Genomic DNA, 144179 nt, shown 5'->3' on the forward strand with positions numbered 1-144179 from the left:
CTAGTTAACTTTAGCTGGCTAGCTCGGTGACCGGTGTTGTGCTGAACCCCCCTCCCCTTCTAATTTCCTTGATTTTGTGGCTAGAGTCAAATACTTTGTGACACACAGAGTCAAATACTTTCTATAGACAAACTTCATGTCAGGCAAATTAATAATTAATGTATGTTTGTTATATTAAACATAAGAGTAAAATGTTGGCAAACAATAAACATTTAAGAACAACTATGGCTGAATTATCATCCTTACACGTTCAAAAGTACTAGTAGAATAAGACATGGGAGAGATGAAGAATTTTGGCAAAGTAAATTATTTATAGACTAATACCAATCAGTAGCTGATTTAGGTACGGGCGGCAACTTGCCGGGGTCGGCACGGGGCGCCCTGGGTGCGTGCACAGTGTTACCAACTCCTCAGTAAGGAAAGTAGCTATGGGCTGTCCTAAAAGTCGCTAGAAGTCGCTAAATGACGCCATCGCCTAATTTGCATAATTTGCCGTGTGCATGTAATTGTGATGGACGTCGTGGGAGTGACAAAAAGTGAGTAAAAAACACCATAAATATGTTTAGAACTACAAATGAACTTTCTTCTGTCGATTCTTGTTTTTTTATGTCACAATTCCAATTCTCCTCCTTTATCCGGGCTTGGGACTGGCAAAAGTGACCGAGAGAAACAGCTTCTAGGCCATCAGACTGTTTAACAGCCATCACTAGCACAGAGACTCTGCTGCCTACATACAGACTTGAAATCATTGGCCACTTTAATATATGGAACTTAGATGGGGTCATATTGAAAAGTCAGTAATAAGTAATTAGGTCAAATGTAATCAGATTGTCATTGATTAAACATGAATTACAATATTTTAGTTGAACAGCTTACCACTTCAAAAAACATGCGAAATTTCACAAGTGAGAGCTGACATTTTCACAAAAAAGAAAAAGGAGACATGTGAGGTCAATTGTTTACATGTTAACACCACCTTTTCACATGTGAGGAAAATAACTTGTTTTCACCTCACATGTGAATTTCACATGTGCTAAAACATTATCACGTTAAACTTTTGCATCCAAATGTTTTCACATGTGTAGTTTCATGTTATTACATTAACTTCACGTAGAATAAAATAGTATCATGTGAAATATCTGGTTTTCCTGTAAGGGTTTACATTGAAAATATTCTAACAGGGCCAAGTTCATTGGAGCAGAAACATTTATTTTGTCCATATCGGTTTGGAAATACTATTTGTTGCTTTATGGCTGACAGTGTTTTCTTTCTTTTTGAACAGTAGCTACGTAATGTTCATAGGCACAGAATATAAATTATCATTCTAATTTGTGGCATGTTGCTGAGGATTAAGCTGCGGTCCAATGACTTTTTCAGAGGGCCTGAGGATTACTATAGTAGCGGTATAAACTGTGTAGAAAATGGAACGAGAGGGATAATAATCTTTGTCAGCTCAACACTCTCCAGAGTAAATGGTGCACATTTCTAATCTGCTGCCAGACGCAAACTGAAGGAAATAAAGTAAGGTTTGGGAGAAAGGCAGTAGTGTACAGCAATAACGGCAGTAGTGTATGGAATAAAAGCAGTAGTGTACGGGGGAAAGGCAGTAGTGTACGGGGGAAAGGCAGTAGTGTACGGGAGAAAGGCAGTAGTGTACGGGAGAAAGGCAGTAGTGTATGGAATAAAAGCAGCAGTGTACAGGAGAATGGCAGTAGTATACGGGAGAAAGGCAGGAGTGTACGGGAGAAAGGCAGTAGTGTACGGGAGAAAGGCAGTAGTGAACGGGAGAAAGGCAGTAGTGAGCGGGAGAAAGGCAGTAGTGAACGGGAGAAAGGCAGTAGTGAACGGGAGAAAGGCAGTAGTGAACGGGAGAAAGGCAGTAGTGAACGGGAGAAAGGCAGAAGTGTACGGGAGAGGCAGTAGTGTACGGGAGAGGCAGTAGTGTACGGGAGAGGCAGTAGTATATGGAATAAAGGCAGTAGTGTACAGGAGAAAGGTAGTTGTGTATGAGAGAAAGGAAGTAGTATACAGAAGGTAGTAGTGTACTGGAGAAAGACAGTGTACAGGAGAAAGGTAGTAAATTACAGTTCACATAAAAATACTACAGTTTACTATAGAATACTACATTACTTACTACTGAATGCTGTAGTTAACTGTAGCATACAGTAGAATGCTATGCTACACACTGTAGTATCCCTCAATGTGTAGTTAGTATAGCATTTTGTAGTATACTGTGAATATTACAGTATTATCGACCAAAAACACTGTAATAAATACTACAGAAGTACTTATTTTCCACCATAATTTGCAAATAAATTCATAAAAAAATCCTCCAATGTGATTTTCTGGATTTTTTTTCTCATTTTGTCTGTCATAGTTAAAGTGTACCTATGATGAAAATTACAGGCCTCTCATCTTTTTAAGTGGGAGAACTTGCACAATTGGTGGCTGACTAAATACTTTTTTGACCCACTGTAATATCAAGTTAGGATGTCAGTTATCCAGTGAGAGCTTTTGTCCCAGATCCATTACGTCATGTGGCAGGAGTGTGCAGGAGGAAATTAGACAAAGGAATGTGTAATATCAGTGAAAAAAGTTATGTGTGTGTAAACTGTAGGGGTACTCATGGTGCTAGAGATAAGAGGTGTCCGGTGAGAGAAAGGTAGTTTGAGGTTGCCAGGATCAGAGTAGTGCAGAAGGTGTCACATGCAGAGGCACTGAAGAAAATAGTAGAGGAAGATAGGATCCCTCACCCTGGTTCTAAGACGATCCTTGTGAGTAGGCCGAGGTCAATACAGATTTATAGGAACAACGTAATTCAGTAAGGTTGGTTTTTTGGTGTTCTCGGCCATGGTCGGCAACTTTACCGCAGGAATGGGACATAGTTCACAGAGGATAGATGTTGTGGTGGCAGCTGTAGAGAAGTACTTGGGTGTACAATATTTTACTGCAGAATAGTTCATGTCCTGCTTGCCTGGTGCTTGCCTGGTGCTTGCCTGGTGTAGGATCAGATAGGGCCAAAGTAGTGGAATAGTTTAATGGGTGTAGGGTTAGTTGGTAGGACAATTTTTTTCACAAAGTGCAATGAATTTATACTACAGAAAAGTATGCTAATACACAGCCAATACAGTAGGTGGTGGCATGCACCTATAACATTTGTTTGCGGACCGCCATAATACCAAAGAAGAAGAAGTTATATAGAAAAGAGCAGAAGCGCCAAACTATCTGTTTAGACCCCAATCGTACCTGCCCACAAGTTATGGAAAATATTCTCCAGTAGGTTTCCTCAAGGACAACACCCCCCCTGTCAAAGATAAAACAAAAACACTTTAGTAAACACTACAGTAATGTCCTCAAAAGCACTACAGTAAATACTACAGCGTACTACAGTTCGCAAAAAAACACTAGGGTAAATACTACAGTATACTGTACACTATTAATTACTATAGTATATCCTACAGTTCTTTGATTAACATATTTATACTATAGTTAACTTTTATAATACGGTATAGTATAGTAAACAACACAGTAAAGTCCACAAAAACACTACAGTGAATAGTAAATGTAAATATAGTAATACTACAGTATAATAACGCACAAAGTGACATCACAGTGTGACCTATGTACAATGTGTTGATGCCTGAAAAGTGTTAATTTGTTGAGCCACGTCAGGTGATGCCTGATTAAAATATGTTGTTACAGTTTTAACAAATTCAATGATTGAAGAACATTAGCTGGTCATGACTGGAATAGGTCTCTTCTCAGATGTGTGAAACTGTCATGCCAATGTATGAACAATACAGTACAACAAGCAATGGATGTATCCCAGATGTCACCTTATTCTTTTTAGTGCACTATTTTTGATCAGGCCCATAGGGATCTGGTCAAAAGTAGGGCACTACATAGGGAATAGGGTGCTATTTGGGACGTAATCCTTGTAATTTATCCATTGCATTTGTTTGTTAATACACTTCACATGAGCTGGTTGGCCATTTCTCTGTTCGTTACTCAGAATTGTTCACCATTAGATGAAAGAAATAACATAACACCTTTCCTCATTTCGATTACCCTGACTTAAGAAATATGTTTGTGAATGGCTGTCATTTATCATGATAGTTTATTTTCTCTCCAACAATATTTACCATACCACCTAACAGCTAGGTTCATACCTGACAGATGTGTCCATAGATAGCAACTCCCATATCATTAACTGAGAATGTTTAACCTTTACATGATCGGTTGGTCCCCCGCAGGATGGTTGAGCTAACGTACACTAATGCGATTAGGATGAGGTTGTAAGTAACAAGAACATTTCCCAGGACATAGACCTATCTGATATTGGCAGAAAGCTTACATTCTTGTTAATCTAACTGCACTGTCCAATGTACAGTAGCTATTACAGTGAAATAATGCCATGATATGAGGAGAGTGCACAGTTATGAACTTGAAAAGTAATTAATAAACTAATTAGGCAAATTTGGACAGTCTTGATACAACATTTTCAACAGAAATACAATGGTTCATTGGTTCAGTTTAAAAATGTGCATATTACACTGCTGTCATCTAGTGGCCAGAATCTAAATTTCACCCGGGCTGGAATAATACATTATGGCCTTTCTCTTGCATTTCAAAGATATTCAAAGAAAGTTCAAATATGCATTGTTATCTTTTAAACAGATCTAATGTGTTATATTTTCCTACATTCATGTCACATTTCCACAAACTTCAATTTTTTTTCCATCAAATGGTATCAAGAATATGCATATCCTGGCTTCAGGTCCTGAGCTAGAGTTGGGTATGTCATTTTAAGCAAAAATTGTTTTTTAATATCTTGGCAGTTATAATGTAGAAGGTTATTGTCTGAGTTATTTTCAGAGACATTGTCCAATTGTGTGGTGTTGACCACTGTGATTCACTGGCCATCTGTTATTCTGGCCATCAGCTATGATAGAAAGGCATTTTATTCACAATTCACACCTAGTCCAGTTGGGTTCTTTGTATTTATTAGGGCTGTTGTGATATCAAAGATTGTCAACCTTGTTTGCTTCCTTCCTGCTATTTGTACATGTTTCTCTTATCGTGGTCTGGGTGGGACCCTACATGGAGACTTTGCAGTGTGTGTGTGTGTATTTATCAATTATCACATGTAAAATGTGTGATCCACATTTTAAGTTACATTATAAAACCATTCACATGGATTGACTACTTCATACAGGGTTGACTTCATGAAGGCATAAATAATACTATACTTAAAGTTGGGATTGTATCAAGCCTTTATTGACAACAGAAATATTGAACAAAAACTAAAATTTCTATATATTTTACAGTGCTTCATTAGTACCTCCATGCACTCCCCATAGCCTCATCTTTGGCAGTGAACATGTACCATATGCAATGCAGGGAAATGTGTTATTGGCAGGAGCTTTTGCTCTTTTCTCTGTTCCTTCTTCCTGTTGATTCAGGAGAGTGTGTCCCCCAAATGGCACCCTATTCCCTATTCAGTGCACTACTTTTGACCAGGGCCCTGGTCAAAAGTAGTGCACTCAATATAGGGAATACGGTGCTATTTGGGATGCATCCTTAGAGTGCTAAATATAACAGGCATCAGTCTGTCTGTCTCTGGGAGGGTAATTACTCAGAACTACAAGGTCCACTGCTCATGTAATAGGGTTGGTCCCCTCAGCTCTGTAGGCTCTGCCATCTTCATAATGCAACATGAGGTAAACACATGTAAGATCACCACTCATTTAAAATTGGTTGATTCTATTAGCTTGATTGTATGCTTGCTAAAGTTATACAATTGTTTTGCTACTCCATCACAAATGAGCTTGTCCCTGCATTGTTTTCAGAAGCAATGAGCTACAATAAATTATTTTGCCTAGTCTTATAATGTATTTTGTTGTGATAAAATACACTATACATGTATTCTTAATGCATTAAACACAGGTATAGTACATAGAACGTGTAACCACTATTTGGGTTTCTATTTCAGGGGAGGCTGTATATTGAATATGTCTGGATTAAACAGAAATTCATACATATCCTCATGAGTTACACACAGCTGTCTGGAAACTGAAAATACTATCGGCCATGCTGAATTCAGTTAAGCCTATGTTTGCATGGCAAGTAAAGCGCGGCGGTCCGATTATATCCTGGATGTAACATGCTGTGGAAAGCAACATGAAAATCTGTTGAAAAAGGAAAATAAAATACCTGGCAATTTCTGCAAAACATAAATGCATGCCCTTTTCCTCCTCTGATTGTTCATGCACATTCTAGAGGTGAAGCCAAAGCTGACTAAAGCAAGCAGTACTCTGTTGACAGAACAGTGTCACTCTGCTCTGCAAGGGCCAGGAGAAACCCATGTCACTACATGTGCATTCTCCAACCCCCCCCCTCCCCTCCCCTTCTCCCTCCCTTCATTTTTATGGAGACAAATATTGTATTTTAGTGCCACACCACTCTCTTGACTGCTTTGATTTTACAGCTGAAGCCCAGATCTAGTTTGCCATGGCACTTCCAGCTCTTTCCAATTGTGTATGGATGGCTTTGGTGTGAGAGCTTTGCCAGGCAGCTATGGCATGGAAGAAATCCCAACATTTGTCTGATAACTATTAATCTTGTCACGCCCTGACCTCGGAGCTTTTTATGTCTCTATTTTGGTTTGGTCAGGGTGTGATTTGGGTGGGCATTCTATGTTCCTTTTTCTATGTTTTTTTTTTGTTTGTTTGTTTTGGCCGGGTTTGGTTCTCAGTCAGCAACATCTGTCTATCGTTGTCTCTGATTGGGAACCATACTTAGGTAGCTTTTTCCCACAGGGTTTTTGTGGGTAGTTAATTTCTGTTTAGTGTTTGCACCTTACAGGACTGTTTCAGTTATGCTCCGTTATTTTTGTTATTAGTGTTCAGTTTTAATAAAGAAAGCATGAACACTTACCACGCTGCGCTTTGTTCCGATGATTCCTCATCTACCGATGATGAATACCGTTACAAATCTGCCAATTTTGTCCTCGGAAAAAAAGAAGGAGCCCAGAATGTTTATTGAATAGTTGAGTTCTGTCCATTATTTAGTGTATATTGCTGGGGAATATTGGATGAACATCATGTTACACAATTTTATTTAAAAAACAATTCTGCCACACTTTGATATTATCTTGAGACTTTGAATTATTTTACACAATATCCTAATTCAGGTTGTTCCAGTGTACATGTAGTCTACTACACTCTTAGAAGAAAACTTGCTAAGAAGAACCATTTAGGGTTCTTTGATTTATCCCCAGAGGGAAAGCTTTTTGGTGCTAGGTAAAACCCTTTGTAGCGGGTTCTACCTAGAACCCTATATGTAGGTTTCTTAAATATGAATAACCCTCTGTATATTTTTCTACCTAGAAACATCTATGAAGGGTTATGTCTGGAACCCTCTATGAAGTTTCTACCAATAACTTTTATCTTTGGAGGGTTTTTCCTAGAACCGTCTATGAACAGTTCCACCAGACTTATTAGCCTATAAAATAATTCATTTATGACAACATATTACATATATCATAAGGCCTTTATTTGAGGGCCAAGTTATACCCTAACACTGGTGTTAGGAATCTCCTGGTTTACAGGCCACATCATGCCTGCAAGTCACATTATGCAGGCTTGGAAAGTGATGTGTAATTCCTATTGGAATCCAGACAGAGTTAAGTTATTCAACAAGGGACATTTTTTTAATCACCCGCAAAAACATTCAGAATGACTGCTAGGGTCGGGAAGGTTGAATACTGAGATTGGATTAGTTTAGAAAACTGTGTGTTATTTATCTTTGTGTAGCATAAAATGTTTCAAGTGCATTCAGAAAGTATTCAGACCCATTGACTTTTTCCACATTTTGGTACATTACAGCCTTATTCTAAAGTTCATGAAATAAATAAAAACCTCAATCTACACACAATATATGTAAGGGATTTCCTCCTCTTCCGGAGAGGCGAGAAGGATCGGAGGACCAATATGCGGCTTGGTAAGTGTCCATGTTTTTTTTAATAAGAAATACTACACATGAACACGACTGAAATACAAAAACAATAAACGTTGAACGACCAAAACCCAAAACAGTATCGTGTGGTGAAAAACACAGACATGGAAACAAACACCCACAAACAAACAGTGAAACCCAGGCAACCTAAGTATGATTCTAAATCAGACAACTAATGACACCTGCCTCTGATTGAGAACCATACTAGGCCGAAACATAGAAATCCCCAAATCATAGAAAAAAAAAACATAGACTGCCCACCCCAACTCACGCCCTGACCATACTAAATAATGACACAACAAAGGAAATAAAGGTCAAAACGTGACAATACCCCATAATGACAAAGTGAAAACAGGTTTATAGACATTTTTGCAAATGTATTAAAAAAAGAAAACAGAAACAACATATCTACTTACCCTTTGCTTTGAGACTCGAAATTGAGCTCAGGTGCATCCTGTTTCCATGGATCATCCTTGAGATGTTTCTACAACTTGATTGGAGTCCACCGGTGGTAAATTTAATTGAATAGACATGATTAGGAAAGGCACACACCTGTCTATATAAGGTCCCACAGTTGATAGTGCATGTCAGAGGAAAAATTAAGCAATGAGGATGAAGGATTTGTCTGTAGAGCGCCGAGATGGGATTGTATCGAGGCACAGATCTGGAGAGGGGTACCAAAACATTTCTGCAGCATTGAATGTCCCCAAGAACACAGTGGTCACCATCATTCTTAAATGGAAGAAGTTTGGAACCACTAAGAATCTTCCTAGAGCTTGCCACCCGGCCAAACTGAGCAATTGGCGAAGCATGGTGATGGCAGTGTCATGGTGTGGAGGTGTTTTTCAGCGACAGGGACTGGGAGACTAGTTAAGATCGAGGGAAAGATGAACAGAGTAAATTACAGAGAGATCCTTGATGAAAACCTGCTCCAGAGTGCTCAGGACCTCAGACTGGGGTGAAGGTTCACCTTCCAACAGGACAACAACCCTAAGCACACAGCCAAGCAGGAGTGGCTTTGGGAAAAGTCTCTGATTGTCCTTGAGTGGCTCAGCCAGAGCCCGGACTTGAACCCGATCAAACATCTCTGGAGAGACCTGAAAATGGCTGCGCAGCATTGCTCACCATCCAACCTGACAGAGCTTAAGAGGATCTGCAAAGAAGAATGAGAGAAACTCCCCAAATACAGGTGTGTCAACCTTGTAGCGTCATACCCAAGAAGACTTAAGATTGTAATCGCTGCCAAAGGTGCTTCAACAAAATATTGAGTAAAGGGTCTGAATACTTATGTACATCTGATAATTCAGTTTCTATCTTTGCAAAAAAATCTAAAAAGAGGTTTTTGCTTTGTCATTATGGGGATTATGTGTCGATTGTTGAGGGGGGAAAAAAAATCATTTTAGAATAAGGCTGGAACATAACAAAATGCAAAAAAAACAGATATTAAAACAAACAATTCAGAAAATCACTCTACATTCGATCATGCTGGGAAATATGATATATGGTTCTATGAGGAACTGCTCTTGCCTTCCAAAGAATCCTTCTTGCCTTCCAAATAATCATCAAAGAACAATTTCTTCCAAAAATTCTTAGGATGTTAAAGCTAGAACCCTTTGCTTTGTCTTTCAAAAAGGGTTCTTCTGATCAAAATGGTTCTAGGTAGAACCCTATCCCTCCGCAAAGAACCCGTTTGGAATCGTTTTTCTAAGAGTGTACCAGTCCAACGCAGCCAGGCCTAGATTAAGCCATCAGGGAGATGTGCAAGGAAGACTATTAGCTGTCATTGGTGTCCTCTGCTGTCCTACAGAAAAAAATACTATACCAAACAGCAGCCAAAGAGTATTTATTTTTATTCGAAACCTCATGTAATAAAATGGCCTGAACAGTGTATATATTAGAGTTGACAGGTTGTCAGGCAGATATTTTCACATTTGTTTTCATGACATGCATATATTTCAAATGCATCATGTTTGTTGCCTGAAAATCATAATCCTAGAGAAAGCAGGTATTGACACAAACAAGGTGTAGCATAGGACATTAATCATTGTTTGGGTAATGAGGACCAGTTGGCACTTAGAGTAGAAGTGAGGGCCTACATCTAGGTGAGCGTTCCAAATGGCACCCTATTTACTTTATAGTCCACTTATTTTTACCAGGACCAAGTAGTGCACTATATATTGAATAGGGTGCCAATTTGAATGCTGCCAGGAAATAGGACAGTCAGATGTCACCAGTGCCTGTTTGTAACGGCAGATCTCCTCTTCGTCTGAAGAGGAGTAAGGACCAAGATATGCGTGGTAAGTGTTCATGACGATTTTAATAAGAAAAAACACTGAACACTATGAAACACAAAACAATAAATGTGAACATTAACAAAACCGAAACAGTACCGTGTGGCGATAAACACCGACACGGAAACAAACACCCACAAACCAAGAGTGAAACCCAGGCTACCTAAGTATGATTCTCAATCAGAGACAACTAACGACACCTGCCTCTGATTGAGAACCATACTCGGCCGAAACACAAACCAAACATAGAAAAACAAACAGACTGCCCACCCCAACTCACGCCCTGACCATACTAAATAAAGACAAAACAAAGGAAATAAAGGTCAGAACGTGACACTGTTGCCAATTATACCAATGCTTTATTAAGGTATTAGCTGGATATGTCTGGTTGGATATGGAATCATACCTAGAGATTAACAAAAAATGTGTGATTTGAAATGCATATTTTCTTAGATGTCACAGTTAAATACATAATTCCATTCAATGGTGAATACATACTGTATTTGCCATTCAACTTTATACAATAGCAGCAGTCTCATTTAGAATGATGAAAAGAACACACATCACAGCAAATTTATATTTCCTTTGTTCATTTGTATTGTTTGTGCAGCTTATAATTAGTATGAAGGTTTTCATCTTTGAACTATGTGGGTTCTGAGTAACTGATGCATTGCTCAAATCAGAGTTAGGATGAAATGATACCATCATATCTAAGATAAAAGGAACAATAAATCACTAGCATTTAATTGATACATACAATTACCCCTGCCATGTAACTGTGCTTTAAACAAAACAGTTCTCAGTGGTTTAGTGGTTTGGATTCAACAATTATGGAAGTCCTGAACTGCATGGTGAAAAACATATATATTGTCTGAGTTACTTATCGTCAGTGGACAACTTACTTTAACGTGTCATAGGAGTTTTGCGTTTTATCTACTGTAGAGCGCTTCTATCTCTATCTATTTCCAACAAAACATGTTGATAGTGAGTTATCTCATATTCCATAACAAACTTTACACCTGAGAGAATGTCATAACAAGTGGTCTGGCATGTTTATGTTAATTGCATACCAAAACTGATTTTAAGGATAAAGTGCTGTATGTCTTGATTGTGTTTTACACAAGGTTTTTATTCTTATTTTAACCATTTCAAAGGTAAATGCTTCTTCACATTTTACATGCCTTCAGATTAGGATTACATTACAAATTAGGGAATTATTGTTTCTCTAATATGGATTTATCAAGGAATATAAATGTTAGAAATGCAAAGGTTACATGATTAGGGGGGTCATACCATAGATCATTCAGCTATTTGATTGAGAATTTTAGGATCCCTTTAGGTAGCAAACATTTGTTTAATATTGAATTTGGCCATTACTCCTTTAACTCATAGAAATGCAATGAATAACATAAATTGTAAAAAATAAAGTGAAATCAAATCAAATCACATTTTATTTGTCACATACACATGGTTAGCAGATGTTAATGTGAGTGTAGCGAAATGTTTGTGCTTCTAGTTCCGACAATGCAGTAATAACCAACGAGTAATCTAGCTAACAATTCCAACACTACTACCTTATACACATAAGTGTAATGGGATAAAGAATATGTACATAAAGATATATGAATGAGTGATGGTACAGAGCGGCAAAGGCAATATGCAGTAGATGGTATTGAGTACAGTATATACATATGAGATGAGTATGTAAACAAAGTGGCATAGTTTAAAGTGGCTAGTGATACATGTATTACATAAAGATGCAGTAGATGATATAGAGTACAGTATATATATATATATATATATATATATATATATATATATATATATATATATATATATATATGAGATAAATAGTGTAGGGTATGTAAACATTATATTAAGTAGCATTGTTTAAAGTGGCTAGTGATATATTTTACATCTATTCCCATCAATTCCCATTATTAAAGTGGATGGAGTTGAGTCAGTGTATTGGCAGCAGCCACTCAATGTTAGTGTTGGCTGTTTAACAGTCTGATGGCCTTGAGATAGAAGCTGTTTTTCAGTCTCTCGGTCCCAGCTTTGATGCACCTGTACTGACCACGCCTTCTGGACGATAGCGGGGTGAACAGGCAGTGGCTCGGGTGGTTGTTGTCCTTGATGATCTTTATGGCCTTCTGTGACATCGGGTGTTGTAGGTGTCCTGGTGGGCAGGTAGTTTGCCCCCGGTGATGCGTTGTGCAGACCTCACTACCCTCTGGAGAGCCTTACGGTTGTGGTCGGAGCAGTTGCCGTACCAGGCGGTGATACAGCCCGACAGGATGCTCTCGATTGTGCATCTGTAGAAGTTTGTGAGTGCTTTTGGTGACAAGCCGAAATTCTTCAGCCTCCGGAGATTGAAGAGGCGCTGCTGCGCCTTCTTCACGATGCTGTCTGTGTGGGTGGACCAATTCAGTTTGTCTGTGATGTGTACGCCGAGGAACTTAAAACTTACTACCCTCTCCACTACTGTTCCATCGTCGTGGATAGGGGGGTGTTCCCTCTGCTGTTTACTGAAGTCCACAATCATCTCCTCCTCTCCCAGTGTTGAGGATCAGCGGGGTGGAGATGTTGTTGCCTACCCTCACCACCTGGGGGCGGCCCGTCAGGAAGTCCAGTACCCAGTTGCACAGGGCAGGGTCGAGTCCCAGGGTCTCGATCTTGATGACGAGTTTGGGTGGTACTATGGTGTTAAATGCTGAGCTGTAGTCGATGAACAGCATTCTCACATAGGTATTCCTCTTGTCCAGATGGGTTAGGGCAGTGTGCAGTGTGGTTGAGATTGCATCGTCTGTGGACCTATTTGGGCGGTAAGCAAATTGGAGTGGGTCTAGGGTGTCAGGTAGGGTGGAGGTGATATGGTCCTTGACTAGTCTCTCAAAGCACTTCATGATGACGGAAGTGAGTGCTACGGGGCGGTAGTCGTTTAGCTCAGTTCCCTTAGATTTCTTGGGAACAGGAACAATGGTGGCCCTCTTGAAGCATGTGGGAACAGCAGACTGGGATAGGGATTGATTGAATATGTCCGTAAACACACCAGCCAGCTGGTCTGCGCATGCTCTGAGGGCGCGGCTGGGGATGCCGTCTGGGCCTGCAGCCTTGCGAGGGTTAACACGTTTAAATGTTTTACTCACCTCGGCTGCGGTGAAGGAGAGTCCGCATGTTTTGGTTGCGGGCCGTGTCAGTGGCACTGTATTGTCCTCAAAGCGGGCAAAAACGTTATTTAGTCTGCCTGGGAGCAAGGCATCCTGGTCCGTGACTGGGCTGGTTTTCTTTTTGTAGTCCGTGATTGACTGTAGACCCTGCCACATACCTCTTGTGTCTGAGCCGTTGAATTGCGATTCTACTTTGTCTCTATACTGACGCTTAGCTTGTTTGATTGCCTTGCGGAGGGAATAACTACACTGTTTGTATTCGTTATGTTTCCGGTCACCTTGCCCTGATTAAAAGCAGTCAAATGAATCAAAAGGAGTACGTTTTTAAAGTATCTGTATTATATCCAGGAGATATAAGAAAGCTCAGGAAATATAAAAGTTTTTTTAGACACATATTTAACCCCTTATTTTTGTTGCCACATAACTCCCTCCATACTTCCATTAATTTGTATGGGTTACCTTCAGACGAGTCCGTGACACTTGTGGGGGGGTAGAAAAAAGCAAAACTGTTTGAACTCTAAAGACGTTTTTGTGAGAGGACCGATCTTCAGGATGTCTCATGGTCTTACAAACACCGTTGTAGCTCAGCCACCTTTCCCCGCAGATGCAGAAGGCCAACACAGGCGGATATGCAGATTGAGATGCAGCCCATCCCAAAAATCAGATACTGTATCTCTAGCTTAAACTGACATATTTTTGTGGGGACTTTTTTATTACGTTACTTAGATTGACACATGGGTGACTCTTAAGGATTTTAAACTATGAATAATTGGTTGACTCCACACATATTTGAGCAGTTACAAATTGAGCTTCCCAAGCAGCCATTACCATTGACATTGTGAGCACAACACATTTATCATCAAAGCACATCTCTACCTGGCATGCCATCTCTACACCTGTACAAGGGTGGCTCTTCAGACACTAATAAGAGTCTAAGGGGGAAGGTGAGGGTTACATCCAGCTGAAAAATAACCAGCACCAGAAACACAGACACCAGGCAGGCAGCTGAGGCTGTGTTGGCACTAGTCTCGCTCTCACAGAGAAGTTTACAGATTGCTCTCTTATACCATTCTCAGTATTCTGAGAAAACTGTAAGTTTGCTGCTGGTTGGAAACCCCAAGGGGTGACACTACACTTCATCAGGGGTCCCAGTCTGCATCCCAAATTGCACCCTATTCCCGATACAGTTCAAAACCTTTGACCACACACAATAGGGGATAGGGTGCCAGTTGGATGAGTTTTTGGACACTAAGGCATTTTAACTTGATGTATCCTCAGAATAAGGCTATCCAATATTGCTTAATCAAAAAATACAGTAAATTTTATAACCGTATAAGCTATCTCTTATTATTTTACCTGAGCCCAGGTATTGTAATATGACTCTTTCTGCCGACCCCATATAGATACAGATCCCATTAGAATTCACCTGGTGTTCTGAGCAAAATAGCCTTGGTTTGACAGACTGATTCTCCATATAATGCAAAATATCTACTATTCAGGACACTTCCGCCAACAGGCACAAAGGTTCCTCCATGCATTATTTATGAGACTTTCAATTTTCATATTGAACTGATATCCTGCAAGGAAATGGCATAGGTAATACTATGGTATTTCTGATTGATTGTGGAATAAGACAGAAACGGGATAGAGTAAGCACCAATGGAATCTACACGTGTCTACACAATCTACTCTGTTTGTGTTCAATGTGTTTCTTTAACACAGGCTAGCATGTCTATTCACTGGCAATGAGTAAAAATGCACTAGGATACTCTACATTGAAACCTATGTGTCCAAATTACTTTGAGATCTTGTCAAGAGAGGTTGGGGATGAGTATTACAAACCGTAAATAAAGGTAAATGTCTAGCAACTAGGAAGAAATCCAGTCCCAATAAAAAACGTTTTTTTTTTTCAGAACAGAAGCTGTAACTGACAAAGATGTCATTTTCATACTCAACTGTCATTCATGCTACCCTGCGCTAATTGTTTAGGTTTTGTGTTATTTTACAGTTCTATCACGACCTACTACTCAGGAACCTGGAATGCTTGAGCGGAGTATGTGCTTTCCCTTGGGGGAAACGGTGAATTGGAAGACTTGGGGATTTTAATGGCAGAAGGATAAGCTTAGCACAAAACTTCAAGGATCACATTCTTTGTTAGCTCAGCATGATTTTAGAAAAAAATGTAGCACTGCATATTTTCCATATTATTCTAAATACTTCATGATTTATTAATTGATCGAATCGAAAGGGACTTGTGAAAAGTACAAGTCATCAGAATTGCTGCAGCTATATTGCTACGGGTAAGGACAAGAGGAACTATGGGTTCTATTATATTTGCCAAATAGGCCTAATGCATAAACTGATGGAGACTGGCACCAGTTTCCCTGACACTGCCTTGCCACACATGGTGTTTATGTTATGTTGATGATGATGGAAAGGAATAGATGGATTTACCTTTTATTATGTACAAATATTTCCAATATTCTGGTGCATAATGCAACCATCTGTTTTGTTAACATCCAAAGTGAATTTACAGCAAATGTAGCCAACGTTGCATCAAATGTCAAATGTAAAAGGTCTGTTACAACAGTTAATGGTAAATACTTTATATTTTGTAATAAATGACATCGTTTTTTTCCACATTTCCTCATATGGGTCTCTAAATGACATCCTAATTAGTTCCACTTGTTTAGGATAATATTGACTTTTCCAATATTTACTTAACATCATTAGTGTTGCTATTGGATGAAATTAAATCCAAGAAACAGATGCAGAGATTGTTGGGATGAGGGAGATAATAGCATGTTTGGAAAACATGTATCAATACCAATTTGGCAATAGAATTTGTTTGTGTTTGTGTGGACGTGTTTAACTATACTTGTGGGAACCAGAAGTCCCCACAAGAATAGTAAACAATCACACATTTGACCAACTGGAGACATTTTGTTGGTCCCCGTCAAGGTCAAATGTCATTTCTAGGTGGTTTAGGGTTAAGGTTAGAATTAGGTTTAGTAGCTAGAGTTAGGTTTAAGGTACAGGTTAGGGAAAATAGGATTTTGAATGGGACTGAATTGTATGTCCCCACAAGGTTAGCTGCGCAAGACTGTGCGTGTTCATGTGCGTGCGTGCTACCTCTACACTGTAAAAGGTGAGATGGCAATGTTGTCCATCTGAAGTGTATGTTCTGATTGGTGTGATCCAAAATTACACTATGGTTTGTTCAACCTATTATATAAAATTTGTCTGAAATCAAATAATGATTTGTCAAAGGTAATTTTTGAATTGTTTGAAAGCTTCTAAATTGCTTTTAACACGTGCATTCGCATCACATAGCGGTGGGTGCAATGGAGTGGCGGCAGCCTATCAGAATAATTGGAGGTATGGCCTATTGGTGGTGTGGCTTTCAGTCTGTTCAATTTGGCCACCTGTGAGAGGGAATGTCAAACCAGGTAATCTGTTCTGTTATTTTGGTTGGCTTAAGATTTTACGTAATATGATATCTGTATAAGTACTGTGATAATAAATATTTATTTTGAGGAGCTGGTCCCCCTTTGGTTAAAGTATTGCTGCAAGTTAACATGAAAGTATTATGTAGAAATACATCTTTGTAGTTCTTATTTCTGAACCCCTTCCTAATATGGAGCTGCACCCACTTTTTCCCTCAGATCAGACTCAATTCTTTGGGGAATAGACTACAAGGTAATGAACGTGTTCAACAGGGATGCTGACCCATGCTGATTCCAATGGTTTCCGCAGTTGTGTCAAGTCGGCTGCTTGTCATTTGGGTGATGGACCATTCTTGATACATACAGGAAACTGTTGATCATGGAAACCCCAGAAACGTTGCAGTTCTTGAAACCCTCAAACCAGTGTGCCTGGCACCTACTGCCATAACTCGTTCAAAGACACTTCAATCTTTTGTCTTGCCCATTCACCCTCTGAATAGCACATATACACAGTCCATGTCTAAATTGTCTAAAGGCTAACAAATCCTTAGTGAACCTTTTTCCCTCCCATTCATCTACACCGGTAATTCCCAAACTTTTTATAGTCCGGGACCCCTTCAAACATTCAACCTCCAGCTGCGTACCACCTCTAGCACTAGGGTCAGCTCACTCTCAAATGTTGTTTTTTTGCCATCATTGTAAGCCTGCCACACATACACTATACAATACATTTATTAAACATAAGAGTGAGTGTGAGTTTTTGTCACAACCCGGCTCGTGGGAAGCGACAGAGCTCTTATAGGATCAGGGCACAAATAATAATTATAAATAATCAATAATTTTGCTCTTTATTTAACCACATAGAAAACCATAGAAAATCTTATTTGTTCTTCGAAAATTGTCAATAACTCTACACAGGTTAATGAGAAAGGGTGTGCTTGAAATGATGCTCAGTATTATATAATTTTCAACACACAGTCTGTGCCTGTATTTAATGTTCATGCTAGTGAGGACCGAGAATCCACTCGAGGTACGTGGTTGCAAAGGGCATCAGTCGTGACTCCCTATCCCGCATGAGGGAGCGTAATCATTGACGGACACTAATTAGCATAACGCAACGGATATAAATATTCCTCGAGAATATTCATATTCATGAAAATCACAAGTGAAATATATTGAGACACAGCTTAGCCTTTTGTTAATCACCCTGCCATCTCAGATTTTCAAAATATGCTTTACAGCCAAAGCTTGACAAGCATTTGTGTAAATTTATTGATAGCCTAGCCTAGCATAGCATTTTGTCCATCTAGCAGCAGGTAACTTGGTCACGGAAATCAGAAAAGCAATCAAGTTAAATTGTTTACCTTTGATGAGCTTTGGATGTTTTCACTCACGAGACTCCCAGTTAGATATCCAATGTTCCTTTTTTCCAAAAATATTACTTTTGTAGCTCCGTTTGCTCTTCACGTTTGGCTGAGAAATCACCCGGAAATTGCAGTCACGAAAACGCAGAAAAATATTCCAAATTAGCTCCATAATATCGACAGAAACATGGCAAACGCTGTTTATAATCAATCCTCAAGGTGTTTTTCAAATATCTATTTGATAATATATCCACCAGGACAATTGGTTTTTCAGTAGGACCGATTGGAATAATGGCTACGTCTGTATTTTACGCGAGAATCACTCTGGGAGCCATCAGGTGACCAGTTGCGCAATGTAGCCGCTTACGAGTATTCTTCAACATAAATGCGTAAAACTATGTCACAATGCTGTGATACTGTAAGGCACTTTACTGCCACACCTTGGGGAATACGGAGAAAAAGGAATCTGGTTGATAGCCCATTCACTGCTCAATAGGGACGCATTGGAATGCAGCGCTTTCAAAACATGAGGCACTTCCGGATTGGATTTTTCTCAGGTTTTCGCCTGCAATATCAGTTCTGTTATACTCACAGACAATCTTTTACAGTTTTGGAAACTTTAGAGTGTTTTCTATCCTAATTATATCTATCTATCCAATTATATGCATATTCTAGCATCTTGTCCTGACAAAATATCCCGTTTACTACGGGAACGTTATTTTTCCAAAAATGAAAATACTGCCCCCTAGTCACAAAAGGTTAACCGTGTGAATTGCCAAGGCGGGATACTCAAAGCGCAGCCCATTCCATAAATCTGGGAATGGCTTCTGATTAAATTCAATTTTCACGGAACCACTTGTTGCAATTTCGATGAGGCTCTATTGTTCAGATATTGGTAAGTGGACTGGAGGCAGGGCATGAAAGGGATAACAAATCCAGCTGTTTGTGTCGTCCGTTTCAGGAAAGTACCAGCGTAATTGCACACCCAGCTCTCTCAGGTGCTTCTCTATATTACATTTGACATCGTTCATAAGCATGAGTTCATTTGCTCAAAAAAATCATACAACGATGGAAAGACCTGTGTGTTGTCCTTGTTAATGCGGACAGAAAAGCACTTCAACTTCTTAATCATAACCTCAATTTTGTCCCGCACATTGAATATAGTTGGAGAGTCCCTGTAATCTTAGATTCAGATCATTCAGGCGAGAAGAAATATCACCCAGATAGGCCAGTCATGTGAGAAACTCGTCATCATGCAAGCAGTCAGACAAATGAAAATGGTCATCTCTCAAAAAAAAATGTGTCAATACTTTTCCCCTTGATAACCAGTGCACTTCTGTATATTGTAAAAGTGTCACATGGTCGCTGCCCATACCATTGCATATTGCAGAAAATACACGAAAGTTCAGGGGCCTTGCTTTAACGAAGTTAACCATTTCCACTGTACTGTCCAAAACATTTTTCAAGCTGTCAGGCATTCCCTTGGCAGCAAGAGCCTCTCGGTGGATGCTGCAATGTACCCAAGTTGCGTTGGGAGCAACTGCTTGCATGAGTGTTACCACTCCACCATGTCTTCCTGTCATGGCTTTTGCGCCATCAGTACAGATACCAACACATCTTGACCACCAAGGTCCATTTGAAGTCACAAAGCTGTCCAGTACTTATAAAATATCCTCTCCTGTTGTCCTGGTTTCCAGTGGTTTGCAGACGAGGATATCTTCCTTTATTGACCCTCCATAAACGTAACGGACATGTGCCAGGATTTGTGCCAGGCCCGCCACGTCTGTTGACTCATCCAACTGTAACGCATATAATTCACTGGCTAGTATGTGAAGCAGTAATTGTTTCAAAATATCTCCAGCCATGTCACTGAAACGTCGTAAAACAGTGTTGTTTGATGAAGGCATTGTCTATCATTTTTTTAATCCTTTTCCCCCAGCATTGTCCCAGCCATATCCACAGCAGCAGAAATAATTAAGTCCTCCACAATAGTATGGAGCTTGCCGGTTGCATACTCGGTAGCTCAACACACTTCTACACAACAACACTTCTGGTCCCTTCTTATTATTGGCATCTGTTGCTTTTGTACGTGTCTTACTACTAGAAAGTTGTCTTTATTCTCGCTCCAAAATCTCGCGCTTGTCACGTTCTGACCCTAGTTATTGTGTTAATTGTCTGTTTTAGTTGGTCAGGACGTGAGTTGGGTAGACATTCTATGTTTTCTAGGTTGTTTTTCTGTGCTCGGCCTAGTATGGTTCTCAATCAGAGGCAGGTGTCGTTAGTTGTCTCTGATTGAGAATCATACTTAGGTAGCCTGGATTTCACTGTTTGTTTGTGGGTGATTGTTTCAGTGTCTGTGTTTTACGGTACTGTTTTCGGTTTTGGTTATTCACGGTTAGGTTTATTGTTTTTGTATGGAGTGTTCAGTTTGTGTTTAAATAAACATCCATGGACACTTACCACTCCGCATATTGGTCTTCCGATCCTTCTCGCCTCTCCTCTTCAGACGAAGAGGAGGAAAACCATTACAGCGCTACTTTTTCAAATTGTCATGTTTTGTTTCTAAATGTCTGCACAAGAGTGAAAGTTTCCTGCGAGAGAGTGACGGTTAATGTGAATGGATGTTAGTTTTTTGACAAGGCTACCTTTATTTGACATTGTGTTGTTATTTCACTGAACACAAGATGGTTTAATTTTATTTTTGGCAGTAAAACGAGGCTTCTCAGGCAAGAAAAAAACCTCACCCAAATGTTTACCCCCTTTGGAAAATATAAATGCACTGTTTGAAAATGTGAAGATAAAAAATAGATAAATATATATAAGTTAGACACAAAACCTCAGAGAGAGACCAAATCTTGGCATGGGGAGCTGATCCCACTAAAGATGACGGAATAACACTGCTCATTTTTGGGGGGAGGAGTCAAAATGTAAGGCCGATATTTGTTTCCCCTTCTTCTGATGCATGCCTTAAGGTGTCTGTCCTTCATATTTAGAACACTATCACAGTCTTAATGAAGTGTTCAGTGATGGGTGATTGAACGCACATAGCCATTCAAATTGAGTGATTATTATTCCATTTTCTGGGCTAACTTTACACAATACCCTTCACAAACACCTGATGCGGCACTGTTATTTATTTGTTTAAATTAAACGTCTCCCAAAAGGAATTAACTGTGGAAGATGCAGCCTCCTCATTTCCATAATCTAATGCTGGTGTTTATGATCTACCATGCTGTAATTTGAAGAAAAAATTACACTGATAGAGATTCAGGGACTGTCAATGTGGAAGAGTGCCTCCCTAAGGCTCCTCTGCGCCACGCCAGACAGACCGTCTGAATCTCCGCAGAGTGCAAGTATACGTAACACACACTGGGCATAAATAATTCAGTTATAATTTATCATTTGGATACGCAGCTTAAACACTATTTCCTTCGTGTAGAGAGAAAGAGAGAGAGAGAGACAATGAGCTCCTCAGTGTAATTTTAACTGCAGTGTTATTCTGTCATCCTCAGTGGGATCAGCTCTCCATTCCAAGCTATGTACATACAATGAAAAATGCATCTCTTGTGTGGTAAACCCACTATTCCATTGTCTGTGGGCCGCCTTCATTTGGACTCTCTCTGAGGTTTTGTGTCCCACTTAGTTTAGAGGCGGTTTTGGGGGCAACATTGAAAGGAGAACAAGGGGCCCCTCAGGGACAGCGGGAACATGCAAAACATAAGAGATAACACAGAGGAACAATGAGGCAAGAACCCCGGCAGGACTCACTATTACAGGCCAACCTTCTAGCTGCAGCATGTGAGGAAGAAAGGAAAGGAACATGGTGACAGACTACAGTAGACTGCAATACATAGGGGGAAGATAATGTTTGTCCAGCCTGCATAATTCTTTCACAATATATTGTATTGATGTACAAGCAATGTACACATTTTAGAAAATTAATAATGGGAATATTTTTGTATCCATGTTATTTTTTATTTATTCATTTGCTGGGGGACAGAACACATAAATAATAATCAAAATCCTTGATACTGCAAACACTCACTTAATCACCCAAGTAATCTTGGCACCCAGAAACAAATACACTTCTTAATTTGTATGTTAAGGTGAGATGAGACTCAACAGTTCAAAATGTGAAGGTAGAACCAGACATTAGTTAATATTCACCAGGTGCTGCTAACTGTTACCGAGACCAGACATTGGACATTAGTTTATTTTCCTCCTCATTTGCCTCGCTCCAGCCAGCACTAGACAGCTGATTATGTTCAGAAATGCCATTACAGTAGGCTATGCTTCCCAGGGCCAGGGTTATGTCATGCCTCTTTGTCATAGCCATTAGACAGCAGATTCTGGTCCGGGCTCCTCAAACTCACATCTGACTGAGGTTATTTATTTTCACATTTCCTATCACTCATTTAATATTCCCTATAATTGAAGGGAGTGACATTGTGGAGTTGAGGGTTATGGAGATGTGACCTCCCTTCTAATCGGACTGACTTCCCAAATGACACCCTATTCTATATAGTGCGCTACTTTTGACCAGGGTCCATAGGGCTCTGGTTAAAAGTAGTGCACTATTTTGGGAAAAGGGTGCTATTTGGGATGCAACCTGAGTCGGTTGTCTTTATTGGGCTTACCTTTAACTGGAAAGATGCAGTAGATCAGTAGGGTCAATCCAAGCCCCAAAAAAGATGTACTACTTCCATAGGCAAATAATACTTTGTGAATACATTTACATTTACATTTACATTTAAGTCATTTAGCAGACGCTCTTATCCAGAGCGACTTAAAAACATGGCTAGTGTTAAATAATTTTGAGTATAACATTTGTAGTGTTGATTCAAGAGTTAACTTCTTGCGTTGAGCAATCCCGGATCCGGGATTCTATTTATAGCCTCAAGCTCATTAGCATAACGCAACGTTAACTATTCATGAAAATCGCAAATTAAATGAAATAAATATATTTGCTCTCAAGCTTAGACTTTTGGTAACAACATTGTCATCTCAGATTTTCAAAATATGCTTTTCAACCATAGCTAAACAAACATTTGTGATAGCTAGCGTAGCATTTAGCGTAGCATTTAGCGGGCAACATTTGCACAAAAACCAGAAAAGTATTCAAATAAAATCATTTACCTTTGAAGAACTTCGGATGTTTTCAATGAGGAGACTCTCAGTTACATAGCAAATGTTCAGTTTTTCAAAAAAATATTGTTTGTGTAGGACAAATCGCTCCGTTTTTGTTCACGTTTGGCTATGAAAAAAAAATATATCCAGTTATAGCCTCAAGCTCATTAGTATAACGTAACGTTAACTATTTATGAAAATCGCAAATGAAATGAATGTGCTAGCTCTCAAGCTTAGCCTTTTCTTAACAACACTGTCATCTCAGATTTTCAAAATATGCTTTTGAACCATAGCAAAACAAGCATTTGTGATAGCTAGCGTAGCATTTAGCGGGCAACATTTGCACAAAAACTAGAAAAGGATTCAAATAAAATAATTTACCTTTGAAGAACTTTGGATGTTTTCAATGAGGAGATTCTCAGTTACATAGCAAATGTTCCGTTTTTCCTGAAAGATTCTTTGTGTAGGAGAAATCGCTCCGTTTTGTACATCACGTTTGGGTACCAAAAAAAAAGAAAATTCAGTCATCAAAACGGCGAACTGTTTTCCAAATTAACTCCATAACATCGACTGAAACACGACAAACGCTGTTTATAATCAATCCTCAATGTGTTTTTCACATATCTCTCCATTGATATATTGTTCGTGGTAGTCTCCTTTCTCCGGTTAATCGCTTGGAAAAAGACGTGCAGTTGAAGATGACGCACCAATTTCGAAGGAGGACACCGGGCGGACACCCGGCAAATGTAGTCTCTTATGGTCAATCTTCCAATGATATGCCTACAAATACATCACAATGCTGCAGACACCTTGGGGAAACGATAGATAGGGCAGGCTCATACCTATCGCATTCACAGCCATATAAGGAGACAATGAAAAACAGACCCTCAAAAATCCTGCTCATTTCCTGGTTGCAGTTTCATCTTGGTTTTGCCTGTAGCTTCTGTTCTGGGGCACTCACAGAGAATATCTTTGCAGTCCTGGAAACGTCAGAGTGTTTTCTTTCCAAACCTATCAATTATATGCATAGTCGAGCATCTTTTTGTGACAAAATATTGCGCTTAAAACGGGTACGTCTTTTTATCCAAAAATGAAATAGCGCCCCCATAGATGTAACAGGTTAAATTAACACAGTCCAGAGTTAAATTAAAACTCAGGGGTGTAAAAGAATCCCAGTCTTGGTCTTAATAACCATTTGAACCAAACCTACGCCCATCATTATATTTCCCAGCATGCTCTATTGCTGGGAAATATTGCTCTATTGCTCTATTATTATTAGAATTGTTTGTTTCAATATCTAAGTTTTTGCATGTACATTGACTGATTCATTAATCGTATGTAACTCAAATATAAATAACATACTCAGACTAATTGCACTCATTACTGAAATGATTGTTCCAGTTGACATGTTTAAGGCAGTCTCAAGTTTAATGTATCCTGCCATAGCAGTCATTCTGAATCATCTCCAGCATCATGTGACCTGCAGGCTTTATGTGGCCTGTAAACTAGTTTCAGGCCACTGCATTAGGGTAAAACTAGGCAATTAATGACGGTTTGATGAAATATGAATTCCTAGTTTGAATCAGATCAAGCTTTAACTGTCGATAGCTGACACCCGCATAGCTGATGTTTGGGGGTGTCAGAGGTGTAACTGTTGGAGCGGTCAAATTGGGAGGTGTAGCTGCTTTGGAACTGTCAAATCAGGAGGTGTAACTGCATTGGAGCTGTTAAACCGGTGAGCAGCTGCTCTTGATCATTGTCACAAAGCCACACCTGTGCCACTAGCATTCGAAGTTCAGAACAAGAAAGAAACAATCCTTGAACGAAATAATGTGGATTTCTATCATCCAAATGGAGGTAAAGATTACATCTCTCATTTCAGTGTTAGAACTTGTTAACAAGGCTGCATGGGATTTTTGTTAATGCGACTCCGTGCAGCCAATGACAATGTCCTCTTTAGGTATAATGGCAGGAGCCGATTGTGGATTTGACAGTTCTAACAAAGTTCCACCTCCAACGCAGCCAAAACAACCTCTATGTTGATGACATCTGAAGCGAAAGTGATTGAATAGAACCTTTAATTGTGGAGAGCTATGAATACGGGAAAATAGAAATTTGAGGCTAAGATCAATAGCATGGCCAAAATAATATCCTCTGATCAGCTACATATTGTCTGTGGTGTAGCGTGAGAGAGAGAGAGACAGAGAGAGAGAGAGAGCGAGCAGGATAGAAAGGGAGGTACATGGATAAATGACCAATGTCATCATCATACTTGCGTGACAACTAGCTAACTCAATACAATGTTTTCAACAAATTTGTAACTGTAACAATAAAGTCTAAACAATGTCAAAACACCCTTTTATTTGAGTATAAAACAAATACAATGTAGACAAGTGTGATGTCCATCTATGTCACTCTAACTACAATCTGTTGGTAGTTTCAACACAAATTAAACATTAAAAAGGACTAAACATTTTCTGCAACAAGCACTGACACGAGCAGTTAAGAAATGTTGTGCATTGACAAAATACTTTGTGTTTCCACAAAGCACACAGGGGGACTGTTTCAAAGCAAAGAGATGTTATTATTGGCCATTTGTTTTCTTTGTGGCTCTACTTCCTGCCAGGTGTAGTTTAATTCAGCAGTAGAAATAAATCCACACACTGGAACGTTGCAGGCAAGATCATATAGATTCCTGACAACATGATATAATGTAATCATGATATAATGTAATCATGATTACTGATCTAGGCCCAGTTTCCCAAAAGCATTTTAAGGCTAAGTTCATCATTAGTACCTTCAGAGGAGCCTTGTTAAATCTCCCAGCTGTTTCCCAAAACCATCATTACTAAAGTTGCATTTGAAACACTCATTATGTATGGGCTACCTCAGACCAGAGCATCTAAGTGCGTTGTTAATAGCGTTTTTTCCTACGGTATATCTTTACACACAAGACCTCTGCTAAACATAGAATCAAGATGTTATTCTGTCTCTCTGTGATGGCAGATAACTTCACAAAGAAGTTGACAACAAATACAAAGTTCCCAAAATCTTTGGAATTGTTACAAACAAACAAAGGATAAAAATAGGCTTCAAATGAAAACCGAGATGACTGCATGAAAAGAAACATAGCCTACAGTAACGGCTACATGCAAATAATTCAATAATATTGAAATCAATCAATTTCATGTTCCTTCAATTGAGTTCAATTTTGCTAATTGTAGGCTGTCTGTAAATTTTGCCTCAATAAATTTCATGATGTGTAACAACGTGTGCAACGATGTGCCAAATCTTGATTTGGTGGTAATGCTTATACGGTAAGCATTATAATTAGCATAAGTCACCTCATAGGTGATAGGTGATAATATCTAGGAGCTGGTCCAACGTCAGTTTTGTATTGTATTGGAATAATTAGAATATTAAAGTAAGATTTGAATGGATTTGAATGGAGAACGCTCATCTGAGAGCAGCATTTCACTACACTCGCATTAACATCTGCTAACCATGTGTATGTGACAAATAAAATTTTCTTTTATTTGATTTTGAGCTGTATTTATTTAAAATTAAATCAAATTATATTTGTTACATGCGCGAATGCAACAAGCATAGACTTTACCATGAAATGCTTACTTACAAGCCCTTTCCCAACAATGCAGATAAAACTATTTTTTTAAATAGAGAAAAAAATAGAAAGAAGGAAAATAGTAACACAATAAAATAACAATAATGAGGCTATATACAGGTCAAATACAAGGAGTAAAGGTACCAAGTCAGTATACTGGGGTACTAGGTAGTTTGGGTGATTGATTGAGGTAATAATGTATGTACATATACAGTTGAAGTCAGAAGTTTACATACACTTAGGTTGGTTTCATTAAAACTTGTTTTTCAACCACTCCACACATTTTTTGTTAACAAACTATAGCTTTGGCAAGTCGGTTAAGACATCTAATTTGTGCATGACAGAAGTCATTTTTCCAACAATTGTTTACACACAGAATATTTAACTTATAATTCACTTTATCACAATTCCAGTGGGTCAGAAGTTTACATACGCTAATTTGACTGTACATTTAAACAACTTGGAAAATTCCAGAAAATTATGTCATGGCTTTAGAAGCTTCTGATAGGCTAATTGATAGGCTAATTGACATCATTTGAGTCAATTGGCGGTTTACCTGTGGATGTATTTCAAGGCCGAGCTTCAAACTCAGTGCCTCTTTGCTTGACACCTTGGGAAAATCAAAAGAAATCATCCAAGACCTAAGAAAAAAAATTGTAGACCACCACAAGTCTGGTTCATCTTTGGGAGCAATTTCTAAATGCCTGAAGGTACCACGTTCATCTGTATAAACAATAGTACACAAGTATAAACACCATGGGACCAAGCAGCCGTCATGGCGCTCAGGAAGGAGAAGCATTCTGTCTCCTAGAGATGAACATGCTTTGATGCAAAAAGTGCAAATCAATCCCAGAACAACAGCAAAGAAACGTGTGAAGATGCTGGAGGAAACAGGTACAAAACTATCTATATCTACAGTAAAACGAGTCCTATATCAATATAACCCCAAAGGCCACTCAGCAAGGAAGAAGCCACTGCTCCAAAACCAGTCAGGTAGTTAAAGCTTGGTCGCAAATGGATCTTCCAATTGGACAATGACCCAAAGTGTGCTTCCAAATTTGTGGCAAAATGGCTTAAGGACAACAAAGTCAAGGTATTGGAGTGGCCATCACTTTCTCTCTTTCTTTCTCTCTCTCAGAGGACCTGAGCCCTAGGACCATGCCTCAGGACTACTTGACATGATGACTCCTTGCTGTCCCCAGTTCACCTGGCCGTGCTGCTGCTCCAGTTTCAACTGTTCTGCCTTATTATTATTGGACCATGCTGGTCATTTATGAACATTTGAACATCTTGGCCATGTTCTGTTATAATCTCTACCCGGCACAGCCAGAAGAGGACTGGCCACCCCACATAGCCTGGTTCCTCTCTAGGTTTCTTCCTAGGTTTTGGCCTTTCTAGGGAGTTTTTCCTAGCCACCGTGCTTCTACACCTGCATTACTTGCTGTTTTTTTTTGGCTGGGTTTCTGTACAGCACTTTGAGATATCAGCTGATGTACGAAGGGCTAAATAAATACATTTGATTTGATTTGATCATAAATCCCTGACCTCAATCCTATTGAAAATTTGTGTGCAGAACTGAAAAAGTGTGTGCGAGCAAGGAGGCCTTTAACCTGACACAGTTACACCAGCTCTGTCAGGAGGAATGGGCCAAAATTCACCCAACTTATCGTAAGAAGCTTGTGGAAGGCAACCCGAAACGTTTGACCCGGTTAACCAATTTAAAGGCAATGGTACCAAATACTAATTGAGTGCTTGTAAACCTCTGACCCACTGAGAATGTGAAAGAAATTAAACTGAAATAAATAATTTACAACAGGCCTACAAGCCCACAGTCCAGCCTCTCTCAGCCTCTTACGGACAGTCTGAGCACTGATGGAGGGATTGTGCGTTCCTGGTCTCAGGCAGTTGTTGTTGCTATCCTGTACCTGTCCCGCAGGTGTGATGTTCGGCGGTACCGATCCTGTGCAGGTGTTGTTACACATGGTCTGCCACTTCTAAGATGATCAGCTGTCCATCCTGTTTCCTGTTGCACTGTCTTAGGCGTCTGACTGTACGGACATTGTCATTTATATTGCCCTGGCCACATCTGCAGTCCTCATGCCTCCTTGCAGCATGCCTAAGGCATGTTCACACAGATGAGCAGGGACCCTGGGCATCTTTCTTTTGATGTTTTTCAGAGTCAGTAGAAAGGCCTTTTAGTGTCCTAGGTTTCATAACTGTGACCTTAATTGCTGACCGTCTGTAAGCTGTTAGTGTCTTAACGACCATTCCTCAGGTGCATGTTCATCTTAGGGCTGTCCACAACTTCCGGTGAAATTGGAGGGTGCGCAATTCAAATAAATAATAATAAAATGATGGATATTAAACATTTGACTGCCCTGACTGCCCTTAACCAACACAAAAACAACATATACAAAATGTTCTGCATTAGCATCGAACAGCCCCCGTGATATGCAACTTTTCAGGGACGCTAGAAACCAATATACACAGGCAGTTAGAAAAGCCAAGGCTTTTTTTCTACTCTATTATTGACTGTATGTTTGTTTTACTCCATGTGTAACTCTGTGTTGTTGTATGTGTCGAACTGGTTTGCTTTATCTTGGCCAGGTTGCAATTGTAAATGAGAACTTGTTCTCAACTTGCCTACCTGGTTAAATAAAGGTGAAATAAATAAATAAAATGTGAGTACATACATGTGTCTTATGTCGGTTAAAAGCTTAAAGTCTTGTTAATCTAACTGCACTGCCTGATTTCACAATAGGCTTTACAGCGGAAGCATGCAGTGCGATTGTTCGTTGGCACCCCACATCAAAATATTTTTCAACCAGCACAGGCTTCATAAAATCACAAATAGCGATTAAATATTCACTTAGTTTTTGAAGATTTTCCTCTGATTTGCAATCCAAAGGGCCCCAGCTACAACATGTATGTTCGTTTTGTTAGATAAAATCTTTCTTTATCCCAAAAAGTCTGTTTAGATGGCGCCATCAATTTGAGTAATCCACTCGTTCAACATGCAGAGAAAGGAATCAAAAAAGCTACCGCTAAACTTTGTTATAAGAAGTCAAAATACGTTTCTATATAATCCTCAGTTACCCTAAAATGTAACTACACTATAATATTTCATATGGAAAGAAGTATGTTCAATAGAAAAGCAAAATAAGCAGGTGCGCGTCCTCTTCGTCGCACACTCACAAACTGATTTCCAACTCTGACTCCCAGTTCCAAAGCTCAAAATTCTTCCTCGTTTGGGAAGAAACAAGCCTGAAACCTTGAACAAAGACTGTTGCCATCTAGTGGAAGCCATGTGAATTGCAATCTGGGAGCTGGAATTGCATATGACCCATAGCTTTCCTTTGTAATAGCATGGGCTCTCAACGACCACAAAATTTCGGTTGGTTTTTCTTTGGATTTTTTCCTACCATATCAATTGTGTTATAGTCTCATACATTATTTTTTACATTTCTACAAACTTCAAAGTGTTTTCTTTCAAATGATACCAATTATCACTTAAGTCATTTGGCAGACGCTCTTATCCAGAGCGACTTACAAATTGGTGAATTCACCTTATGACATCCAGTGGAACAGCCACTTTACAATAGTGCATCTAAATCATTTAAGGGGGGTGAGAAGGATTACTTTATCCTATCCTAGGTATTCCTTAAAGAGGTGGGGTTTCAGGTGTCTCCGGAAGGTGGTGATTGACTCCGCTGTCCTGGCGTCGTGAGGGAGTTTGTTCCACCATTGGGGGGCCAGAGCAGCGAACAGTTTTGACTGGGCTGAGCGGGAACTGTACTTCCTCAGTGGTAGGGAGGCGAGCAGGCCAGAGGTGGATGAACGCAGTGCCCTTGTTTGGGTGTAGGGCCTGATCAGAGCCTGGAGGTACTGCGGTGCCGTTCCCCTCACAGCTCCGTAGGCAAGCACCATGGTCTTGTAGCGGATGCGAGCTTCAACTGGAAGCCAGTGGAGAGAGCGGAGGAGCGAGGTGACGTGAGAGAACTTGGGAAGGTTGAACACCAGATTATATACATTATTAATGAAGCCGGTGACAGATGGGGAAAACTCCTCAATGCCATCGGATGAATCCCGAAACATATTTCAATTTGTGCTAGCAAAACAAGTCCAGTAGGTTATCGTCCACTTCATTGGAACACTTCCATATTGAGCGCATCACTGGTATTTCCTGTTTGAGTTTTTCTTGTAAATAGGAATTAAGAGGATAGATTTATGGTCAGATTTTCCAAATGTGAGTTTTTTCAGGAAACTATGAGTATATCGAACGTCACTACTTCCCAGGAGAGATACTTCAACGTAAAAGTTTTTTTTTTAGCAAAGTTGCTCAGTATGTGACGGTAATCCTTTCTAAAGTGGCTTTTTTTTATCACGTAGAACTGCAAATAAAACCTGTCTATGGATTACAGCCATTTGCATTGCTAGTTATAGCCTAATAGTAGCTTGCCTTGATTGTCAGAGTAGCTAGCTAACATTGAACCAAGTTGGTTAGCTTTAGCCTCTTATGGCTGCGATCCCCGTTCAGGGATCAACAATTTCAGAGTGACAACTAAAAATACAACGTCGTAACAATAAACATTTGTGAAAATGCAAGTGTCTTACATCCTCCAAAAGATTAGAACCTTGGTAATCAAACTACGTTTTCCGATTAAAATAGCTATTACAGAGAACAAATGCCAAGCTTTTGTTTGAGAAGAGCGATCAACAACAAAAAGCATTTTCCGCCATGACAGTTTTTACACATTCACATCTGAACGTGAAATTACATTCTGATAACTTGCTCTTATTCCTCTTCCTGAGGGTCCCAGTGATCAAATGAAGTGCTGTTTTCTTTGATAAAATCCATTTTTATAGCCTAAATCGAAACATTTTGTAAACCGTTTGTGCTGTGAATTCCTTCTCTATCAACTTTTTACGGAGCATTTGACGTAATTACACAAAGTAAACAATTGTTTATCTAGACATGGTTGGTTTCAGTGCAATTCTCTGGATGTTTGCAACACAGCCAAACTTGATTGTTTTTTTTGCGGGGAGTATTGACCGAAGTGAACTGATTTGAAGACAACGAGCAATGACTTCATTACGCACCAATAATTTTAGCGAAGCTTCGTTGATTGACTGTATTTCTGCCCAAAGACCACTGATCTTCTTGAAATCTAACTGGGTAGATAGCCAATGAGCTGAGGTAAATGCCAGTATGTGCTGGTTATGGGTTGGACCACCATTCCTTGTTTGTAAACGCACGCGTAATGAACTCCATTCTCGCCTTGACAGTCAGAGTAGTTGCAGTCACGCTTGTTACGCACAGCAGTGTTTGGGAAAGTAGTATTTTGCAAAGTGTTTTTTCAACAATGTTATTGAAGACATCATGGCGAATGAATCAGGAAAAGTGAAGTCCAAGTCTAAGTATACAGATTTACACCAGATTATAGAAGAGATTGATCGGGAAAGTGAGACAGATTTTTTGTTTGAGGAAACTTTGAGTGTTATGATTCTAGCAGGAGCTGAGGAGCTGTTTCTGCAAGAACAGGACATACTTCTGGATGGGTAAGTGCTAATGCTGTTTTATGAAATATAAATATATATATACATATACATTTTTTTTGCAAACTATATATATACATATTTTTGGGGTGCAATTTGCAATGAAATGTGTGATGAAATGTGTAAAGTACACATTGGCTATAGTGTGTGTGTGTGTGTGTGTGTGTATGTATGTTTACGACCCATAACCTGTGTGCGTGTATGTATGTATGTATGTTTGTTTGTTTGGGAGTGTGTGTGTGTGTGTGTGTATATATGTATGTATATATGTATGTATATATATATATATATATATATATATATGTATATATATATATATATATATGTATATATGTATGTATATATATATATATATATATATATATACACTGCTAAAAGAAATAAAGGGAACACTTAACCAGTTGTGACGAGCAAACCCGTATCCGGGAGCGTAATCATATCCTCAAATGCATTAGCATAATAAAAAAATATAAATAGCGCCCCCTAAATCCAACTGGTTAAACAACACAATGTAACTCCAAGTCAATCACACTTCTGTGAAATCAAACTGTCCACTTAGGAAGCAACACTGATTGACAATAAATGTCACATGCTGTTGTGCAAATGGAATAGACAGACAACAGGTGGAAATTATAGGCAATTAGTAAGAAACCCCCACTAAAGGAGTGGTTCTGCAGGTGGTGACCACAGACCACTTCTCAGTTCCTATGCTTCCTGGCTGATGTTTTGGTCACTTTTGAATGCTGGCGGTGCTTTCACTCTAGTGGTAGCATGAGACGGAGTCTACAACCCACACAAGTGGCTCAGGTAGTGCAGCTCATCCAGGATGGCACATCAATGCAAGCTGTGGCAAGAAGGTTTGCTGTGTCTGTCAGTGTAGTGTCCAGAGCATGGAGGCGCACCAGGAGACAGGCCAGTACATCGGGAGACATGGAGGAGGCCGTAGGAGGCAAACAACCCAGCAGCAGGACCACTACCTCTGCATTTGTGCAAGGAGGAGCAGGAGGAGCACTGCCAGAGCTCTGCAAAATTACCTCCAGCAGGCCACAAATGTGCATGTGTCTGCTCAAACGGTCAGAAACAGACTCCATGAGGGTGGTATGAGGACCCGACGTCCACAGGTGGGGGTTGTGCTTACAGCCCAACACCGTGCTGGACGTTTGGCATTTGACAGAGAACACCAAGATTGGCAAATTTGCCACTGGTGCCCTGTGCTCTTCACAGATGAAAGCAGGTTCACACGGAGCACATGTGACAGACGTGACAGAGTCTGGAGACGCCATGGAGGAAGTTCTGCTGCCTGCAACATCCTACAGCATTACCGGTTTGGCGGTGGGTCAGTCATGGTGTGGGGTGGCATTTCTTTGGGGGGCCCTCCATGTGCTCGCCAGAGGTAGCCTGACTGCCATAAGGTACCGAGGTGAGATCCTCAGACCCCTTGTGAGACCATATGCTGGTGCGGTTGGCCCTGGGTTCCTCCTAATGCAAGACAATGCTCGACCTCATGTGGCTGGAGTGTGTCAGTAGTTCCCTCAAGAGGAAGCCATTGTTGCTATGGACTGGCCCGCCCATTCCCCAGACCTGAATCCAATTGAGCACATCTGGGACATCATGTCTCGCTCCATCCACCAACGCCACATTGCACCACTGACTGTCCAGGAGTTGGCGGATGCTTTAGTCCAGGTCTGGGAGGAGATCCCCCAGGAGACCATCTGCCACCTCATCAGGAGCATGCCCAGGCATTGTAGGGAGGTCCTACAGGCACGTGGAGGCCACACACACTACTGAGCCTCATTTTGACTTGTTTTAAAGACATTACATCCAAGTTGGATCAGCCTGTAGTGTGGTTTTCCACTTTATTTTTGAGTGTGACTCCAAATCCAGACCTCCATGGGTTGATAAATTTGATTTCCATTGATAAAATTTGTGTGATTGTGTTGTCAGCACATTCAACTATGCAAAGAAAAAAGTATTTAATAAGAATATTTCATAAAGTCAGATCTAGGATATGTTATTTTAGTGTCCCCTTAATTTTTTTGAGCAGTGTATACTTATATACAGTGCCTTGAACCTTGCGACCTTTTGCCACATTTCAGGCTTCAAACATAAAGATATAAAACTGTATTTTTTGTGAAGAATCAACAACAAGTGGGACACAATCATGAAGTGGAACGACATTTATTGAATATTTCAAACTTTTTTAACAAATCAAAAACAGAAAAATTGGGCGTGCAAAATTATTCAGCCCCCTTAAGTTAATACTTTGCCACTTTCATTACTTCCTCTGGGAGGCTTCATGGCAGGATGTGCCTATTACTCAGGTGACCAAGGATTTAGCTGCATTGAATTCACAACACTAGCGACATCGTGTGGAATCTGTAGGAACTGCAAGCCCAGTCCCATCTATTATAGCGTGCAATAGACAATCCAGAGACTGGCGGATAGATTTTTTCTTAGTCGATTTAGTGACCAGGTTTTCTGGCGATTTTGACCCCGGAACTCGTTCTGTTATAGTCACAGACACCATTGAACCAGTTCTAAAAACTTCAGAGTGTTTTCTATGCACACATACTAATCATATGCATATACTATATTCCTGGCATGAGTAGCAGGACGTTGAAATGTTGCACGATTTTTAACAGAATGTTGAAAAAAGTAGCCCGATCTCTAAGAGGTTTTAAATACGATCCCTACAGAAACTGCTGTAAGAAGAACTACTGCCTGGAATCTGTCAAGTGTTCGGCGGCTGTTAGCAATTAAGAAAAATGCCATTGAGTTGGAAGAATATCCAACCTAACAAAACTCTAAGTCACGTCTCTTAAACGTTTACCATAATGTCTAAAATACCACCACTATCTCTTTTACTCTCACCATATTCTAGGGATGTGTAATGTTCAATTTACTTAGAATTGTCCCTATATTTTACACAGCCAGCTGTCCCCCCTCTCCTATGAGCTGTCTCCTGTAACAATATACATAGTCTCTGGAAATAACAGCCCTCTACTACCACAACCTTAATTTATGAGCCCCCCCAGATCCCCAATACAGTCACATTCTATCTAACCCATAACACACTAGTCACTACTCCTAATGTACTTCCACAGTTTTAAACATACTAAAACATTCTCAAATCAATTTAGACAATATACATCAGTCCCTCCTTTGGAACAAAAATCACTCTTTTGTTCCACAAAACATAAAAACGTATTGACTTAACAAGAAAAGAGAAAGATTTATGTAAAAAGAAAACATGTTTAATAACTTCCTACTACTCTTAATGTAAGTAAAACTGGGGGGGGGGGGGTCTGTCCATCCGTTACGTTCTATGCCCATGTTATGTAGGTCTCCATGTCATCTCCTTCAGATCCATCATTGGCTGTTATTGCAAAACAGAGACTATAAACCTTAGATGCAATTAATTATATCATCCAGCCATCTCTATTTATCAATACAATTTCAAATTAAAATTCTAATGACATAATACAAAAATAAAAAACCTTTATGTTAACCCAAGCTACCATCCAGTAAGTTCTAACAACCTCACTGCCAAAGGATGCTTAGAGATAATGTTTCCAGAGCTTCCTTCCCTACTGTAACGGTTTTGACTTGAGGTTATTATTTATAGGGGTGCCAGGTAGGTTGTGCCTACCAGAGAAAACATTGGTTTCTCCTTTTGGTTTGGGAGGGAATGAGTCCCATCTGGTCCGTCAACTCTACACCAATACAAAGGACTAATGTAAAAGTCAGGATGGAAATAAACTTTTCATAAACCCTTAAAACATTGGAAAGAACTTCAAAAACAACTATATTACTTTGCGTGGGTTGTATTAGCAACATAAATGATTACACACACGTATAATAATATCACAATTAGTTCTGGTTCTTCTAGCAATGTTATGTACCTCGGGCCTAAAAAGAGTCCAGCCCGGTAAAGGAGTTCAGGGAACTCAAGTGACCTTTGTCACGCAATGTTTGTCCATTCATTCAAGTGTAGCGTAAACCCAGTATTAATCTTACAATCAATATAACAATTATTTTACCACAGAACTTTAAAGCATATCAACTCTTACTAAGTCCTCAACTACAACTAACTACATAAATCATCACCGTATACATCACATCAAAATAAATGAAATACCGTTCATAAAAAGGTGGTAGTCAGTTGGTCAGTCAGACAATCCAATCCGCCAATAGATCTCCAGCGGAGAAAGGCCACAAAGAACGGAGAGGTGTAGTCCACGGACGCAAAGAGTGGATCCGATCCTGGGTAAACTCTATAAGCCTTCGAAACACACGTTTAACGGCAACAAAACAAATGGAATAGAGAAGCTTCGGAACTGAGGGTTGAACACATCCTCATTCAAGTCTCCATCACAAAAGCGCCCTATTGGAAGGAGAAGCACTGAGATGGTTCAGAAAAATTCAGGGCCGTCACACACCCCCTCCCCTGGAAAATTGCCCTGGAAGGCACATCTTGGTCGGGGAAACCGAGAAAGGTCTCCTCATCACTTTCCTCTACAAAAATATTAATGACTTTGCGGCACTCAATCGCCTCCAATTCCTCAGCCGAGGGGTAACAAGCATTAAGGCATGAGACATAGACACCGCGCATATCTTCACCTGTGTCCTCTTTCACCACACGGTAGTTCAAAGGGCCCATCTGCTCCACAATCCTATATGGTTCTTGCCATTTAGGAGCAAGCTTGGCCGAGAAGAATTGTTCAGCTTTCGAGTAAGGATGAGAGCGAAGCCACACCCGATCACGAAGCTGGAACTGCATGTCTCGTCTGTTCTTATCATAATTTCTCTTCTGCTTGAGTCGAACCTGGATCATGTTCTTCGAGACAAGAGCTCTCAAGTCGTGAAGATGGACTACCTGGTCATAGCAAGCAGCGTCTGGAGTAAGCTGCTGGGGCTGTAAGCACCATATCCAAGGGTCCTCGGAGAGGACGACTTAGGTTCAGCTCTGCAGGTGTGACTCCAGTGGACTCTTGCACAGCAGAATTCAGGGCAAATTGAAACTCGTGAAGGTGCTTGTCCCAGTGTTTGTGCTGGGTCCCTACATAGGAAGCAATCATTGTCTTCAAGGTTCGATTCACCCTCTCAGTAAGGTTGGTCTGTGGGTGATAGGCCGTGGTCAACTTCTGTCTCTGGTTCCATCTTTGGCAGGTCTCCTCAAAGAGATCAGAGACAAATTGGGAACCTCGATCAGACAGGATGTAATCAGGCACTCCCCAGCGAGTCAGGATCTCTTTCGTAAGGATGTTAGAGGCGGTCCTTGCTGTGGCCTGACGCAGGGAAAAGAGTTCCACCCACTTTGAATAATAATCAACAAAAACAAGCATTTACACATTCTGATTGGAGTTTCTAGGAAATGGACCCATCAAATCCACTACTAACATTTCCCAAGGTCGGGTAACCACCGTTTGCTGCAACATGCCAGCAGGCTTTCTATATTCTGGTTTGTACATTTGACAAACCTGACAGTTTCGGATGTGTGACTTCACATCCATGCTCAGATGTGGCCAGTACAGTAACGCTTGCAACCGCTTGTAGGTTTTGAACCTGCCCAAATGACCAGCTAATGGGTCTTCCTGGAAATGTGGAAGCAGTTGAAGGCGTAGAGTTTCAGGTATGTACATTTGGTAGAGTGTTCTGTGAGGTAGTTGTACAACTCGGTAGACTTTGTCTTCAATGATGGTCAGCTTTGTGGTAGGATTGACCATCTTTTCTCCATCTTCCAGGATAGTCTGGTACAAAGCCTGTACTTCTGGATCATCCTGTTGGGCTTTCCATATGGCCTCATCAGAGATGGGAAAGTCCGTTTTGGGTGAGGTGTCGTTTCAGGGTTTCAAAGGAGGTCTGGCACTCTGCCGTCCATTGGAATTTAGCTCCTTTTCGCTTCAACGCGTTGAGGGGTTCTGCCACCTGGGAGAAGTTTAACACAAACCGATGGTATCATCCAGCCATACCAAGGAACCGTTGAAGGGCCTTGATTGTGGTTGGCACAGGATCAGGATCCACATGAATGCCGTCAAAAGACACAATATGCTCAAGGAACTTCAGGGAGGTTTGGCAGAAGTTGCTCTTCTTCATATTCAAGGTCAGACCAGCTTCTCTTAGCTTGTCCAACACTGCTTGAAGATCTTGAAAGTGTCTTTCTCTGTTCTGAGAGTAGATAATTATATCGTCCAGGTAGTGGTACTGGAGCAATGGCAGAGAAGAGTGCCCCATTTGATCCCCAATCATGTAACTTTGTAGCTTCTGATTGGAAGAAATGCTTCTTGCTCGGATTGTATGGAAACCAGTAGCAATTGTGTGCGATATCAATCTGGACACCACTGAAGTACATGAAATCAATTCCCAACACTACAGGAAAAGCAAGGTTCTTGGTTTGTAGGATAACAGAAGGAATCATATAGGAGCGGTTACACAGGCGGAACTCTACCTCACTCCATCCAAGTGGTCATTTAGCCTCACCATCAGTCAGATAGAGTGGACCTTCTGTCTACGGCTTCAAGTTGTATTGTGGACCTTTAACCTCCTTCCACAGTTTTTCATTGAGCAGTGTGTAGGATGACCAGGTATCCAAGATGGCTCTTCCTGTCCATGGGCCTGTGGACAGGGGTAACACCAGTTGGTGCGGTATTAACTGAAAGGAAGGGGATGTCGATGGGGGGGCGTAGGTAGTGGGTTTCAGCTCTGGTTAAAGCACCCAGAGTAGGATGGTCATTCCAGTGAAAAGAGTTAGGTGTGTTGGCCTGTTGTGATTTGTGGTTTCTGGAAGGGTTTACTTGATACGGTCTTGGACATGTAGCTGAAGAATGTCTACTTTTGGCTCCAACAGAACATGAGAGGGCTCTTGGCTAGAGACTCTAGCTGTTGTTGATAGTCTGTCTTGGGTAACTGTTTGGCTGTCTGTTTCTTTCTCTGGTCATATTGCTGTTGGCATTCTCTGTCCTTCTCAAACTGCTGTCCCAAGCGAACCAGTCCATCGACAGTAGTGACTCGTTCTCGGAGTTGACTGGCTAGTAGTGGGTTGATGTTTTTCAAGATCAATTTAATGACCTCTTCCTCCTCAATGCCAGGTTTCAACCTTCTGCACAATGAGTGGTAACCGTATGCAAAGTCACGGATACTCTCTTTCTCTCTTTGTACTCGATTCCTGACTCTGTCTGCCAGCTCATCTGTGTAGTCCTCAGACAGAAATGCAGAGGAAAACTTGGCCTCAAAGTCAGCCCAGGAGGTAGTGGTGAGATGTGCCACATCCCACCAGTCTCGAGCTGTCCCATGCAACACATTCCTCAATGTGGCAAGGAGTTCGTCATCAGCCAGGGGATTGAGGGCAAGAAAGTCACGACATCTTTCCAGATATATTAATTGATCAGGACTGTCATCTTTTTTCCCAAAGGTGGGAAATTGCAATTTAATGGGCATCGGCCCCACATGACGTCTACTTAAATCACCATGAACAAACAAGCTAGGAGGGATTGAGGAAGTAGAGGGGGAGGGAGTTATGGGACCATGAAAATGAACACCAGGATGCATTGTGGATTGCATCCTGCAAGGGGTGGCTGCAGCATGGCATTGTCTTGGCTGTTCGGAGGTGCCAGCTTGGCCCTCAGTGGTCTGAACAGAAGTGGACACCAGATAAACTCTGTGTAAGGAGTTGTGCCTAATGGAGGCCATGTCCACAGACACGTCATCCAACATTTTAACACAATTAGAGAGTTCTGTCTGCAAGTGGTCTACAGTGTTAACCATGGGAGAAAAAACAGAATTAACGTCCTTGAGGACCTCAGTGTGGTGATGTTGCAGGCGTCATTGGAGAGTGGCAGTGAGTTGGTTTCGTTTGTAGTCAAACTGCCTGCCCATGGCACCAGTAATTTCCCGTCTTCCACTCTCACTGAGCTCTGTCAGCGTGTGGGTTAGAGTGCTCAGTGAGTTTCTGAATTCCATGGCCCTCTGTTGTTGCTCTTCCCTCAGACACTTGAATTTATGGTGGATAAGAGTTTGGAGATGTTGTTGAGTCCGACGAATATCAAGGATGTCACCTTGAAGTTGTAAGACTACAACCTCTGGAGATAAACCAGACAATGGATGAAGGTTGGGTGTCAGAGGGAGGGCTAGCTCAGTACTTCCACACAGATCCATGTCAATAAGTGAGTAACTGGTTAGACCTGTGGCCTGTGGTCCAGACCGAGCATTCAGATTCCCAGGGATCTGGCCCAAATCAACTCCATTATCTCCATTCCCATTATGATTTGTATTGTCAGCTTGAGTTGAATGGCCCTGTGTATTCCCATTGACAGGTATGACTTGGATGAGCACATTATCTTGGGGTGAATCCATTATTTTAATTCCACACTACGCCTTATAAATGTAAACAGTGCCCCCAACCCTCGCCGTTCAAAAGCAACTCTCTCTTGCTATATCCAAATCATAACTAAAACATTTTATAAATTATTCAAACTATAATCAGAATAAGAGTCCTTGGTGCTTACTTTAACTCAAATTCAAACTTCTCAAATTAGCATACATCATCCCTATTAAAATATACATTTATAAACAAAACCTTTTTGTACCAGCAATAACAATTTTCATTACAACCCCCCTTTGTCCCTGTTTCCCTGTCATAAGTGGCCTGGTAATGAAAGATCAGTATCTCAATGCATACTTAGTCCAAACTGTTAGCAGTGTGTAGACTAATATAGAAGTGCTAAAAGTTACTGTCGTATTGCTTCGCCTTTGTCGCTCTTTCTCCAGCCGGTTTGAGGTTTACACACACTGTTTGTGGTCAAATTATTCCGACCATGCATTAACCTCTTAAATCTACGGGGCAGAATTTATGCATATTAGATATACATATTATTCACAGGTTTGGATAGAAAACACTGAAGTTTCTAAAACTGTTTGAATCATGTCTGTGAGTATAACAGAACTTATGTAGCAGGCAAAACCCCGAGGACTAACTGTTCAGATTTTATTTTTTCCCCCTCTGTTGAATATATTGTCTTTGCCATTGGATATTTAATAGGGATCCATGTTCAGTTCTTACCGCTTCCACACAATGTCGCCAGTCTTTGGAATATGGTTGAAGTTATTCCTTTGTGCAGGAAGTAGGCCAACTCGGAACTGGGGACACATTTGTGAGTTGCGCAAGACGTGTACAGCAGTGCTGCGTTGGTTTCGTTCCTGTATTGAATACAGATTGCTGCGTCTACAATTTGATCGATTATTAACGTTTAAAAATACCTAACGTTGAATTACAAAAGCAGTGTGAAATATTTTGGCAAAGTTTATAGGCAACTTTTGAAATATTTTGCAGTGACGTTGTGTTTTGGTAAGCTGTTTTTTTCTGGATCAAACACGTTTTATAAATGGACATTTTCGATATATATGGATGGAATTAATCAAAACAAAAGAACCAATTGTGATGTTTATGGGACATATTGGAGTGCCAACAAAAGAAGCTCGTCAAAGGTAATGCATATTTTATATTTTATTTCAGCCTTTTGTGTAGCACCTGCTACGCTAGCTCCATTGTTTACTGCTGGTGCAGATAGATGCAGGCTATCAGATAATAGCTTCTTATGCTTTCGCCGAATAGCATTTTTAAAATCTGACATATTGGCTGGATTCACAACGCGTGTAGCTTTAATTGAGTATCTTACATGTGTGATTTAATGACTTAGCATTTTATTTGAATCTGGCGCTCTGCATTTCCCCTGGCAATTGGCCAGTTGAGATGCTAGCGTCTCCCCTATCCATAAGAGGTTTTTTAAGACACGATCTGACGTCATCTTCCATGATAACTCCCTTATTTTACTGGCAACCTCTCGGAAGAGTTACCAGATCATGAAGTTAGCACCTTAACTCATCGTAGAGTCCAACACCATAAATCCCAATCTGGTAAATGTTGTATTGAAAGAAAAACACAAAATGAAATCATCAATACATATACCATAATCCATTCAAAGTAACTGTCATCACTTAACATACATTCTCCCTTCTATATGCAGATTGAGCAAAGAACCTCTGTATATTTACTCAAAGACCATGACCCACAGGGAACTGGTAATTTTCCCTTTTAACACATGATTCAAAAATAACATGTTAAATATGATTTTGTTTTTAAACAATTTCGAATAACTAATCAACTTAGATTACAACTCTTTATAATTTCCTAATGAAATAATAGAATGATGGTACACTTTGAAAAGAGACTGGTGTTTCTGTCATTTTATAATTAAATCCCACCTGTTCCTGTCATTTCCAGTGAGAGTGATCAGTTCTCACTGTAAAAGTCAGTTATACAGGGCATTCGACACCATTAAAAACTTTCCTCTTCCTGCCCTTTCCCTGACCTATTGAAACCATTTAAGTACCTTTCAAAACATTTCCATCTTTCTGTATACCCAATTTAAAACTGAATTGAAAATGACACAATCCCAAAACCCCTTTCCAGTAATCTTATCAGTTTGACCTGTTGCATTATGTTAGTAAAATACAAAACGGTTAATTAACAAATGTAGAACCTTCAAAAGGTTGGTGCTGTCTAATCAGTTTGACAGTTAATACTTATTTCCTTGTACTTGTATTACTGGACACTGCTCCACGTAATGGAAACAGATTATAATCGTATAATACATTAACTTCCCGCTCAAATTCACTGGAGTTACCTAACTATAAAACCAAGCAACAATAATCAATGTCAAAGAATGATTCTCATACCTCTACTTCAAATGTCCCACTACCTGCTTGCTTTCAACTGCAGCTAACCTTTTTTACAATCTCAAGGTTCAATACTTTAACCATGTATTGAAACATCAGCTTTTCAAATTACTAAAATATTGCATCGTTAGAGTGCTTCAAAAAGGCAATAATAACATATTACCATTCACATACTGTCAACACTCATTACGTTTACATCAATCCTTCTTATCAATGACTATATTTTTTTCACTAACCACTGCTTCGCACTCATTAAACATCTATTATTTTAAGATGAACCTGTAATGTGTCGAATGTAGAAAATACATCAGCCAATTCTTAATCAATCCAAACAATGCAAAATCGAAATTCTTACTGTCTTTTGTTACCTTCATTAGTCTACATCTCTTCCCTTAAATTAATCTGAGTTTGTTCTGACACTAGAATAGGGATTATTGCTGATCTACCATCAGCTGTTAGACGATGTCGAGACTTCCGCCGAAGTTGGCTCTCCTGCCTGTTCGGGCGGTGCTCGGCAGTCGTCGTCACCGTCCTAGTAGCCACTACCTGTAACGGCGTTCTTCTTTTGTTGAAAGAAAGTCGGACCGAAATGCAGCGTGTAGGTTACTCATGTTTTAATAGTGAAACAAACAAAACGAACTATACATGAATAACAAAATAAATACAAAACAACAAACAGAACGTGAAACCTATTACAGCCTGACTGGTGATACTAACACAGAGACAGGAACAATCACCCACGAAATGTAAAGCGAAAACCAGGCTACCTAAATACGGTTCCCAATCAGAGACAACGAGAATCACCTGACTCTGATTGAGAACCGCCTCAGGCAGCCAAACCTATTAAACACACACACCCCTAATCAGCTACAATCCCAAATACTACAAACCCCAATACGAAACTACAATACATAATAAACCCATGTCACACCCTGGTCTGACTAACTAATAAACTAAAACACTGTCCAAAACTTCATATGTGTGATTAGACAACCCCCATGAACTGTAAATCAGTAATTTTTCCCAACAGATGTCAAAGAAAAGCTCTCACACACACACACAGCAAGGATGGAGTGACAAAGCGTGGTGTTTAAAGACACAGAGAGCAGGCAATGGCATAAACATAATCCCAAGGCCGTGCCGAGTTCAACGAGATATCCCGCTTGACCGTAGCTCGCTCGGTCTAAGCGCAGCGACCATGAGAAAAATAGGCCCACAATGAAGCCTGCACCACAATGTCATTTGATTTTGGGTGACAGCGGCGGAACCGTTAGGTTTAGAAAGACAATTCAACCACAGGACTGTTCCTAAGGTCCTCTCGATCTGTGCAAGCCTAACCTTGACTGTGTGGCATTAACCTTTCACAGTTAAAAGAAGGTGTTTACAAAAAAACAGTGTGCATTGACTTCTCTACCCATAGGAATACATTGCCTGCTCCCCTAAATACAACCTGGAGTCTATATGGGTTATGAATGCTGTATGAACCTGTCTTCTATGACATTCCATCAGACCACTATGAGGTCTACCTGTGTCGATTCTAAGCTTCCTGGAGCAACCGGAAGTGGTTAAATTGACCCAAAAGGTATTTGGATGTACATCATCTCGAAAGGTGAAAATGACTCTGCATTATTCAACCCTGTGTAGATCAGTCAATTCTCAACTTAAAGACTTAAAACTCAGGATTCCGTAGGTTTCTATGTCAGTCAAGACATGTGTATTTATAGCTTCCTGTGCCAACCGGAAGTGCCATAATTGGTGTCTCAGGGGCTGTTTGGAAGGGTTAAAAAAATCAGATCTGTCCAAAACTTCATATGTGTGATTAGACAACCCCCATGAACTGTAAATCAGTCATTTTTCCCATAAAAATTCAAAGGAAAAATAAATCACACAGATACACAACTTGGATGGAGGGACGTATTGGGGTGTGGAGAGACTGACAGTGCCTCCAATAGTTAGCTTTGTTCGAGCTAAAAAAGAACCGTCAGACCTAGAGTTCCGAAACTTTAGAATCCTGTTCTAGACCTCAGGTAGATAGTGCGTGGTGAGTTACGGCGCTCTAGGAGGTTCTCGGACCGAGAAACAGCGTCGAACATTTGCAATGACTTCAATTCATTTTGACCATTACGAAAATGGGGACATTTAGAAATGTCCCAGAGACACAAGACTAGGTGCATTGTGACCGTCTCGGCCCATAGAGACAGAACCCAACATCTCGGTCCGATAGCTCATTCAAGGACCCCGTAGCAAGGCATGGAAAAAGTGGATTTTCAGCACCAATTAGGCTTTTACTCGGACACCAAATGACCTATCGAGCCGAAACTCGGGATTCGGGGTCGCCTCACATAGGACTACACATAATGTCCGAACTGGCCCCGCAGCTAGAAAGTAACTATGTGTTTTATGGTTTTTTAATGTTTTGTACCGAAGGCCTTGTGAATTTTGGGCCAGCTCTGAAGTATGTTATACTTGGCTACTAAACGAGTTGGGAAAAGTGGGTTTGGTGTCAGTTTGTATCAGTTTGGTGTCAGAATGATATCAAATTGACTGATGGACGGTGACTTGCAGGTGACTCTTGTCCATTAGCAATATGTTTAAGCGGTGAGGTACCATCACCAAAAGCGACATTCTGAAATCAACCATAACGAGCAATGGAGAGGTACCAGTATCACTGCCCAGCCATGCTGAGGTCATCGGGCCAGTCAATTTGGCATTCCTGCATGATTTTTATGGCATGACAAATTGGTGATGGTGACTGCCCAGTTAACCATATGGCAAATGCACAGTGACTTTGAAAGAGTGAGAAAACATTGCCAAATGGACATTCTGAAATCAACCCTAAGGATTGATGGAGAGGTACCAGAATCACTGCCGAGCCATCCCGAGTTCATCGGGCCAGTCAATTTGGCATTCCTGCATGAATTTTCAGTGACTTTGCAAAAGTGAGAAAACATTTGCAATATGTTTTAACAGTGAGGTACCATCACCAAAAGCGACATTCTGAAATCAACCCAAACGAGCGATGGAGAGGTACCAGAATCACTGCCCAGCCATCCTGAGTTCATCGGGCCAGTCAATTTGGCATTCCTGTATGATTTTTATGGCATGACAAATTGGTGATGGTGAATGCCCAGTTAACCATATGGCAAATACACAGTGACTTTGAAAGGGTGAGAAAACATTACCAAATGGACATTCTGAAATCAACCCTAATGAGCGATGGCGAGGTACCAGAATCACTGCCGAGCCATCCCGAGTTCATCGGGCCAGTCAATTTGGCATTCCTGCATGATTTTTATAACATGACAAATTGGTGATGGTGAATGCCCAGTTAACCATATGGCAAATGCACAGTGACTTTGAAAGAGTGAGAAAACATTACCAAATGGACATTCTGAAATCAACACAAACAATGGCATCACCATAGTGTCCAGACTGTGCCGAGTCCAACGAGGTGCCCCGCTTGACCGTAGCTCGCTCGGTCTGAGCGCAGCGACCATGAGAAAAATAGGCCCAATATGAAGCCTGCACCAGTACGTCATTTGATTTTGGGTGACAGCGGCGGAACCGTTAGGTTTAGAAAGACAATTCAACCACAGGAATGTTCCTAAGGTCCTCCTGATCTGTCCAAGCCTATCCTTGACCGTGTGACATTAACCCTTCACAGTCAAAAGAAGGTGTTTACATAAAAACAGTGTTCATTGACTTCTCTCCCCGTAGGAATACATTGGCTGCTCCACTAAATACAACCTGGAGTCTATATGGGTTATGAATGCTGTATGAACCTGTCTTTGGTACCAGTCCATCAGGCCACTATAAGGTCTATCTGTGTCGATTCTAAGCTTCCTGGACCAACCGGAAGTGGTTCAAATCGCCCTAAAAGTGTATACCCATAACCTGCCTGCAGTTTGATAGACATAGTGCATTCAACCCTGTGTAAATCAGTCAGTTTTAATGGTAAAGACTTAAAACTCAGGATTCTGTAATGGAATACCCCAATGAGGATGTATGTTGACTTACAGCTTCTTGTGCCAACCGGAAGTGCCATAATTGGTGTCTCATGGGCTGTTTGGAGGGGTTAAAAAATTCAGATCTTTCCAAAACTTCATATATATGATTAGGCAACCCCCATGAACTGTAAATCAGTCATATTTCCCATAAAAATTCAAAGGAAAACTAAATCACACAGATACACAACTTGGATGGAGGGACGTATTATTGGGGTGCGTAGAGACTGACAGTGCCTCCAATAGTTAGCTTTGAATGATATCAAATTGACTGATGGACAGTGACTTGCAGGTGACTCTTGTCCATTTGCAATATGTTTAAGCGGTGAGGTACCATCACCAAAAGCGACATTCTGAAATCAACCCTAACGAGCAATGGAGAGGTACCAGTATCACTGCCCAGCCATCCTGAGTTCATCAGGCCAGTCAATTTGGCATTCCTGCATGATTTTTATAGCATGACAAATTGGTGATGGTGACTGCCCAGTTAACCATATGGCAAATGCACAGTGACTTTGAAAGAGTGAGAAAAATCACCAAATGGACATTCTGGAATCAACCCTAACGAGCGATGGAGAGGTACCAGAATCACTGCCAAGCCATCCCGACTTCATCGGGCCAGTCAATTTGGCATTCCTGCACGAATTTTCAGTGACTTTGCAAAAGTGAGAAAACATTTGCAATATGTTTTAACAGTGAGGTACCATCACCAAAAGCGACATTCTGAAATCAACTCAAACGAGCGATGGAGAGGTACCAGAATCACTGCCCAGCCATCCCGAGTTCATCGGGCCAGTCAATTTGGCATTCCTGCATGATTTTTATGGCATGACAAATTGGTGATGGTGAATGCCCAGTTAACAATATGGCAAATGCACAGTGACTTTTAAAGGGTGAGAAAACATTACCAAATGGACATTCTGAAATCAACCCTAACGAGCGATGGCGAGGTACCAGAATCACTGCCGAGCCATCCCGAGTTCATCGGGCCAGTCAATTTGGCATTCCTGCACAAATTTTCAGTGACTTTGCAAAAGTGAGAAACATTTGCAATATGTTTTAACAGTGAGGTACCATCACCAAAAGCGACATTCTGAAATCAACCCAAACGAGCGATGGAGAGGTACCAGAATCACTGCCGAGCCATCCCGAGTTCATCGGGCCAGTCAATTTGGCATTCCTGCATGATTTTTATGGCATGACAAATTGGTGATGGTGAATGCCCAGTTAACCATATTGCAAATGCACAGTGACTTTGCAAAAGTGAGAAAACATAAACAAATGGACATGATGAAATCAACACCACGAGTGATTGAAAGGAACAACAATCACTGCCCGGCCATCCCGAGTTCATCAGGCCAGTCAATTTTGCATTTCTGAAGGATTTTTGAGCATGTCAAATTTCTTATGACATTTGGCCCCCACAAAACATATGCCTTATGCACAAGTAAAAAAAAAAAAAAAAAACATTATGATAATAAAATATGACTAAAGTATGTTGATACAGTTCTTATACGTGTGTAATTGACACAAAATTCGAAAAAATTTCGAAAAACGGTCCAGAAAGCACTTTTTTAGGGGTGTGTGAAGTTTTTTATGAAATTTTGCAATTATTGACTTTTGATTTCTGACTTCCTATGAAATCATATTGCAGATGGACAAAACACATGCAATAATGCGCAAGTAAAAAAAATAAAAAAATGATAATAAAATTGGACAAAAGTATATTCATACCGTTCTTACACATGTGTAATTGACAAAAAAAGCGAAAGAATTTCGAAAAACGGTCCAGAAAGCACTTTTTTAAGGGGTGATAAGTTTTTGACAAAAAATCAATTTTTTCAAAATTTGGCTTTTGGATGTTGACTTGGAGTCCAATATCAATATGAAAAACCACGGTGGAGCGCACACGCCACCTGTTGGATTTTTGAAGTGTTACAACTGGCAATAGCCATATGGCATTTGAAGTAAACTTTGCATGAATCAATGCCGATTTGGGTGGTATTGACCAATGTGTACATGGTTTGTCCTATGCCAATAATTTGCCATTCATTTTTGTCCACTACGGGGGTGAATTCCCTTACACAAATTAGTGAATTGCTATGGTTCAAAAGCATATTTTGAAAATCTGAGATGACAGTGTTGTTAAGAAAAGGCTAAACTTGAGAGCAGGTGCATTATTTTAATTTTATTTGCGATTTTCAGAAATCGTTAACGTTGCGTTATGCTAATGAGCCTGAGGCTTTATTCACGATCCCGGATCCGGGATGGGGAGTATCAAGAGCGTCCTTATATGTAGTAGGTTGTCCCGCCCTTGTTTTGTGCGGGATTGTTTTTGTATTCATGTCATTTGGTGGAGTACTTGTGTTTTATTCTCCGGTCTATTTTGATCCTGTGTTGGATTATTCACCCTGTGTGTTGGGGTGACCGTTGTTTTTGTGCGACGGAGAATAAACTGTCAAATCACTGAAACCTGCTCTCTGATTCCACCCACCTTGGTAAAACGTGACAGAATCCCGCACCACCATGGAATCAGCAGGAGCAGCCGCGTATCCTCTCCCATCGATGGAAGAGAGGGTCCTCCATCACACAAGCGTGCTTCACCGGATTGGTTCTGCCATGGACCAAATGATGGAGAGGATGGATCGATGGGAGAGGAGTGGCCTTCCCACCTCATCTCCAGCACCCCCTTCTTCAGCACCTCCTGTTCCTGCGACCACATCTGGCTCCGGGGCTCTTTGGCTGACGCTCCTACAGGAGTATGACAGAACGGCGGCTGGGTGCCAGGGTTTCCTCCTTCAACTGGAACTATACCTGGCTACCGTGCGTCCTGCTCCCTCCGGAGAGTGTGAGCGCCCTCGTCTCCTGCTTGACTGGGCGAGCCCTCGAGTGGGCCAACACAGTGTGGAATGGTCCGGACTCGGCGAGGGATAATTACCCAGAGTTCACCCGCAGATTCCGAGCTGTTTTTGACCATCCACCAGAGGGTCGGGCGGCGGGTGAACGGCTGTTCCACCTGCGTCAGGAGACGAGGAGCATACAGGACTTTGCTCTGGAGTTCAGGACCTTGGCCGCAGGAGCAGGATGGAACGACAGGGCCTTGATCGATCATTTCAGATGCAGTCTCAGGGAGGACGTCCGCAGGGAGCTGGCATGTCGGGACACCACATTCACACTGGATGAACTCATTGACTTGGCTATCCATCTCGACAACCTGCTGGCTGCCCGCGGGCATTCGGATCAGGCCCTGTCGTTTCCACTTCCCAGCCCTCCTGCCCCTATCCCTATGGAATTAGGAGGGGCGGCTTCGAGGGGGACCGGAGGAGGAGTGTACTCCTGCACCAGTTGTGGTCGACGAGGGCACACGTCCAACCGGTGCTGGAGGAACTCGTCTGGGAGTCGGGAGGGCAGGCGGAGCACTGCTCGATCACCCCAGGCGAGTAAGCATCAGACTCACTCAGAGCTTCCTGTCGGTCATGTGTATGTGTTGACTTCTTTCCCTGGGTTTTTTCCCTCGCTACAGCATAAGGCGCTAGTCGATTCAGGCGCAGCTGGGAATTTCATGGATCGTGGGCTAGGGAATCCCCTGGTGTCGTTAGACCTACCTTTCCCCGTGCACTCCTTAGATAGCCAACCATTAGGGTCAGGAGTAATTAGGGAGGCTACTGTGCCGCTGGACATGGTAACGCATGGGGATCATAAGGAGCATATTAGTCTGTTCCTTATAGATCCAACCTTCCCCCGTCCCAGGGAAGTACTACGATCCTGGTCGTTGTGGATCGGTTTTCTAAGTCCCGTCGTCTCATCCCGTTGCCCGGTCTCCCTACGGCCCAGCGGACTGCGGAGGCCTTGTTTACCCATGTCTTCCGGCACTATGGGGTGCCTAAGGACATCGTTTCTGATCGGGGTCCCCAATTCATGTGCAGAGTGTGGAGGGCGTTTATGGAGAGACTGGGGTCTCGGTCAGCTTAACCTCAGGTTTTCACCCCGAGAGTAATGGCCAGGTGGAGCGCGTAAACCAGGATGTGGGCAGGTTTCTGCAGTCCTATTGCCGGGACCGGCCTGGTGAGTGGGCAAGGTATGTTCCCTGGGCTGAACTAGCTCAGAACTCCCTACGCCACTCCTCAACTAACTTGTCCTCCCCTTTTGAGTGTGTGTTAGGTTACCAGCCGGTCCTGGCCCCATGGCAACAGAACCAGACCGAGGCTCCTGCGGTAGAGGAATGGGTACAGCGCTCCAAGGACACCTCGAAAGACGTTCAGGACTCACTACGGTTAGCGGGAGAATGGCAGAAGAGGAGCGCTGACCAGCACCGCAGAGAGTCCTCCGTATTTGCACCGGGGGACAGGGTCTGGCTCTCGACCCTAAACCTGCCCCTCTGCCTGCCCTGTCGGAAGCTGGGGCCGCAGTGTGTGGGGCCGTTCAAAGTCCTGAGGAGAATAAACGAGGTGTGTTACAGGTTACAACTTCCTAGGTATTACCGTATTAACCCCTCGTTTCATGTGTCTCTCCTCAGGCCGGTGGTGGCTGGTCCCCTGCAAGAAGGTGAGGTGCCTGAGGTCCCTCCGCCCCCTCTGGACATCGAGGGCTCCAGTATCTATCATCATGGGTATGCTGCTGTTCTCTATTCTCTACTCTCTATCTATCTCTTGGATATCATTGAAAACTGACCCTACCCTCTAGGATTCTCTGGGCATCCCTAGTTTCCCTGATTAGGCCCCTCCCATGGGTTCACAGGGCCCTGTGGTTGTCTCTGATTGTTTTGCCAAACACCACAATGTTCATAAACTAACTAAAACATTTTAAAGTTCATTTTAGGTTTAGGAACCTCTTTGCTAATTCATCTTTACCCTTCCCTTCTATAATACACACCTTCTATTAACTATTTTAATTAATTAATTATTCACAGCACTTTATACCTTGTAATAGAACCTATACTATAATGTCTGCAAATGTATTACTGGAGAATACAGATGACTTAATGTCTTATTCCAGTATAGCGCCTCAAATATCACTATTTTTGATAACCCATATTACCAAAATCATTCACACTTGTCTTCCTATTTTCACATAATCTTTCGTAACATTTAAACTTTTCTGGGTTCCTTCCTGCACATTGGTTAGTCTCTGCTGTCCTTTACAGGTCCTTTTCTTTTACCTAAGAGGGCACAGAGGGAGTCTCCTTATCATCTTCCACCTCTATTTCTCTCTTTATTTCCACCACTCCCGACACCACACCAGGGGGTATTACCCACTGGAATATGGTGGAGGTTATGTAAACCATTCCACCTTCTTCCTGTCTGACTTTTGATTATCTTTCTTCAACATTCCAATAGCTTTCTTTATACTTTTCAGCAATCCTTCTCTTTTTTCTTATGTGCTCTATCACCTCAAACATTATTATGTCTATGTTTCCCTGTACTGTATGTATTCCTCCTTCTTACATCCCAGTATACAGTTTCAATAAACCTTACTGGACACTCGCCAATCATTTTTATACAGCTCTACATGATTCCTAGTATTTCTTCCTAACTTCTAGTATTGTGCAATTCCAGTCATTCAAATATCATTTACCCTCTCCTATTGCAGGATCAAATGTGTCCTTCCTGCCAGGCCACTCTTAAGTGACGTCCCAGGAAGGGTGTGCAATCTCTCAGCACCAAGGACAGGCAACTGTCCTACTCATTTTCATATTTCTACTCACGTTTTCCCTAAATCGACCTGCAAATTCAGCTCATCCCTGATACACTTCCCCCAACACAAGGAGGTGTTATTATACAGGATTACCAAAACAGACCTTTGCAAAATCGGGTCAAAGCTTCATCATAGGCTACCTTCTCTCCTATTCAGACCTTCGCTAAATTGAGTCGAAGCAGTATAGTGAGTGACCTACCCGTTCAGAGCTCCGCTAAATCGAGTCGGAATGGTATCCGTAGGATTTTCTATTTATTTGTGCTGACCAAGCAGACCAGCCAGCCAGGGCAAACAGATGCACTGAACCAGAATTAACAAAATCTCCAGATGAGCAGTCCGGCAAACAGGACGAACTGAATGACACACCAAACTCGGACCGACTGATCAAGGTGAATGAGCCATGTTTACGCACAGACCCAGACAGATCCTGAACAGACTAATCAGGCCGAATAGAATCAGACAAAAAAATCCCAACTAAAACAGGCCAATCATGTGGTTCAAATTAATCACCTGGACAGAGCAAGTGAATGGCACCACCCAACTGAGCCACCCGACACCAATGAAGCACACAACTCCCAATTCACAATGCCCACACAAATATTTCTACTTATTCTTTAACTATTGTAACCCGCAAAGCTTTACCCTTAACATTCATGCATGCATTTATTCAATTCAAAAGCTCCCAATATCTTTTGGATCATTTAACATTTAGAGAGACCTACTTGGTGCTTCTATTGCTGAGGCATGTCTCCCAAAGCAAATCACCAACATTTACTATAAGTAAGAACTGAGCTGACCTGATAGGGCAGCCACACGTTTGTGAGACTCGTTCAAAAGACCCGTCATCAGTGACAGAACTTTCACCGTTCACTGGTCCCTTGTATCCACTCCTGGCAAGCTCGCCATTTATGTTGTGGAAATATTGAATCAAATATTTCTCAGATACCGAAGCTTGTGAATTCAAATGGAATTCATTACAAAAAGTAACAAAGCTGATCAATTCCATGAAAGAACAAAATTCTCTTACTACAGACCTCAGGCCTTACCAGGTACCACCTTCAGATAACACACATGGTCACTCCCCTCTATGTAGATGGTTAACACCCCTTCTCCTCTCGCCGCCATTATCTCTCTGTCTCAATTCTTGCTTGTTTACAGATTCTATTGGACCAGGCAGGGACTTCCCTCAGGCCTACATTAATTATCTCCTGCACACTTCACAAAATAGATGGCATCATGAGGAAGAAATTACGTGGATATATTGAAGCAACATGTCAAGACATCAGTCAGGAAGTTAAAGCTTTGTCGCAAATGGGGCTTCCAAATGTACAATGACCCCAAGCATACTTCCAACGTTGTGGGAAACGGCTTAAGGACAAGAAAGTCAAGGTATTGGAGTGGCCATCACAAAGCCCTGACCTCTGATCTGTGGGCAGAACTGAAAAAGGGTGTGCGGGCAATAAGGCCTACAAAAATCACTCAGTTACACCAGCTCTTTCAGGAGGAATGGGCCAAAATTCGACCAACTTATTGTGGGAAGCTTGTGGAAGGCTACTCGAAACGTTTGACCGAAGTTAAACAATTTAAAGACAATGCTACCAAATACTAATTGAGTGTATGTAAACTTCTGAACACTGGGAATGTGATGAAAGAAATAAAAGCTGAAATAAATTGTTCGCTCTACTATTATTCTTATTCTTATTATTATTTCACATTCTTAAAATAAAGTGGTAATCCTAATTGACCTAAAACAGGGAATTTTTACTCAGATTAAATGTCAGGAATTGTCAAAAACTGAGTTTAAGTGTATTTGCCTAACATGTATGTAAACTTCCGACTTCAACTGGATATATATATATATATATATATGTTTAACATTTCGGCTTTATAGCCTTCTTCAATGTTTAGGTACAATTTTGTAGGTACAATTGTACCTACACAATGAAGAAGGTTGTAAAGCCGAAGCATCTGTGTACGCTATTCCCGATGCAGTGAAAATCATTAAAAACATTAAATAATGCATTAAGCTGTATGCAACATTTTTTTCAGTGTGAACCCATTACACTTTTTTGTTTGTCTGAATTTGTAGATTTTATTCACCAGCCACATAGTTTCAACACTGAAAATAGATTGTGTACATTTTTTTATGAAATTGCACCTACTTTCAAACAAACACTTTATTTGATTATCATAGAGGTTAATTTGGAATTCAAACTCCCAGAGACACTTGAATTCCAGGGCAAATGTGGTTGAGAGGCCAATCTCCTGAAAACATCTGAGACTGGCAACATCATCTGGGTGGAGTAGACAGACAACAATGTTGGCATTGAGCCATGAGGAAAAAATCTCCATCTCTCCCGCTCTCAATGGAAGATGATTAGAGGTTAAGTGAGGGATTACAAGCAGTGTAGATTTGCATTGCAGGTGTTAGAGACCAGGACCAGTAGCAGGTGGTCACATCATGTTGTTGTTGCTCTACTGTTGCTTCTAGCAAGTCATGTGGTAAAGTGGAGAGGAGCACTTAGGGTTGTCTGCGCCTGATTAATAAGGACATAGAGAGGCAAATATGTGCACAGAGTCAATGGGTAATGAGCCGCAAATGTGATTAGGTCTGTACGCTGCACCTGCCTCCAATTCAGCACACAGACACAGTTTAGCTTCAAACCCCTGTACATATACAGCATCAAAGTTGTCAAGTGAGATTTTAATATTTTTGTCATTTAGCAGACCTTCTTATCCAGAGCAACTTGGGTTATGTGCCTTGCTCAAGGGCACATCTGTTAGAATTTTCACCTAGGCAGCTCAGAGATTCAAATCAGCATCCTTTTGGATAGTGATCCAATGCTCTTAACTGCTAGACTACCTACAGCTTATTGAGACCTTTGACAGACTGTGTGAGTGCATACAAAACTGATGCCTCATTTGAATCTGAACTCATGAGCTTACCATTCTTCTTGTGGTCAGATAAAATCACAGATTGGTTTGACGGTACTGTAGTTTGGTAGTTAGCTAACACACATTATTAAAAAGTGAAGAGTATCAGGGAAAAAGGGTTCAGGTTTTATGGTATAAGCGACAGCCAACCCTGTGACATTTATTACTGTATTGCATAAATACTGTAAGTTGTTAAAGCTTCACAACGTACAGTAACAACCGTATTACATTGTACATTTGTAGATCTGACTGATCTGCCCAATCCTATAGAAAATTTGTGGGCAGAACTGAAAAATCGTGTGCGAGCAAGGAGGCCTACAAACCTGACTCAGTTACACCAGCTCTGTCAGGATGAATGGGCCAGAATTCACCCAACTTATTGTGGGAAGCTTGTGGAAGGTTACCCAAAACATTTAACCCAAGGTAAACAATTTAAAGGCAGAGATACCAAATACTAATTGAGTGTATGTAAACTTCTGACCCACTGGGAATGTGATGAAAGAAATAAAAGCTGAAATAAATCATTCTCTCTACTATTATTCTGCCATTTCACTTTGTTAAAATAAAGTGGTGATCCTAACTGACCTAAGACATGAATTTGTACTAGGATTAAATGTCAGGAATTGTCAAAAACTGAGTTTAAATGTATTTGGCTAAGGTATAAGTTAACTTCTGACCTCAACTGTATAGTGTACCATAATGCATTTCTAGGCCAGATGATGCAACACTCACATATGTCCTTGACTTCTTTGGAAGAACATTGGTGTCCTCATTGGAATATTGTATGTCTAATGTTTAATGTATCACATATTTTCTCCACATTTGTTTGTGTTTTGGAATCCATTTTTTACTGAAATTGTTGTCCTAACTTCCTATAACTGCCAGTATGCCTGCGAGTTTTTCAAAGAAAATAAGTCCAGGTTCCAATGAATTTGTCAGGTTGTGATTGGCTTTCCAATAGCAAAGCTGGGTCATATCTCCATCATGAAAGCCAATAAATCTGTCTCTATCGTGTTATGGAGGTGTTCACCGAAGCTAAATGGGACTGGCTAGCCAAACCCCAGCAGATGTAACCTCCTGACCGGTGACTACTCTCCCAGAAATGCATTAAACAGCTTTGATTCCCAGCCACCTTTTGATTAAGCTTAGGCTTCCACTGTGGTCACTTGTATGGATGGACAGGAAATTAGACGTGGTGACAGAGTGTGCCAAACAAATGACAGATGCGCACGCATGCACTGACAAACAAACACACAAATGCAATGAATGCACACACGCATGTACACACACATACGAGTAAACTTTGAGTAAATTGTGTAGTCACCACCCTTGACTGTGTGTGTTAGTGACAGAGACATGATTGTTGCATTCATCCATTCTTGGTCCTATGGACTTCTCCAAGTTAGATCCTAAACAAATCTTATCATAAAAAATGTATTGACTCAGTTGGTAGACCATGATTCTTGCAACATCGAGATTGTGTGTACAATTCCCACAGGGGAACAGTACAAAAAAGTTTGACAATTTATGCACTTACTACTACTGTAAATTGCTCTGGATAAGAGCATCTGCTAAATGATGAAAATGTAAGACAATAACATATGTATTTCATAAGACCTTAGTTTGAGAGGCCTAATTGTACCCCAATACAGGGTCCTGAAACTCATACACATGACTTTTAATCAAAAAGAATTGTTGTTTCAACATTTACTCAATATCTATTTAATCCAGCAGCATACCAACCGACATCCCACTGCTAGCTTGTCTCTGATGGGAGACCAGATACTGCTGGAAATGGTGTTGCAAGGCCAGTAGGGGGCACTCTTTCCTCTTGTCATAACCAAACAAATCTCCCTGAGCAGTGATTGGGGACATTGCCTTGTGTCGGGTGCCATCTTTTGGATGGGACGTTAAACGGGTGTCCTGATTCTGTAGTTATAAAAAATCCCTTGGTACTTATCGTACGAGTAGGGGTGTTAACCCTAATGTCCGAGATTAATTCTGAATTTGGCCCTCATAGCCACCTAATCATCCCCAGTTTCCAATTGGCTCATTAATCCTCCCTGTAACTATTCACCGGGTTGTAAATGGGTTCTGAGTCAATTTACCTAGTACAATGAGGGTTAAATAAATACATTTAAAAAAATCTGTGTTTGTACATTGATTGATTAATGAATATACATTTAAAATATTTTGTAGTCTGATATGATACTTGGATTTATTGCACCCGTTACTGAAATGGTTGTTCCAGTTTAGATGCATCAGGTAGTCCTGTAGCTTAATCCTCCCAACCCTGGCAGTCATTCTGAGTACAGATTGCAGAAGATAAAAAAATTGCAGAAGTTGGATATGTCAGGATATGGCCAGGATTGATCAGGTTTTGGTCACTAGATGCCCCCATTGTGCTTTATGAACCTTTTGTTTTTCCCTTGTTCTAGTTATTAGTTGCAACTGTGCCTCATTTCCCTTGAATGTATTTAAACCCTTAGTGTTCCCCAGATCTTTGCTCTGTGTTTGTATGTTAGCACCCAGCCCCAGCCGTGCTGTGAACTTTTGTTTCTCAAGTTGGATTTTCTTGAGGTACTCTGGTTTTGTCCTTGTTTATTTTTGATTATTCTTTTGAGGTTTGTTTTTTCCCTGCTGTTCTTACCACTTTGTGGATTTTCCTTGTGTCTTGGAGGATATACATTTTTTCTCTTGGAATTACTTTTGATGTTGTGGATTTATATTTTTGCTTGAAGATCTTTTCTTTTTTTCTTTATTAAATCACCGTCTCTAGTACTGCTGTGTCTGCCTCATCTTCTGGGTTCTGCCGCATATTAGTGGCTCAGTTTACTAATTGACTGTTTCTCACACCGGAGTTCGTAACCGGGTTGGATTCCAATGGGATTTTCACATCTCCTTGCTAGACAGAATAGTGTGAAGTGTAGGCCTGATATGGCCTGTAAACCATGAGTTTCAGGTCATTTTTTTACAATCTCCGAAAAAAGGTATGATTTGTACCTTTAGCGATAAGTACATAATTGCACCACCGTACATACCTCAGACCACATCAGGCCTGCAAGTATGGTTGCAGAATTCCAGTGACTTTCACAAAATTCCCAGATTTTCCAAAAATCATAATTTCCCTCATGTAGCTTAAGCATACATGCACAAACATAGATATTAAAACAAACATTTCTAAAAATCAACCTGTAATAGAGCATGCTGGGAAATATGATAATGATGGATCTGGTTAAATGTGATGTGTGTGAGTTTCAAGCCCTTGTATGAGGAAAGATGAAGCCGACAGACATGGCAGCTCTGCCTCTAGCTCCTAAGCAACTTCACAGTATTTAGTTTTTTTGTGTTTTATTTAGCCCAGTTTTTTGTGTTATTACATACATCCGGAAATAACTTTTCGATATCAGAGCGGCGGTAACTCACCGGCATTACGACCAGGAATACAACTTTCCTGAATTAAATTATTGGTTCGTACCCTGCAGGGCAATTGAACTTATCCCAGAGGCTGCTCCAAGACATCCTGCTGGTGGAGAAGAGGTATTCGTGGTGGACTTCTAGTCCGACTCAGAAGGCATGCACACCATCCACCGCTGCCGAGTATAGTACTTGCTAATGTTCAGTCACGGGACTATAAAGTAGACAATCTCAGGGTGAGGATCTCCTTCCAGAGAGACATCAGGGACTGCAACATACTCTGTTTCACAGAATCATGGTTCTCTTTTTTAATTTACTGTCCCCATGCATAGAGCCAGCTGGGTTCCCAGTACAGTGCACAGACAAGAATTAAGTACTCTCTGGGAAGAAGAAAGGTGCGGATGTATGTTTCATGATTAACTACTCATGGTGTGATTGTGTTAACGTGCAGAAACTCAAGCCCTTTGACCTAGAATACCTCACAATCAAATGCAGACTATATTACCTCCCAAGAGAATTCTCTTCGTGTATAGTCAGCGCCGTGTATATTCCCCCTTAAGTCGATACAACATCGGCACTCAAGGAACTAGGCTGGACTTTGTGCAGCTGGAAACCACATATCCTGAGGCCGAATTTATTGTAGCTGGGGATTTTCTCAAAGCAAATCTGAGGAAAAGACTACTGAAGTTCTATCAAAACACTGACTGTAGTACTCACGCTGCTAAAACACTCATCCACTGCTACTCCAACTTCCGGGATGCCTACAAGGCCCTCCCTCTCCCTCCCTTCGGCAAATCAGATCCTGACTTACTTTTGTTCCTCCACTTGCTGCAGGCAGAAACTCAAACAGGATGTAACCGTGCTAAGGTCTATTCAATACTGGCCTGACCAATTGGAATCCATGCTTCAAGATTGTTTTGATCACTCAGACTGAGATATGTTCCAGGTAGCTTCTGAGAATAACAATGATGTATACACTGATACGGTGACTGAGTTCCTCAGGAAGTGTATAGCGGATGTTGTTCCCACTGTGACTATTGAAACCTACCCAAATCAGAAACTGTGGTTAGATGGCAGCATTCGCTCAAAACTGAAAGTGCGAACCACAACAAGGTGACCGGGAATATGAATGAATACAAACAGTGTAGTTATTCCTTCCGTAAGGTAATCAAACAGCAAAACATCAGTACAGAGATAAAGTGGAGTCACATTTCAACGGCTTAAACACGAGACGTATGTGGCACGGTCTACAGACAATCACGGATTACAAAGGGAAAACCAGCCACATTGCGAACACTGCCATCTTGCTCCCGGACAAGCTAAACACCTTCGCCCATCTTGAGGATAACACAGTGCTACCGACGCAGCCTGCTCCCAAGGACTGTGGGCTCTCCTTCTCCATGGCCTATATGTATAAGACATTTAAACGTGTTAACCCTCGCAAGGCTGCCGGCCCAGGCGGCATCCCTAGCCACAACCTCAGAGCATGAACAGACCAGCTGGCTGGAGTGTTTACGGACATATTCAATCTCTCCCTATCCCAGTCTGCTGTCCCCACTTGCTTCAAGATGTCCACCATTGTTCCTGTACCCAAGAAAGCAACGGTATCTAATCTAAATGACTATCGCCCATAGCATGCACTTCTGTCATCATGGAGTGCTTTGAGAGGTTAGTTAAAGATCAAATCACCTCTACCTTACCTGACACCCTAGACCTAATTAAATTTGCATACCTCCCCAATAGATCCACAAACGCACTGCACACTGCCCAATCCCATCTGGACCAGAGGAATACCTATGTCAGAATATCTCAGTCTTCAACATCATAGTACCCTTCAAGCTCATCATTAAGCTCGGGGCCCTGGTTCTGAACCCCACCCTGTGCAACTGGGTCCTGGACTTCCTGACGGGCCTCCCCCAGGTGGTGAAGGTAGGAAACAACACCTCCACTTCGTTGATCCTTAACACAGGGGCCACACAAGGATGCGTGCTCAGCCACCTCCTGGACTCCTTGTTCCCATGATTGCATGGCCATTCATGCCTCCAACTCAATCATCAAGTTTAAAGAAGACAAAACAGTTGTAGGCCTGATTACCAACAATGACGAGACAGCCTACGTTGAGGAGGTGATAGCCCTGGCGCAGTGGTGCCAGGAAATTAACCACTCCCTCAACATCAGTAAAACGAAGGAGCTGATTGTGACTTCATTAAACAGCAGAGAGAGCATGGCCCTATCCACATCGATGGAACCGTAGTAGAGTAGGTGAAAAGCTTCAAGATCCTCGGCGTACACATCAATGATGATCTCAAATGGTCCACCCACTTAGACAGTGTGGTAAAGAAGGCGCAACACCGTCTCTTCAAAGTCCGGAGGCTGAAGAAATTCAGCTTGACCCCTAAGACCCTCACAGATGCACAATTAAGAAAATCCTGTCGTGCTGTTTCACCATCTGATACAGCAACTGCAGTGCCTGCAACCGTAGTGCTCTCCAGAGGGTGGTGCGTCCTGCCCAACGAGTCACCAGGGGCACACTGTGTTTCCTCCAGGACACCTACAGCACCTGATGTCTCAGGAAGGCCAACAAGTTTAACAAGGACATCAACCACCCGAGCCACAGCCTGTTCACCCCGCTACCATTCATAAGGCGAGGTCAGTAAACGTCGATCAAAGCTGGGATGGAGAGACTGAAAAACAGCTTCTATGTCAAGGCCATCAGACTGCAAAATAGCCATCACTAGCCAACTTCCACCCGGTTATTCAACCCTGCACCTTAGATGCTGCTGCCCTATATACATAGACATGGAATCACTGGTCACTTTAATAATGGAACACTAGTCACTTTAGTAATGTTTACATATGGGTGGCAGGGTGGCCTAGTGGTTAGAGCATAGGACTAGTAACAGAAAGGTTGTAAGTTCAAATCCCCGAGCTGACAAGGTACAAATCTGTCGTTCTGCCCCTGAACAGGCAGTTAACCCACTGTTCCTAGGCTGTTGTTGAAAATAAGAATTTGTTTTTAACTGACTTGCATAGTAAAAAAAAAATACTGCATTACTCGTTTCATATATACTGTATTCTATTCTACTCTATTTTAGTCACTGCCACTCCGACATTGCGTCCTAATATTTATATATTTCTTAACTTGTTGAATCTTGGGGTCATTTGTTTTGGGGGGAAGATAATGTTCCCAAGTAAATGGGCTATTTGTGTATGGCTCTTTGTGTATTTCTCGCGCAAAAGACAGAGGTAGCCATTTTTCCACCCGGTCTTACTGAAAAAAGCTCTGTCCCGGTTGATATATTATCGAATAGATATTTGAAAAACACCTTGAGGATTGATTATAAACAAGATTTGCCATGTTTCTGTCGATATTATGGAGCTAATTTGGAATATTTTTCGTCGTTGTCGTGACTGCAATTTCCGGTCGTTTTCTCAGCCAAACGTGAAGAACTAACGGAGCTATTTTTGGCTACAAAAATACTTTTTCTGGAAAAAAGGAACATTTGCTATCAAACTGGGAGTCTCGTGAGTGAAAACATCCGAAGGTCATCAAAGGTAAACGATTTAATTTGATTGCTTTACTGATTTTCATGATTGCCTGCTGCTAGCTAGGCATAATGCTATGCTAGGCTATCGATAAACTTACACAAATGCTTGTCTTGCTTTGGCTGTAAAGCAGATTTTCAAGATCTGAGATGACAGGGTGATTAACAAAAGGCTAAGTTGTGTTTGAATATATTTCACTTATAATTTCAAGAATTTGAATATTTTCTAGTAAGATTTTTTGTCCATTGCGTTATGCTACTTAGTGTCAGTTGATGACAATTCTCCCGGATCCGGTATGGTAGTTCCAAGAGGTAACTCCATTCTTTAACTTTCGATTTGTGTTTATTGTTATGAACTGTGAAATATTACTACACTGTTGGAGCCAGGAAAACAAGCAATAACATCTGCTAAATATGTGTATGTGACCAATAAAATTGGATTTGAACTTAGCCCTCAACTCAAAATAAGGCTTATGAAATACGTATGGTAATGTGTTACATATATTTTTTTTATGGACAATCTATTCGCTTAGCATATCACTTAGTGAAGTCCATATAGAGATAAGCAGTATTTCTGATAAAAGTATTTGAAATACACATTTGAATTACTTCTGATTATTTTGTCATTTGAATTACACTGGGTTGAACTTCACTCCAATTAATTTTGTATGTTGTATCTTCAAAATACTGTCATAAGTATTTGGAATTTTATTTTTGATATATTGATCTTATATTTTTGTATTTTGTAATTGAACTTTGTAGTTTTTTCCAATCCCTGAGTCCATAGGACCAGAAATATACTGAAAATATAAATGTAACATGTAAAGGGTTGGTCCCATGTTTCCTGAGCTGAAAAAAAGATCCTATGAATATTCCATATACACAATCTTATTTATCTGAAATGTAGTGTACAAATATGTTTACATCCCTGGTAGTGAGGATTTCGCTTTTGCCAAGATAATCTATCCAGTTGACAGGTGTGACATATCAAGAAGCTGATTAATAAACAGCATTGTCATTACACAGGTGCACCTTGTGCTGGGCACAATAAAGGCCACTCTAAAATGTGAAGTTTTGTCACATAACAATGCTACAGACATCTCAAGTTTTGAGGGAGAGTGCAATTGGCATGCTGACTGCAGGAATGTCCAATAGAGCTGTTGCCAGATAATTTAATGTTCATTTCTCTACCATAAGCTGCCTCCTATGTTGTTTTAGAGAATTTGGCAGTAAGTCCAACCAGCCTCACAACTGCCGACCATGTGTAGCCACCAGCCAAGGACATCCACATCAGGCTTCTTCCCCTGTCGGATCGTCTGAGACCTGCCACCCCTACAGCTGATGAAACTGAGTTTGCACAACCAAAAACTTTCTGAACAAACTGTCAGAAACCGTCTCAGTTTTATTAGAAGCTCATCTGCGTGCTTGTCGTCCTCACCAGGGTCTTGACCTGACTGCAGTTTGGCGTCATAACAGATTTCAGTAGGGAAATGCTCACCTTCGATGTCCACTGGTACACTGGAGAAGTAAGCTCTTCATGAATTCATGATCCCGGTTTCAACTGTACTGGACAGATGGCAGACAGCATGTATGGTGTCATGTGGGTGTGTGGTTTGATGATGTCAACATTGTGAACAGTGTGGCCCATGGTGGCTGTGGGGTTATGGTATGGGCAGGCATAAGTTACAAACAACAACAACAAAGTTTCCCAAAGGCTGGAGCGTTAGCAGTCTCGCCCGTTCAATCTACACACAATGCCCCATAATGACAAAGCAAACACTGTTTTATTTTATTTTTGTAACTGTATGAAAAAAAACTGAAACATTACATTTACATAAGTATTCAGTCCCTTTACTCAGTCCTTTGTTGAAGCACCTTTGGCAGCGATTACAGCCTCAAGTCTTCTTGGGTATGACGCTACAAGCTTGGCACACCTGTATTTGGGGAGTTTCTCACATTTTTCTCTGTAGATCCTCTCAAGCTCTGTCAGGTTGGATGGGGAGCATGGCTACACAGCTACTTTCAAGTCACTCCAGAGATATTCGATCGGGTTCAAGTGCAGGCTCTGGTTGGGCCACTCAAGGACATTTAAACTTGTCCCGAAGTCACTCATGCGTTGTCTTGGCTGTGTGTTTAGGGTCGTTGTCCTGTTGGAAGTTGAACCTTCGGGACAAATCCACTAGCCTCCAGTAGCTCTCTTTTCAAGTGCTCAGGGCATGCCCAGCCCAGCATGCATTTGATTTACTTGTGTGCTGCAATAGCCCCTTGCTTTAGCTACTGTCATCTCGTATGCTAAATATTTTCATAAAGATTAAACACGCAGATGAATAATCAAAGTGACTTACAAAGATGAGGAGGACCAAGAGCAAGAGAGGGAGTGTGGTGATGTAGTGTCCATAACTAAAGAATCCTTGTGGAATCTGAAAAGACATGTATCCCGAAAGCATGACGGTTTACTTATTATGAGCACATGCAAACAGAAAGGAACGAGGACAGTAGCTTGCTAATTGTCATTGGAGCAAAGTATTTATTAACAACAAATCTGATCTCCTAAAAGTTTTGTTCAATAGGCCTGCCATATTATCTCTTTTCATGAGTTTTCTGTTTTGAAAGGGTTGTGTTGCCGAAAATCCTTTAGGCCTACCTACTGAAAAATAATAAAACAACTACGCATCCCTGCCGAGCCTGGCAAGAGTGGCCCGAAGGGTGTTTATCACCCACAGTGGCTCTGCAGGCGCTGGGAATATATTCTCCACTGCTGGCTTGCTCTCCAGGCACCATCGCATGAGCCTGAAGACTCTGGCCAAAATCATGTTTCGAAAAATGTATTCAAAGGCACTGTAGTTTAATCTGTATTTAATTCAAAGTAAGTCACAGACTATGATGATTTAATACAACAAAATGTTGTTTGAATGCTGAGCACTTAATGTCCCTACCAGCCAAGTGTGTTGCACTCGCAAATGCTTCACAATATATATATTTGAAGGATATAGCCTTGAAATAATTGAAATAATATAGCATAAATAGGTAGTTTTTGTTCCTTCTTAGGCTACCTGTCTGACTCATGACCTAGTATTTATATGCATTTGTAGCCTATTTGAAATGATGAGCACATCTTAGTCACCTTTAACTATTGTTTTTTAAAATACTTGTCATTTAAATCAAATGGTTTGGTTTCAATACATCCAAACCAAATGGTAGGATCACGTAGTCAGAAAAATGTGTGTTGCTTAAATTGTGATTTTAATGAATGGAGCGAATTTGGAGAGTAAGATTTTTTTATTGGAGCAATGGGCGATTTTAACTGAGTGTTGGAAATGAGGTGAAGTGCCGGCAGGGCTCAAGCACTGATGAGTGTGATTTCTGACCACTCAACCCCTTTCAAGTACTCTGTCTTTGACAAACAGATGCATATCTGTCACATGAAATCCATAGATTAGGTCCTGATTAATTTATTTCAGTTGACTGATTTCCTTATATGAACTGTAACTCAGCAAAATCTTTGAAATTGTTGGATGTTGCGTCTATATTTTTGTTCAGTGTAGATTAATACACATGCGGTGCCACACCCATATTACCAGCTTATCCAGAGATACAACCTCTCTTATCATCACTCAGTGCCTGGGCTTACCTCCGCTGCACCCGCACCCCATCATACCCCTGTCTGCACATTATGCCCTGAATCTACAGTATTCTACCACGCCCAGAAATCTGCTCCTTTTATTCTTTGTCCCAACGCTCTTTACGACCAGTTTTGCTATCCTTTAGCCGTACCCTCATCCTACTCCTCCTCTGTTCCTCGGGTGATGTGGAGGTAAACCCAGGCCCTGCGTGTCTCCAGGCACCCTCATTTGTTGACTTCTGTCATCGAAAAAACCTTGGTTTCATGCATGTCAACATCAGAAGCCTCCTCTCTACGTTTGTTTTTCTCACTGCTTTAGCAGACTCTGCCAACCCTGATGTCATTGCCGTGTCTGAATCCTGGCTTAGGAAGGCCACCAGCAATTCTGAGATTTCAATACCCAGCTACAACATTTTCCATCAAGATAGAACTGCCAAAGGGGGAATAGTTGCAATCTACTGCAGAGATCTGTTCTGTCATACTTTCCAGGTCTATACCCAAACAGTTTGAACATCTAATTTTAAAAATGTACCTCTCCGGGAAATAAGTCTCTCACTGTTGCCGACTGCTATCGACCCCCCTCCGCTCCCAGCTGTGCCCTGGACACAATTTGTGAATTGATCGCCCCCCATCTAACTTCAGAGTTTGTTCTGTTAGGTGACCTAAACTGGGATATGCTTAACACCCCGGCAGTCCTAGAATCTAAGCTAGATTTCTTCAACCTCACACAAATCATAAAGGAACCCACCAGGTACAACCCTAAATTCGTAAACATGGGCACCCTCATAGACAGTATCCTGACCAACTTGCCCTCCAAATACACCTCTGCTGTTTTCAATCAGGATCTCAGCGATCACTGCCTCATTGCCTGTATCCGCTATGGGTCCGTGGTCAAACGACCACCCCTCATCTCTGTCAAACGCTCCCTAAAACACTTCTGCGAGCAGGCCTTTCTAATCGACCCGCCCGGGTATCCTGGAAGGATATTGACCTCCTCCCGTCAGTCGAGGATACCTGCTCATTATTTAAAAGTAATTTCCTCACCATCTTAGATAAGCATGCCCCGTTCAAAAAAATGCAGAACTAAGAACAGATATAGCCCTTGGTTCACTTCAGACCTGAATGCCCTTGACCAGCACAAAAACATCCTGTGGCGGACTGCAATAGCATCGAATACTCCCCACGATCTGCAACTGTTCAGGGAAGTCAGGAACCAATACACGCAGTCAGTCAGGAAAGCAAAAGCTAGCTTTTTCAAGCAGAAATCCACATCTTGTAGGTCTAATTCCAAAAAGTTTTGGGACACTGTAAAGTGGTCACCACACGGTCACCACTGATAAATTCATGATAATCGGAAATTTCATAAGCATTTCTCAACGGCTGGCCATGCCTTCCTCCTGGCAAACAGCTCCACCTCCCCAGCAGCTACTTGCCCAAGCATCCCCAGCTTCTCCTTCACCCAAATCCAGACAGCAGATGTTCTGAAAGCGCTGCAAAACCTGGACTCGTACAAATCTGCTGGGATAGACAATCTGGACCCTCTCTTTCTAAAAGTATCCGCCGCCATTGTTGCAACCCCTATTACCAGCCTGTTCAACCTCTCTTTCGTATCATCCGAGATCCCTAAAGACTGGAAAGCTGCCGCGGTCATCCCCCTCTTCAAAGGGGGTGACACCCTAGACCCAAACTGTTACAGACCTAAATCCATCCTTCCCTGCCTATCGAAAGTCTTCAAAATCCACGTCAATAAACACATCACTGACCATTTAGAATCCCACCGTACCTTCTCTGCTGTGCAATCCGGCTACCGAGCCGGTCACGGGTGCACCTCAGCCACGCTCAAGGTACTAAACAATATCATAACCGCCATCGATAAAAGACGGTACTGTGCAGCCGTCTTCATCGACCTGGCCAAGGCTTTCGACTCTGTCAATCCCTGTATTCTTATCGGCAGACTCAATTGACTTGGTTTTTCTAATGACTGCCTCGCCTGGTACACCAACTACTTTGCAGACAAATTTCAGTGTGTCAAATCGGAGGGCATGTTGTCCGGACCTTTGGCAGTCTCTATGGGGGTACCACAGGGTTCAATTCTGGGGCCGACTCTTTTCTCTGTATATATCAATGATGTTGTTCTTGCTGTGGGTGATTCCCTGATCCACTTCTATGCAGACGAGACCATTCTGTATAATTCTGCTCCTTCCTTGGACACTGTGCTGACTTACCTCCAAATGAGCTTCAATGCCATACAACACTCCTTCCGTGGCCTCCAACTGCTCTTAAACGCTATTAAAACCAAATGCATGCTTTTCAACCGTTCGCTGCCCGCACCCGCCCGCCCGACTTGCATCACCATCCTGGACAGTTCCGACTTAGAATATGTGGACAACTATAAATACCTAGGTGTCTGGCTAGACTGTAAACTCTCCTTCCAGACTCTTATTAAACATCTCCAATTGGCTTTCTATTTCGCAACAAAGCCTCCTTCACTCACGCCGCCAAACTTACCCTTGTAAAACTGACTATCCTACCGATCCTCAACTTCGGCGATGTCATCTACAAAATAGCTTCCAACACTCTACTCAGCAAACTGGATGCAGTCTATCACAGTGGCATCTATTTTCTTACCAAATTACATTTACATTTACATTTAAGTCATTTAGCAGACGCTCTTATCCAGAGCGACTTACAAATTGGTGAATTCACCTTCTGACAAATCACCTTATACCACCCACCACTGCGACCTGTATACTCTAGTCGGCTGGCCCTCGTTACATATTCGTCGCCAGACCCACTGGGTCCAGGTCATCTATAAGTCTATGCTAGGTAAAGATCTGCCTTATTTCAGTTCACTGGTCACGATAACAACACCCACCCGTAGCACACTTTCCAGCAGGTATTTCTCACTGATCATCCCCAAAGCCAACACCTCATTTCGCCACCTTTCCGTCCAGTTCTCTGCTGCCAGTGACTGGAAGGAATTGCAAAAATCACTGAAATTGGAGACGTTTAATTCCCTCACCATCTTTAAACATCCACTATCTGAGCAGCTAACCGATCGATGCAGCTGTACATAGTCCATCTGTAATTAGCCCACCCAATCTACCTACCTCATCCCCACAATGTTTTTAATTTATTTACTTTTCTGCTCTTTTGCACACCAGTATCTATAATTACACATCATCATCTCCTTATTTTTCACTCCAGTGTTAATCTGCTAAATTGTAATTATTTGCTCCTATTGCTTATTTATTGCCTACCTCCTCATGCCTTTTGCACACACTGTATATAGACTTTCTTTTTTTCTACTGTGTCATTGACTTGTCTATTGTGTTATTGGCTTATTTATTGCTTACTCCATGTGTAACTCTGTGTTGTTGTCTGTGTCACACTGCTTTGCTTTATCTTGGCCAGGTCGCAGTTGTAAATGAAAACTTGTTCTCAACTAGCCTACCTGGTTAAATAAAGGTAAAAATAAAAAGTCAGAAATGTACATGCACCTTAGCCAAATACATTTAAACTCAGTTTTTTAAAATTCCTGACATTTAATACCAGTAAAAATTCCCTTTCTTAGGTCAGTTAGGATCACCAATTTATTTTTAGCAGGTGAAATGTCCGAATAATAGTAGAGATAAGTATTTATTTAAGGTTTTATTTCTTTCATCACATTCCCAGTGGGTAACACATTTACATACACTCAATTAGTATTTGGTATCATTGCCTTTAAATTATTTTACTTGGGTCAAACATTTTGGGTAGCCTCCCACAAGCTTCCCACAATAAGTTGGGTGCATTTTGGCTCATTCCTCCTGACAGAGCTGGTGAAACTGAGTCAGGTTTGAGGCCTCGTTGCTCACACATGCTTTTTCAGTTCTGCCCACATATTTTCTATATGATTTAGGTCAGTGCTTTGTGATGGGCACTCCAATACCTTGACATTGTTTTCCTTAAGCCATTTTGCCACAACTTTGGAAATATGCTTCGGGTCATTGTCCATTTGGAAGACCCATTTGCGACCAAGCTTTAACTTCCTGACTGATGTCTTGAGATGATGCTTCAATATATCCACGTAATTTTCCTCCCTCATGATGCCATTTACTTTGTGAAGTGCACCATTCCCTCCTGCAGCAAAACACCCCCACAACATGATGTTGCCACGCTCATGCTTCACGGTTGGGATGGTGTTCTTCGGCTTGCAAGCATCCCCCTTTTTCCTCCAAACATAATGATGGTCATAATGGCCAAACAGTTCTATTTTTGTTTCATCAGACCAGAGGACATTTCTCCAAAAAGTACGATCTTTGTCCCCATGTGCAGTTGCAAACCGTAGCATGGCTTTTTTATGGCAGTTCTGGAGCAGTGGCTTCTTCCTTACTGAGCGACCTTTCAGGTTATGTCGATATAGGACTCATTTTTCTGATGAGTATAGATACTTTCGTACCTGTTTCCTCCAGCATCTTCACAAGGTCCTTTGCTATTGTTCTGGGATTGATTTGCACTTTTCGCACCAAAGTACATTAGTCTCTAGGAGACAGAAGGCATCTCCTTCCTGAGCGTTATGACATCTGCGTGGTCCCATGGTGTTTATACTTGCGTACTATTGTTTGTACAGATGAACGTGGTACCTTCAGGCATTTGGAAATTGCGCGCCAAAGATGAAACAGACTTGTGGAGGTCTACATTTTCTTTCTGAGGTCTTGTCTGACTTATTTTGATTTTCCCATGATGTCAAGCAAATAGGCACTGAGTTTGAAGGTAGGCCTTGAAATACATCCACAGGTATACCGCCAATATACTCAAATGATGTCAATTAGCCTATTAAAAGCTTCTAAAGACATGACATGATTTTCTGGAATTTTCCAAGCTGTTTAAAGGCACAGTCAACTTAGTGTATGTAAACTTCTGACCTACTGGAATTGTGATACAGTGAATTGTAAGTGAAATAATCTCTGTAAACAATTGTTGTAAATATTACTTGTTTCATGCACAAAGTAGATGTCCTAACCGACTTGACAAAACTATATTTTGTTAACAAGAAATTTGTGGAGTGGTTTAAAAATGAGTTTTAATGATTCCAACCTAAGTGTATGTTAACTTCCAACTTCCACTGTACATAAGCACAATTCAATATAACACCATAAATGTTAGGAAATGAGTAACGTTACCTCGTGTGTCTTCGGTTATAAGGAATATACACAAATATATTATGCTTCATACACAGTGAGTTACAGTTGAAACGGTATAAAACAACATACAGAAGCTATTTTAACATAGTAAGGCACTTGGAAACGTACACATTTTCAAAGATTGGATTGGTATCGAAATCAGCTATGACTGCGATGCAGGCAACAGACGTAAAAATGTGAACACGTGTGTGCAGGTTGGGAGATGAGCAAATGTCTGCAGACTTGAACTGCACAAACAATTGGGAAGTGTTTGGAGATTTTTGTCTGGGTCAGAAACGTCAAAAAAATGTATTGGTCTGCAAAAGTAAAAATGACTACTTTGATGTGAATGACTGAGGAGGCGGAACACACCTCAATTCAAACTGTTCTTAGAAATAAAAAATTGTTCGAAAATAATTTGAAATTGACAAGTTGAAAACAGCCCGTTTTTAATATTGTGATAGTGAAGATCAAAGTTCCTCTCAAGAGACTTAACATTACAGTAACACCAACTGGTAGGCTAATCACACAAATATACAAAATGGTAAGAGAGCTGGTGAAGAAAGTTACCCCTCTACATGCACATTTCTTTACCGGAATCTCGAAATGAAAATACTGGCAGATCCATAAAATGTCCTTGTACAGTAGTAAATCTATTTAAATTTAGATGATTCTAAATGAATAACTAAGGGGAATTTATACAATTATAATGCAGGGTTAATAAAAAAAAACTTTTAAAATGTATATGTTGTCTTGCTTGTCTCAGAGCAGCATGAAATGGTGCTGAAATAGTTGACCACACCAGGGTAGGCTATTGATTGTTGGGGGGGTTCACACAGTAGCCGGGCTATTAAAGTAATAGTTGGATAACAGATCGGCTCTCTGGAACTCATTAACATGCGTTACTGTGTGTGCTTCGATATTCTCTCACACACTTGCTGCCTTGACCTCTGAATGCACGGCTATGAAAATCCAATTGACATTCACTCATATACTCTAAAAAGAAAAGGTTCTTGGAGTATGCTTTAGGGATTGAAAAAGGTTCTTCGAAGAAAGATTTGTGTTGGACAGGGAGTTTAAAAAAATAAAACTCAAAAGGTTATTCGAGGAACCATTATTAGGGATTCTTCGAATAACCTTTTTCAAGGGTTCTTCGAAGAACTTATAGGGATTCATTTTTAACTCCCTGTCCACCCTCCCTCCATTATAAAAACATATTTTAATAACAATATCGATTTAAATAATTAATTGTTTATTTAGTGGCACCACAAATGTGAATTAACATTTGCAAAAAAAATTACAAAACAAAACACATTACAAAATTGCAACATTTCTGCACACATGTCAGACCATAATAAATGTACTTTGCATAGTGCTTTCATTACAATTTCCAGTGAGAATTCAAGCCTTTGACCAACTGATGGTTGAAGATGATGGGCGTTCAGCAAAATGCAGTCTGGAATCTGCTGGCATCACGGCACAACATCAACATCGTTCTAATCAGTCAGAAGACAGTTAAAAAACTTGAGTGGACTTATGGAAGGGCTCTGTAAGACATTACATAGAGTGGCTTGCAAACGTATTCACCCCCCTTGTCATTTTTCCTATCTTGTTGCCTTACAACCTGAAAATAAAATAGATTTGGGGGGGGTGTAATCATTCGATTTACATTACATGCCTACCGCTTTGAATATGAAAATATGTTTAATTGTGAAACAAACAAGAAATAACAAAAAAAACTGAACTTGATTGTGCAAAACTACTCACCCCCCCAAAGTCAATACTTTCTAGAGCCAAATTTTGCAGCAAATACAGCTGCAAGTCTCTTGGGGTACGTCTCTTTAAGCTTGGCACATAAACCACTGATATTTTTGCCCATTCTTCAAGACAAAACTGCTCCAGCTCCTTCAAGTTGGATGGGGTTCCGCTGGTGTACAGTAATCTTTAAGTCATACCACAGATTCTTATTGAATTGATGTCTGGCCTTTGACTAGGCCATTCCAAGATATTTAAAGGTTTCCCCTTAAACCACTCGAGGGAAGCTTCAGCAGTATGCTTAGGGTCATTGTCCTGCCAGAAGGTGAACCTTTGTCCCCGGGTCAAATCTCTGGAAGACTGAAACAGGTTTCCTTCAAGAGTATCCCTGTACTTAGTACCATCCAGAATTCCTTCAATTCTGACCAGTTTCCCAGTCCCTGCTGATGAAAAACATCCCCACAGCATGATGTTGCCACCACCATGCTTCACTGAGGATGGTGTTCTAGGGATTATGGGAGGTGTTGGGTTTGCACCAGAAATATAATTTTCCTTGATGGCCAAAAAGCTAAATTTTAGTCTCATCTGACCAGAGTACCTTCTTCCATATGTTTGGGGAGTCTCCCACATGTCTTTTGGCGAACACCAAACATGTTTGCTTTTTTATTTTTCCTGCAATGTTTTTTTCTGTAGATTTTCTGTAGATCTATCCACTCTTACGTAAAGCCCAGCTCTGCGGAGTGTACAGCTGAAAGTGGACAGACACTCCAATCTCCGCTGTGGAGCTTTGCAGCTCCTTCAGGGTTATCTTTGGTCTCTTTGAGGCCTCTCTGATTAATGCCCTCCTTGCAATGTCTGTGAGTTTTGTTGGGTGGCCCTCTCTTAGCAGGTTTGTGGTGGTGCCATATTCTTTCCATTTTCTAATAATGGATTTAATGGTGCTCCGTGGGATGTTCAAAGTTGTAGATATTTTTTTATAACCCATCCCCGATCTGTACATCTCCACAACTTTGTCCCTGACCTTTTTGGAAAGCTCCTTGGTGTTCCTGGTGCGGCTTGCTTGGTGGTGCGCCTTGCTTAGTGTTGTTGCAGACTCTGTGGTCTTTCAGAACAGGTATATACTGTATGTAGTGTGTAGTGTTTATATGTGTGTGTTTGTACCTGTGTGTCTGACTCTTCACAGTCCTTGCTGTTCCCTAAGGTGTATTTCTATCAGTTTTTTATTTACTTGTAAAATAGCATTATATCTGGTCAAACACTATTCTTTCCAAAAGTTTACTAAGGGTTGGTAACATGCTGGATTTTTGAGCCAGTAAAGGGTGCTTTACTATTCTTGGGTAGCGGAAAACTTTTTCTTCCCTCCAGGCGCAATATCGTCCACTATCATTCTCAGTCATTTTCCATCCAAGTTGTCAGACAGACCGGGGTGGCTTGTCATTGTTGATAGAATTTGTTTTACCTCTTCCACACTCACTTTACGGAATTTATAATTACAATGCTTGTCTTTCAAACTTTGGTCAGTTAAACTTGGATGTGTAGGTTCGGCCTTTGTTGCTGGTATGTCATGCCTAAGTTTTCTAATCTTGCCAATTAAAAAATAATTAACGTAGTTGGCAATATCAATGTGGGTTTTGCGATGAATGAGCCATCTGGTTCAATGAATGATGGAGCTGAGTTTGCCTTTTTACCGTCATTCTTTATGTAATTTATATTTGTTTCATAGTATAGTATCTTCTTTTTTAAATTCTGTTTAGTCACATGATTTCTCAATTTGCAGTAGGTTTGCCAATCGGTTATGCAGCCAGACTTATTTGTCATTCCTTTTGCCTCATCCCTTTCAACCATAATTTAAAAAAAATCCTAATCAATCCAGGGGGATTTAACAGTTTTACAGTAATTGTCTTAATGGTTGCATGCTTATTAATAACTGGAGTAAGCAATTTCATAAATGTCTCAAGTGCAGCGTCTGGTTGCTCCTCATTACACACCACAGACCAGCACATATTATTTACATCATCAACATATGAATTACTGCAGAACTTCTTCTTGTACCTCTTATACACAATATTAGGTCCAGCCTTTGGAACGTTGGTTTTCCTAGATATGGCTACCATATTGTGATCATTACATCCAATGGATTTGGATATTGCATTAAATCAGAATTCTGTTAAAAAAGAATACAAGATAAATTTTCCTGACACCATCCAAACCAATTTTCTCAGTCATCTTTTTAATCTTTTTAAGATAGAACCTCTCATTATAGAACCTAAGTTATTTTTTGCAACCATTGTGTCGTTCCAGGTTAAATGTTATGTTGTGTGACGTCTGTAGACTTTGATAAGTGCATATGGTAAAAATATACTCTCTGTATAGTATGAAAGAAAGAACTTTTGTCTTCCGATGCAATGTAAAGTGGCCACCACCTTAGGGGCACCTGCTTTGGAGCCGATGAGTAAAGGCGCATCGGCCGAATGTTTTAACCAGCATTGGGCCCACATCGTGCCTGTGTGGGCATGTTTGCTGGGTAGAGGGGCTTATTTCAGGCAAAGTGAGGGCTGCCCTCACCAGATATGGGTTGCCCAAACAGGGCCAATGCCTTGGGGGCTAATGTGGAGCAGATAAGCTAAGGCTCATCGGCCCAATGTGGGCAGCCTACGTGGGGACAATATTATGTGGACATGTTTGCTGGGCAGTGTTTACGATGGGCAGTGTTTAGAATGGGCTCTTTGGGATGTTATCATGCCTATGGATCAACGGCTCAAGGAAACAATTGATCCATTATGATTGGGTTGGTTCAGGTCCCTAAAGGCTGAGATGGATACTTGTCATTGGTGATTGGTAATTGGCAGAAACCCAAGGTCACAACTACTGAAGAAGACAAGGGTAAAGGTATGTATCCCAAATGACACCCTATTCCCTACATAGTGCACTAAATTTGACTATGGACCCGTGTCAAAAGTAGTGAACTAGATAGGGAATAGGGTGTGATTTGGGATGCAGAGGAGAGAGGGAATAAATTGACTGATAAAACAAGTGAAATGGGGATTAAAATACTTGTAAATAAGCAATAAAATTACTTTAGGTAATCCTTGTAAACTGACTAAAAGTAATTAGCTGACTTTGCTCGTTGATCCACATTAATTTAAAACCGAGAAATCCTTCCTTTTGAAATCCTCTTGTCTTAAATGTGTTTATTTGCTGTTTTTGTCCTTTCACTTTAATTGTTTTTATGGGAGGGGGGGGGGGGTGGATTGGGGATTCTCAATAATGCATTAATATTTTCTTATTAATCAGACATTTCTTTAAATAGGGCATATCTTGGATCTCATTTCACTTCCTCAATAGATGGGGGAATATCCATTTTCCAGTTCTAGGTAATTCAAATAATGAGAGGTTTATCTGATTGGAACAGAGGCCTTTGAACAAAAATTCTGACATGATCATTAAATTGTACAGCACAGAGATAGTAACATTGTACAGTACTGATACTTTTGTTCACCTATCGGTATAGCATAATAGATCATAGGACCCTTTGATAGGACCAACATGCCCTGCTTGCAATCTTTCCTATGATCATGATGTTCTGTGAATGGATTTGTTTGAATATTCATTCCAACCCCCCCTCTCCTTCACCACCAGCATTTGGTTTCAAGAATAGTGACGTTCCCATTTCCCTAGCTATATCAGTTCATGACAGTGGGTGGCCAGATGGAGGAGATTGAGGCAGGAAACAGAGTCAGACATTATGCACCACCAGCAGCAACAGCACCACCACCAGCAGCTGCTCCAGCCACATAACGTCAACAAATTGCTGCACAGCCTCAGCTAGAAGGAGAATAAAGTACAGGCCAAGTAGAAGAGAGGCCGTCAAGAATGAGCTCCGTAGGCAAGCTCCAATGATAACATGTTGTCTCCTTCAAAGGCCAAAGCCACATACACTAATGTTAAAGCAACCATGCAGTCTTATTATTCCATCACAGAATATTTTTTTTTACGCCTTTTCATTATATCTAATTGGTAGTTACGGTCTTGTCCCATCGCTGCAACTCCCGTAAGGACTCTGGAGAACAACAACAACAAAGGCATACGGTATTCAACCTGTCAGTTGGAGATGAGGTATTGCAGAAAGCCAAATTAGTTGTCAAACCAGAATTTCCAGTTCCAGAAAGAGAGCTCAGCATATAGCCTGATCAGAAACTATAGCAACAAATGTTCTGAAGCAAACCTTCTACCTACTAGGTTAACTTGATCTCAGCTTGTTGTATAAAATTGAATAAAAATGTGGCCAATGGACATCGGAGCCTGCATTGTTCGCCATGCATTACGAAGGGACAGACTAAGAACAGTATGTTTGCATGGTGGACCATCCTAATCTATACCCTGCCTGCTTCAACATTTGTTCATTACAGAATGCCATGAATATCTACAGGGCAGAGGCAGACTAAATAGGCCTTTGAAACACAGAGACCCAATCATTAGTATCATCACAAAGTCTATTCCATAATTTTGCTACAAAATGATGAAAGAGACTTTGTGATGATATTGGAGATTATATCTTATTTCAAATTTCAGGAATGTTTTCTGTTGTTGACAGTAAACGACGATACCATACTGCAGTGAACGGTTGTCATTTTTCAGAAATTCTAGTCAGTTATTCACATAATATGATAAACAGATCAATAATGAACAAGCATAATAAACAAACACGTTTTTAATGAAAGTTGTTGTTTTATTCACGCTGTCATCACCAGCTCTCTTGAACCCTGGCATTACTATACAAAACTATTCAACTAGAATCTCCTCCCCTGATAGGAAAGGTGGAATAGTTTCAGAATTGCACACTTATTGCACACACACAATTACACTTAGCTTCTCATCAAGAACTTGTTTAGCGGAATTTGTTGTGATATCTTATTGGTTGGAGTGAAAATCTCCCAGAGACTTGATTTCCAGGTAGATGGGTGGTGACCACTGTTTCTTCCAATAGTCAAACAGTCAATCACAGTTAAACCCATAGCCCCATACCCATTAACAATTCATTCTAATCGGCTAAAGGGCATGGTTTAACCGCTACACTCTCTGAAAAAAAGTTATAGGACAAGGAGTGATGTATTGCCAGGACTTGGTGTGGGTGAGAAGTCGGGCTGCAGAGTTTTGAACGATTTTGAGTTCATGGAGGGAGCTTGAGTTGATGCCAGAGAGTAGTGAGTTGCAGTAGTCGAGTCGGGAAGAGATTAATGCATGTATGAGGGGTTCAACGACACGACAGGAGAAAGAGGACCTGATTCTGGAGATGTTGCAGAGGTGGAAGAATTAGTTGAAAGTCTGTCAAATGTGGTGGTCGAAGGAGAGGGCAGAATCCAGGATGACGCCAAGGTTGCCTGCGTGGGGGGAGGGAGAGACAATGGTGTCATCGATGGAGAGGGTGAATTTGGTCCTTTTCTGCAGAAAGAAATGGACAGACAAAAAAATATGAGATGCAATACATTCTTAACCATTTTGAGATCCATACCATAACTTGCTAGATTGAAACTGAATATTCCCTGCCCTCTTACACCTTATCTTTTGGTTATAGAATATGGTGATATAAAAATAGTTACCTGTAACCTAATCCACAGCTATGTTTTAGCAGCAGCACTGTTTGTTTGATAACCGAGCGGCACGTCTTGCTATTGTTATGAATGTTCCCGAGTGGTGCCCAGTCTTTTCGAACAGGAGATAATGACTGTTTAGTCTAAATTACAATTGAAATACGATGACATTGCTAAAGTACGCAAATAATTGGTAGGAAACATCTATGTCATCATTATGATGTCATCAAATTTACTTTAGAGATGACAATGTTGCCATTAGCTAACAATGTTCATAAAAAATAGCAAGCAATGCTAACATTACCTATCTAAAAATCAGTGCTGTCCCCTCAATCTTAGCTAGCTAAAGTTATATGACATCTAAAATAAGTCATATGACATCACAATGATGACAAAAGGTTTACCTACTAATTATGTGCCTTCTTACGAAATGGCATTGAGTATCCAAGCCACACCTTTGACAACATTTTCCTCAGCCCATAAAGAATTTAATTTACAATGTAATTTACAAAATAGCCTCCAACATGCTACTCAGGAAACTGGATGTCGTCTATCACAGTGCCATCCGTTTTGTCACCAAAGCCCCATATACTACCCACCACTGTGACCTGTATGCTCTCGTTGGCTGGCCCTCACTACATATTCATCGCCAAACCCACTGGCTCCAGGTCATCTATAAGTCTTTGCTAGGTAAAGCCACACCTTATCTCAGCTCACTGGTCACCATAGAAACGCCCACCCGTAGCACGCGCTCCTGCTGGTATATTTCACTGGTCATCCCCAAAGCCAACACTTCCTTTGGCTGTCTTTCCTTCCACTTCTCTGCTGCCAATGACTGGAACAAATTGCAAAAATCACTGAAGCTTGGATCTTATATCTCCCTCTCTAACTTTAAGCATCAGCTGTCTGAACTGCTCTTTGCAACTCTGTCTAGAATGCCATGATGGAGGTCACTGTGTTCTTGGGGACCTTCAATGATGCAGAAATTTTTTGGTACATTCCCCTGATCTGTGCCTTGAAAAAATCCTGTCTCGGAGCTCCACGGACAATTCCTTCGACCTCATGGCTTTGTTTTTGCTCTGACATGCACTGTCAACTGTAAGATCTTATACAGACAGGTGTGTGTGTGCCTTTCCAAATCATGTCCAATCAATTGAATTTACCACATGTGAACTCCAATCAAGTAATAGGAACATCTCAAGGAAGATCAATGGAAACAGGATGCACCTGAGCTACATTTTGAGACTCATAGCAGAGGGTCTGAATACTTATGTAAATAACGTATTTCTGTTATTTAATTATTTTTTCAAAAAACCTGTTTTGTCATTATGTGGTATTGTGTGTAGATTGATGAGGAAAACATGTATTTTATACATTTTACAATAAGGTTGTACGGTAACAAAATATGGTAAAAGTGAAGGGATCTGAATACTTTCCGAATGCAGTGTACATAACCAAATATGAGCTCTTTAATCCCACCTCTCAGCCACTCTCAGCCCATCCCACTTACCACCATAGAGCATGCTCATTTGGTTTTGTGCCATATATTTGTCAATTGTGCTGTGATGTTTTGCATACATTTTTAACCTTTCTAATCGATATCGTATCCACAGTGAGCTAAAGATTAAAACATTTCCTTCAATTGTTTATATATTATTGATTGATTTATTGAATATGGCTTTACAAACCGCCCAAGAGCATTCGAGCTGTTGGGCACTGATGTTGGGTGATTACGCCTGGCTCGCAGTTGAAGGTATTGTCATGCTGAAACAGGAATGGGCCTTCCCCAAACTGTTGAAACAAAGTTGGAAGCACAGCATCGTCTAGAATGTCATTGTATGCTGTAGCGTTAAGATTTCCTCTCACTGGCACTAAGGGGCATAGCCTGAACCATGAAAAACAGCCCTAGACCATTATTTCTCCTCCACCAACCTTTACAGTTGGCACTATGCATTGGGGCAGGTAGCATTCTCCTGGCATTCGCCAAACCCAGATTCGTCCATCGGACTGATGGACAAAGCGAGATGGTGAAGCGTGATTCATCACTCTAGAGAAAGTGTTTCCACTGCTCCAGAGACCAATGGCGGCGAGCTTTCCGACGCTTGCCATTGCGCATTGTGATTTGTGATTTTAGGCTTGTGTGTGGCTGCCCGGCCATGGAAACCCATTTCATGAAGCTCCCGATGAACAGTTCTTGTGCTGATTTTTAATCCAGAGGCAGTTTTGAACTCCGTAGTGAGTGTTGCAACCTAAGACAGGCAATGTTTATGCGTTACGCTATTCAGCAATCGGCGGTCCCGTTCTGTGAGCTTGTGGCTTACCACTTTGTGGCTGATCAGTTGTTGCTCCTAGACGTTTCCAATTCCCAATAACAGCACTTAACAGTTGACTGGCACAGGTCTAACAGGGCTTGTTGTGAAGGTGGCATTCTATGACAGTGCCACGTTGAAAATCACAGAGCTCTTCAGTAAGGCCATTCTAAGGCCAAAAACTCCATCCGAGCAGGCTAAAAACAGCTCTTACACCTAAAGGTCATTATCATTATTTTCACAATTTCAGAATGTTATTTCGAAATCATAGTGTGGAAATATCATGAATAAAAACAGGAAATCACGTTTTTTACTGCACTGCCCCTTTAAAAGCAAACACTGAGAGAAAATACAAAAACTGAAGTTAACATCCAAGGATGAAAAAGCCACAATAACTGCATTTAAAATGATAATATAATAGATGTTTGTTGGAATTGTCGTAAAAACATTTTGCATTGCACTTTGTCCAAACACTGTGTCACTTTTTTCAAAAAGAGTTTGGAATGCGTCCTCACAGTTTAATTCCAAACCCACATACATTGCTGCTGGTTTTGCAAGAGATTCTAATAGCAGCACTTTTTTTCTAATATGGGTCAATAACACATTATTTTCCAGCCAAAAGGTGGCAATCCCATGTTTTGTAAAACTGTATAGTACACATTATATACACAAAATCAATGTAATTTGAGACCCGGCTTTGTACCATACATCTCCACCCTAAAACTGTTTTAAGCAGAGTAATGGTTGAGGGGATATGGTGTTGTATTCAATGGTGACATTTCAATTTGAACTTGGAAACAGTGTCTAAGTACTGTTCAATACTATTTGTGGAACACTAATGATTCCATCTTGGCAAAGTTTTATTTGTTTTAAAATAGGAAGTAAAATACCATTCCATATGTCCTATGCTCTTGGAACCTGTATCTCTGGCTCTCCAGGCCGAGCTTCAGTCTCAGACAGCGGACCCAACATACAATGTTAGGGCTGATCGAGTCTTACTGTCAATACATCACCTCACAAAATTACCTCTTCTCAGCTCGACCTACTTTAATCTCCCATCCTCTATTGAGGCAGTGAACACCCTCTTCTTTGTCCTATTGACAACTTAAAATGGGTTTGCCAGTTTGACAACTTGGTCCACCTGACAGAATGTGATTCAGTGAAGGACAAAAAACAGATAAAGGAATTATTTGGCCCTAATCTGGTGCCGCCGATTACATTTTCTTTTTCAGTCTTATTATTTTTTATTGTATGAGATGGCTCTTTTGAGGTATTGTGTGTGTATGTGTGTGAGGGAGAGAGAAGAGAGAGAGGGAGAAAGAAAAAGAAAGAGACAGAGAAAGAGATTCCTTTTCAATTTCCTCAAACATCCTTCTCAAGGCCATTTTCTCTTCAGAGTTACAATTTTCCCTCCCCTCCCCTCCCCCTCCCCTCCCCTCCCCCTCCCCTCCCCCTCCCCTCCCCTCCCCTCCCCTCCCCTCCCCCCCTCCCCTCCCCTCTCTGTTCAGATGGCCATATTGTCAGCCATCATGAGAATTTCAGTTTCATTATGAGACCTATAAAGCTACTAGCCGTTTGTGCCTAAACTAACTAACACTTCCTCTGAAAAAAAGGTAGAGACTGTACTGCAACATACTTAAACATATGCAAAAAAACATGACATGCTTGTTATGACAGCAAATTTTTTCGATTAATGCAGAATTGTTGACAGAATAACCATCATGTCGTTGTATATTTGCAGTCACGTGATGCTATGTTGTGTGACCTTCCCATTACGACTTGAAAAAGCATGCACAATTTATTAGGTTAAAGATTAATTACATTATAGGCCAAATGCACGATGATGAGCTTGATGCTCCTTTGAGTCCTTTCCAATACATATTGTCATGACATTGACCTGTGGGTAGGGTTTATGACCCTCCCATAAATACTTTTCTCCTCTCTCTCTCTTGACTCTACTGAAGGACTCTTGAATAACATTTGTTAAACATAGAGAGTCTGGGAATATCAAACAAGTGGGGGCAAAGTAACCATATATCAGTAATAGAACCAGTTGAAAATATGTGTTGGTTCTTAACCTCTTACACTTATGGTGGCGCTATTTCATTTTTGGAAGAAAAACTTTCCCGTTTTAAACAAGATATTTTGTCACAAAAAGATGCTCGACTATGCATATAATTGCTACTGTTCGAAAGAAAACACTCTGACGTGTCCAGAAATACAAATATCTTCTCTGTGCGTGCCCTTTAACGTGAGCTTCAGGCAAAACCAAGATGACTTGGCATCCAGGAAATGACAAGGATTTTTGAGGCTCTGTCTTTCATGATCTCCTTATATGGCTGTGAACGCAAGAGGAATGAGTCTGCCCTTTCTGTCGTTTCCCCAAGGTGTCTGCAGCATTGTGACGTATTTGTAGGCAGATCGTTGGAAGATTGACCATAAGAGACCACATTTACCACGTGTCCGCCCGGTGTCCTGCGCCGAAATTGGTGCGCAAAAGTCACCTGCCAGTATTTTTCCATGGGGCAGAGAGAGAAGCAAGCTTCCAAGAACTGCATGTCAATGAAGAGATATGTGAAAAAACACCTTGAGGATTGATTCCAAACAATGTTTGCCATGTTTCGGTCGATATTATGTAGTTAATCCGGAAAAAGTTTCACGTTGTAGGTGACTGCATTTTCGGTTCGTTTCGGTAGCCAGGCGCAATGTAGAAAACGGAACGATTTCTCCTACACACAGACGCTTTCAGGAAACACTGCGCATTTGGTATGTGGCTGGGAGTCTCCTCATTGAAAACATCAGAAGCTCTTCAAAGGTAAATGATTTTATTTATTTGGTTATCTGGCTTTTGTGAAAATGTTGCGTGCTACATGCTACACAAAATGCTATGCTAGCTTTGCATACTCTTACACAAATTAGTCAATTTCTATGGTTCAAAAGCATATTTTGAAAATCTGAGATGACAGTGTTGTTAAGAAAAGGCTAAGCTTGAGAGCAAACGCATTATTTTAATTTTATTTGCGATTTTCAGAAATCGTTAACGTTGCGTTATGCTAATGAGCCTGAGGCTTAGTCACAATCCCGGATCCGGGATGGGGAGTTTCAAGAGGTTAATGAATATGATGTCAGTTCGGTTGTCATCTGAGACATTATGACTGATGACAGGACGACATAAACTGTATCTGGGAATGTCTACACATTCTAGTTATCAGATTCACATGGAATTGTTGTGTAATTTAAATGTTTAAATATGAAACTATTTGTGAAAACACCCTTCTAGGACGACGATCCATACATTAAAAAGGACTAGCATGTCAACTACAGAACTAAGCCAACCTCAGAGTGAGCTTTGGTTGTGAATGATGTGAACTTTGAACTCTTATTCACTAAAGAAGTGAGACATCCGAGCCGTTGAGTTAGCAACAGCAGCTGTAAACGTGGGCTAGGAAAAGATGGACGACGTATCCAGCCTAACACACAACGAAGATACTACAACATATCCAAATTACCACCAGAGACATTCTTCTGAGGACAGGAAGATCTCTGTTGGCCAGCATCTATGACCAACCTACCGAAGCGCAGCTCAGATTCGATATTTATTGCATTTTCCTTTTCCAAATGGGCTGTAATTTAGAATGCATAAGATACTGTATTTACGATAGCACAGGTTCTCCCTTTTTTCCCCAGTCTTCCCTCTCTTTCACTCAAACCCAACCCCCTACCTTTGTGTAACCAGCCGTCATGTCGGCTCCATCCACCAGGGACATTTTCTGTATGACATAATTTGCATTCTGTGTATATGTAATTCTGTGTGATTAGTTAGGTATTTAGTAAATAAATAATTAAACACAATTTTGTATTGCTGATTCAACATGTTAGCCAGGGTTCGTGAAGATAACCAATAATTTACAACTTTCAGATGAGAATGAAATAAGGTGATGATTAATATTCTGGTGCCCCGACAATCTTGAGAATTACATTTACATGATAAGCTCAATCAGATAATATTAATTACAGAGAAAGGATTTTATAGAATAGCATGTCATATCACTTAATCCGGCATAGCCAAAGACACAACAATATCGAAGGTATTAATTTGTATGCTAGTAACATGATGATATTGCTCTTATCCAACTTATCACATAACCTAACCTGTCCAATTTCTCAGTGAACTGTTGTCTAAAGAACATTCGCAAAAAAACAGATTGGGCAAGTTTACAATTGTATCGCAATAGTTTGTGACGAAAATCATTGATAGAGTGGAAAATGCAATGAAAACACATTGAACATGCTTTTTATGAGAGTACATGAGAGCTTAAGTACATGAGAACTTAAGCGCAAAAGAGGATTTATGTGCACTGCGTAATCACAAACAGGCTTTTATTGGAAACAAGTCAGTTTGATGGAAACAAACCTCTGGTGGGAAAATGTGTATATTTTTTATGCATATTTTATCATATTGAAATTAGACTAGAATTTTACAAAATCCATTAGTTTGAGATGAACTGTAATTGTCAACAACTTAATCTCTCTATATTGAGTGACCTTTCATTGCGTGGTCTGTCAATGCAATTACTGCTTCAGACAATAACTGTCACAACAGTCTCCTTCAAAACTATTGGAATTATACAATGATTAGATTGCTGAAAGTGCTATCAGAATGTGTTCAAGTGCCAATGTAATTTAATTAACAGGCCAGCTGTGGACAGCACCCGCCAATAATTACAGGAAGTTCAGATGATGTGCTCCCTGATATTGTTGATGTGCCTCAGCTGGTACTATTGGCCTTGCAGAAAGGCATTTTTCCACCTAATTTATGTCACAAAATCCCTCCCTTTGTTCTTTGAATAACATAAAGGGCCAAACCATAGTAGTAGTACTACTATGGTTTGGCCCTTCATGTTATTCAAAGAACATGGTTTGGCCCTTCATGTTATTCAAAGAACAAAGCAAGGGATTTTGTGGTGGTAGTAGTGGTAGTAGTAGTATGTTGTTCTAAATTACCAAAATCAAATGTATCACCAGACCTTTCACCTTGCATTCTAAGCAACCCTTTACATAAGCCATTGTTTGTTTGAATATTTGATTTTCATGACATGGTAAGCCCAGATATTGTTTGCCATTCTTTGTTGCCAGAAGCCTGTCTGAGAGGGTCTTTTGTTTTCTCTAGGCAGCAACATGGATCTGCCACAGGGCATAAATCATCATTTGGATGTGAGTGGCACAGATTTGTCTCTCATAACTCCTGAATGTGGTTTAGAAGCAAGTAAATAAATAATAGATCAATGGCATTGGTGTATTTAGAGGGGGATGCAGATCAAAGTTCTACTGTCTGTAGGGTCTGTAGAGTTTTACTTGTTTAAGTTCATTGTAAGAGTTATTGTCAGAGGTTTTATTAGGCTTTAGGCCTATTTCACCTGGATAACTTGCCAAAAAGGCAGTCACACCCTTACTTTATGTTACCAAATATCAATGGTGTAGAACTCCAGCACAGCTTCAACTTAACATAATTCCTGCTTTTGAGACAATTACTTGATTTTTTATTGGACAACAGATTACATTAAGTTGGCCCTGTTATTATGTAACTACACAGTAATAATTATAGTAACAAAATAGTAGTTTAATAGGTATTACTGTGTAATTACATGGTAATAGGGTTATAGCGCTATTAGGTATTAGGTATTGCACAATTGGAACAAGGACTGTGTAGCTGCACATGCACTTGCTGAAGGTTATTCCACATGTGTAATTACTGATGTTATTACACATTGTCTTGTTCCACTATGTAACTAATACTTTGTAACTACACATTTGAAAGCTACTTGTGAATTACTATCTTAATAACTCAAACCAAAATGTGACCTTGTTACATGAAAATATATTGTGCCTCTACCATCAAATCCATAGGTAATACCAGGGTTGATACCATCTTTGCCTCTCTCATTTAAAAACAAGTAAATAAACAATAGAGCAATGGCATTGGTGTACTTAGATGGTAATACAGTTCAAAGTATTACTGTCTGCAGGGTCTGTAGAGTTGTACTTGTTTGAGTCCATTGTAAGAGTTATGGTCATAATGATTGCTAATTTGGCATGACATTTATTGAAAATTTCAACACTTTTTGGAAACAAAAGATGCTCCACAGAGATGATGGACTCCAACCCAAACCATCTAGGAGCCTGGATCCTCTCTTCACATTTCAAGGCAGTGTTAAGATATTGACTCAGTGACAGACCGAGTCCCACTCAGGTAATACCTCCTATCCTTTCTAGGTGTTATCATCCCACTTGTCTATATTTCCAGGGTTGTTACCAGTTGTAGTCTTGTAGCTATTCATTTGAACTCCTCTCTTAGATCTGATATTGTTAGCTCAAAAGAGGATCCCACTGTGGTCTGCTAAAGTCTCTTTCATATAAGTGGGACGCTCCCATCTGGCCAACATCCGGTGAAATTGTGGAGCGCAAAATTCAAAATACAAAATTCATAATATTAAACATTCATGAAAATACATGTGTCTTACACCATTTAAAAGAATAACTTCTTGTTAATCCAGCCGCTTTGTCAGATTTCAAAAAGGCTTTGCGGCGAAAGCATACCATGCGAGTATCTGAGGACAGCGCCCCACACACAAAAGCATTACAAACATTTTCCAAACAAGCAGAGGCGTAACGAAAGTCAGAAATATTGATAAAATAAATCACTTACCTTTAAATATCTTCCTCTGTTTGCAATCCATAGGGGCCCAGCAACATCACAAATGGTTGTTTTGTTTAAAAAAGTCCTTCTTTATACCCAGAAAAAGTCAGTTTAGTTGGCGCGCTTGATTCAGTAATCCACCGATTTCCCTTGTTGAAAATGTATACAAATGAATCCCAAAGGTTACCAATAAACTTCGTCCAATGAGTCAAACAACGTTTCTAAACAATCCACAGGTACCCTAAAATGTAAATAAACGTTACAATTTAATAAGACGGAGAATAGTATGTTCATTACCGGAGATAAGTAATGAAGTGCGCGCCCTTCACCGTCGTGCGCCACAGACACTACAGCCAAAATGGGAGCCACCGAGAAAAAATGCAAATTGTAGCTAATAAAAAAAAACAAGCCTGAAACTCTATCCACTGGAAGTCCTAGGAACTAAAATCTGAGATGTATTCCTTTGATATTTCCCATGGACAGCCATTATAATGAGCGGTGAGCTCAATTTTTTTTATTCTGGATGGATTTTCCTCAGGTTTTCACCTGCCATATCAGTTCTGTTATACTCACAGACATTATTTTAACAGTTTTAGAAACTTTAGAGTGTTTTATATCCAATACTACCAATTACAGTGGGGAGAACAAGTATTTGATACACTGCCGATTTTGCAGGTTTTCATACTTACAAAGCATGTAGAGGTCTGTAATTTTTTTTATCATAGGTACACTTCAACTGTGAGAGACGGAATCTAAAACAAAAATCCAGAAAATCACATTGTATGATTTTTAAGTAATTAATTTGCATTTTATTGCATGAGATAAGTATTTGAAACATCAGAAAAGCAGAACTTAATATTTGGTACAGAGGTCATATATTTCCTGTAGTTCTTGACCAGGTTTGCACACACTGCAGCAGGGATTTTGTCCGACTCCTCCATACAGACCTTCTTCAGCACCTTCAGATTTCGGAGCTGTCGCTGGGCAATACGGACTTTCAGCTCGCTTCACAGATTTTATATTGGGTTCAGGTCTGGAGACTGGCTTGGCCACACCAGGACATTGAGATGCTTCTTATGGAGCCACTCCTTAGTTGCCCTGGCTGTGTGTTTTGGGTCGTTGTCATGCTGGAAGACCAAGCCACGACCCATCTTCAATGCTCTTACTAGGAAAGGAGGTTGTTGGCCAAGATCTAGTGATACATGGCCCCATCCATCCTCCCCATCAATAGGATGCAGTCGTCCTGTCCCCTTTGCAGAAAAGCATCCCCAAAGAATGATGTTTCCACCTCCATGCTTCGTGGTTCCGATGGTGTTCTTGGGGTTGGACTCATTCTTCTTCTTCCTCCAAACACGGCGAGTGAAGTTTAGACCTTCTCCCATTCCTCCTCTGGATCATCCAGATGGTCATTGGCAAACTTCAGACGTGCGTGGACATGCGCTGGCTTGAGCAGGGGGACCTTGCATGTGCTGCAGGATTTTAATCCATGACGGTGTAGTGTGTTACTAATGGTTTTCTTTGAGACTGTTGATGCCCCACGAGGTGAGATCTTGCATGGAGCCCCAGACCGAGGTTGACCGTCATCTTGAACTTCTTCCATTTTCTAACAATTGCGCCAACAGTTGTTGCCTTCTCACCAAGCTGCTTGCCTATTGTCCTGTAGCCCATCCCAGTCTTGTGCAGGTCTACAATTTTAATCCTGATGTCCTTACACAACTCTCTGGTCTTGGCCATTGTGGAGAGGATGGAGTCTGTTTGATAGAGTGTGTGGAAAGGTGTCTTTTATACAGGTAACGAGTTCAAACAAGTGCAGTTAATACAGGTAACGAGTGGAGAACAGGAGGGCTTCTTAAAGAAAAACTAACAGGTCTGTGAGAGCTGGAATTCTTACTGGTTGGTAGGTGAACAAATACTTATGTCATGCAATAAAATGCAAATTAATTACTTAAAAATCATACACTGTGATTTTCTGGATTTTTGTTTGTTTTAGATTCCGTCTCTCACAGTTGAAGTGTACCTATCATAAAAAATTACAGACCTCTACATGATTTGTAAGTAGGAAAACCTGCAAAATTGGCAGTGTATCAAATACTTGTTCTCCCCAATGTATATGCACATCCTAGCTTCTGGGCCTGATTAACAGGATGTTTATTTTGGGCACCTCAGTCATCCAAACTTCCGAATACTGACCCTTAGCCCAACGAAGATCCCAGTGATTTTAGCTCAAATGTGAATTCCATAAACTTGAATACTCCCTCGGTTTTCAAATCACGTAGGGGGCTTCGGATGGTGCAAGATAACAACCAAAGCCCATGTAAGTCTGCTTATAACATGTCATCATTGGTTACTCAGAGACTCCTCATTTTGGACTCTAATAATAATATTGAGGGTTATAATGTGTTCAGAGATGACAGTCAGGGTAGAGGTGGTGGAGAGACAATTTTTATGAAAAACAATTTCTCTGTCTCTTTAATGAAATCCATGTCCCTTTGTAACGGGTGTCGTCGGAAGGATGAGACCAAAGCGTAGCGTTCCTTGAGTTTCACATAATATTTAGTACTGAAGTGAAACTTTAGACAAAACAATAAAGAAATCAACGCCCGAACAGCTTCCTTGTGAAAACTAACTGCACACAAACGAAGAACAAGATCCCACACAGAAGGAGGGGGAAAAAGCTACCTAAGTACGATTCCCAATCAGAGACAACGATAGACAGCTGTCCCTGATTTAGAACCATACCTGGCCAAACACAAAGAAATAGAAAACATAGAAACATGAACATAGAATGCCCATCCAAATCACACCCTGACCAAAACAAAAATAGAGACATAAAAAGCTCTCTACTGTTATAAAAAGCTCTACACCCTTGCCAAAAAATGTGAGCTATTATGTATATCTCACATTTTTGGGCAAATGACATGGATTTCATTAAAGAGACAGAGCAATGTTTTTTTTTAAATAAAAATTGCCTCTCCACCACCTCTAAGCCTGTCAGGGGAAAAATGTAACCATAAATGTTAATGGGTTCTACCATCTTCCCTCGGCTAAACTTTGTGCACTTGAAGAGTTTTAACTAGTTTATTGTCTTCTTTTACCTAATCAGAAGTTATTATCCTGGGTGACCTAAATAATGATTGGGAAATGCAGGCTTCAGACAATCTAAAAGACATGTGTAATGTTATAAATCTAACCCATCTGGTGACTAGGCCTACATGGCCCAACCCTAAAGATCCTTCACAGTTAATTAACTCTGATTGATCTTATTCTAACGAAAACACCAGAGACATATGTTTCTATTCGTGTCTTCACCCCAGGATATTAGAGCCATTTGCCCAGTTGTTTGTGTTTGAGATGTGAAAATATTAACTTCTTATGGCTGCAGGGGCAGTATTGAGTAGCTTGGATGAAAGGTTCCCAAAGGCGCCCAGAGTAAACGGCCTGCTCTTCAGTCCCAGTTGCTAATATATGCATATTATTATTAGTATTGGATAGAGAACTGTTTGAATGATGTCTGTGAGTATAACAGAACTCATATGGCAGGCACAAACCTTAGAAGAAATCCAAACAGGAAGTGGGAAATCTGAGGTTGGTCGATTTTTAACCCAGCCCCTATTGAATACACAGTGTGATATTGGTTATGTTGCACTTCCTAAGTCTTCCACTAGATGTCAACTGTCTTTAGAAACTTGAATGAGGCTTCTACTGTGATGTGGGGCCGGATGAGAGCTCTTTGAGTCAGTGGTCTGGCAGAGAGCCAGGTCCTGGTCACGGCCATTTCACATGATATAGCGACCTGGGTTCCATGGCTTTTCTACGGACAATGGAATTCTCTAGTTGGAACGTTATTGAATATTTATGATAACAACATTCTAAAGATTGATTCTATACCTGGTTTGAAATGTTTCTACGACCTGTAAAAAACTTTGTGAAGTTTTCGGCTGGACCTGCACGAGCGTTTGGATTTGAGTACTAAACGCCCTATCAAAAGTAGCTGCTTGGACATAAATAATGGACATTATCGAACTAAATTAAACATTTCATGTGGAACTGGGATTCCTGGGAGTGCATTCTGATACAGATCATCAAAGGTAAGGGAATATTTATAATATAATTTCTGATTACTGTTCACTCCAACATAATATAATTTATTTTCTGAGCGCTGTTCTCAGATTAGTGCATGGTTTGCTTTTTCCATAAAGGTTTTTTGAAATCTGACACAGCGGTTGCATTAAGGAGAGGTATATCTATATTTCCATGTCTAACAATTGTATTTTCATCGACATTGAATTAGTATTTCTGTAAAATGATGTGGCTCTCTGCAATATCACCGGATGTTTTTGGAACTAGTGAATGAAATGCGCCAATGTATACTATGATTTTTTTATATAAATATTTATTTTTTATTTTTTATTTCACCTTTATTTAACCAGGTAGGCAAGTTGAGAACAAGTTTTCATTTACAATTGCGACCTGGCCAAGATAAAGCAAAGCAGTTCGACACATACAACGACACAGAGTTACACATGGAGTAAAACAAACAAACAGTCAATAATACAGTATAAACAAGTCTATATACGATGTGGGAAAATGCGAGTTAAGGGAGGTAAAGGCAAAAAAGTCCATGGTGGCAAAGTAAATACAATGTAGCAAGTAAAACACTGGAATGGTAGATTTGCAGTGGAAGAATGTGCAAAGTAGAAATAAAAATAATGGGGTGCAAAGGAGCAAAATAATTAAATAAATTAAATAAATACAGTAGGGAAAGAGGTAGTTGTTTGGGCTAAATTATAGGTGGGCTATGTACAGGTGCAGAAAGAATTGGTTTTGGGGGTGACCAGAGAGATATACCTGCTGGAGCGCATGCTACAGGTGGGAGATGCTATGGTGACCAGCGAGCTGAGATAAGGGGGGACTTTACCTAGCAGGTTCTTTTAGATGACATGGAGCCAGTGGGTTTGGCGACGAGTATGAAGCGAGGGCCAGCCAACGAGAGCGTACAAGTCGCAATGGTGGGTAGTATATGGGGCTTTGGTGACAAAAGGGATTGCACTGTGATAGACTGCATCCAATTTGTTGAGTAGGGTATTGGAGGCTATTTTGTAAATGACATCGCCGAAGTCGAGGATTGGTAGGATGGTCAGTTTTACAAGGGTATGTTTGGCAGCATGAGTGAAGGGTGCTTTGTTGCGAAATAGCAAGCCAATGGTATGGCATTGAAGCTTGCCTGGAGGGTTGTTAACACAGTGTCCAAAGAAGGGCCAGAAGTATACAGAATGGTGTCGTCTGCGTAGAGGTGGATCAGAGACTCACCAGCATCAAGCGCAACATCATTGCTGTATACAGAGAAGAGAGTCAGTCCAAGAATTGAACCCTGTGGCACCCCCATAGAGACTGCCAGAGGTCCGGACAGCAGACCCTCCGATTTGACACACTGAACTCTATCAGAGAAGTAGTTGGTGAACCAGGCGAGGCAATCATTTGAGAAACCAAGGCTGTCGAGTCTGCCGATGAGGATGTGGGGATTGACAGAGTTGAAAGCCTTGGCCAGATCAATGAATACGGCTGCACAGTAATGTTTCTTATCAATGGTGGTTAAGATGTTGTTTAGGACCTTGAGCGTGGCTGAGGTGCACCCATGACCCGCTCTGAAACCAGATTGCATAGCAGAGAAGGTATGGTGAGATTCGACATGGTCGGTAATCTGTTTGTTGACTTGGCTTTCGAAGACCTTAGTAAGACAGGGTAGGATAGATATGGGTCTGTAGCAGTTTGGGTCAAGAGTGTCCCCCCCTTTGAAGAGTGGGATGACCGCAGCTGCTTTCCAATCTTTGGGAATCTCAGACGACACGAAAGAGAGGTTGAACAGGCTAGTGAAAGGGGTGGCAACAATTTCGGCAGATAATTTTAGAAAGAAAGGGTCCAGATTGTCTAGCCCGGCTGATTTGTAGGGGTCCAGATTTTGCAGCTCTTTCAGAACATCAGCTGACTGGATTTGGGAGAAGGAGAAATGGGGAAGGTTTGGGCGAGTTGCTGTGGGGGGTGCAGTGCTGTTGACCGGGGTAGGAGAAGCCAGGTGGAAAGCATGGCCAGCCATAGAAAAATGTTTATTGAAATTCTCAATTATGGTGGATTTATCAGTGGTGACAGTGTTTCCTATCTTCAGTGAAGTGGGCAGCTGGGAGGAGGTGTTCTTATTCTCTATGGACTTTACAGTGTCCCAGAACTTTTTTGAGTTAGTGTTGCAGGAAGCAAATTTCTGCTTGAAAAAGCTAGACTTGGCATTTCTAACTGCCTGTGTATAATGGTGTCTAGCTTCCCTGAACAGCTGCATATCACGGGGGCTGTTCGATGCTAATGCAGATTGCCATAGGATGTTTTTGTGTTGGTTATGGGCAGTCAGGTCTGGGGAGAACCAAGGGATATATCTGTTCCTGGTTCTAAATTTCTTGAATGGGGCATGCTTATTTAAGATGGTTAGGAAGGCATTTAAAAAAAATAGCCAGGCATCCTCTACTGAGATCAATACTGAGATCAATATCCTTCCAGGATACCCTGGCCAGGTCGATTAGAAAGGCCTGCTCGCTGAAGTGTTTCAGGGAGCGTTTTACAGTGATGAGTGGAGGTCGTTCGACCGCTGACCCATTACGGATGCAGGCAATGAGGCAGTGATCATTGAGATCTTGGTTGAAGACAGCAGAGGTGTATTTAGAGGGCAAGTTGGTTAAGATGATATCTATGAGGGTGCCCGCCCGTGTTTAAGGCTTTGGGGAGGTACCTGGTAGGTTCATTGATAATTTGTGTGAGATTGAGGGCATCAAGCTTAGATTGTAGGATGACTGAGGTGTTAAGCATGTTCCAGTTTAGGTCGCCTAGCAGCACAAACTCTGAAGATAGATGGGGGGCAATCAGTTCACATATGGATATGAACTTTATTTAAATATGAACTTTATCAAACAAAACATGCATGTATTGTGTAACATGAAGTCCTATGAGTGTCATCTGATGATGATTTGCGCTTCTTCTCTCTTCGGCTGGAAAAATGGCTGAATTTTTCTGTGACTTGCTGGTGACCTAACATGATCGTTTTTGGTGCTTTCGCTGTAAAGCCTATTTGAAATCGGACACTGTGGTGGGATTAACAACAATATTACCTTTAAAATGGTATAAAATACATGCATGTTTGAGGAATTTTAAGTATGAGATTCCTGTTGTTTGAATTTGTCACTCTGCACTTTCAATGGCTGTATCGACCCCGGTTACTGGATTGCAGCCCTAAGAAGTTTTTAATATATAAGCCTTGTGTCATAACAAATAGGAACTTTAAAAACTTCAGTGAACAGGCTTTTTTTAATGATCTTTATTTAACTTGTTATAGCTGCAATCCTGATATCGGGATAAGTGTCATCAACAACCGCTGTATAGCGTAGCACTAAATTCAATAAATATATATAAAAATATTTATATTCATGAAATCACAAGTGCAATATAGAAAAACACAGCTTAGCCTTTTGTTAATCCACTTGTCATGTCAGATTTTGAAATTATGCTTTTCAGCGAAAGCAATCCAACCGTTTGTGTAAGTTTATCAATCGCACGACAAAACATTAAGTACACTTAGCATCAGGAAGCTTGGTCACGGAAATCAGAAAAGCAATCAAATGAATCATTTACCTTTGATGATCTTCATATGTTTTCACTCACGACACTCCCAGATACACAACAAATGTTCCGTTTGTTCCAGAAAGATTATTCTTATATCCAAAATACCTCAGTTTGTTTGTCGCGTTATGTTCAGAAATCCACAGGAAAGAGCGGTCACGTCAACACAGACGAAAATTCCAAATAGTTTCTATAATGTCCACAGAAACATGTCAAACGTTTTTTTATAATCAATTCTCAGGTTGTTTTTAAATATATTATCGACAATATATAAACTGCAAATGTCTTTCACAGTAGGAGAGGGAAAAGCAATACCTATCCAAATTCTGTTGCGCGAGCAAAACTCATGTGACCACTTGACGCGATGTTATCGTACTGACTCATTTTTCAAAATAAAAGCCTGAAACTATGTCTGTTGACACCTTGAGGAAGCGAAAAGAAAAGGAATCTGGTTCATATCCCTTTAATTCCAGCTAAGGGAGGCTATGGAACATGGAGTTTTCAAAATAGAAGCCACTTCCAGTTTTGATTTTCCTCATTGTATTTGTGTTACGTGTGTGCGTTAGGTAGAGGTGTTCGTGTTCTGGACCTGGCACCTTGTGTTTTGGGTGGTCCATATTATTATCCGTGCCCTGTGTTGTGGGCTTGTTGTTTTGTGCCGCATTAAAGTGCACCTTTTCCCTGTGGAACTCTCTACGCCTGATTCCTTCCTCAGTCACCTAATCCCGCGTGACAGTCATGCACAAAGTAGATGTCTTAAACCAACTTGCCAAAACTGTAGTTTGTTAACAAGAAATTTGTGGAGTGGTTGAAAAATTAGTTTTAATGACTCCAATCTAAGTGTATGTAAACTTCCTACTTCAACTATATATATATATATATATATATATATATATATATATATATATATATATTGTGTATATTTATATATATATATTGTGTATATTTATATATATATATATATTGTGTATATTTATATATATATATTGTGTATATTTATATGTATATTTATATATATTGTGTATATTTATATATATATATATATATATTGTGTATATTTATATATGTATATGTATATATATATTGTGTATATTTATATATGTATATGTATATATATATATATTGTGTATATTTATATATATATATATAGTGTATATGTATATGTATATTTATATATATTGTGTATATTTATATATATATATGTATATTTATATGTATATATATAATGTGTATATTTATATGTATATAATGTGTATATTTATATGTATAACACATGGCATATTTGAAAAGGGTCCTAGGTATCAATTTATCTTTCCTGTTAAAATATGTTTATTTTTTATTTTTAAATAGGCAAGGAACCGGTAACCACAATTGTAACAAGGCACACCCTGTCAATAACAGTGTTTTTTTAATCAGTTTATTTCTGTGTTTATACCTGGCTCAGATGGTATACCAAGTAAAGTGTAATGTAAGAACAATATAGTTACCTAGGATATACTTGTACTTATCATGTACCTACTCAAGAGCAAGCAACTTAATGTAAAGTGAAGCCCAGTAGGGTACAACCTTTATAATTACTATGTAGTTACAATGTAACCTTTGCTGACAATTGGCTAACCAGGAGAAATTAGGAGACAGAACATTGGGTACTAGGGCTGTGGTGGTCACGAAATTTCGGCAACCGGGGATTGTCAAGCAAATAACTGTAGGTCTCACGGTAATTGACCGTTAATTAACAAACACATTTAGCATCTCCTGGCTTCCACACATAGCCTACAAGCCATTTAAAAAAGTATATTTCAGAAGAAAATAATAGCATACTGTGACTTGCCTTATGTTAGGTCCTGATGTGGCTATGCCAAATGACTGTGGACTACACTAGTTCATATAGCAAACAAGATTTGCTTATAATTTCGTGACATTATTTTATATTACTTTATAGAGTGAATAATACAATTGAACAAAGCTGAATAAAATATAAATATTTTCACCAAACAATTTGAGAGAGTGCGCACTGCTATTCTGTGTTCAGCAGTTTACAAATAAATAGGTACTGCTTTGTGCTTAATTTAGAGTTATTAATGTCACTTTAGTTGTTCTACAAATGTGGTGCTATACATTTAGATTTGTAATACATTGTAAGGCTGCATGATGAGACTCTAATGATGATTTTTTTAAAGTCACTTGATGGGCATGAGCTCTGCTTTGTTTTTTTGCGTAGGCTGTACACACTCCAATGGTCTCTCATTCACAATTTGACAAGTACTTGATCATGCCTCGAATTTTACGGTGTTATCCCCTTTGTGGCCATAATTCAGTCGGAAGCACCACTCACTCACATGGCTCTCCATCACGTGATCAGGTCTTTCTCACAGGCTACAAGTGAAGACAGACACATCGGGGATGCAACTCCGAGGTGCATATTGAAGATATTGGAAGAACTGTTCACATGTACTTTTCGTCAGCCAACAAGATGAGTAGACCTAACGAACAGCAAAAGCACTAGCCTATGTGAATCTATTATCCCCCATAGTACAAATGTTGACCTATTCTGTGCGAGAAATAAATATTCCAAACAAAGTCTGGGACAGTTGTGGGATGCGATAGATCACAAATTAATTTAACCACTAGCATCAAAAAACTTGTTCATGCTATGTGGCTCACGCAACAGATCAGAACGTTTAGCTTAAAATGTTGATAAACTATTAGGCTATTTCTTCACATTATAAGTACAGCAATGTGCACATGGTACTAGGCTATAAGCTCAAATTTTCCATTAGAGGTAAACACCATTATCAAAGTGACCACAAATGCATTTAATGCTTTTATTATATAGGTGCATTTTTATGGTGAAAATTGTCTTCCTCAAACTTGAAACTATAATTTAAGCACCGCGTAGGTTCGGCTCTACACCCTTTGTAGGGTGGACTAATGTGCTTAATTTTAAGACGTTATTTTGCCACTTTAGTTATTAAACATTAAGGCCTATGGGCTAGGCTACATGAGGTGTCCGACTATAATTTGAAAAATGCTGGGCATCATTCACGACCAAGGTAACTTGGTCACGAAAATCAGAAAAGCAATCAAATTAATCATTTACCTTTGATGATCTTCGGAGGTTTTCACTCATGAGACTCCCAGTTAGACAACAAATGTTCCTTTTGTTCCATAAAGATATTTGTTATATTCAAATACCTCCGTTAGTTAGGTGCGTTATGCCCAGGAATCCACCGGAAAGAGCGATCACGACAACGCAGACAAAAATTCAAAATTATATCCATAATGTCCACAGAAACATGTCAGACGTTTTGTATAATCATCCTCATGGTGTTTTTCAAATATCTATTCGATAATATATCAACCGGGACAGTTGGCTTTTCACCAGGACCGGGAGTAACAATGGCCGCCTTTCTCTTTTGCGCACAATTTACTATGAGAGCCCCCAGCTATCCACTTACGCAATGTGGTCGTTCACGCTCATTATTCAAAATAAAAGCCTGAAACTATGTCTGAAGACTGTTGACACCTTGAGGAAGTGATAGGAAAAATAAGCTGGTTGATATCCCTTTAAATGGAGCAATGGGAGGCTATGGAACATGGATTTTTCAAAATAGAAGCCACTTCCTGGTTAGATTTTTCTCAGTGTTTCGCCTGCAATATCAGTTCTGTTATACTCACAGACACTATATTGACAGTTTTGGAAACTCTAGAGTGTTTTCTATCATAAGCTGTCAATTCTATGCATATTCTAGCACCTGGTCCAAAGAAATAGGCCGTTTACTTTGGGAATGTTATTTTTCCAAACATAAAAATAGTGCCCCCTAGCTTCAAGAGGATTTATTAATGAAGATGCCAGTTGAGGACTTGTGAGGCGTCTCTTTCTCAAACTAGAAACTCTCATGTACTTGTCCTCTTGCTCAGTTGTGCACTGGGGCCCCCCACTCCTCTTTCTATTCTGGTTAGAGCCAGTTTGCACCGTTCTGTGAAGGGAGTAGTACACAGCGTTGTACAAGATCTTCAGTTTCTTGGCAATTTCTCACATGGAATAGCCTTAATTTCTCAGAACAAGAATAGACTGATGAGTTTCAGAAGAAAGTTGTTATTTCTGGACATTTTGAGCATGTAATCAAACACACATGCTGATTCTCCAGATACTCAACTAGTCTCAGTTTCAGCTGTGCTAACATAATTACAAAAGGGTTTTCTAATGATCAATTAGCATTTTAAAATGATAAACTTGGATTAGCTAACACAACGTGCCATTGGAACACAGGAGTGATAGTTACTGATAGTGGGGCTCTGTATACCTATGTAGACATTCCCTATTTTTTGCCATTTCAAGCTACAATAGTCATTTACAACATTGGTCATGTCTACAATGTATTTCAGAACAATATGATGTTGTTTTAATTTCTTATGGCTGGGGGCAGTATTGAGTAGCTTGGATGAATAAGGTGCCCAGAGGTGCCCAGATTAAACTGCCTACTCCTCAGTCCCAGTTGCTAATATATGCATAGTATTAGTATATTTTGATTTTGAAAGAAAAGACTGTGACGTTTCTAAAACTGTTTGAATGATGTCTGTGAGTATAACAGAGCTCATATGGCGGGCGAAAAACTGAGAAAAAATCCAACCTGTTAGTGGGAAATCTGAGGTTGGTCGATTTGTAACTCAGCCCCGATTGAAGATATAGTGGGATATTGGTCATGTTGCACTTCCTAAGGCTTCCACTAGATGTCCATTGTCTTTAGAAACCCTTTTGAGGCTTCTACTGTGAAGGGGGGCTGAATGAGAGGGGAATGAGTCAGAGGTCAGCCAGCAGACATGACAGGTAGCTCCCGTTCCATTTGCTTTTCTGAAGACAAAGGAATTCTCTGGTTGGAACATTATTGAAGATTTATGTTAAAAACATCCTAAAGATTGATTCTATTCATCGTTTGACATGTTTCTACGGACTGTAACAAAACCTTTTGACATTTCGTCTGCAACTAGTGAACGCGCTTCGTGAGTTTTGATTTGTTTGCCAAACTTGCTAACAAAAGTAGCTATTTTGACGGACTTGATGGACATTATTGAACAAAACAAACATTTATTGTGAATCTGGGATTCCTGGGAGTGCATTCTGATGAAGATAATCAAAGGTAAGTGAATATTTATAATGTTATTTCTGACATCTGTTAACTTCACAATATGGCGGTTATCTTTTTGCTTGTTGGGTCTCTGAGCGCCGTACTAAGATTATTGCATGGTTTGCTTTTTCCGTAAAGCTTTTTTGAAATCTGACACAGCGGTTGCATTAACCTCTTGATGCTATGGGGGCGCTATTTCATTTTTGGATAAAAAGATGTGCCCGTTTTAAGCGCAATATTTTGTCACAAAAAGATGCTCGACTATGCATATAATTGATAGCTTTGGAAAGAAAACACTCTGACGTTTCCAGAACTGCAAAGATATTGTCTGTGAGTGCCCCAGAACAGATGCTACAGGCAAAACCATAATGAAACTTCAACCAGGAAAGGAGCAGGATTTTTTAGGCTCTGTTTTTCATTGTCTCCTTATATGGCTGTGAATGCGCAAGGAATGAGCCTGCCCGATCTATCGTTTCCCCAAGGTGTCTGCAGCATTGTGACGTATTTGTAGGCATATCATTGGAAGATTGGCCATAAGAGACTACATTTGCCAGGTGTCCGCCCGGTGTCCTCCGTCGAAATTGGTGCGTCATCTTCAACTGCACGTCTTTTTCCAAGCGATTCACCGGAGAAAGGAGACTACCACGAACGATATATCAATGAAGAGATATGTGAAAAACACATTGAGGATTGATTATAAACAGCGTTGGCCATGTTTCAGTCGATATTATGGAGTTAATTTGGAAAACAGTTCACCGTTTTGATGACTGAATTTTCGTTTTTTTTGGTACCCAAACGTGATGTACAAAACGGAGCGATTTCTCCTACACAAAGAATCTTTCAGGAAAAACAGAACATTTGCTATGTAACTGAGAGTCTCATCATTGAAAACATCCGAAGTTCTTCAAAGGTAAATTATTTTATTTGAATCCTTTTCTGTTTTTTTGTGCAAATGTTGTCCGCTAAATGCTATGCTAAATGCTACGCTAGCTATCAATACTCTTACACAAATGCTTGTTTTGCTATGGTTCAAAAGCATATTTTGAAAATCTGAGGTGACAGTGTTGTTAAGAAAAGGCTAATCTTGAGAGCTAGCACATTCATTTAATTTCATTTGCGATTTTCATAAATAGTTAATGTTACTTTATGCTAATGAGCTTGAGGCTATAACTGGATACAGGTTTTTTTCATAGCCAAACATGAAAAAAACGGAGCGATTTGTCCTACACAAATATTTTTTTTTTGAAAAACTGAACATTTGCTATCTAACTGAGAGTCTCCTCATTGAAAACATCTGAAGTTCTTCAAAGGTAAATGATTTTATTTGTTTTTGTGAAAATGTTGCTGGCTGAATTCTAGGCTTAAAGCTATGCTAGCTATCAATACTCTTACACAAATGCTTGTTTAGCTATGGTTGAAAAGCATATTTTGAAAATCTGAGATGACAGTGTTGTTAACAAAAGTCTAAGCTTGAGAGCAAATATATTTATTTCATTTCATTTGCGATTTTCATGAATAGTTAACGTTGCGTTATGCTAATGAGCTTGAGGCTATAAATAGAATCCCAGATCCGGGATTGCTCGACGCAAGAAGTTAAGGAGAAGTTTATCTATATTTCCATGTCTAACAATTGTTGTCACGCCTTGGTCTTAGTATTTTGTGTTTTAGTTTATTAGTTAGTCAGACCAGGGTGTGACATGGGTTTATTATGTATTGTATTTTCGTATTGGGGTTTGTAGTGTTTGGGATTGTAGCTGATTATGGGTGTGTGTGTGTTAAATAGTTTGGCTGCCTGAGGCGGTTCTCAATCAGAGTCAGGTGATTCTCGTTGTCGCTGATTGGGAACCGGAGCTACAGGAGCTAAACGACAGGTAACGACAGCTGGAGAATCAAAGGGAGGTGGAATTATTCAGAGAATGGACATGGGATATAACGACGTGGGAAGAAATAGACAGATGGGCGGCCGACCCAGAGAGAGTGCCGGAGCCCGCTTGGGATTCACTGGAGCAGTGCGAAGAGGGCTATAGAAGAATGGAGTTGAAAAGAAAGTCACGGCGGCGCAGAGCGAAAACCGAAAAGCAGCCCCAAAATTTTTTTGGGGGGGGCTATCAGGGAGTATGGCTGCGTCAGGTAGGAGACCTGCGCAATCTCCCTGTGCGTACCGGGGGGCTAGAGAGACCGGGCAGGCACCGTGTTATGCAGTGGTGCGCACGGTGTCCCCAGTGCGGGTGCATAGCCCGGTGCGGTATATTTCAGCTCCGCGTATCGTCCGGGCTAGATTGAGCGTCGAGCCTAATGCTATGAAGCCGGCTCTGCGCATCCGGTCTCCAGTGCGTCTCCTTGGGCCGGTTTACATGGCACCAGCCTTGCGCTCCGGTTTGCCTACATAGCCCAGTGCGGGCTATTTCTCCTCACAGCACTGGCAGGGCAACCGAGAGTATTCAACCAGGTAAGGTTGGGCATGCTCGGTGCTCAAGAGCTCCAGTGCGCCTGCACGGTCCGGTCTATCCAGAACCACCTCCACACCCCAGCCCTCCAGTAGCAGCTCCCCGCACTAGGCTTCCTGTGCGTGTCCTCGGCCCAATACCACCAGTGCCAGCACCACGCATCAGGCCTACAGTGCGCCTCGCCTGTTCAGCGCAGCCAGCGCTTTCTCCCTCTCCTGCGCTGTCGGAGTCTCCTGTCTGTTCAGCGGTTCTAGAGCCTTCCTCCTCTACAGCGCTGCCGGAGCCTCCTGTCTGTATAGAGCAGCCTGAGCTGCCAGTCTACATGGAGCAGCCAGAGCTGTCAGTTTGTATAGAGCAGCCTGAGCTGCCAGTCTACATTGAGCAGCCAGAGCTGTCAGTTTGCATAGAGCAGCCTGAGCTGCTAGTCTGCATGGAGCAGCCAGAGCTTCCAGTCTGCATGGAGTTGCCAGTCTGCATGGAGTTGCCAGTCTGCATGGAGTTGCCAGTCTGCATGGAGCTGCCAGTCTGCATGAAGCAGCCAGAGCTGCTAGTCAGTATGGAGCAGCCAGAGCCGTAAGTCAGCATGAAGCAGCCAGATCTGCCAGTCAGCCAGACTCTTCCAGATCTGCCAGTCAGCCAGACTCTTCCAGATCCGCCAGACAGCCAGACTCTTCCAGATCTGCCAGTCAGCCAGACTCTTCCAGATCTGCTATTCAACCAGACTCTTCCAGATCTGCCAGTCAACCAGACTCTTCCAGATCCGCCAGACAGCCAGACTCTTCCAGATCTGCCAGTCAACCAGACTCTTCCAGATCCGCCAGTCAGCCAGGATCTGCCAGATCTGCTAGTCAGCCAGGATCCTCCAGTCAGCCAGGATCTGCCAGATCTGCTAGTCAGCCGGGATCCGCCAGTCGGCCAGGATCCGCCAGTCGGCCAGGATCCGCCAGTCAGCCAGGATCCGCCAGTCAGCCAGGATCCGCCAGTCAGCCAGGATCTGCCGGATTCAACTGCCTGGCTGGGCTTCATCTCAGTACTGGGCTTTTTCTCAGTACTGGGCTGCCTCTCATTGCCGAGCTGTCCCTCAGTCCCGAGCTGCCCCTCAGTCACGAGCTGCTCCTCTGTTATGTAGGGTTCTGGGTGAGGACTATTCGGCCATGGTCGGCGGTTAGGGTGGATTATCCATGGACGCGAAGGGGAGGAACATTGACATTTTTGAAGTGGGGTCCACGTCCGGAGCCGGAACCGCCACCATGGACAGACGCCCACCCGGACCCTCCCTATGGTTTTGAGGTGCGTTCGGGAGTCCGCACCTTAGGGGGGGGGAGTTCTGTCACGCCTTGGTCTTAGTATTTTGTGTTTTAGTTTATTAGTTAGTCAGACCAGGGTGTGACATTGGTTTATTATGTATTGTATTTTCGTATTGGGGTTTGTAGTGTTTTGGATTGTAGCTGATTAGGGGTGTGTGTGTGTTAAATAGGTTGGCTGCCTGAGGTGGTTCTCAATCAGAGTCAGGTGATTCTCGTTGTCGCTGATTGGGAACCGTATTTAGGTAGCCTGGTTTTCGCTTTGTATTTCGTGGGAGATTATTCCTGTCTCTGTGTAGTGTGCACCAGTCAGGCTGTAATATGTTTCACGTTCCGTTTGTTATTTTTGTATTTATTAGTTATTCGTGTATAGTTCGTTCGTTTTGTCTTCCTAATAAACATGAGTAACTTACACGCTGCATTTCGGTCCGACTCTTTCAACAAAAGAAGAACGCCGTTACAATTGTATTTTCATCAACATTTATAATGAGTATTTCTGAGAAATTGATGCGTCTCTCTGCAAAATCACTAGATGTTTTTGGAAATTCTGAACATAACGCGCCAATGTATACTGAGATTTTTTCATATAAATATGAACTTTATCGAACAAAACATACATGTATTGTGTAACATGAAGTCCTATGAGTGTCATCTGATGAAGATCATCAACCTGTTGAGGCTAGGGGGCAGTATTTTCACTTTTGTATGAAAGGCGTGCCCAGAGTATATATGCATAGTATTATTACTGTTGGATAGAAAACACTCTGAAGTTTCTAAAACTGTTTAAATTATGTCTGTGAGTATAACATAACTCATATGGCAGACAAAAAACCTGAGAAGAAATCCAAACAGGAAGTGAGAACTCAATTTAGAAAACAATGCCATTGGATGTCCACCTTAGATATGGATGAGAATGCACTTCCTAGGGCTTCCACACGATGTCACCATCTTTAGATTCTGGTTGTATGATTCTACTATAAAGGTGAGGCTCATAATAGCTCTTTGAGTGAGTGGTCTGGCAGAAAGCCTCGGTTTCATTACGCGCGGTCATGAGAGAGTGTCCTCCTGTTCCTATGCTTCTCCGGTTGGAACCTTATTGCTGATTAATGATTCTATCTCTATTTCTGATTTTTGTGACTCCTCTCTTTGGCTGTGTTTTTATGTGACTTGGCTCTGATCTAACATAATCGTTTGTGGTGCTTTTGCTGTAAAGCCTATTTGAAATCGGACACTGTGGTGGGATTAACAAGAAGTGTATCTTTAAAATGGTGTCAAATACTTGTATGTCTGCGAAATTCGAGTTATTAGATTTCTGTTGTTTTGAATTTGGCGCCCTGCACTTTCACTGGCTGTTGTCATATCGGTCCCGTTAACCTCTTGATGCTATGGGGGCGCTATTTCATTTTTGGATGAAAAACGTTCCCGTTTTAAACAAGATATTTTGTCACAAAAAGATGCTCGACTATGCATATAATTGATAGCTTTCGAAAGAAAACACTCTGACGTGTCCAGAACTGCAAAGATATTTTCTGTGCATGCCCTAGAACGTGAGCTTCAGGCAAAACCAAGATGAGACGGCATCCAGGAAATGAGCAGGATTTTTGAGGCTCTGTTTTCCATTGTCTCCTTATATGGCTGTGAATGCGAGAGGAGTAAGTCTGCCCTTTCTGTCATTTCCCCAAGGTGTCTGCAGCATTGTGACGTATTTGTAGGCATATCATTGGAAGATTGACCATAAGAGACCACATTTACCAGGTGTCCGCCCGGTGTCCTGTGCCGAAATTGGTGCGCAAAAGTCAGCTGCAAGTATTTTTCCATGGAATTTAGAGAAGAATGCAAGCTTCCACGAACGATATATCAATGAAGAGATATGTAAAAAAACACCTTGAGGATTGATTCCAAACAACGTTTGCCATGTTTCGGTCGATATTATGGAGTTAATTCGGAAAAAGTTTGACGTTGTAGGTGACTGAATTTTCGGTTCGTTTCGGTAGCCAAATGCGATGTACAAAACGGAACGATTTCTCCTACACACAGACGCTTTCAGGAAAAACTGCGCATTTGGTATGTAACTGAGAGTCTCCTCATTGAAAACATCCGAAGCTCTTCAAAGGTAACTGATTTTATTTATTTGGTTATCTGGTTTTTGTGAAAATGTTGCATGCTAAATGCTACTCAAAATGCTAAGCTAGCTTAGCATACTCTTACACAAATTAGTCAATTTCTATGGTTCAAAAGCATATTTTGAAAATCTGAGATGACAGTGTTGTTAAGAAAAGGCTAAGCTTGAGAGCAGGCGCATTATTTTCATTTTATTTGCGATTTTCAGAAATCGTTAACGTTGCGTTATGCTAATGAGCCTGAGGCTTTAGTCACGATCCCGGATCCGGGATGGGGAGTTTCAACAGGTTAATGGGATTTCAGCCCTAAGAAGATTTATTAATGGACGAAAACGTGCTTTTCTTTCAAAAACAAAGACATTTCTACGGTAGTGTAATTAATCACATGGTTTTTTCAAATACTGTGGGCTGTTTTAAGTTGAGCACGTTAGAATCACCATGGCCGAATCTCCTTTGGCAGCGATTACAGCTGTGAGGATTTCTGGAAACGTCTAAGAGCTTTGCACACCATAATTGTACAATATTTGCCCATTATTCTGTTAAAAAATTCTTCAAGCTCTGTGAAGTTGGTTGTTGATGTCGTGATGTTGTATTGATTACTGTGATGACTGCTGCTCGTTGAATGATTAACTGTTTGTAATTACATGATTAAATGAATCAGGTCATTATTAACTCATTAACCTGAGGCATCTTGGGAAAGTTTGTTTTTATTGAGTTTCTATTTCCCAAATTTCCTTAAAAAATATCAGAAGTTGGAAATGTATGAATTTCATCTACAGTCCCATTCTGAACATCGCATAATCCGGGAATCTGCACAAACCCGAGTCCCCCCAATGAGTCTGTAGTACACCAATTGAGTTATTTATTATTATTTATTTACTAACAAGCTAATATTATAATAGAAAATACACATACACACAGTCTAGGCTATTGATTAGAACTCAGTACAGCGAAACAGCTCCCTAGCGGGGCAACACAATATGATGCACGTTACACAAAATGGGGATTTAAAAGAGGGAGAAAGAGAGAAAGTACACGAGAGAAAAATACACTTGGGTGCATTTGTCAGCTATGCTTATTTTAATCCTAACTTTGCTCCGAACTGCCACTTTTTTTGGTCAGAATATACTGATGTAATTACGTGTTGAAGGTCTACGATGGGTGTCTCTGCGTGGACCGTTTCGGCTTCTCGAATGAGGCACTTCTCTGGTGTAACTCTCTTGTTATCCTCACAATGTCAGTGTCCTTTGTCTTAGTGGTCTGTTTCTTCGCCATTGTTCTGAAAGGGGTCCTCTGTTTTGCCCACCACCCAGGACATTGGACCGGATTCCAGCCGGCATCCTAAAACAATGATGCCGTAGAAGGGGCAGACGGTCCTCTTCTCAGGCTCTGTAGACGGGCACATCGCGCACCGCTCCCGAGCATACTACTCGCCAATGTCCGGTCTCTTGACAACAAGGTAGACGAAATCCGAGCAAGGGTTGCATTCCAAAGAGACATCAGAGACTGTAACATTCTTTGTTTCATGGAAACATGGCTCACTTGAGACAAGCTATCAGAGTCGGTACAGCCAGCTGTTTTCTTCACGCATTGCGCCGACAGAAACAAACATCTTTCTGGTAAGAAGAAGGGCGGGGGTGTATGCCTTATGATTAACGAGATGTGGTGTGATCATAATAACATACAGGAACTCAAGTCCTTCTGTTCACCTGACTTAGAACTCCTCACAATCAAATGCCGACCGCATTATCTACCGAGATAATTCTCTTCGATCATAATCACAGTCATACATATTCCCCCCCAAGCAGACACATCAACGGCCCTGAAAAAAATTAATTTGACTCTATGTAAACTATCCTGAGGCTGCATTTATTGTAGCTGGGGATTTTATAAAGGCTAATCTGAAAACAAGGCTCCCTAAATTTTATCAGCTTATATCGATTGCACAACCAGGGCTGTCAAAACCCGAGATCATTGTGTTGTAACTTCCACAACGCATTTTTCTTTCGGAAAAGCTGACCACGACTCAATTTTGTTGCTCCCAGCCTATAGACAGAAACTAAAACAGGAAGCTCCTGCGCTCAAGTCTGTTCAATGCTGGTCCGACCAATCGGATTCCACACTTCAAGATTGTTTCGATCACGTAGACTGGTATATGTTCCGCAATGCATCGAACAACAACATTGATGAATACGCTGATTCGGTGAGCAGGTTTATTAGCAAGTGCATAGGCGGTGTCGTACCCACAGCGTATATTAAAACATTCCCTAACCAGAAACCGTGGATTGATGGCAGAATTCACGCGAAACTGAAAGCGTGAACCACTGCTTTTAATCAGGGAAAGGTGACACGGAAACATGATCGAATACAAAGGGTGTAGCTATTCCCTGCGCAAGGCAATCAAACAAGCTAAGCGTCAGTATAGATGCAAAGTAGAGTCGCAATTCAACGTCTCAGACACAAGAGGTATGTGGCAGGGTCTACAGTCAATCAAGGACTATAAAAGGAAAACCAGCCTCGTCGTGGGCCAGGATGTCTTGCTCCCAGACAGAATAAACAAATTCTTTGCTCGCTTTGAGGACAATACAGTGCCACTGACATGGCCCGCTACCAAAACATGCGGGCTCTCCTTCACTGCAGCCAACGTGAGTAAAACATTTAAATGTGTTAACCCTTGCAAGGCTGCAGGGCCAGACGGCATCCCCAGCCGCATCACCAGAGCATGCTCAGACCAGCTGGCTGGTGTGTTTACGGACATATTCAATCACTCCTTATCCCAGTCTGCTGTTCCCACATGCTTCAAAAGGGCCACCTGCTCCTGTTCCCAAAAAAGCTATGGTAACTGAGCTAAATTACTATAGCCCCGTAGTACTCACTTCTGTCATCATGAAGTGCTTTGAGAGACTAGTCAAGGACCATATCACCTCCCCCTTACCTGACACCCTAGACCCACTCCAATTTGCTTACCACCCCAATTGGTCCACAGATGAAGCAATTGCAATCACACTACAGCTCAGCATTTAACAACATAGTACCCTCCAAACTCGTCATCAAACTTTAGACCCTGGGTCTCGACCCCACCCTGTGCAACAGGCCACCCCCAGGTGGTGAGGGTACGTAACAACATCTCCACCCCGCTGATCCTCAACACTGGGGCCCCACAAGTGTTTGTTCTCAGCCCTCTCCTGTACTCCCTGTTCATCCACGACTGCGTGGCCATGCACACCTCCAACTCAATCATCAAGTTTGCAGATGACAATCCAGTGGTAGGCTTGACTACCAACAATAACGAGACGGCCTACCGGGAGGAGGTGAGGGCCCTCTGGAGTGTAGTGTCAGGAAAATAAACTCACACTCAATGTCAACAAAACAAAGGAAATGATAGTGGACTTCAGGAAACAGCAGAGGGAGCACCCCCCTATCCACAATGACAGGAAAGTAGTGGAGAGGGTACAAAGTTTTAAGTTCCTCAGCGAACACATCACGGACAAACTGAAATGGTCCACCCACACAGACAGCGTTGTGAAGAAGGCGCTGCAGCGAGGTTGAAGACATTGGACCTGTCACCAAAACACTCACAAACCTTTACAGATGCACAATCGAGAGCATCCTTTTGGGCTGTATCACCGCCTGGTACGGCAACTGCTCCGCCCACAACCGTAAGGCTCTCCAGAGGGTAGTGGGGTCTGCACAACATATCACTGGGGACAAACTACCTGCCCTCCAGAACACCTACACCACCCGAGGTCACAGGAAGGCCAAAGAGATCATCAAGGACAACAAACATCGGAGCTATTGCCTGTGCACCCCACTATCATCCAGAAAATGATGTAATAAATGTATCACTAGCCACTTTAAACAATGCCACTTCATATATTGTTTACATAACCTACATTACTCATCTCATATGTAGAAGTAGTGGGTGGAGGAGTCAGGCGCAGAGAGCAGGGTAGTTGAAAGATGTGGATCTTTTAATTCCCCAAAAAACAGAGAGACAGTCACGCCACACACACAAGAGTGCGTAAAGACCCAGTCCAACAAACAGGACGAAACTGTTTCGGATAATGGAATCCACAAAATATTCACACACCATAAACAGAAAAACAAGCCTGCACAAAAGCCGGCGGACCTACCGGGTTTGAATAGCCCAAAACAAAACCCAAACAAGAAACAGGTGAAACTAATCAGACAAAACTAAATGAAACAGAAATGGGGATCGGTGGCAGCTAGTAGGGGCGGCAGGGTAGCCTAGTGGTTAGAGCGTTGGACTAGTAACCGAAAGGTTGCAAGTTCGAATCCTCAAACCGACAAGGTACAAATCTGTCTTTCTGCCCCTGAACAGGCAGTTAACACACTGTTCCTAGGCTGTCATTGAAAATAAGAATTTGCTCTTAACTAACTTGCCTAGTAAAATTAAGGTAAAATAAAAAAATAAATAAAAGAAAAGTAGGCCTGCGACGACGACCGTCGAGCGATGCCGGGAAAATGAAAAAGCACCATCTTCGGCGGGATTCGTGACATAAGGTAGTTGGTGGTGAAATTGTTAGGTTAGATTACTCGTTGGATATTACTGCGTTGTCAGAACTAGAAGCACAAACATTTCACTACACTCGCATTAACATCTGCTAACCATGTGCATGTGACAAATAAAATTTGATTTAATTTGTCTTCTTTTGATTTGACTTCTGCCAGCCCTGTAGCTCAGGGCTCACAGCGTAGAAATGAAAGCACGTGATTCTATGGGGAGTGGCGACCGGGTGGTCCTGCTTGAATTCACCCTCTTAGATGCAGCTACCCATCCTTAGCATAGTTTAATAAAAGGTTATTTTGTCTGCAAACTCATGTGTTTTGGGTTTGTTGACTACTCAGACCTTGGCTGCAGATCGGGTCACTTAGTCTGATATGTTAAACTTCTTGTGACTCTCAAACCCGGATCCGGGAGCGTAATCATCGCCTCAAACTAATTAGCATAACGCATTCTTAACTCACATGTTTTATACCCTCGGGTAAGAAGTAGACGTTTCCACATTTAGGGCAATTCTCTGGGCGTACCAAGTTACGAGGCAAGGTCTGGATTTTCTCAGATCCAATTTAGACAACTAACTTCACACTTCTTAAGGCTAGGGAGCTAGGGGGCTGTCAACACGTGTCCCGCTAGCGGTTCGCTAGCCCTAAGAGGCTCTAGGTAAGCAACTTCAATGTAGATTTGGCCATGTGTTTTAGATTATTGTCCTGCTGAAAGGTGAATTCATCTTCCAGTGTCTGGTGTAAAGCGGACTGAAATAGGTTTTCCTCTAGGTTTTTGCCTGTGCTTAGCTCAATTCCATTTATTTTTTATTCTGAAAAACTCTACACTCCTTAATAAATTAAATAAAGATCCTGCTAATTTTTTCAACATTCTGTTAAAAATCGCGCAACATTTCAACGTCCTGCTACTCATGCCAGGAATATAGTATATGCATATGATTAGTATGTGTGCATAGAAAACACTCTGAAGTTTCTAGAACTGGTTCAATGGTGTCTGTGACTATGACAGAACGAGTTCCCTGGTCAAAATCGCCAGAAAACCTGGTCACTAAATCGACGGAGAAAAAATCAATCCGCCAGTCCATGTATTGTCTATTGGAAGGAAAAATACTTAAGGCTCAGGATACAGTTCTTATAGCTTCCACACGATGTCGCCAGTGTTGTGATTTTGATTCAACTAAATCGTTGGTCATCTGAGTAATAGCCACATCCGGTTGTCAAGTCCACAGCTGTAAACAATGGAACCGGAAAAGTTGACTACGTTTCCCAAACTTGTGCCTATTGAATACAGATCGCTCCGTGATCAATTTGATCGTTTATTAACGTTTAGTAATACCTAAAGTTGGATTACAGAAGTAGTTTGAAGTGTTTTGTCAAAGTTTATAGGCAACTTTTTGAATTTTAAAAAATAACGTTGCGTTTAAAAAATGTGTTTTTACTGGATCTGACGGTCTTCATAAATGGACATTTTGGGTACACAAGGACCGATTTAATCCAAAAAAAGACCCAATTGTGATGTTTATGGGACATATAGGAGTGCCAACAAAGAATCTCGTCAAAGGTAATGAATGTTTTATATTTTATTTCTGCGTTTTGTGTAGCGCCGGCTACGCTAATTCCTTTGTTTACGTCCCCTTCTGGTATTTCGGCGTGTTGCCTGCTATCAGATAATAGCTCCTCATGCTTTCGCCGAAAAGCATTTTACAAATCTGACTCGTTGGCTTGATTCACAACGAGTGTAGCTTGAATTGACTACAATGCATGTGAATTTTAATGAACATTTTAGTTTTAACGAGTGCTATTAGCATTTGGAGTAGCGCATTTGCATTTCTTGTTGGCAGGGGGTGCGGTTGCATCCCGGGTGGGCCAGACAGGTTAACAGGCAAACCCATAACAGGATGCAGCCACCATTTGTATTTAGGACAAAAAGTTAATTGTTTTGACACATGTTTTGCAGTATTACTTTAGTGCCTTGGAATATTTTTATTCTTTGCAGGTTTCCTTTTTATCACTATGTCAATGAGGTCAGTCTTCTCCTTTAAAAGCAATTAAACTCTGTTATTGTTTTAAAGTCACAATTGGCCTCATGGTGAAATCCCTGAGCTGTTTCCTTCCTCTCTGGAGGACGCCTGTGACTATATAGTGACCGGGTGTATTGATACACCATCCAAAGTGTAATTAATAACTTCACCATGCTCAAAAGGATATTTAATATCAGATTTTTTATTTTTACCCATCTACCAATAGGTACCCTACTTTACGTGGCATTGGAACAACTCCCTGGTCTTTGTGGTTGAATATGTGTTTGAAATGCACTTCTCAACTGAGGAACCTTACAAATAATTGTATGTGTGGGGTACAGGGATGAGGTAGTCATTCAAAAATCATGTTAAACACTATTAGTACACACAGCGTGAGTCCATGCAATTTATTATGTAGTAACTTGTTGAGCACATTTTTACTCCTGAACTTATTTAGACTGGCCTGGGTTGAATACTTATTGACACAAAAACCATAATTCTACTTCATTAAATTTGAAATGGGACAGCAGAGTGCTAAAGCACGTAGCACCTAAAAAGCATCTATCCTTGAATGAAACACTCACTACCGAGTTCTAAACTGCTTCTGGAAGCAATGTCAGCACAATCACTGTTTGTCGGGATCTTCATGAAATGGATTTGGCCTCTGCATGCCTCCGGAGGCTCCCGCATTTGCATCACACCCTCCACACGAATCCTCCAGCCACATTTTCGCATCATGCACAAATTGGTTATTACAGGATTAATTAGTATTAAGTGCCTTGCTCAAGGGCACATGGACACATGTTTTACCTAGTCGGCTCAGGGATTTGAACAAGTCACCTCTGGTTAACTGGCACAGTGCTCTTAACCGCTAGGCTACCTGCCTACTTAACTGTTAAACATGTCAGAGATTCTTACTCTCGATAATACCTAAAAGGACCATATAAATTACAGTTTTCCGTTACACTGCATACAATATGTAGGTTACTCTACGTACTCGGAAACATCATACCTGCCATACATTAGCTTATTTCACTGTAATTGAATAATCCTGTGAACAACCTCCATATTGTGTTTGATTGTTTATATTGGGTATGAGTGTATTAATCAGACTCTCATTTAAATCTCACAGTAAATATTTCTATATTAAAACCGGGTCTGACAAAGCAGCGTGGCTATCCTCAAAACCAATAATTGGAGAAAAAAAGGCTTTGCCCTTCACCTGCTATATGACATCTATGCATATCATACCAAAGAGCAAACTCTGTTCTTTGAGAGATGGACATTTCTGGTTTGGTAACAGGCGGTCAGATTTGCTATCTAATAAATTAGATCTTGTCATGTTTGCAGATGCTCAAGGTCCCTGGCGTCAGTCGGCCCAGCCAGTATGCATGTGGTAGAGAGGGATCCATCCCAATCTAAGCTGATGTTCCAATGATCAAGAGCACATCGCAGACAACATGTCTATGAACATTGGAAACATATGTTTACAATATAGACATTTTAAATGTTATATTATTGGCTATGTGCAGTGTTGTAACAATGTGCAAGTAGTTGAAGAATGAAAGGGAAAATAAATAACATATAAATATAGGTTGTATTTACAATGTTGTTTGTGCTCCACTGGTTGTCCTTTTCTCATGGCAACAGGCCACAAATCTGCACACTGTGATATTTCGACTAACATATATGGGAGTTTATCAATCTTTGTGTTTGTGAACAGAGTCCCAGATTCATCTCTATGTAGGTAATGGCGTTGTGACAGAATGTGTGGGCATCGCTTCCTTTTAGGTGGTTGTAGAATTGAACAGCTATTTTCTGGATTTGGATAACTAACGGGTATAGTCCTAATTCTGCTTTGCATGCATTGTTTTGGGTTTGCATTGTATACTAAGTACTGTGTATTTTTGCAGAATTTTGCATGCAGACTCTCAAATGGATGTTTGTCCCATTTTGTGAATTTTGTTTTTGTGAGTGGACCCCAGACCTCACAACCATCTCTCTCTCTCTCTCTCCCCTTTTCTCTTTCTTCTTCTTCCTATTTAAAACTGGGAGGCATATTCATGAGGGGAGCATAATTAACCAGTAACAGTTTGGAAGGGGTACAGATGGATGAGTTATTATTGCCGTTATTGATACTGGCTATTATGAGGCCTCTGCTATTGGGATTAATGCTGTTAGAATTTAGATCCCTGACACCATTTCACCACTTAGTTCCATGATGAATTGTGTTGGCCAAGGTCGTTTACACAGACACTTACTTAACTCCTGCGTTTTATGTACTTAGCTTTTCTTATTAAGGTTCTTACCAGTGGCTTAATTGCCTATTTATAATTATCCTCTTTTTGACCCAGATGTGTTTTATTTAGTGAATGTAATTAAGTTACCTGTAAATATATTCCATCCTCTTATCCATCTATGTTACATGAACAATCTATTTTTGTTTTAATTAAATTAATGGTCGCTCTGTTTGGAAATTGAGAGAGAAATTGGTTTCAGGGTCAAGAGAAGCACTGCAAACACTCATTGAACAGTAGCACAGCTCAGATAACGAAAATAGCAGCCTCATATTGAGTGTCATTCAAACATTTATATACTGGCATATGTGTGTAATATTTGGGAGAGATTTTTATATTTCTTTGACTTTTCACAAATAATATTCAAAGCCCTACAGTAGCAGGTAGTTTCACTTACATATTCTGGTAAATGCAGTTGTAAGGTCTGTATGTAATTGTCAACTGTAAGTCGCTCTGCATAAGAAAGTTTGCTAAATTACAAAAATGCAAATGTAAATGTATGTAATATGCAACCCTCTTACGAAACTTAGAGCCAATATGTGAAGTATGGGTGGCAGGTATGGGCAGTTAAAAGTTTGGGCCAGTAAACTAAAGGTTACTGGTTCAATTCCCCGAGCTGACTGGGTGAACAATCTGTCGCTTTGCCCTTGAGCAAGGCACTTAACACAAATTACTACTGAGCGTCTGATAAATTACTCAAATGTAAATGCATCCTGCTTACATGGAGGATGACCCCCTTAAACACTTAGAAGACACAGAGAAAAAATCCAACCAGGAAGTGGGAAATCTGAGGTTTGTAGTTTTTCAACTCAGCCCCTATTGAAGATATTTACAAACTGTTTTGAGGAGTCTACTCTAAAGGAGGGGCTCATAAGAGCTCTTTGAGTGAGTGGTCTGGCAGAGTGCCACAGTCTCTGTCTGGCGCGCTCACGTGAAAGGTAGCTACATTCCACTTCATTTGTATAGACAAAGGAGTTGTCCGGTTGGAACATTAATGAAGTTTTATGTTAAAAACAACCTAAAGATTGATTCCATACTTAGTTTGGCATGTTTCCATGGGCTGTAATGAAACTTTTTGAACTTTTCATCCGACGTTTGGCGCGACCTGAACGTGCTTTTGGATTTGTTTACCAAACGCCCTAACAAAAGAAGATATTTGGACATAACTGATGGACATTATCAAACAAATCAAACATTTATGGTGGAACTGGGATTCCTGGGAGTGCGTTCTGATGAAGATCATAAAAGCTAAGTGAATATTTAAAATGCTATTTCTGAGTAATGTTGACTACCCAATATGGCGGCTATCTTTTTGGATGCTTGCGGCGTGGTTCCGCTAGAGGGTGCGGGGGGTGGGGGGTCCGCTAGTCCTAGACAGGTTAATGTATCCCAAGAAACGTTCCTGAATAAAGTCCTGATCATCCACATACCGGGCGATAATTGAAAACTGCAAGAACATTGGTGGCACGATGGGTCCCAGAGTGGTGGGGCAATTTTTAACAGTTGATCAGACAAAAAAATTGTCTCGTTTTCATCAGATACATGTCAGATTTCTAATGATTAGGTGTAGCCTAGGCTGCTGCAACATGTATGTCATAAGTTTTTGCTTGTCCAGAGTGATTATGTGTTATCATCTTTGCTAAATAAATCCCAGAGGAAAGTGTATAGCCTACCTGAGTGCACAAGAAAAAATGTACCGTGTCAACCTCTCTCTTTAATCTAACTTTTAATGGATGATGCGACGCAAGCTATCAAATCAGTTGGAATTGTTTTCGACATCCCAGAAAAGATAGTCAAAAGTTTGATATGTTCAGCAAATAAAGCTGTCCTCAAAGTTATTTATTGCATGAACTATCGATGTTGTTCAGGTAACTCTACCCACCTTTCGACCAAGGCTCAGACTTCCAAAAAGCAAGCAAGGTCAGCATTACAGGCGGCCTGGAGAAAGGCTCCCTGTTAACCAGCTATACTTCTGATCCTTCTTCATGAAACTGATCTCAGGCAGAGGTCGACCCTCACTTTTAATTCACACCTTTTACATGAACCCCAGAGACTGAAAGGCGTTCTCCAACACAAGTCCACAACATTTTCGGCAGCGTTGGCCAGTCTACCATTCTGGCGGAGAAAACTTCACACTCGTGCTGGTAGCTAGCTAGCAAGGTACATTTAAATAAATTGCACTAACTGGACACAAAAGAAAGTTCTAAAACCAAGAATACTATTTATCATATTCCTCCTCACTCTCTAACTAATTTGAGTTGAATAATATCCCAAAAATGCTCAACTATCAAACTTCATTCATAATCGCTATCCAACAATGTAACCAATCAATCCTCTCAACATATAGAACCCCCATAATACTCTGTGGCACAATCCCAATACAACTCACTAGGTTAATTCTCTGATCATAATTCTATGATTGGATGGAAAACATATCAGTTCATACTGCAAAACCTTTGATTGGTTGGAGAACATCCTCCGGAAGTGGTCATAATGACCATGCATGTCTATGGAAGTGGGTGAGGCCTATGAGTTCCAAGGTTTTGTATTGAAGTCAAAGTAGCCAGAGGAGCTAGCTATCCTCCGTGTGTCACGCCCTGGTCGTAATATTTTGTGTTTGTGTTAATTTATTTGGTCAGGCCAGGGTGTGATATGGGTTTATTGTGGTGTGTTTTGTCTTGGGGTTTTGTGGGGTGTTGGGTGTGTGGCTTAGTGGGGTTATCTAGCAAAGTCTATGGCTGTCTGGAGTGGTTCTCAATCAGAGGCAGGTGTTTATCGTTGTCTCTGATTGGGAACAATATTTAGGCAGCCATATTCTTTGAGTATTTCGTGGGTGATTGTTCCTGTCTCTGTGTTTGTTGTCACCAGATAGGCTGTATAGGTTTTCACGGTCCGTTTGTTGGTTTTGTATTGTTCGTGTTTTTTTCATCGTCATTAAACATGTCTCAAAAATACCACGCTGCATTTTGGTCCGCATCTCCTTCACCAGACGAGAACCGTTACAGAATCACCCACCACAACAGGACCAAGCGGCGTGGTAACAGGCAACAGCAACAGCAGGAGCAACAAAGAGAGGAATGGACATGGGAGGACAAATTGTTTGGAGAAGGACCCTGGGATCAGCCTGGAGAATATCGCCGCCCCAAAGAAGAACTGGAGGCGGAGAAAGCTGAGAGGCGCTGGTACGAGGAGGCAGCGCGGCGACGCGGATGGAAGCCTGAGAGTCAGCCCCAAAAATTTCACAGGGAGTATGGCGATGCTAGGTAGGAGACCTACGCCAACTTCCTGCGGTTACTGGGGGGCTAGAGAGACCGGGCAGGCACCGTGTTATGCTGTGGTGCGCACGGTGTCTCCAGTGCAGGTGCATAGCCCGGTGCGGTATATTTCAGCTCCGCGGATCGCCCGGGCTAGATTGAGCGTCGAGCCAAATGCCATGAAGCCGGCTCTACGCATCTGGTCACCAGTGCGTCTCCTTGAGCCGGCTTACATGGCACCAGCCTTGCGCACGGTGTCCCTGGTACGCCTGCATAGCCCAGTGCGGGCTATTTCACCTCGCCGCACTGGCAGAGCGACCGGGAGTATTCAACCGGGTAAGGTTGGGCAGGCTCGGTGCTCATGAGCTCCAGTGCGCCTGCACAATCCGGTCTACCCAGTACCACCTCCACACACCAGCCCTCCAGTGGCAGCTCCCCGCACCAGGCTTCCTGTGCGTGTCCTCAGCCCAGTACCACCAGTGCCAGCACCACGCATCAGGGCTACAGTGCGCCTCGCCTCTCCAGCGCTGCCGGAGCCTTCCTCCTTTCCTGCGCTGCCGGAGTCTCCCGCCTGTTCAGCGCTGTCAGAGCCTCCCGCCTGTTCAGCGCTGCCCGAGCCTTCCTCCTCTCCTGCACTGCTGGAGTCTACTGCCTGTTCAGCGCAGCCAGAGCTGCCAGCCTGTATGGAGCAGCCAGAGCTGCCAGTCTGCATGGAGCAGCCAGAGCTGCCAGTTTGCATGGATCAGCCAGAGTTGTCAGTCTGCATGGAGCAGCAAGAGCTGCCAGTCTGCATGGAGCAGCCAGAGCTGTCAGTCTGCATGGAGCAGCCAGAGCTGTCAGTCTGCAAGGAGCTGCCAGTCTGCAAAGAGCTGCCAGTCTGCAAGGAGCTGCCAGTCTGCAAGGAACTGCCAGTCTGCAAAGAGCTGCCAGTCTGCAAGGAGCCGCCAGAGCTGCCCGTCTGCAAGAAGCTGCCAGAACTGTCAGTCTACATGGAGCAGCCAGAGCCGCCAGTCAGCATGGAGCAGCCAGAGCTGCCAGTCAGCATGGAGCAGCCAGATCCGTCAGTCTGCCAGGATCCGCCAGTCAGCCAGACTCTTCCAGATCTGCCAGTCAGCCAGGATCTGCCGGAACCGCCAGCCAGCCAGGATCTGCCGGATCCAACTACCTGCCTGAGCTTCCTCTCAGTGCCGAGCTTCCTCTCTGTGCTGGGCTTCCTCTCAGTGCTGGGCTTCCTCTCAGTGCTGGGCTTACTCTCAGTGCTGGGCTTCCCCTCAGTCCCGGGCATCCCCTCAGTCCCGAGCTGCCCCTCAGTTCAGTGGGGTTCTAGGTGAGGACTACTAGGCCGGCGGCGAGGGTGGACTATCATAGGACGCGAGGAGGAGGGATTAATACATTAATAGAGTGGGGTCCATTTCCCGCGCCGGAGCCGCCACCATGGACAGACGTCCACCCGGACCCTCCCCTATTGTTTTGATGTGAGTCCAGGAGTCCGCACCTTAGGGGGGGGTTCTGTCACGCCCTGGTCGTAATATATTGTGTTTGTCTTCATTTATTTGGTCAGGCCAGGGTGTGACATGGGTTTATTGTGGTGTGTTTTGTCTTGGGGTTTTGTGGGGTGTTGGGTGTGTGGCTTAGTGGGGTTATCTAGCAAAGTCTATGGCTGTCTGGAGTGGTTCTCAATCAGAGGCAGGTATTTATCGTTGTCTCTGATTGGGAACCATATTTAGGCAGCCATATTCTTTGAGTATTTCGTGGGCGATCGTTCCTGTCTCTGTGTTTGTTGTTTTGTATTGTTCGTGTCTTTTTCATCGTCATTAAACATGTCTCAAAAATACCATGCTGCATTTTGGTCCGCTTCTCCTTCACCAGACGAGAACCGTTACACCGTGCTACCCCAGACAATGCTGTTGAAGTTACTGAAGACCTTCATTGCAAAACAGTGTATTTTAATCAATTATTTGGTGACATATTAATATATTTAGTGTAGTTTTATCTCAAAAGGAAAACTGTTTTAATCTTTCATTATTTATTTTTATGAAATTTCACTGAGGAGGATGGTCCTCCCCTCCTCCTCTGAAGAGCTCCATTGATGTACATATTACCTCAATTACCTCAATTACCTCGACTAACCTGTGCCCCTGCACATTGACTCTGTACCGGTACCACCTTTATATAGCCTCGCTACTATCATTTTTTTTGCTCTTTAATACTTGTTATGGCTGCAATCCCACTAACGGGATAAGTGTCATCAACAACCGTTGAATAGCATAGTACAACATTCAATAAATATCTTTCACAGTAGGAGAGGGAAAAGCAATACCTATCCAAACTCTGTTGCACGAGCAAAACTCATGTGACCACTTGACGCAATGTTATCGTTCTGTCAAATGTTTCAAAATAAAAGCTTGAAACTATGTCTAAAGACTGTTAATAACATCTTGAGGAAGCGATAGGAAAATAAATCTGGTTCATATCCTTATAAATCCAGCAAAGGGAGGCTATGGAACATGGAGTTTTCAAAATATACGCCACTTCCTGTTTTGATTTTCCTCAGGGTTTTGCCTGCAATATCAGTTCTGTTATACTCACAGACAATATTTTGACAGTTTTGGAAACTTTAGAGTGTTTTCTATCCAATACTAATAATAATAGCTGGCCGTTTTCAATGGGCACCTTTTCATCCAAGCTACTCAATACTGCCTCTGCAGCCATAAAAAGTTAAATATTTGCTATTTTTCTTATTTTTCTTAACTGCATTGTTGGTTAAGGGCTTGTAAGTAAGCATTTCACCTGTTGTATTCGGCGCATGTGAGAAATAACATTTGATTTGATTTTAAATACATACAACAAAAGTATGACATTGTGACTGGTGTCTGGTAAGTCGCTAGCTAGCTATGATACTGTAATGTAGCGAACTAGCTGAATACTTAGCCTCTCCATAATGTGTAATGTGATGAAATGTAATAGATAAGAAATGCATAGCAAATGTTGCATTTGACGATAAGGTATGATAGGATGTAACTATAGCCAGCTTGCTATCGATAATGTTTCAACTCGAACTGGCTTGCCAAGTCTTGGACAAGTTGGACAAATATTTTTATAACTAACACAGTTTGCAAGTTAAGTAGCAAGCTACTTTTATGGGAACATGCTTATTGTTTGGGTTAGCACTTGCTCTCGATAACTCATCCTCTGTCGGTATTCTACCTTTACTGTAATTGAATTGGGAATCCTGATCAAGGGCTAGGTTAGTTGGCGCAAGCTAGCTAGCCTTCAGGGCTTCGTCTGCTACTAGTGTTAAAACAACATGCCTTTTCTCATAAAAGTCTATTGTGTATTTTCTAGGGCAAATATAAATGAAGGATGGTGTTTGTATTACCTAAGTACCAATCTTTTAGCTAAATATTCTACAAAAATGTGTCAGCAAGCGTTCAGTAAAGTAATATTACACAGTTGGTTGCATGTGGTGCTTTCAAGACAACAAGGTCGAATCATGACGTGATCATCAAGTCGGAAAGTCGGCGCTCTAGAAAGATGCCAGAGTTTCCGACTTGGAATTCCGAGTTGGATAACCGTCCAAAGCGATTATTCCCAGCTGTCTTGAACACATTGCAGTTGGAGATTTCTGAGGTTCCCAGTTGTTTTGAACACGCCAATATTTATGACCTCAGCGTCACTTGTCTGAATCTATTCTGTACTTACAGTCACTCTATTAGTGACTTCCATACTATAGAAAGCAATTTTTCTTGCTATATTTTTTTTGAGTGACTTTAATTTATTTAATGTACAGGCTCTTACAAAACCTGATGGATTTGTTGTTCAGTAGTGTCATTTGGAACCCCCCTACCATATCAGGAGCAGAAGGCTGAGGCAGTACGTGGCCTGGCACCAGTCCCACTTCAGGTTGGTCACATTTTATCAGCTCATAGGTCACTTGTCTGTTTATCACTTGTCTTTCCTGGAATTCACCTAACAACCATTGATAATGTAATCAGCACTGTGTGTATCAACTCTACCTTGTTTTTCTACAGATGGAGGACATGAGATATGGTTTGTCATCACAGGATGCTGCTGAGGGCAGGTCGGCTCACAATAATGGCTGGAACGGAGTCAATTGAATGGCATCAAACACATGGAAACCATGTTTGATGTATTTAATACCGTTGCACTATTTCCGCTCCAGCCATTACCACAAGCCTGTCCTCTCCAATTAAGGCGCCAGCAAACTCCTGTGTTTGTCATGGAGTCCCCTGATAAATGGCAGGTTGATACAGATGAACAACATGAAATTATACAAGACGCATCTATTACTTTTCATCAGCTTTAGTTATTATTGAATTGAATGTTACGGGTGGGACCCTGTGTATTCTTCAAACATGTCAGGGAACTGTCTTATATGGGACAACGTACAAAGGGATGACAACTAACACGTACCCCCACAAAAATGCTGATGGGTACATTATCTGTATCAGCTGTGAATGACAATAGAAGATGAAAAACAAGTATAATATTTGCATATTACCATATCAGCAGAACACTGCTTCTACAGTATTATGTGAAGGATGGTTTATTCTACATGGAACTGTTACACTTGAAAGTTATCAAAACACTTTGTTTAGAATATCTACATAGGTACAGCGATTGCACTCTTCTCATATTGCTGTGTAGGCTACTGACCGATTCAAAGCTTCCTCCTGAAGGTAGCTTGGTCAGTAGCTAAAGAGTGGTATGAGAAGAGTGAAATCTTCCTGCATCTGACATCTGCCTGTATGTATTGCACTCTGCCTGCTGGACCAATGGGTTGAGGGAAACTCTGACATATCCAGGATGGAGTGTCATACACTCCACCTGTCCTGCCACCTGACTGCACCTATCCAAAGCTGGTAATACATTGCATAGATGGAAGGGACTTCATCATCCACTGGAGACTTAAAGACAGAACTTCACCCAGAGAGCTGTTCATGTCAGTATGTGGTTAGACAGACAGAACCTTACCCAAAGAGCTGTGCATGTCAGTGTGTGGTTAGACAGCCAAACCCTTAGAATAGACCATAGAAATAGAATAGAATGCCATGCTAGTTCTGGTAGAGATGAAGTTGTACCAGCAATTGTTATGCCCCTTGTTCTATCTGTGGTTGTACTCTACACACAACTTGTTTTAATTTGCTAGGTAAAGTGTTGGCAGTCTGCCTTTATAAGCAAATCAATATGATAGCCTATTTACAGCAGAAAATGTTTTGTCTTTGTTAACACAAAAACGCCCATTGATTTCTAGTTGATAAATGTATCTACACTCAAGCTGGCCATGTTTGTTCAATGTTCACATGTAGCTTACACCTGTAGGGATATTAGTTCTGGGATTTTTCTCCCAGGAACAGCGGACAAAAGGAGAGATGAGACGAGACAAAACTAACCAGTTATCGAATATTGTGTTTTCAGCTGAAGACTGCAGACCAGGCATTCAACTTGCAGTTGCTGATAACATCTCCACAGTAACGTCTTTACATGACATGATAACAATTAAAGTTGCAAGCTACTTTCTGGGCATGGTGTTTTAGTACGAGTTTCTCAGGAAACACATTCTTCTTGCTATCTTGGCATAACTTATTTGACAGAGAAATATCAGCTAGATATACAGTGGGGCAAAAAGGCATTTAGTCAGCCACCAATTGTGCAAGTTCGCACACTTAAAAAGATGAGAGAGGCCTGTAATTTTCATCATAGGTACACTTCAACAATGACAGACAAAATGAGAATTGTTTTTTTCTCCTGAAAATCACATTGTAGGATTTTTAATGTATTTATTTGCAAATTATGGTGGAAAATAAGCATTTGGTAAATAACAAAAGTTTATCTCAATACTTTGTTATATACCCTTTGTTGACAATCACAGAGGTCAAACGTTTTCTGTAAGTCTTCACAAGGTTTTCACACACTGTTGCTGGTATTTTGGCCCATTCCTCCATGCAGATCTCCTCTAGAGAAGTGATGTTTTGGGGCTGTTGCTGGGCAACACAGACTTTCAACTCCCTCCAAAGACTTTCTATGGGGTTGAGATCTGGAGACTGGCTAGGCCACTCCAGGACCTTGAAATGCTTCTTACGAAGCCACTCCTTCATTGCCTGGGCGGTGTGTTTGGGATCATTGTCATGCCGAAAGACCCATCCACGTTTCATCTTCAATGCCCTTGCTGATGGAAGGAGGTTTTCACTCAAAATCTCACGATACATGGCCCCATTCATTCTTTTCTTTACACTGATCAGTCATCCTGGTCGCTTTGCAGAAAAACAGCACCAAAGCATGATGTTTCCACCCCCGTGCTTTACAGTAGGTATGGTGTTCTTTGGATGCAACTCAGCATTCTTTGTCCTCCAAACATGACGAGTTGAGTATTTACCAAAAGGTTATATTTTGGTTTCATCTAACCATATGACATTCTCCCAATCTTCTTCTGGATCAAATTCTCTCTAGCAAACTTCAGACGGGCCTGGACATGTACTGGCTTAAGCAGGGGGACACGTCTGGCACTGCAGGATTTGAGTCCCTGGCGGCGTAGTGTGTTACTGATGGTAGGCTTTCTTACTTTGGTCACAGCTCTCTGCAGGTCATTCACTAGCCCCCCCCCCCCGTGTGGTTCTGGGAAATTTTGTCACAGAAAGATGCTCGACTATGCATATAATTGACAGCTTTGGAAAGAAAACACTCTGACGTTTCCAAAACTGCAAAGATATTATCTGTGAGTGCCCCAGAACTCTGTTTTCCAATGTCTCCTTATATGGCTGTGAATGCGACAGGAATGAGCCCACAATTTCTGCCATTTCCCCAAGGTGTCTGCAGCATTGTGACGTATTTGTAGGCATATCATTGGAAGATTGACCATAAGAGACTACATTTGCCAGGTGTCCGCCCGGTGTCCTCCGTCAAAATTGGTGCGTCATCTTCAGCTGCAAGTATTTTTCCATACGATTCAGAGGAGAAAGGAGACTTCCACGAACGATATATCAAAGAAGAGATATGTGAAAAACACCTTGAGTATTGATTCTAAACAGCGTTTTCCGTGTTTTAGTCGATATTATGGAGTTAATTTGGAAAAAAGGTCGCCGTTTTGACGACTGAATTTTCGTTTTTTTTTGGTACCCAAACGTGATGTACAAAACGTAGCGATTTCTCCTACACAAAGAATCTTTCAGGAAAAACTGAACATTTGCTATGTAACTGAGAGTCTCCTCATTGAAAACATCCGAAGTTCTTCAAAGGTAAATTATTTTATTTGAATGCTTTTCTGGTTTTTGTTAAAATGTTGCCCGCTAAATGCTACACTAAATGCTACGCTAGCTATAAATACTCTTACACAAATGCTTGTTTTGCTATGGTTGAAAAGCATATTTTGAAAATCTGAGATGACAGTGTTGTTAAGAAAAGGCTAAGCTTGAGAGATAGCATATTTATTTCATTTAATTTGCGATTTTCATGAATAGTTAACGTTGCGTTATGCTAATGAGCTTGAGGCTATTAATAGGATCCCAGATCCGGGATTGCTCGACGCAAGAAGTTAAAGAAGAAGTTACAGGTCTGTGAGAGCCAGAAGTCATGCTTGTTTGTAGGTGACCAAATACTTATTTTCCACCATAATTTGCAAATAAATGCATTAAAAATCCTACAATGTGATTTTCTGGATTTTTTTCTAATTTTGTCTGTCATAGTTGAAGTGTACCTATGACGACAATTACAGGCCTCTCTCATCTTCTATTAACCTCATTCGAATCAACACTCAGATAACACCTTTTTTACCTCAACACCAGGATTTTAACACTTGCAAATGTGCTGTGCACACACACAAACACATACATTTGTTCTTATATGCCTATACCTACACACCACAATCCACAGAATGTTTTAGTGAAAGACTATGACATTATTGAAGGACCTTGACTACACTATGGAAGATGATGGATTCAAGGATATAGTGCTCCATGACAAGGACATGGATTTCTTTACATGAGCAAAGCAAGTTTATAATAGAATGTCTAGAGAGCTGGGTACAAGAGCAAACAGTAGCGCTTCCCAAACTCGGTGCTGGGGACCACAAGTGGTGCACATTTAGGTTTTTGCCTTAGCACTAGCTGATTAAAATGATAAAAGCCAAGTGATAAGTTTATTATTTTAATCAACTGTGTAGTGCTAGGGCAAAAAAGAAAACTTGCAACGCTTGGGGTTCCCAGGACCGAGTTTGGTAAATGCTAGGCATAGGGGAAGACTTTATAGCAGAGCTATATACTGTATAAGCCCATATTCAAAACCACAAACACCTCTCTTTCAGTTGGGTATCGCTGATGCACTCACATTGTAATTTTGTCCAAACAATCTCTCCTCTCTCTCAAATCATTGGTATCCAATGCTTATAAATTTATGGGGAATATATATTTTTTTCTTTAACCTTTATTTAACTAGGCAAGTCAGTTAAGAACACATTCTTATTTACAGTGACGGCCTACCGGGGAACAGTGGGTTAACTGCCTTGATCAGGGGCAGAACAACAGATTTTTACCTTGTCAGCTTGGGGATTTGATCCAGCAAACTTTCGGTTACTAACCCAATGCCTGCCGCCCCAGGTAGTAGTTAAAAAATGCATACTTGAAAAGGAAGGATAGATTATTGGGATGCAACCCACGGTTGGCAGGTTCATGTAGGAGTCTTTCTGACCTGAGATCCCTGATCCCCCTGGGGAGGGGGACTGAGAGCAGCCATTGGCAACTGATACACACTCACACTGTGATGAAAGTATGCAGGTGGTACCACACATTAAAGGTGTGTGTGTGAGAGAGAGAGAGAGAGAGAGAGAGAGAGAGAGAGAGAGAGAGAGAGAGAGAAGGAGTGCCAATATCCTTTCCCTCAAGGACCTTCGCAGATTAAACCTACAGGCTATTATTAATAATTTATTGTAGTGGTTCACTGATTGGTTCACTGCTCATGCACAACACCTGTCATATTCAGCCTGATATAAGATGGATTGCATTTGATTAACTCTATTTAGCCTTAATATCCTTAGCATACCTTCTTTAAATGTCAATGACCATGCAAGACTCCTGTAATTAGTCATTAAAGTGTAAGCAATGTAATTATTTCCTTGTGGTATACACATTTATACATGACATTCCAATGGACAGGGGATGTGTTTGTCAAAATATAGGCCTTAACTAGGCTTCTTGACATTATTGAAACATGCGTACAGGCACACAAACACATGCACATACACATACACATGTGCACACACACAAACACAAAAAACACACATACAGTGCAGAGGAGGCTGGTGGGAGAAGCTATAGGAGAACGTGCTCATTGTAACGGCTGGAATGGAATTAATGGAATGTAGTAAAACATGTGGTTTCCCTGTTTGATATGTTTGATACCGTTTCATTTATTCCATTCCAGCGATTACAATGAACCCGTCTTACAATAGCTCCTCCCACCAGCCTCATCTGATTCAGTGTGGCATTGAGAGTTATGTTTGGTTAAGGCACCGACGTGTCAATAGCGACATGGTTCTTTGGTGAGCATACCAGATGAGTCCTTTATATTCTACGTGAAGTGGGATTAGAGAAAATACATAAATTAATCAATAAAGACAGACATACAAAAATAAACCTGATGCAACAAGAAAGCAATCCTGGCCTACACTTTGTGACTGCCGGTTGTGTTGTTGGTTGTGGTGTGAGTGGATTTATGCACTAATTAACACATTCTCGGGAAAGGAAGGAAACTATGACTGACTGATGGGGGTGTCAGAGCTGCACTGAGGGCCTGTGCAGCTGGATGACACAATAATCTTAAAGTTTCCACCCTCAGTGTGTCACCAACCCTGCCTTAGGTAATGATTGATTTTTGAGGCATGTTTTCAGAAAATCATAAAACAGAATACTCTGATCAATTGTCATGTTGGAGTGTGGATAACTTCTCTATTTTATTTTTCATTTTGTATTGACAGAAGGCCAGGGGCACAATGTACTTAAGTATCAAAAGTAAAAGTAAAAATCTAAAGCATTTTAAATTCCTTAAATTAAGCAAACCAGATGGCACAATTTAATTTTGTTATTGATGGATATCCAGGGGTACACTCCAACACTCAGACATACTTTACAAATAAAGCATTTGTGTTTAGTCAGTCTACCAGATCAGAGGCAGTAGGGATGACTAGGGATGTTCTCTTGATAAGTGTGTGAATTGGACAATTTTCCTGTCAAAATGTAACGAGTACTTTTGAGTGTCAAGGAAAATGTATGGAGTAAAAAGTACATTATTTTCTTTACGAATGTAGTGAAGTAAAAGTTTACCAAAAACAAAAATAATGAAGTAATTTACAGATACCACAAAACACTACTTAAGTAGTACTTTAAAGTATTTTTACTTAAGTACTTTACACCACTGCCCAAATGCTTTCACACCAGTACATTAGCATACTTGATATACTGTTACACATGCACTTATCACATAGTATTATATGCATAAGTTAAGGCAATGTAAGCTGAGTGAGGTGCACATGTGCAGTACATAAATAGATGCATGCGCTATATATTTATGTGGCGGACACTTAATGCGGTCACATGATATTGTTGTGGTACAGTGGTTCTTCCTTTAAAAGTTGCATCATACATTTGATGGCCTTCAATATTGGCTGTACTAGATAATTTAAAACATTTTTTTGGAAGAGCATAACATATGGGATTGATTTTAAGAAATTTAGCTAAACTAATTGTATTAACATTATTGTGTTTCTATTCCAAGAAAAAAGAAAAACAAACCCTCGGGGTATCCATTGGGATGGAAAAGGAAATATGGCACTGTACAACGTGATGGTTGGGTGTAGGCTGCAGTACTAAGAGCATAACATTTCCACACCCTAATTGTAGTCTAACCAATACCCAAATGGAGATTCAGTGAAAATAAAAATAAAATTATTTATAAAGACCAGTCCCCATGCTTGTTTCAGAGCAGTGCGAAATGGTGCTGAAATAGTTGACCACAGCGGCTAGGCTATTTATTCAAATTCTATTGCTTCTAACTTCAACATGCTTTTTAAATAAAAATAATAAATATATTTAATACACTATATTGAAAAAAATGTGAATGCCAATCCTCTAAATCTAATTATTATATGAAAGTCACAGAGGATTCTAAATTAATATACAAGGGACATTTTTAGTTATGGCAAATCTGATCTGTGAGAATATCTAAGGGGCTTTTATATAATTCTAAATTAATAATAATAATAACTGCTTTGTTTAAAAAATAACAATATTTTGGAGATTATTTAGTTTCTTTATAACCTAAAGTGAGTGAGAAAAAGGCCATTCATGAACATGGGGTGAGACAGGATCTCTATTCATTTAAGTGAGCAGATTAGGGCATTCAGGAGGAACGGAAAATCTACTGGAGACATTTAAAAAAAAACTGGCAGACTTGGGGAATTTGGTCACGGACAGTGCTATTTGCAAACATTATCATCAGATGCCTGTATTACGCTGAACACGAAAGCCCAGGAAAATGAGTTGGTACAGTAGGCGACAATACTGTAAAGTAGGTCAATAATGTAAAAAAATAATTGTCTTTACTGTATGCTGCACATTTGTACATTGTATTCCATTTCCAGCGAGACTATTCAAGCCATCAACTCACTGATGAATGAAGATGACGAGAGATCTGCAAAGGCCATCTGGAATCTGCTGGCATCACGTCACATCAACATCGCTCTAATCACAGTCAGAAGACAGTTGAAGAAACTTCCGTGGACTTATGGAAAGGCTCGGTAAGACATTTTCTATATATACTGTATACATATACACACTACCATTTAAAAGGTTGGGGTCACTTAGAAATATCCTTGTTATTGAAAGAAAATTATTGTTTTTGTCTTAAAATAACATCAAATTTATCAAAAATACAGTGTAGACACTGCTAATGTTGTAATGACTAATGTAGCTGGAAACGGCTGATTTTAATGGAATATCTACATAGGCGAAAAGAGGCCCATTATCAGAAACCACCACTTTTGTGTTCCAATGATACTTTGTGATAGCTAATCCAAGTTTATCATTTTTAAAGAGTAATTGATCATTAGAAATCCCTTTTGCAATTATGTTAGCACAACCTGAAAATGGTTGTTCTGATTATAGAAGCAATACAACTGGAGGCCATGCAACTGGCCATGCAACTGGAGTTCTCAAGAGGCAGCTTCATTAAATAGTACCTGCAAGACACCCGTTTCAATGTCACCAGAAAAGAGGTGACTCATGGATGCTGGCCTTCTGGGCAGGGTACCTCTGTCCAGTGTCAATGTTCTGCTGCCCATCTTAATCTTTTATTTTTATTGGCCAGTCTGAGATATTGCCTTTTCTTTGCAACTCTGCCTAGAAGGCCAGCATCCAAAAAGGATTGGCCCCTTTTTAACCCAAATCTAACTGCCTGTAGCTCAGGCCCTGAAGCAAGGATATGTATTTTAGTGGTACCATTTGAAAGGAAACACTTTTAAATTTGTGGAAATGTGAAAGGAATGTAGAAGATCATAACACATTAGATCTGGTAAAAGATAATACAAAGAAAAAAAGTTTTTGTGTACCATAATTTTTGAAATGCAAGAGAAAGGCCATAATAAAGTATTCCAGCCCAGGTGCAATATAGATAGTGGCCACTAGATGTCAGCAGTGTATGTGCAAAGTTTTAGTGTGATCCAATGAACCATTGTATTTCCGTTCAAAATGTTGTATCAAGACTGCCCAAATGTGCCTAATTTGATTATTAATATTTATAATTTTTTTATTTTATTTATAATTTATAATATTTCATGCTCTTTCACTGTAATAGCTACTGGAAATGTGACAGTGCAGTTAGATTAACAAGAATTCAAGCTTTCTGCCAATATCCGATGTCTCTGTCCTTGGAAAAGTTCTTGTTACTTACAACCTCATACTAATCTCATTAGCCTACGTTAGTTCAACCGTCCCGCAGGGAACCCACCAATCCTGAAGAAGTTTTAAATAACAATGTCTAAACTGTATTTCTGATCAATTTGGTGTTGTTTAAATGGACCAAAAATGTGCTTTTCTTTCAAAAACAAGGACATTTTTAAGTGACCCAAAACTTTTGTAATGTAGATATATATATATATATATATATATATTTAGAACCTTAACTTTTTATGGCTGCAGGGGCAGTATTGAGTAGCTTGGATGAAAATGTGCCCATTGTAAACGGCCAGCTGCTCAGTCTCAGTTGCTAATATATGCATATTATTAGTATTGGATAGAAAACACTCTCAAGCTTCCAAAATTGTCAAAATATTGTCTGTGAGTATAACATAACTGATATTGCAGGCGAAACCCTCAGGAAAATCAAAACAGGAAGTGGCTTCTATTTTGGAAACTCCATGTTCCATAGCCTCCCTTTGCTGGATTTAAAGGGATATGAACCAGATTCCGTTTCCTATCGCTTCCTCAAGGTGTCAACAGTCTTCAGACATAGTTTCTGAACATCATGCGACAAACAAACGGAGGTATTCTGGATATAAAAATAATCTTTATGGAACAAACGGAACATTTGTTGTGTTACTGGGAGTCTTGTGAGTGATAACATCCGAAGATCATCACAGGTAAACGATTAAATTGATTGCTTTTCTGCATTTCGTGACCAAGCTTCCTGATGCTAAGTGTACTTAATGTTTTGTCGTGCGATCGATACATTTACACAAACGCTTGGATTGCTTTAGCTGAAAAGCATAATTTCAATATCTGACTCGACAGGTGGATTAACAAAAGGCTATCTCTGTTTCCCTATGTTGCACTTGTGATTTCATGAATATAAATATTTGTAGTAATATTGATTGAATGTAGCACTATGCTATTCAGCGGTAGTTGAGTGTTGAGTGGTGATTGTTCATCATATATTTATTAAACCGAGAACACTAAAGAAAATAACAAAGGAGAAACGAAATGAAACAGTTCTGAAAGGCGACATACACATAATAGAAAATAATCACCCACGAAACACAAGTGGGAAAAGGCTACCTAAGTATGCTTCTCAATCAGAGACAACTAACGCCTCCTAACCTGCCTCCGAGGTCTCTTTAGAGCGGCGACCCTCGCCGCCGACCTCGGACTGGGGACCCTAGCCACGGGTCCCGAATGGACGGGAAATTCCGGAAGCACCGGACAGGCGGAAGACTCCGGCTGCTCCGGAGTGAAGGGCGATTCCGGCAGCGCCGGAGTGACGGCCGATTCTTTTGAAATGTAGTTTATATATATATATATTTAGAACATTAACTTCTTGCGTCGAGCAATCCCGGATCCGGGATTCTATTTATAGCCTCAAGCTCATTAGCATAACGCAATGTTAACTATTCATGAAAATCGCAACTGAAATGAAATAAATATATTTCCTCTCAAGCTTAGACTTTTGTTAACAACACTGTCATCTCAGATTTTCAAAATATGCTTTTCAACCATAGCTAAACAAGCATTTGTGTAAGAGTATTGATAGCTAGCATAGCTATAAGCCTAGAATTCAGCCAGCAACATTTTCACAAAAACAAGAAAATCATTCAAATAAAATAATTTACCTTTGCAGAACTTCTGATGTTTTCAATGAGGAGACTCTCATTTAGATAGCAAATGTTCAGTTTTTCAAAAAAATATTATTTGTGTAGGACAAATCGTTCCGTTTTGTTCACGTTTGGCTATGAAAAAAACCTGTATCCAGTTATAGCCTCAAGCTCATTAGCATAACGTAACGTTAACTATTTATGAAAATCGCAAATGAAATGAAATGAATGTGCTAGCTCTCAAGCTTAGCCTTTTCTTAACAACACTGTCATCTCAGATTTTCAAAATATGCTTTTCAACCATAGCAAACCAAGCATTTGTGTAAGGGTATTGCAAGTTAGCTTAGCATTTTGCGCAGCATTTAGGACGCAACATTTTCACAAAAACCAGATAACCAAATAAATAAAATCATTTACCTTTGAAGAACTCCGGATGTTTTCAATGAGGAGACTCTCAGTTACATAGCAAATGTTCAGTTTTTCCTGAAAGAATCTTTGGGTAGGAGAAATCGGTCCGTTTTGTACATCACATTTGGCTACCTTAAACCTCTTGAATCTCCCCATCCCGGATCCAGGTTCGTGACTAAAGCCTCAGGCTCATTAGCATAACGCAACGTTAACGATTTCTGGAAATCGCAAATAAAATGAAAATAATGCGCCTGCTCTCAAGCTTAGCCTTTTCTTAACGAACCGAAAATTCAGTCACCAAAACGTCAAACTTTTTCAGAATAAACTCCATAATATCGACCGAAACATGGCAAACGTTGTTTAGAATCAATCCTCAAGGTGTTTTTTCACATATCTCTTCATTGATATGCCATTCGTGGAAGCCTGCTTTCCCCTCAGAATCCCATGGAAAAATACCAGCAGCTGAAAATGACGCACCAATTTCGACGGAGGACACCGGGCGGACACCTGGAAAATGTAGTCTCTTATGGTCAATCTTCCAATGATATGCCTACAAATACGTCACAATGCTGCAGACACCTTGGGGAAACGATAGATAGGGCAGGCTCATTCCTGTCGCATTCACAGCCATATAAGGAGACAATTGAAAACAGAGCCTCAAAAATCCTGCTCATTTCCTGGTTGCCGTTACATCTTGGTTTTGCCTGTAGCTCCTGTTCTAGGGCACTCACAGACAATATCTTTGCAGTTCTGGAAAATTCAGAGTGTTTTCTTTCCAAAGCTATCAATTATATGCATAGTCGAGCATCTTTTTGTGACAAAATATCTTGTTTAAAACGGGAACGTTTTTCATCCAAAAATGAAATAGCGCCCCCAGAGTTTCAAGAGGTTAACCTTGTGTCTTTGCTTGTTTTGTAATGTTCTGTAGTTTCAACCCGATGATTCATCTGACAAATAAAGAACTTGTCATGTTCGTTGTTGGAATGAGGTGAGGACCAAAGGGCAGCGTGGGGAGTGTTCATCATATATTTATTAAACTGAGAACACTAAACAAAATAACAAAGGAGAAACGAAAGGAAACAGTTCTGAAAGGTGACATAACAGAAAATAATCACCCACAAAACACTAGTGGGAAAAGGCTATATAAGTGTAATTCTCAATCAGAGCCAACTAACGATACCTGCCTCTGATTGACAACCATACCAGGCCAAATGCAAAACACAACATAGAAAAAGGAACATAGACAACCCACCCAACTCACGCTCTGACCATACTAAAACAAAGAAATAACAAAAGAACTAAGGTCAGAACGTGACAGTACCCCCCCCCCCCCCCAAAGGTGCGGACTCCGGCCGCAAAACCTGAACTTATAGGGGAGGGTCTGGGTGGGTGTCTGTCCGTGGTGGCGGCTCCGGCGCGGGACGTGGACCCCACTCCACCATAGTCTTTGTCCGCCTCCTAACCTGCCACCGACCTCGAACTTAGGACCATAGCCACGCTGCCGACCTCGAATGGACGGACGGGAGATTCCGGCAGCACGGGACAGGCAGGAGACTCCGGCAGATCCGGAGTGAAGGGCGATTCCGGCAGCGCCGGAGTAACGAACGGCTCTGGCAACTCCTGACTGACGGGCGGCTCTGGCAGCTCCTGACTGATGGGTGGCTTTGGCAGCTCCTGACTGACGGGAGGCTCTGGCAGCTCCTGACTGACAGGCGGCTCTGGCAGCTACTGACTGATGGGCTGCTTTGGCAGCTCCTGACTGATGGGCGGCTCTGGCAGCTCCTGACTGACAGGCGGCTCTGGCAGCTCCTGACTGACGGGCGACTCTGGCAGCTCCTGACCGACGGGCGGCTCTGGCAGTTCAGGAGAGACGGGTGGCTCTGGCGGCTCAGGACAGACCGGCGGCTCTGGCGGCTCAGGACAGATGGGCGGCTCTGGCAGAGCTGGACAGGAGGGAGACTGGCAGTGCTGGACAGGAGGGAGACTCTGGCAGTGCTGGACAGGAGGGAGACTCTGGCAGTGCTGGACAGGAGGGAGACTCTGGCAGTACTGGACAGGAGGGAGACTCTGGCAGCTCAGGACAGACGGGAGACTCTGGCAGCGCTGAGCAGGCGGGAGCACCTGTAGGGAGGAGACAGAGAGACAGCCTGGAATAGACAGGACCGTGGAGGCGCACTGGAGATCTCGAGCACCGAGCCTGTCCAGCCCTACCTGGCTGGATGCTCCCCGTAGGCAGGCCAGTGCGGTGAGGTGGAATAGACCGCACTGGGCTGTGCTGGCGAACCGGGGACACCATGCGCAGGGCTGGTGGCATGTACCCCGGCCCGAGGAGACGGACTGGAGACCAGATGCCCTGAGCCGGCTTCATGGAACCTGGTTCGATGCCCACTCTCGCCCGGCTGATACGAGGCACTGCTATGTAGCACACCGGGCTAAGCCTGCGCACCGGGGTCACCTCATGGCATAACACGTTTCCTTGCACGGTCCACCTCTCTCCACGGTAAGCACGTGGAGTTGGAGCAGGTCTCCTACATGACTTAGCCACGCTCCCCGTGTGCCCCCCTCCCAATACATTTTTGGAGCTGCCTCTCGTCCCAGCCGCGCTGCCGTGCTGCCTCCTCATACCACCGCCGCTCAGCTTTAGCTGCCTCCAGCTCTGCCTTGGGGCGGCGATATTCCCCAGCCCGTGCCCAGGGTCCATTGCTGTCCAAAATCTCCTCCCATGTCCAGGAGTCTTGCGATTTTGGCCGCTGCCCATTACCACGCTGCTTGGTCCTTGGTTGGTGGGTGATTCTGTCTTTTGGATTGTCCGCTGTACAGCGTATGCACCTGTGTACTATATGTTGTGTTTTACGCCTGTGTTCGGCGTCACCCTCTTTGTGCGCTGTGATTGTACGGAAATGAAGTGTTTTTCCGAATCCTCTGCTCTCTGCGCCTGACTCCACACCCATCACCCTTCAAGCCGTTACAGACCTTCACATCCTGCAGGCCCAGGCATGGATCAAGGCTGGCGAGACATTCAATTACATCATCTTCACTGACGAATCAACCGTGGCCCTTGAGCAATTTGCTGAAAATTGCTTCAGACAATATGGAAGAAGACTCAAACTCCATTTGTGGGAGCAATTTTTCGCCAGGGACCTGGCCCATGTTTGATTTTTAATTGTTTGGTTATTTACAAAGCAAAAGGTAAATAAAATACTGTAGCTCACAGACTGCTATGTGTTCCACAATAATTCACTGTTGCTTCCTTTTTCAGGTATCATGGCTCTAGATTTCTTTGAAGAAGAAATCATCAAGAGATATGTTGGACCCTACGTCAGGGCGATGTTTCTGGGTCCACATTATTTCTTTCAAGGTAGAATTACATCAATATTTTGAAATATATGTTTAGGCCTATTTACATATATATTTCTAGTATTGTACCTAATGTCGGCTGTTAGGCTAAAATTATTTTTAAAAGGTAAACTTTTAATTATATTTGCTGACACTCACTGTTAAAATTTGGCACCAGTAGAGTAGCACCTATAAACACAAATACGCCTTCTCCGATGTTGGTTACAAGGTGGTACTTATTTAAATTAGGTAATAAAATATCATGTTATGGTGTATAATTTTTTTTGAACCTTTATTTAACTAGGCAAGTCAGTTAAGAACACATTCTTATTTTCAATGATGGCCTAGGAACAGTGGGTTAACTGCCTGTTCAGGGGCAGAATGACAGAATTGTACCTTTTCAGCTCAGGGATTTGAACTTGCAACCTTCCGCTTACTAGCCCAACACTTTAACCACTAGGATACTCTGCGCCCCTGTTTTATAATAATCCCACCATCTTAATCCAAGTTTAAGAGGTGACCAGCAACTTTAAAATAAATCTTTTTAAATGGAGAAGCAACAGTTTTTTTCATACTTTGGTAATCATAATTTGATCTGGTTTCATCCAAATATCATCAGATTTAATGAAAAACATTATTTTTACTGTTCATGAACTCTAATACATGTTACTGTCTGAGGAATCTGAATCTTTTGTCTTGCATCCTGCTGGAGGCATTCTTGTAGTTTTGTTTGCAGTAGACAAGGTGTAAATGTATTATTATTTTTTTAGCTTTCACATAATTTTAAGTTTAAAAAAAAGTATCTGGTATTGAAGCAAACCAGCGTCTTCGTTTCCAACTGAGATTTGTGTGTCCAACAAAATCTATCAACTGTTTTGGTATTTTACTGGTATCTCCTGACAATAGTACTTAAAAAACAATGAGATACAGGGGAAGGCTGGAGTATTTCAGGCTCAAATACTTAAAAAAAATCCTTAGATTGTTAAATCAAGACTGAAAGTGCTGAGTCTCTGAACCCATATCGACACCTGAATTTAAGTTAATTAATTGTAAAACATATTGGATTAGTTTAGTAAATTAGTTATATTTGAGTAGCATATGAATAATTAACTGATTAATCAATCAATGTACATGCACAAACATAGATTTAATTTAAAACATCTACCTGCAATAGAACATGCTTGGTAAATATGATAATGATTGGCATGATTTTTATTCAAGTGATGCGTATTGGTTTCAGTATTAGGTTAAAACGAGGCCCTCAAAATAAGGCCTCATGAAGTGTGTATGGTATTCTGTCATGCTTTTTTATAATAACATATTCAAATAGGATCTCACATGGTGAAGTCCGTAGAATTAAAAATGGATAAATGCAACAACAATATCTCTGTCACTAATAAATACACGCATGGGTGTTAACGCTACAATTCCCTCGAAAAGCAAGACACTCTAAGCAGTGTTTTAATTTAACACTGTTCCGGTGTCTGTATGGGTCCATAGACTTGTTTTTCCTGTTTATCTACTCTTCCAAAACACCTACAGATTTCTTAAACAATTACTCATTTGAAATGTAATATCTTACTGTTACGTTTAACTTAGGGTGAGTTATGGTCAAGCTTTTCTTTTTCAGAAGCTTGTTTTATCCCCCATGCGAAGTGCCTCTTTGGGTCCACTACTATAATACATGTCTTCCCTACAGAACCTGTATTTAAGTATGCTGGATATCAAATATACTTTAACTATCTGCCTGATCCAAAAGATTGCAGCATTTTGACTCAGTAAATTGTTGATAATCTGTGCTTCTTATTGAGTGACTACAAAAAAGTGTTGTTTCTCTAACAATTTCAACTTCCATCAAGCATTACATAGAAAAATGTGACCACTTTTGCACTTTGGTGTGACTAAGTCACAATGTATTGACTTCCCTTTTTGTAAACCATTCCCAAGAGGCTGTGATGCTGGACATTTTTGTTTATTTCATTTCTTTACAGAGTAGTTCAGCTTCGTAGTGCAGTTAAACGTAAAACCAATACATTCCTGAAATGGAGATTAAGATTATGATCTCAAAGGAAGATGCTGGGGAAATCAAGAAGCGGAATACCACTAAGTAATGAATATTTCACAGATCAAACTACACTTAAAGTGAAGAGAAGAGACTGATTGTTTAGAGGGAGAAACTGTAGCGGGCACTTGGCTTTTGAATGAAAGCCTAATGTTGTTTCACGTTTATTAATTAAGTCATCCCAGCACTAAAGAGAAATCCTTGTTTATCTGCCGCGGGGAATCCCGGATCCGATGAGTACATTTTATTGGACAGCTGTCATTATCAAACTGTTACATAAAACAGTACCTACAGAGATATCTTGAAAAGTTATCAACAGTCAATCAAAAGGAGTTGCATACCAAAGGCTACAACAAAGTGGAACAGCATTACACATTCAGGTTGCACTTCCTTTGATAGCAGATGAGTGCTGTTGTTATTTCTTTGTCAGGCAATCAGAGAAACTCAGGATTGTTTGTACATCTATCTGTGGTAAAATAAACTCTTAACAGACAACTGTGATAAACAAAATAGGATAATCATGTCCTTGCTTTGATATTTATATTTTAAAATTCAAATACATTTAAACTGTAAAATTTCAAAGTAACAGTTTAACCCTTTAAAGCATATGAGCACATATTTGTGAACCGCATCAGGAAACTAGAAGTATGTCACAAGTCATGACTTAATTAACAGGAGAGCAATTTTTTTTTTTTTTTTTTATCAAAATGCATTGAACTTTCATGTGCCTTAATACAAACTTGTTTGTCATCTGTAAATACGAATACAATTGTTAAATTACAAGCCTTGCTGCTTAAGCCACAGAAAAGTCAGCAACCTTCCCACTAGCCATGATTGGCTAAGATAATGAGTGAGCTGGACATGCCGAGAGGAGTTTGATTGGACAGCCATATAGAAGACTTTTGTCTATTTGAGCTAGTCAGTCTGTGTCACTGCTTTTTATGTATTGTGTATTGGAGCTGCATAAGTGTTGCTCTCCAATTTCTGGAGGATCGAGTTTTGAAATCAGTGGAAGTAGAGTATGATAGGTAAAGAGATGGTTAAAACACCTGTCTCTGGATTACACCTCCAAACTAAGGGCAACCGTGGCATGGCATCCGTGACAGGGAGACACTTGCATAATACATGATGATTTACAGTATATGGGTAAAATAATCTAGATTTAGCTAGCTACATTTTCAGATATGACACATTTCTTTTGACAGAACGTGGTTTCATTTCAAGCTAGGGTAGTGTTAGCTGACTGGCTCCCTAGCTAAAGTTTTGTGCTGTGTGTGATCTTACGTGTTGTTTACCAAACTAGGTTCATGTTTAACTAGCTAGCTACATGTCTTAAGATAAAGTGTACTGTTAGTTAGCTAGCTAACGTTAGCTGACTGGCTCCCAATTATTATTTGTATCCCAGAGCCATTTGCTTTGCTAGTTAGAGCCTACAGTGGCGTGCGAAAACGTTCACACCCTTTGGCAATTTTCCTATTTTGTTGACTTACAACCTGGGATTATAATTGATATTTTGGGGGGGTTTGTATCATTTGATTTAAACAACATGCCGACCACGTTGAAGATGCAACATATTTTTTTATTGTGAAACAAACAAGAAATAAGACAACAAACTAAAAAATTGAGCGTGCATAACTATTCACCCCCTCAAAGTCAATACTTTGTAGAGCCACCTTTTGCAGCAATTACAGCTGCAAGTCTCTTGGGGTATGTCTCTATAAGCTTGGCATATCTAGCCACTGGGATTTTTGCCCATTCTTCAAGGCAAAACTGCTCCAGCTCCTTCAAGTTGGATGGGTTCCGCTGGTGTACAGCAATCTTTAAGTCATAGCACGGATTCTCAATTGGATTGAGGTCGGAGCTTTGACTAGGCTATTCCAAGACATTTAAATGTTTCCCCTTAACCTCTTACATCTATGGGGGCGCTATTTCATTTTTGGATGAAAAACGTTCCCGTTTTAAACAAGATATTTTGTCACAAAAAGATGCTCGACTATGCATATAATTGATAGCATTCGAAAGAAAACACTCTGACGTGTCCAGAAATACCAAGATATTCTCTGTGCGTGCCCTAGAACGTGAGCTTCAGGCAAAACCAAGATGAGATGGCATCCAGGAAATAACAAAGATTTTTGAGGCTCTGTTTTCCATTGTCTCCTTATATGGCTGTGAATGCGAGAGGAATGAGCCTGCCCTTTCTGTCGTTTCCCCAAGGTGTCTGCAGCATTGTGACGTATTTGTAGGCAGATCATTGGAAGATTGACCATAAGAGACCACATTTACCAGGTGTCCGCCCGGTGTCCTGCGCCGAAATTGGTGCGCAAAAGTCACCTGCCAGTATTTTTCCATGCGATACAGAGAGGAAAGCAAGCTTCCACGAACTGCATATCAATGAAGAGATATGTGAAAAAACACCTTGAGGATTGATTCCAAACAACGTTTGCCATGTTTCGGTCGATATTATGTAGTTCATCCGGAAAAAGTTTTACGTTGTAGGTGACTGAATTTTCGGTTCGTTTCGGTAGCCAGACGCAATGTAGAAAACGGAACGATTTCTCCTACACACAGACGCTTTCAGGAAAAACTGCGCATTTGGTATGTAACTGAGTCTCCTCATTGAAAACATCAGAAGCTCTTCAAAGGTAAATGATTTTATTTATTTGGTTATCTGGTTTTTGTGAAAATGTTGCGTGCTAAATGCTACTCAAAATGCTATGCTAGCTTTGCATACTCTTACACAAATTAGTCAATTTCTATGGTTCAAAACATATTTTGAAAATCTGAGATGACAGTGTTGTTAAGAAAAGGCTAAGCTTGAGAGCAGACGCATTATTTTCATTTTATTTGCGATTTTCAGAAATCATTAACGTTGCGTTATGCTAATGAGCCTGAGGCTTTAGTCACAAACCCGGATCCGGGATGGGGAGTTTCAAGAAGTTAAACCATTCAATTGTTGCTTTAGCAATATGCTTAGGGTCATTGTCCTGTTGGAAGGTGAACCTCTGTCCCAGTCTCAAATCTTTGGAAGACTGACACAGGTTTACCCTCAAGAATTTCCCTGTATTTAATGTCATCCATCATTCCCAGGCCCTGCCGATGAAAAACATCCCCACAGCATGATGCTGCCACCATCATGCTTCACTGTGGGGATGGTGTTCTAAGGGTGATGAAAGGTGCAACCCCCTTGGGTTGTGCCATGGCGGAGATATTTGTGGGCTATACTCAGTCTTGTCTCAGGATGGTAAGTTGGTGGTTGAAGATATCCCTCTAGTGGTGTGGGGGCTGTGCTTTGGCAAAGTGGGTGGGGTTATATCCTTCCTGTTTGGCCCTGTCCGGGGGTGTCCTCGGATGGGGCCACAGTGTCTCCTGACCCCTCCTGTCTCAGCCTCCAGTATTTATGCTGCAGTAGTTTATGTGTCGGGGGGCTAGGGTCAGTTTGTTATATCTGGAGTACTTCTCCTGTCCTATTCGGTGTCCTGTGTGAATCTAAGTGTGCGTTCTCTAATTCTCTCCTTCTCTCTTTCTTTCTCTCTCTTGGAGGACCTGAGCCCTAGGACCATGCCTCAGGACTACCTGACATGAAGAAGAATCTAAAATCTAAAATATATTTAGATTGGTTACTACATTATTCCATGGGTGGTTTTCATAGTAGAATAATAGTGAAGATATAACTTTGTAAAAAAAAAATTAAAAATAAAGAAAAACCATTGAATGAGTAGGTGTGACCAAACTTTTGACTGGTACTGTACAAAAATCCATGCAGGCAAAATAGATTTGAAACATTAGCGCACCACTTTTCTTGTACAAAAGCATGTCTTGCAAAGTGTTTCCAACCTTGAGTGCCTGTCTGTATTGAGCACAGTACATTTAGAGAGCCTGAGCTTCAGTTGAAAATGAAGGGAATCAACAAAATAATATGTTTTATTTTCACCCCTGATAGGTACAGTGAAATGTGCTGTTTTACAGGGTCAGCAATAGTGGTATTGCACTAGAGAAAGCCTAGCTGACTTGTTCTGTGCAGCATGATGTGCTTCTTACCATAACTGGACAGCTGTGTGGTTTTGTGCATTGTACGGAGATAGAAACACATTGTCATTGACTCTTTAGAATATATCAAGTGTCCTGTGTGAATTTAAGTATGCTCTCTCTAATTATCTTTTTCTTTCTCTCTCTCGGAGGACTTGAACCATAGGACCATGCCTCTGGACTACCTGACATGATGTCCCCAGTCCACTTGGCCGTGCTGCTGCTCCAGTTTCAACTGTTCTGCCTTATTATCATTCGACCATGCTGGTCATTTATGAAACATTTGAACATCTTGGCCATGTTCTGTTATAATCTCCACCCGGCACAGCCAGAAGAGGACTGGCCACCCCACATAGCCTGGTTCCTCTCTAGGTTTCTTCCTAGGTTTTGGCCTTTCTAGTGAGTTTTTCCTAGCCACCGTGCTTCTACACCTGCATTGCTTGCTGTTTGGGGTTTTAGGCTGGGTTTCTGTACAGCACTTTGAGATATCAGCTGATGTATGAAGGCCTATATAAATAAATTTGATTTGATTTTGCTGGGTTTGCACCAGAAATAGAATTTCCTTGATGGCCAAAAAGCTACATTTTAGTCTCATCTGAACAGAGTACCTTCTTCCATATGTTTGGGGAGTCTACCACATGCCTTTTGGCGAACACCAGTCATGTTTGCTTATTTTTCTTTAAGCAATGGCTTTTTTTCTGACCAGTCTTCCGTAAAGCCCAGCTCTATGTAGTGTACGGCTTAAAGTGGTCCTATGGACAGATACTCCAATCTCCACTGTGGAGCTTTGCAGCTCCTTCAGGGTTATCTTTGGTCTCTTTGTTGCATCTCTGTGAGTTTTTGTGGGAAGCCCTCTCTTGGCAGTTTTATTGTGGTGCCATATTCTTTCCATTTTTTAATAATGGATTTAATGGTGCTCCGTGGGATGTTCAGAAAG

The sequence above is a fragment of the Oncorhynchus masou genome, chromosome 30 (assembly GCF_036934945.1).
Source record: "Oncorhynchus masou masou isolate Uvic2021 chromosome 30, UVic_Omas_1.1, whole genome shotgun sequence".
NCBI lineage: Eukaryota > Metazoa > Chordata > Actinopteri > Salmoniformes > Salmonidae > Oncorhynchus > Oncorhynchus masou.